The 143106-nt window shown below is 48.4% G+C and overlaps 1 protein-coding gene and 1 long non-coding RNA gene across 3 annotated transcripts; both read right to left on the bottom strand.

Moving 5' to 3' along the window:
• Positions 1-28609: 28609 nt before the first annotated feature.
• LOC130831832 (uncharacterized) lies at positions 28610-33950 on the bottom strand. Its single transcript, XR_009048124.1, has 4 exons — positions 33634-33950; positions 30080-30281; positions 29601-29758; positions 28610-29357 (listed from the first exon to the last, which is right to left on the bottom strand). It is a non-coding gene; the product is annotated as an uncharacterized LOC130831832 (long non-coding RNA).
• Positions 33951-77808: 43858 nt separating this feature from the next.
• LY86 (lymphocyte antigen 86) lies at positions 77809-129589 on the bottom strand. 2 transcript variants are annotated; one of them, XM_057699536.1, is made up of 5 exons: positions 129463-129589; positions 101793-101879; positions 100420-100548; positions 82136-82188; positions 77809-78203 (listed from the first exon to the last, which is right to left on the bottom strand). In XM_057699536.1, exons 1-5 carry the CDS (start codon positions 129587-129589, stop codon positions 78120-78122), a joined length of 480 nt encoding a protein of 159 aa, XP_057555519.1. In that variant the 3' UTR covers positions 77809-78119. The 2 variants fall into 2 exon arrangements, with proteins under 2 accessions (XP_057555519.1, XP_057555520.1); XM_057699537.1 differs by lacking the exons at positions 101793-101879; positions 129463-129589 and adding an exon at positions 100921-101010.
• Between the last annotated feature and the right edge of the window lie 13517 nt (positions 129590-143106).

Raw genomic sequence — 143106 nt, 5'->3', positions numbered from 1 at the left:
GCTAAGATGGTACGTTTTATGCTATGTGTGTTTTACCACAATACATGGAAGAATAGGCAAGAAAGATTTAATAACATATCACATTTAACCCAACAGAATCAGAATATTATCAGTTCAACATATAATCAATATTAAAAAATTATTCATGAGATAGTTTTCATTGTTTTCATACTAAACCTTCAGAGTCTATTGTATGTCTTACTCTTTCAGCCTATCACAATGGCCACGAGTCCAGGCCTCAATAGCCACATGTGGCTAGTGGCTGCACTATTAGATGTGTGCTTTAGACAATATTTGGTGGGACTGTGGCTTCAAGGATGCCTTACAATTGCTCCTGGGCCCCCCTAGGCTGGGACCTTGAAAACTGTCACACACTGGACGTCTTTACTCTCCACAGGGTAAGAGAAACAGAGGTCTTAACCTGGCATTGGTGACAGTCAGATGTCCAGCCTGGTCGGAGCTGGCTCCTGAGCTGTTGCCCTCGGGTGTGGTTTAGGGATTAAGGTAAGGATCAAAACACACCTTGGAAGGTTTACTGATGTCTAAGCCAAAAATGAAGTCCTTAAGAACTGGCAATACAGAAGACAAGAAATTGATTTGGCAATGAGTAGGGCTCGATGGGAAAACTCTCAGGCAATGTGGCATCCTCATCACTGTTAAGAATAAAAGTCCTAATATAATCCTCTTGGATAGCTCAGTTATTAATGAGCCCATTTCCGACTTTCCTTCCCTCCCTCCTTTCCCTCCCTCCCTCCCTTTTTAAAAAATTATTATTTATTTTTTTATTTTATTTTTGGCTGCATCGGGTCTTCGCTGCTGCACACAGGCTTTCTCTAGTTGTGGCAAGTGGGGGCTATTCGTTGTGGTGCACGGGTTTTTTATTGCAGTGGCTTCTCTTGTTGTGGAGCATGGGCTCTAGGCACACAGGTCAGTAGCTGCAGCACTCGGGCTCCGTAGTTGTGGCTCACGGGCTCTAGAGCTCAGGCTCAGTAGTTGTGGCACACAGGCTTCGTTGCTCTGCGGCATGTGGGATCTTTCCGGCCCAGGGATCAAACCTGTGTCCCCTGCATTGGCAGGCGGATTCTTAACTGCTGCACCACCAGGGGAGCCCCTCCCTCCCTTTTTAAGTGTACTTCTCTTGGGCCTCTCTGTAAGGTCGCCGTCTCTCTTGAGGTCTGATAGGAGCTGTCCCTTCCCCTCCCCTCCCCAGTCCCTTCTCTCTGCTCCATGGGCCTGGTGGGCAGGAACCCGGTGTCCAGCCCTCCAGGCCTAGGGAAGCAGAGGCTGCAGCCGTTCTCCCCACATCCTCCTGTCGCTGTGAGAAGCCGGCAGTTTTCTGCAAGAGTGCTTACTGGGAATACTAGGCCTCCTCCCGGAACTTCTGGCTCTCTGCTGGGGGTGGGGAGGGTCCCCGCCGCGGCTGAATCCACTACGCAAATTCCTGGGCTTCCAGAAACGGTTCTCACTTGCCAGGGACTCCATCTTGCCAGCCGCCCGGAGGAGACAAGATGGGATATTTCCCACAGCCCGGTTAGGGGTTAGGGAGGCTCCTGTCACGCATGGTTGTCAACTCAGGATGGCAAGCACTGGATTTGATGAAAAGTACATTTCCTCAAACACTAGCCAGCCAAACTGTGGATGAGCAACACGTATGCAACACACATCCTTAGCAGGGGATGCACGGGCCATGTCCTGCCCCGGAGGGTGTGAGTGCACGCGCTTGTAAATAACAGGGGGAAAGAGGGTCCAGTTTCAGTTCCTACCACTGTTTTACGACCTCAGAGTCAATTTCCTCCTCCGGAAAGTCAAGGGAACAGCTGTCACCAGCAGGCACAGCCCTGTGGCCTCTGAGCGGTGCTGGTAAGGCTGCTCGGTGAGCACAGATGCAGGGCTGGTACGTCTCAGGCCGAGAAGGAGCAGTTGCTAGGAGGGGAGGGGGCGTGGCTGCCTGCCCGGGTCTGCTCCTTCTCTTCCAGCAGCTTCTTTCTGACCTCCTGGGAACTGCAGGAGGCATCCTGCTGATGGGCCATGGGTTCCAGCCCGCCCCCCTCCCCCCCCCACCGCGCTCTCAGCCCTGCAGAAGGAGGGATGCTGACCGGTGTTATTTTTATTTTCAGAAGCATAGGTTTGCTGGGCTGCAAGAGCTCCACTGACAACCCTGGGGTGTTTTGACACCAAAGCTGGGGAGATCAGTGACCTGGTGCATCAGGAAAGTGGCCAGAGAAGCACCGGGCTCTGCTCCCCTGTAGAGCAAGGCCTTCGCTCTGGGGACCTGGCTTCAGGCGATGTCCAGGGGTCCAGCTGAGATTTGGAATCAGTGACACCACTGCCAGGCCTCCCCCTTCTTCAGATCACCACGGATCCCGGGGAGACAAACAGCCTCCGTTCTCCACACCCAGGCTGGGTGTTTAAGGCTGATCATCCAAGGCAGACAAGGACAATGGCATCGACGCTGCTTTGATTCCCCTTTGGCATTAATGTCACGTGAATAAACAGTCCACAAAGCCTATATTCATAGAAACGCTTAGGATGTGGAACTGGAGCCAAAGGGTGCCTGTGGACAGCCAGGGACAGGGGACACCAAGGGGTGGGTGGGGCTCGGGAGGGGAGGGGAAGGGGGGGGAAGCAGGGTGGGGGGGTGGGGGCTGCCTGGCTCACGGAATTGGAAGCTGCCGCCTTTGCAAAGTGGCAAGTCAGCCAGGTCGGCGGTCAGCGGGACGTGAGACGGAGCAGGGAACTCCTGCCACGACAGCGGAGCCTGAAGCAGCACAGCGAGTGGGAAAACCCCACAGCCCCATCCACCGTCCTCCAAGCGGACCGCGGGTCCCAGCCGGCTCGCCCGCTGCGGATGCTGTGTTCACGTCCTCCAGCACTTGTGGCCCTTAAGACCCTCCAGGGAGCTGCCCTGGGGTCAGTTGAATGATTACTTTTTTTTTTTCTTAAAGGAAAAGATCTGAAGCAAATACGGTAGAATGTTAAAGTAATTGGTGGGTGTATTTTTCTGTACTTTTCTACATCCTTTAATTATTTCATAATTAAGAAAAACGTATTTAAACAGAAGGCACTGGATACTTTTTATTTCATCTGATGGAAGCTGTTTTGGGACCTCGTGGACTGTCCCTCTGCACCTTCTTTGTCCAGATGGCAGGCAGGGCCAGGAGTGCCGCGGTCACTGACAGCTGTGCTGGGGGCCGGGGGGGACACCGCCCAGGGGCTGGCAGAGCAGGAAACCCTGGTCCTGGTCCCCCACCCCCCACCGCTGGTCCCGAGGCGCGGGACGGAGGGAGACACCACGCGGGCTCGGTTTCTCGCTGCTGTCTCTTGGCTGGAAACATGCAAGATGAATCATCCGTCCTCCTCGGAAAGTCAGTAGTAAGCGCCCCGTTTCACAGAGAGAGGGGAGCAGCAGCGCCGCAGGGTGTGACCTGCCTGAAGCCGGAGGGAAGATAAATAGCTGGGAGGAAAAACTAGAGCTGAAAATCTCCAGCTGAGATTTAAGGCCTTCAGCTCGGCTGTTGAGCTGCGAACTGTTCCGGGAAGGGCTGGGCTCTCACAGACAGGGGCCTGTGTGACCGCAGGGGCCTCTGTGCCGCCGAACCGGTCAGTGGTTTCTCTGGGCTGTGGTGTCCGCCTCTGACCACTGCACACACCCTGGCCGGTTCCCTGAGGGCCAGCTCGGAGGAGAGCAGCCCGTCGTTCAGACGTTCAGAGAAGGTGGCTGGAGGCTCAGGAACTGGTAGGACTGGTTTCCAAGGCTGGAGCCACGAGGAGATGCCAGGAGGACGGTTAGGTCAGGAGAAGCACCTGAAGTGGGTGGGAGGCAGAGGTGCTGCTGCCACTCTATAGTCTAGAGGAGCTCTGGAAACGCCGACTCTACTTCTGGCTCTCTGTCTCCCCTGGACATTTTACATCCCGGATGTGATCCTGTCATGTGGTGGCCATTTCGCCGACCAGTCTGGGAATTAATTGTGCTGGAAATAAAATCCAAATGCCCGGGATCCCCTCCGAGAACTCCCATGGATATGATTTTACTCTAAACCACTTGCTATAGTCTTGGAAAAAGTTAAGACCCCAAAATATTTTTCAAGCTGGTGAGTGTGGCTTGGATTTAAAAAAAAAAAGTGTTCCTTTTATAGAGTAATTTTATTTTTGTGGTTATTTATTTTTTAAGCCAAGGCTTGACATATGGTTGCAACAGCGTGGTACACAAAGTGTTTCCTTTGTGTGCGGCTGCTTCAGATCCTGGGAAACCAAGGTCATGATTTCGGTGTCAGAAGTTTGAACAGTTAGGTCCTCTGTTCGGTCGGGGCACTGGAGGAGCTGATTCTATTTGCTGCTCCGGAATAACTGCCCTCCCCTGTTTTGAGGAGAGGCAAGGATTCGTTTGCCTGAACTATTTATCAGTGGTTTTTAAAGACAGGGAGATGTTTATTTTATGAGAACATTTGTCCCACCTTAATTTGCAAGGGATAAAAAAACCCATAGCCGCCATGAAATATGATAGAAAAGCATTTGGTTCTTGTGAAACGCATGAATGTTTGTGATGGACTCTCTTCTACATAAAACCCCGTAGAAACAATTCTCCCAGCATCCCATCTCTCCTGTCATCTCACGTCGTGTGTTTTCACTTGGAGGGACGCACACTCCGAGTCCCTGTCCCTCCCAGCAGGACCTCGCAGCCTGGTTCCCTCCTTCCTCACCCGGAGGAAAGTCCCCGTGGCCCGTTTTCTGGGCTGTGCTTTTCCACTCTTTCATAATCTATTATTGGTGACCTTGAGTCAAGAGAGGAGGCTTGGCAGGGCACGCGCCACGTGGAGCCAGCACTGCTGGCATCCGTGCCCTGGTCCCACACGTGTCCCCGAGTGCACACCGTTGCCCGCCATCCTGCATCCTGGCCCCCGCATCGGGGCTGCGGGACCCTGGGGCCCGAAAGGACTGTCCTGTCGGGCTCTATGAGGAGTGGGATATTCCTTGGCGGGGGTGCTGGGTCAGCAAAAAACATTCTTGGGTGAGAAGGGGTGTGTGTGTGTGTGTGTGTGTGCGCGCACACTATAGAAAAGAGAGACACAGACAGAGGTAAGATAGAGATAAAAGAGACTCTGCTGTAAAAGTAGATTCCAACTAATTTTTCTGAGGACTGTACTGATAGATTTGATGCTTATAAAGATCAGTTATAAAAACTGCACACTCTATGCAAGACAGTTTATTCTTAAATAAAGACTGATGCTGTGAGAGGAATACTGGGAAACTGTGGGGGTGGGGGGAGAGGAAGCAGGGCAGTGAGGGTGAGTGGGGGTCCCTGGGTCCCCCTTGGTTCCCACTCCCCGCCCGCACCCCCAGGCTCGCCCTCCTCTCCCTCCCGGCCCGGCTCCCGGTGGCAGAGAGAGGCTGCCGCCCCAGCTCACTCCATCAGATGAAATGAAGGGAAATCTGATTTGCTGCTAATTGGACTCACTGTAGGCAATTAGGGTTAAGCTGACATGAGGGGCCTATCAGACACTGGGAACCTCAGTGTTTTTCATCATATATCTAAGAAGTTCTTCCAGAATCCAAGTGCTTATGTCAGGATCCTGATTTCCAGGATTTAAAATCACTTTAAATCCGTATACTTGTCTTCTGGAAACAGCCAGTGCACACACTGCCCTTGCATATATCTTACCATATAAACACGTCAAGTTTGTATACAGCACGTAACATGTGTATAGTATGTGGTCTTTACACAGCGCAAGGTATATAGAGAGTACACAGGGTGTACAGAGTATACGTTGTATATGGTGTACAGCTGACCCTTGAACAACACGGGTTTGAACTGCGTGGGTCCACTTATATGCAGATTTTTTTCAATAGTAAATACTACAGTATTATACGATCGGAGGCAGAATCCTCAGAGGCAGAACATGGAACTGGAGAGCCTGCATATATAGAGGGCCGAATGTAAGTTATACAAGGATTTTCATCCACGCAGAAGGTCGGTGCCCCTCTCATCCCTGTGTTGTTCAAGTGTCAACTGTGTGTGTGTATATTATAGTATATGATCTATATATAGTGTATGATATGCTATATATATATGTAGCACATGGTATATACGTAGTATACGATATATGGTATATTGTGTATACATGTACATATATGTATATATATGTATCATCAGGTAAACAAGGATATTTAGGAAAAATGAGCAGGCTGTTTTCCTTTTTATCTCCTAAATTACCTACTCTTTAATTCCCATCTGTAATCAGTCATTCACAGCTGAAGAGGGCTGAGACATCATTCTTGAGCATTCTATTTCCTTCCTTGAAAGGAATTTTCCATGTGCATCCCAAGAATTTTACGCTCTTCAACACTTGTAGTGAAGCTTCTGCTGCTCTACTTTTCAAACCTTAGACCTTGGCTCAAAGGCAAATGCATCTATTTCACTGCCCTATCCATCCAGTCATTTAATCGCTCATTAAGTGAATTAAATCATTCTTCAGCAAACATTTGTTGATTGTCCGCTCTCTGGAAAGCTAATATAGCTAATGCCCTGCTCAGCTACATCCAGGGGCTCATAATGAGGTTTTCCCCTGAGGATGGATAGGATTTGAGAGAAAAGACACCCCCGGAACAACAGAGCAACACAGCTGTGCTGATAGGGATGCCTGATGGATTCATTGTCTTGTGTTTAGAGACTGCGAAGCCGGGGCCACCACATCATTCCCTTCTTTTCCCTGTGCCCACCTGTCTCCATGGTTACCAGGATTCCCAATGTTACGAAAGTGCATGCCAAGCAGGGTGCCCTTATCCAGTCTGTCCTGGGAATTCACTGCTGGTGTCCATTTCCCCTTTATCTATTTCCTCCAAGTATCTATATTTCACTGATTCTGTGATACACATTGTTTCTTATTTTCGTGTCTGATGTTGGAATATGTTTAAAATTGGTGGTGGGCCATAATCCGCTATGGTTTATTTCTTTCTTCGTGATACACCAAGTAATGGTACTACCGACTGTATTTTAGATTTGCTGGAATATTAGCTGTGGGGCCTTGACAGTGGTTTTAACAACTCCCTTCGCAGCAACCAAGAGGACGCAGGCATCCTATAAAGAAGCTCCTCTTCTATCACTTCTGGAACCTTCCAGGTGCTGTCTTTTACTATATGCCAAACCCACCTGACTCTGTGTCGGTGGCTGTGGCTTTAGTCCTTTGGTCCCCTAGCATCCCCCCGGTGTCCGTGTCCCACCTGCGTTTCCTTTCCACTCCCTGGGGTTGCGTGGCTGAATCCTGCCTTCGCGTCCAGGCTCCGTGCTCTGCTGTGTCCAGGCTCCGTGCTCTGCAGTCTGGGGACCCTGATGCCCGTGAGCGCCCAGGGTGGCAGGGACCAGGCCTGCCCGCTGGCTGGGGAGAGCAGCTCTGAAGGAGAGCTCAGACTCTGCTCTTGACTTTTGTATCCTCAGCACTTTGCAGTTACTTGCACATAATAAAGGCTCACAAAATGCTTATGCAATAAATCCATGAAGGAACAGATTCATTATTTTCATCTATGTGACATATAGGCGCAGAACATCTATTTTTTGAGTATTTTTTCCACGACAAGGAGGAGTTAGAGCGCAGAGCTGTTCCCCCGCAGGGCTGGTGCATCTGGTCTTGAGATGTCTGCTGACCTTTTCATTTAGATGAGGCAGTTGTGTCTTTTTCTGCCCCTCCGGCTGGGACGGAGGTGGTTAGCTTCACTGGGGCGGGGTGAGGTGGGGCGTCCATGTCTGACCTCTCTTTCTGCACAGCCTCATATCTGGCTTAGCCTTGAAACTTCCAGTTTCCCTGGGGCAGGTCCAAGTTTGCAGCTGAGGCCCGAGCTGGGGCCAGGTAAGTCTCTACAGGCCTTTGTCTTCCAGCTGAGACTAGGTGAGGCTGTTTGTGTCTGCCAAAGGCATGGGATTCAGTCCCGGTGCCTCATCTGGTCAGGTTCACCTCTGCCTCTGATCTAACTCTCTTGTAAAAGCGTGGCTCGTAGCCTGGTTAATTCCCTCGCTAAGAGCCGCTCTCCATCTGTTAGGATAATGGAGCTTCCCTGCGAATGGAGCCCTTTCTTACTACACTGTAGGGCAAAGAACATTAGGAGGCAAGGTCCCTGCCTTCTAGAAACTTCCCTCCCACTCAGCAACCTGCTAGAAGCAGGACTAGCCATGCAAAACACTTTTCATACCATGGTCTGGTTTTTTTATGGCGACCATGGGTGATTTTTTGTGACTATTCACTCTAATCCAGATTTTGATGTACTATTTCAGATTTCTTCTAGAAAACAGTTCTTACCTTTATTTTCTTAGAGGGAGCGCGTCCCTAAGATGGGCACAAGGGGAGGTGTTTGGCAGTGGTATGTTATATGGCTTCCTGGGAGTGATTTTTAAATATGTAGACATTTTGCTAGCTGCTCGTCCACGGAAGGCGTGATTTCACTGGAGAATTCAGCAAACGCAACCTCATTCCCTGGCCTCGTAGAGCCGGTCACCCAGCGCACCGCTGATGCCACCTCTGGACGGGCAGCCTGGGAGGTGTCATGCTGGTGATTTCACTTTCTTATTTAGCTGTGAATTTTATCAAGAACAGGCATTCGTGATGGGGGGGTACAGCGAGGATAGAGCAGGAAAGAGTCTGCAATAAGGTGAAGGCTCCCGTGGTGAGAACCGCGCCGGCCACGCCGGCCTTGGCGATGGGAGATCCCATCCGGGCGCTGTAGGGGATGACCTGGGTGCACCTGGCTGCAGGTCTCCTTCCAGAAAGTGCCCCCGTCCCCTGCTGCTGTGAGCGAGCAGCTAAGAACCCCCGCCCACGACCTTCCCAGACGTTTGCCCTTGACTGAAGGAGGCCCGCCTGCGCACCCTCCTCCCTTTCCCATGAGGCACAAAGCTATACCCTGGCCTCAAGGTGAGGCAGCTGTGGAAGAGCATAGCTGCTAGCGTCTAAGCCACTAGCAACTTTCGGGTTTTCCCTAATTAAAGGCAACCAGGCACATACTTGAGGATAAAATAAATCATTAACATTATAGTAAAACCAGACATTTTGGATTTTTTTCCCTTCCATTTCCTTGGTGGAGAAAACCCGGAAGGCACGCATTCAGACAAACAGCTGAAAGCCAAAGGGAGGGCCCCTCACCCCTCCCACCTCCGCTGCCACTGCCTCGTGGACGCCAGTTTTGGTATGAAGACATGGGAGTTATGTGCGCTTTCTCAGCTGTTATGGTCAGCGTTCCTTTACCCAATTCAAATTCCTGGCTCCAGCCTGATGTACTCAGAGGGAGGGGCTCCCTGGGGAAGACGGTGCCGGGGGTAAGCTTCCGAGGAGGTCATGCGGACAGAGGAGTGCACAGCTGCGAACCCTCAGGGGAGGAGGAGACCTAAGAGGAAGGCCCAGGTGATGGCCAGAGGTGATGGGATGGGGCGGGGCGCTGCGTAAGAGGAGGAGGCCGGAGCCATTGGTCTGGGCCACCAGGCAGCTCTGTGGACCTGCGTCAGCCAGGCTGAGGAAATCAGATTTTTTCCTGAGTATAAAATGCTCAGCCTTCACCTTGGTGAAGCAATCACCAACCTAAATGACCTTCTGAAAGACCTCAGTCACGCTGACTCACAAATATTTTTTCCACAAGAGTGACTAAAGCTGGTATTTCCTAACATACATGAAAAATGGGTCACTCAGACGAACCGTACAAAATACCATTCACCTTACTCCCCCGCAAATGGCTTACGCATCTCAATGCTCTCCGGGTCCGTGCACATCGTAACATCCCAGCAAATCACGGCGGTTCCAGTAAGTGCCTCCTTCAGACCCACCCGACCCTGCCTCTCGACCTGAAACCCACACTCAACCTGACATCTCCGCGTTCCAGGTTCACAGACAGTTTCAAATGGCTGCCAGGTGTCAGGTCCACCTGAAGGGAAACTTTGGGTGCCAGGGCCACAGCTGGGGGGCACGGGCATCCAGGAGCATCACACCGGCCTCTTCTCCCTGCTGCCCAAAGGAAATGCAATGCCGTCAGAGTTGTTTCCAAAGCTTCTAGCCTCCAGAAATCGACCTAGAGGCTCCAGAAAAGATTGGTGTATTCAGATGAGTCTATAGAGAAGGTCTAACGGAATTGTGCTCTTGGATTCAGTTGGTGGCGGCTCTTGAAGTCAGATAGCTAAAGATAATTTTTTTTCTGTTCATTTATTCTCTCCCATAAAAATTACTTATTGAGTGGCTCCCATGGGCTCAGTACCACCCTCACGTATAAAAGACAGTCTTCCCCGGCCAGAATGGGCGATGGACTGGCAGGTGTTAATCAGGGTGTTGATAAAGGTACGGACAACTCTGATGAGTGTTGTCGACGACTTTGGGGAGGATTTCTGGCAGAGGGACGTCAGATATGAAATCACGCTGACCTGCTGAAGCTCTCGAGTGATGAGGCCAAGAGGCCGGATCCTGAAGGAGCTTGGATGCTGTTTTCATCAGCTTCGCTGTTTGTTGGTAGGTTTTGAAAGCCATGAAAGAATTTTAAGTAAGGGAATGACGTAACGTACTTACATCTTGAAAATAGGGCTCTGGCCGTAAGCAGGGGCTAGGGATGAAGAGTTTAGTTATCTTTGCTGTGCTGTAAATCACTTCAAAACACAGCGGCTGAGAACAAGAGTGCATTTTTCTTTGGGTCAGGATTTCTGGAGCTGCTCAGCTGAGGGGTTCTGGCGCGGGGTCTCTCATGAGGTTGCCATGAAGATGCTGGCTGAGGCTATGGTATCGGAAGGCCAAGGTGGCTAACTTTCATGGCCGCCAAGCTGGTGCTTGTTACTGGCAGGTGGTCGTTCCTCTCCCTGTAACCTCATCACAGGCTACATGAGTGTCCTTGTGGCGTGGCTGCAGGGTCAGCCCAGAGTGGATGGTCCAGGAGAGTGAAGCAAAGGTGTCTGTTACGAACTGCATATTTTTGTCCCCTCCCCTGGAATTCATATATTGAAACCCTAACTCCCAATGTATTTGGAGATGAGGGTGCTGGAAGGTAATTAAGGGTAAAAGAGGTCATGAGGTCGGAGCCCTAAACTAATAGGGTTGGTGACTTTCTAAGAAGAGGAAGCCACCAGAGCCCTTGTTCTCTCTGCCCCGTGAGGACACAGCTTCTACAAGCCAGGAAGCAAGCTCTCACTGAACACGGAACCTGCGGGGACCTTGATCTTGGACTTGCCAGCCTCCAGAACCGTGAGAAATAAGTGTTTGGTGTTTGAGCTGCCCAGTCTGTGGTATTTGGTTGTGGCAGCCTGAGCTGATGGGGACAGTGCTAATGCCTTTCGTGACATGACCTTGTACCATCCCTGCAGCCACATTCTGTTTGCTAGAAAGTTGCTAAGTCCAGGCCACATTCAAGGGCAAAGGAATTAGACTCCACCTTTGGAAGGAATGCACCTCAGAGAACTTGTGAACTTGATACCCCTTTGGGATGTTCTTAACATAAGAGGTTATTTTGTGACCCAGGTGAGAAAGCAATGGGATCATAATCTGGCCCTAAAGCAGATAGAATAGGACATAGATTTGAAAGACGTGAAGTTTGTAGAGTCAATGTGACTTGGAAGCTGCAATTAGACTGAGCTGGGACAACCAAAGGGGGTGTGATGGGGAGGGGGAGGAGTAGAGTCAGGACACGCCAGATGTGAGAGGACTTTGGGACTGGGACGTGAAATGGATATTTCAAATTGATGGGGGTACACCTGGGTCTGTGGTGTTAATCTGGGGTTGTGAGCATGAAAACTGGGTATAGATGAGATCACTCAGCAAAGGGCATAAAATAAGGGAGCAAAGGGCCCAGGTAGGGCTCTGAGGAACTCCTTCGTTTGGGGTTTGTGTGGAGGTGGACGATCTAGCAAAGGAGACCAAGAATGGAGCAATCAGACAGGGGACAGAAAATGCAGAAACTGTGGCCTTCAGAGAGCCAAGAGGAGAGCGTGGGTTCCTGTATTACACACAGCGGAAGGGGCTGCGAAGATGGCTGGATCTGGTGGTATGGAGGTTGTCCGTGACATTGGCTAGAGTGTCAGTGGAGTGAGTGGACGTCAGATTGGACTGGGTCGAGGACTGAAGATTTGGGAGGAGAGAAGGTGGGTATAAACTGGGTTGACAGCTCTTTCAAGAAGGTTGGCTATCATAGAAGAGGGCAGTAAATGGAAGTTAAAAAAATTGTTTTAACCCTTGAGGGAGGGCTGCAGTGGAGAGGGAGGGTGGAGAGAGGGAGACAGAGGAGTGGGAGAGTGTGGTTAGGGAGTGAAGTCCTTACCTTTGATGTTTGGTGGGTGCTTCCTCGTTTCTAACAGAAAGGAAGATGTGGGCTTGGGTGCCCGTGATGGGCATGTGTAGGTTGGGGGTTTCCGTTGGGTGCTTTCTGTTTTCTCATGAAGTTCAAGTCTAGGTTAGTGGTGTTCAACTTTGGTCACCTATTAGAATCCCCTGGGGGAGTTTTTCAACTTCCTTATGCCCAGGCTTACCTCTCAGTCTCATTATATTAGAATCTCTGGGTTAGAATCCAGGCATCAGGATTTTTTTAAGGTCCCCCCATGAGACCAGAGTGCAGCCCGGGGGCAGGGGGGGTCCCTGCTAGAGGTGACTGCTCACCAGAGCTGCAGGCAACGTGAGGCCCTACTGAGGTAGGTGATGGTCCCTTTTGCCTGGTGACTGCTTCGCTACGTGGGTACCTTCATCAGAATGACCTGCTCGGTTTCAGGTTTGATGAGAGTAGATTGTAGAGACATTAACCTCTGTGCCTCCATTTCATCATCTGAACGATGGACTTAATGCTACTTACCTTCTAGGATCGATGTAGGATTAAGTGGGATGATGGGTACAAGCGCCTAGCACAGCTCATGTTGCTTCATAAAAGTCACCATTCACCTTAGCAAACAGCCATCTTGGTTAGAATTTAGGATGTGAGCAGAAGCGTAGTGAGATAGAGCTATAAAAGCATATTTGTAAAGGGGAGCTTTTTTTTCCATTTGTCTGAGATATAGTTGATGTACAATATTATGTAAGTAGCAGGTGTAGAACATAGTGATTTCACAATTGTAAAGGTTAAACTCCATTTATAGTTATTATAAAATATTGGCTATATTCCCTGTGCTATATAATATGGCCTTGTAGCTTATTTTACATATAATAGTTTGTTCCTTTTAACCCCCTGCCCTTATCTTGCCCCTCCCCCCTTCTCTCTTCCCCGCTGGTAACCACCAGTTGGTCCTCTACCTCTGTGAGTCTGTTGCCTTTTCGTGATACTAGTTTGTTTCATTGTTTAGATTCTACATGTAAGTGATATCATACAGTATTAGTCTTCCTCTGTCGGACTTATTTCACTTAACATAATATCCTCCAACCATGTGGACAAAATTTCATTCTTTTTTATGACTGAGTAGTATTCCATTATACATCACATCTTCTTTATCAGCTCATCTGTTGCTGGACACTTGGGTTGCTTCCATACCTTGGCCATTGAAATAATGCTGCTGTGAACATTAAGGTGCGTGTATCTTTTCAAATTTTTCTTTCTTTTTTTTTTTTTTTTCTGATACATACCCAGGAGGGGAATGGCTGGGTCATGTGGTGGTTCTATTTTTAGTTTTCTGGGAAACTGCCGTGTTGTTTTCCATGCTGGCTGCACCAATGTACATTCCTACCCACAGTGTATGAGGGTTCCCTTTCCTCCACACCAAAGGAGCTTGTTTAATAGGCTGTGAGGACCTCGGTGGGATTTCAGTCTGGGGTGCCTGCTTTCGGAATCCAGGAGAGAGTGGACTGGAACCGGAGGGCAGATCTGGCCTCTTGGGCCGTCCTCCCAGGGCCCCAGTGCAGTGCTCTGCTTGGACTTTTTAGTTTTCTATCTTTCCTGACACATTTGGGCCAGCGCACAGTTTGGGGAGCAGGTGATGAAGGATTACGACTCCGATCACCGGGTCTGACCGAGCTGTACGTAGTACGTAGGCACAGGGAGAGCTGACAGTCTGGTCTGTTCACTGCAGGGGGCATCCTTCAGGGGCCCCTGTTCTGATTGTTCTGATCACCCCTGCTGGCCCGGTACCTGGACTGGCTACTGATTGCACGGGTAAGGAGGGGCACATTTTTCTAACTGGCTCCAGCAGGGCTGTCTCCATCAGATGAGAAGTAAGCCTCCATCATGCGGTGGGGCTCTGGGCAAGCCACGCTGAGTACGAGATACATCATCAGAGCGGCTTCTTACCTTCGTGTGCTGTCCTTCGTGTGCACGACCTTTAGCCACCACGGGAAGGCTTACTTTGGTAAGTCCTGTCCCAGAGGACAGGGATGGGTGGCTCTCGCCGGTGGCCATATTGCCCTCAGAGACTACAAGTCCCAGCATCCATCACAGGAGTCCCGGCCACACCCCCTGTTAATGGGCGAGGCTGGGCCCCTCCCTAACCTCCTGCAGAAATGCCCCTCTGGATCTCTGGCCTTGACTCAGCCACGTGTTTTGTTTCAATGCAGCGGTAGTGATCTGTTCATTCCTGACGGTTTCTTTGCCCCACGTTGAGGGGAAAGAAAGATCTCTAGCTGAGAACTGCCCCACTGCTCACTCACCCCACCAGCCACCAGAACCCTGGCAAGACCAAGGGTTTTGTCAGATGGGAGCTGTGGTCGTGAATAAAAAAAGTGAAACCAGATGTTCTTCCCTCCCGTTGCTTCATATCCACGCAGGGGCTTGGAGGAGGAGGCTGTAAAAATGTCACAGCCCCCGATTCCCGAGGCCCAGATTTACGCTCTGTGTAACCTTGGACCATAAATCCACTGCCCTCGCTGGAGCATCAGCTTCTGAAGGGGCAGAGCCCAGCTGCAGCGGTGACCAGAGGCTGCGGGCGACGCAGAAGGAACGTGGGTGGGGAGCAGGGGCGGGGGGAGCCTGACTGGGAATCAGCGGTTGCTTTTCAAGAATTTTCCAGTGGGTAAAAGATGTTACAAGGCTGGCTTGGAGTTTGACCTTCATGGGAAATAAGCCAAACTCTCTCTTGCATTTTAGCCTGAAAGGGAACTTAATTTCTCTTTGGAAAGTACCAGCAGATGCAAGAGAACTCGCTCGGTGGGAATGGAAATTACAGAAGCAGAGTTTTCACTGCCGGTTGAAGTGCCCGAAGGAGAAAGGAGATGTGGGCAGAGACCAGACGCCACTGCCCAAGGGGGGGCCATCTTCCAGGAGCTGGAATGGATCCCAAAAGCCGTGGGATGCCGTCGGACTGTGGCTTTAAAATAGTGATTCTATCTGCTGGGTGGAGGCTGAACTATGGGGATGGGGCAAGAAGGAAGCAAGGAGCCAGCCCAGGAGGCTCTTCCAGACGTCCAGTGATGATGCCAGCTTGGACCAGGTGGAAGCTGTGAACTCAGAGAACTGCGAATGGGCTCAGGGTCTGGTGGCCAGACGGTGGGAGGAATCAAGGAGGCCTCTCAGTTTTTGTGTGAGCAGCTGAGTGGACAGTGGAGATGCCATTGAAACAGAAGCCTGGAGGAAGATCAAATCTGTTGAGGGGATTAAGTCTTTGGTTTTGGACCCATTGTGTTAGAAATGCTTGTAGTCCCCCACGTGGGTGTTTTACAGAGACAGTGGAGATGTGTGTCTGGAGATGTGAAGAGAGGTCAGGGCTGAGATCTAAATTCGGGAGTCATATTATGTGTGATAATTAAAAAGACAGAGATGGAGCTGCTGGTCTGGCCACAGTTGCCCTGTACTATTGCCACCCGGTCGTGGTCATCTTCTTAATTTCTCTTTCTGATCGTCCGTTGTTAGTGTATAGGAATGCAAGAGATTTCTGTGTGGTCACCTTCTGATCTCTGCATAGATGCCAACCAGTGCCAGGGGCCCTGGGTCAGGGCTGCCAACACACAGGTCATGTTCCTCCTTCTGTCTGCGGCTGGCATCTCTCCTTCATCTTGCCAGCTGAGCCCACAAGCGGCTGCACGGTTTCCCCGCAGGGCTCCCAGGGAGCTGCCTGTCGCTGATGGCGGTTCCCATGTGGCAGGAAATCTCCTTGCCATCCTGACCCTAGACCAGCAGCGTTCTCCCTGAGTTCTCCATTTCTGTCTTTTTGCATCATCTGGCTCAGATTTTCTGCTCTCTGAACATTTGCCCAGCTTGTTGACATTTTTACAGAGGGTATAACCTTATTATTTCATTATTAGCCACTAAACAGGAATGATTTAATTTTTCATTTGATCCATGTTGCTAAAAGTATTACGTTCGTTTCTAGCATGTTCTCAGTGACCGAATTCTGACAGCCGCCTTGAAACAATGCTTCTGGGTCCGTGTCTAAGCAGCCGACGGTCAGAATGCCACTTTGGATGGAGATGCTCGTTTACAGGGATGCAGGTGGTGCCGAGCCTGCCGTTCACGCTTGTTGTGTCCTGTGCAATTCCTACTCTGTGTGGCAACTACAGCTTTACTTGTTCTAATTAAATAGGAACAACGTTCAATTCAATGGATTCTTCATGTAAAATGACTCTAACAACCTCCCCCCCTTCCCCCGCCCTCAAGTCAGGCTGAAAACAGATGCTGCTTGTACCAGAGTTAAAAACTGCACTTGTGTGACTAAAGCCAGGACATATGTGCAGGAACAGCTGTGGGGCTTTCTTGTGGTCTGGTGTGGAGCCCGTGGGCTGGGTGAGAAAGGCCCAGGGCGATCTGATTCACCATCCAGGGAAGGCTGGAACTAGCACCCCTCTGGTTCTCTCTCCCTCTCTCTCCTGCAGCCCTTCTTACTCTCCTGCGATGCTTGCTTTTTACTGGTACCCGGATTACTCCTGGGACTGGAGCTGTGGATTTCCTCCCCTTTGGAGCCTCATTGCAGATAACGGGGATAAAATGCAGAATGGGGGCTCCTGAGAGCCTGTGGGGTAGATGAAAGCGTGTAGAAGGCCAGATTGCTTACAGGAGGGGTGTACAGGGAGACGCAGAGAGAACCAGCAGGCGATCTGGGAAGGACCAGCCGGCAGGAAGGGAGCCCCTGGAGCAGCTGGGGAGGCCAGGCTGCTGCGGGGCAGGGGTAGGGGCTCATGGAAGTCTGGAAGAAGCGAATTTCGAGAAGGGACACTGATGAGTCAACACACTACGGACAGTTATTAAGACCACTAAAGTGTCCATTAGATTTAGAAATTCAGTGCTAACTGATGCCTTCATCAGAGCTGCTTAGAGGGAAGGGATAGGGCCAGAAACCAGCCTACAGGAGAATGGAAAGTGAGGCAACAAAGACAGCAAGGGAAGATACCTGTAGGGAATTTGGAGAAGAAGAGAGACGGGGCAGAAGCAGAGGAGCATGTGGGGTGGGGGAAGGGTTCTGCTTGCCTGGCTTTTCTCGGAGCTTGGGGGGTGGGATTCACTGCACTTTCATTTCCAGTTGCAAAGAAGAAAAAGACAAGTGCTATTGGTGGACAACCCAACCTGTCTGCTGTTGAGGTGTTTTGTTTGTTTGTTTGTTTTTCTGTCACTCATTGTGTTGGAGACCTGCTGATTTGTCCTGTCAAAGTCATCCTGTCGCTCCGGAGGTGTGTCTGGAGCAAGGCTAGCAGTGCCAGGAAAAGGCCCGGAAAGTAACAGACCCAGAGAGCACCCACTTCCCAAATCCAGCACCCCCCCAACTTTGTGAGATCGCTCCACCCCTGCCTTCACCTCCACACCCACAGACACACCTCTTCCAGCGCCCAGTGAAGACTCACCGTGTCACTGTCCTATTGGTGAAACTGCTTTGTGCGATTCCTGCTGTCGCCGGCAGAATATTTTTGTTCCTTGCTATTGTTTTGGATTTAACCGGAGAGAATCTTGGTGCTGAGACAAAGGGGATGAGGGGAGAGGGAGAGGATGAGAGTCAGGAAGGGGATTCTGGAGGAGGGAAGATGGAATGGGGTCAGCACGAAGGTGAAAGGCCAGGGTGGGGGAGCCGGTGGGGGGAGGAGACAGGGGCAGGGGTGAGCTTGGGCAGGAAGTTCAGGGAACCCACGCCCCACAGTCCCACCTTCCCCTGCTCAATAGGCAGGTGGCAAGATCCCCCCTGGAGGGGAAGACAAGCATGCCATGGAAAAATCTGCAGTTCAGCTGTTGTGGGGACTGAGAGGGCCCGGGCAGGGACCAGGGGGAGGTTTCCTCATCGCCACTCACCTGGCCGAGGTTGACGGTGTTTTAAAGGTGACCCTGGCACCAGTGGTCCAGAGTTTCCTCCATCAGTGCTGTGAGGATGTGGGAAAGAAAGGGGTGTGTGGGGATCGGAGGAGGAGCTCAAGGTGGGAGGGTGGACGAGATAAAAGTCCAGGGACCAAGGGAGCAAAGGGTTCTGGCCTGAGCCCCATGGTTCCTTGTCTCTCCCCTCTTTCCCACCTGCCCCCAGCCTCTTCACTGAAAACCGCATCCATGTCACTCCCTGCGTGCCCACGTTTTATCCAGAGCGAGGCCTTTGGGGTCATCCACACACTGGAACAGTGGCCTTGGGGTGATGACGACGTGTCCGTGTAGCTTCATCAGGGTGTTGATGGTGGGGAGGCGGTGAGTTTTGGGGACAGGGGGCACATGGGAACAAGACCCTACTGTGAGGAGGAGCCAGGAGGGGAGGTGGGCAGGCCGGTTGGGGCTTGGGAGCGGGCAGAGCAGTGCTTGCTGGTAGACCAGACCACAGGAGGGCCAATTTTCTTAGCCGGCTTTATTTTTAGGAGTAGTTTTAGGTGTATGGCATAATTGAGTAGAAAATATAGAGATTTCCCAGCTCCCAGCTCCACCCCCTCACCCCCCCCCACACACACTTCCCTCACCCTTCCATGTGGTACATGTGCTACAGTTGACCAACCTGCATCCACACATAGCAATTACCCAAAGTCCACAGTTTCCATTAAGGTTCACTGCTGGTCTTGTACATTCTATGCTTTTGGACAAAGGTATCCACCGTTACAGTATCTTACAGGATATTTGCACCGTCCTAAAAATCCTGTGTTCTGTCTATTTATCCATCTCTCCCCCAACCGCTGACAACGACTGATTTTTTTCCTGTCGCCGTAGTTTCGCCTTTTCCAGTAGGTTATATAGTTGGAATCACATAATGAGTCTTTTCAGATTGGCTTCTTTCACTTCATAATAGACATTTAATGTTCCTACGTGCCTCTTCGTGGCTGGATTGCTCTTTTCTTTTTAGTGCTGAATAATATGCTATTGTCTGGATGGACCATGGTTTATTTATCCCTATGCCTATGGAGGGACATCTCAGTTGCATCCAAGTGTTGACAATTATGAATAAAGCTGCTGTAAATATCTGTGTGCAGGGTTTTGTGTAGACCGTTTTTAACTCATTTGAGTAAATACTAAGGAGTGCAATTGCTGGATAATAGGGAAGGCGTATATTTAGTTTTGTAAGAAAGTGCCAAGCCGTCTTCCAAAGTGGCTGTAACCATTTCACATTCCTACCAACACTGAATGAGAGTTCCCATTGCTCCACATCCTCACCAGCATTTGGTGTTGTCTGTGTTTTAGATTTTAGCCATTCTAATAGGTGCGTAGTGGTAACTTGTTTTTAATTTGCATTTCCCTGATGACACAGGATGTTGAGTATCTTTTCACGTGCTTACTTGCCATCTGTCTATCTTTTTTTGGTGAGATGCTTGTTCAGATCTTTGACCTGTCTTCAAATTGGGTTGTTTTCCTATTGTTGAATTTTGAAAGCTTTTTGCATATCTTTGAGGACAGTCCTTCATCAGATGTGTCTTTTGCAAATATTTTCTCCCAACCTTGTTTTCTCATTCTCTTGATAGTGTGTTTTGCAGAGCAGAAGTGTTTAATTTTAATGAAGTCCAGCTTACCAGTGATTTCTTTTAATGGATGTGCCTTTGGTGTTGTATCTCAAAAATCATTCCCAAACCTAAGGCCACCTAGATTCTTTTCTATATTATCTTCTAGGACTTTCATAGTTTTATATTTTGCATTTAGATCTATGATCCATTTTGAATTAATTTTTGGGAAGGAGGTGAGAGCTGGGTCTTGATTAATTTCCTTGCATGTGGATGTCCAGTTTTTCCTGCACCATTTCTTTCTCTTGTGTCAAACATTAGTTGACTTTATTTCTGTGAGTGTATTTCTGGGCTCTCTATTCTATTCCATTGATCTAGTTGTTTACTCTTTTGCCAGTGCTACACTGTCTTGATTATAGAGCTATTTTTGATTTATCACTTATAAGTAATGTCTATTGACTTCCTATTAGGAGTAATGAGAAGTTAACTCTCTTCTACTCTCAAATTCATTTCTCCCCATTCTCCTTCTATCTCTGTTTTTAATTAAATCAGTGCTCTGTTTATGATACCAAAACTATGTTGATGTTGTCTATAGCACATCTGAGTCGTATGTAAGAATTTTAATATATTTTTGCAGCCTTTGTTTTCCCTTCAGATACCTATTTGCCTCACTTATTCCTTATATGCTATTTTCATACACATAATTGTGGCAGTTTAAAAAATTTGTCCACAATTTCTTTGATACTCTTCTTTTCAAAATGTAAAGCCCTGTTTTGCCTGCCTTGTAAGTGAATTGGTTCTGACAAGTAGAAAATGGCAGAAGGGGGACGTGTGGTTTCTGAGACCAGGTCATAAAAGGCAACCCAGCCTCCTCCTTGATCTTTGTCATGGGGATCTTGCTCTGGGGAAAAGAGCTGCCATGTTGTGAGGCCACTTAACCAGCCCTATGGCCGGATCTGTGTGGAAAGAAGCTGAGGGCTCCAGTGAGCAGCTCCATGAGTGAACCAAGCTGGGAGCTAAGCCAGCAGACCCAGGGGAGCCTTCAGCCACCGGGCTCAGCCGACATCTTGACCGCAGCCTCGGGAGAGGCTCTGAGCCAGGGCCCGCCAGTCAAGCCGCTCCCAGATTCCTGACCCTTAGACACTGTGCGATAATGCATGTGTGTTGTTTTAAGTCCGTAAGTCTTGGGATAATTGGTTATGCAGCAACAGGTAATGAATGTAATAACTTTAATTTGATTCTGATTATCACTTTGTCACTAGACTTGCCACATGCTCTACTCTGTCAGGTCTAATTATTTCTTTTCCTGGAACTCTCCACCTTCCTGCTGCCACTGGACTGGTCGTTCTCGAGACCCACAGCATAGCTGTCATCTTCCTGCCGATTAGGCTCACCGGTTCCGTGATCTCTTAGCCTTCCTTAGGCTTCCTTTTCTTTTTTCTTAAATTTATTTAAAAATTTTTTAATTTATTTTTTATTGAAGTTAGTTAATTTACAGTGCTGTATTAGTTTCAAGTGTACAACAATATGATTCAGTTATATACGTATACATATTCTTTTTCAGATTCATTTCCCATATAGACTGTTATAAGATATGGAGTACAGTTCCCTGTGCTGTATATATATAGCAGGTTCTTGTTGTTCACTTATTTTATATATAGTAGTGTGTATATGTTAATCCCAAACTCCTAATTTCTCTCTCTACCCCTCACCCCCTGCTATCCCTTTTGGTAACCATAAGTTTGTTGTCTATGTCTGTGAGTCTATTTCTGTTTTGTAAGTAAGTTCATTTGTATCTTTTTTTTTTTTTTTAGATTCCACATGTAAGTGCTATCACACAATATTTATCTTTCTCTGACTTACTTCACTTAACATGATCATCTCTAGGTCCACCCATATTGCTGCAGATGGCATTATTTCATTCTTTTTAATGGCTGAGTAATATTCCATTGTACATACGTACCACATCTTCTTTATCCATTCATTTGTCGATAGACATTTAGGTTGCTTCTATGTCTTGGCTATTGTAAATAGTGCTGCTATGAACATCAGGGTGCAGGTACCTTTTAGAACTAGATATATGCCTAGGAGTGGGATTGCAGGATCATATGGTAACTCTGTTTTTAGTTTTTTGAGGAAACTCCACACGGTTCTCCATAGTGGCTGCACCAATTTACATTCCCACCAACATATAGGAGCATTCCTTTTTCTCCACACCCTCTCCAGCATTTATTACTTGTAGGCTTTTAAATGATGTCCATTCTGACTGCTGTGAGGTGATTAGGCTTCCTTTTTGTTCTTTTCTTTCCCTGCAACCCATCAACCACTAGCTCTTAGGAAAAAGTGTATGGGAGATAATTTTTTTTTTTTTTTTTGCTGTTTATTTCCAGTTGTTTATTGTCATTGGTCAAGCTCAGAACCAAACAGGAAAATCCTATATATGGTATTGATTCAATCTGTCAGAATTTTTGAAGCTTAATTCATGCAGCTCTGTCATTCTGCTTCAACTTTTACAATTTGAATTGTTCTAGAAAAGAACTTTCTTGGTGCTATAAAGACAGAGTCACTTGCCTTCCCACAGAGCACCCTAAACAAAGCGCTAGTTTGTGTTTTTTAATGAAATTGACTATACCGAATATGATAGAACAAAACGATCTCAAGAAATATTTCTGTACCACCTGTCTTCAAGAAAACCCGAAAATTGTTTTCTCCATGTCTTGTCTAAGCCATTGAATGTTTGTGTGTGTGTGTCACAATATTGTGAGTACTTCTGAAGAGCGGAGACGCATCTTTTTCTAATTCACAAAGCTGCATGGAGTACAGATGCTCAGTAAATGTTTGTTGAACTGAATTCATAAAAGCTGGTTTGATGGGGAAACCAATTTTTGTTAAAGTCCTTAATATAGAAAATTTCCCCTCCAAACCACTTCCCCTCATATTTTATGGGAGATAATATTTTTAATCCTTGTATGTCTAAAAATGCTTTTACCTGCTTTCTTTCTTGATCAATAGTTTGGTTGATTAACATCCAATGCTGTACTTTTCATTCTTGTGCCTCCATGTCTTCCCTTGCTTTTCCTTCCTTGGACGTTCAAGACTCCTCATGTTGTCCCTGGTGTGGTGGAGTTTTATGACGACGTGCCTTGTTGTTTCAGTTAGGATGCCGGAAGTGAAGAAAACCCAACTAAAATGGCGCCTACAACAAGTGGATTTATTCTCTTGCATATTAAAAAACTCCCGAGATACGGTGACTCTGAGGTTGATGAACTTAGCGGCTGAATTACGTCATTGGGCACCCAGGTTTTAAAAAGTCTGTTTCTTCTGCCAGAATGCTTAGGGCAGCTCTCTTTGTGGGCAAACTGTGGCGGTGTTCATACTCCAGAGGCAGAACTACCTCTTCCTCTGACTCTTTTTAAAACTGTAGAATATCTCCCAGGATGAATCCCATCCTTGGCAGACGTTCTATCAAGACCACGTGTCCAAAATTAGGTGTTATGGCCCTTCTTAAATGAATCACCACACAAGGGAAATGAAACTAATTTGATTGTCTTCGACGAATTAAGATTTACTCCCTGGAGCTGAAGGTGGGGTTGGTCTTTCCTGACACCATGACGTCTCAGTGGAACGTGAGGACTTGAAGTAGAATCTAGTCTCATTGCAAGGAGGACGAAGGCAAGCGTTATGGGTGGGCAACCAGATGGTCTGCTATGCGGCTGTGGGTTCGTCTGTCATTTATCGTGATGGAGACCTGGTGATCTGTCTTCTAAACACTTGTCGAAGTCTCCTATCTGCTGATGTCCCCTCCTGTGTCCTTTGTCCTTGTGGGTTTATGCCATTTTGTTCCTTTATTACCATTTGAATAGGATCCCTGAAGGAAGAGGTGAAAAATGTATGTTCAGTCTCTCTCCCTGTTTGGAAGCCCCCAGCCAATGTTTCTCAAACTGTGAGCTGTAGCTTGCGTGTGAGCTATGTCTAGTATTTGAACAAATAAAACAGAGTAGAAAATAGCAAATTGTACGTATAGCACAGAGTAACATTAAATATTGTTTCCGTTGAGTTCGCCTGTGTTGTGTGTACTGGCTACAGATGTAAAACGTGTTTCTTGTTAGAAGGTGCACGCAAAATTTGGGGGAAGCATTACTTTAAAGAAATCTCTTCTGAGCATTTTGTGCTCTACAATACTATCTTCTTCGGGTTGGCTTTATAGGTGCACGAGGCTAGGAGAACATAGCAAGCCCACCCAACTCCAGTGGGCATGAGCTGCTATGTGATGTATACACAGGGAAATGGTTCACTTCCACAGCGTAACTCAGAACCCCATGGAAGTGCAGGTAAACGTGTTACTGTTATCACATTATTCATTTCTGTTTTCCCAAGGAAGAAACCGTGCTCCGGAAATATGCTTAATGCCTGAGCAAGGCAGCAGGCAGGTGGGCCTGAGAGGCATGATTCTGGAAACTGAACGTGGAGCTTGGCTGAGATCTGCTGCCCGCCCCCTCCCCCCATGGTCAGGGCTGGGTCACAGCATGTGCTGAGTGTCCAGGGTAACCTCAGCAAACATCTATCTAAAGGCCGCATTCCCCAAATGTTTGGAGAGCCTCCGACCAGAAGAGATGCTAGGCTTCTGCTGACTTACATAACGTGCTAGGATCGAGGTTTGTTTTCAAGGCCTATTTTCACTCAATCTTGCCCTTTCCGGGCAGTTGTATTCAGCAAAGACTGATGGGTATATTTCCTACGCCTAAAGATTTTCAGGAAGTGAAAACACCCTTCTGTCTGGGCAAGGTCACCATCAGCCTGAAAACCTGGTACCTCGTTCCCATTCCGGGGCCGTGGGGCAGGCCTGGAGGCCTCCTCAGTCTGGTGGTCCCCCTCCAGGCTCACCACCCCTCATGGTGGTGGTCCCCCTCTTCTGCTGCCCGGCCTGTGTCCCCTTTCATTCTTGTTACACTGTTTTCTGCTTTCCATTTTTCAAATTCTTTTTTTTAGAAATATCTTTGGGACTTCCCTAGTAGCACAGTGTTTAAGAATCCGCCTGCCAATGCAGGGGACACGGGTTCAGTCCCTGGTCTGGGAAGATCCCACATGCTGTGGAGCAACTAGGCCCATGCGCCACAACTACTGAGCCTGTGCTCTAGAGCCCGCGAGCCACAACTACTGAGCCCACGTGCCACAGCTACTGAAGCCCAAGCGCATAGAGCCTATGTTCCACAACAAGAGAAGCCACCGCAATGAGAAGCCAGCGTGCACTGCAATGAAGACCCAACACAGCCAATAAATAAATAAATTTATAGAAAAAGAAGAAATATCTCTGACATAGGAAAACTATATCTATGTAAGGTGTACAACCTGATGCTTTGATATACGTAGACACTGTGAAAAGATCCCCACAGCCGAGCCAATTAACATGTCCCTCACCTTTCCATAGTTACCACTGTGTGTGTGTGGGGCGGGGGGAAACAGGGGCGTGAGACGGTTTCTTTTCAGCTCTATCCTCTTTGCAACTCCAAGTATCCGGTATAGTATTGTCAGCTGCGGTCACAGCTGCAGTCACCACGCTATATGACAAAGCTCTAGATTTCTCTCTAGGACTTGCTCATCTTGCATGACTGAAACCCTCTGACCAACACCATTCCATTTCTCTCTCCCCTCTTCCCCAGCAGCCACTGTTCTACTCTCTGCTTCTATGCATTTGACTATCGTAGATTCCACCTACAAGCGAACAGTATTTTTCTCTCTCTGTCTGGCTTACTTCACAGAGCACGACGTCCTCCAGGCCTAACCATGTTATCACAAATGGGGGCATCTCCATTCTTAAGGCTATTTGCTACATAACTTTGTTTCTGATGCCTACGTGGTCGGAGAGGAATGAATCCCAGGGCTTCCTCATTCCCCTCATCAAGAGCCAATATTCTTTACTTCTCAATATTTAAAAATTAAAACAGAAAGACTTGGAGTTCTTTTATATATCGTTCAGCTTTTAAATTGCTGTCAGTGGGAAACTTAGTCTGAATACTGTGCCTGGTGCTGTTGGAAGCTGGAAACACTCCCGACAGCGTGAGGTTCCCAATCCGTTCCAAGTGCGTCCTATTCTAGATGGTGCTACTTCTATAATTAGCATGTCCCCAGTTTAGAGGCCCTGCAGTCCATTGCCCTTGGACCATTGGATTGAGGAGGGGAGCAAGCCAGGGGCGAGGTCAGGGGGGAGCGGGGCGGGGGGGAGGGTCGCAGAGGCTGACCTGATGGCCACATGTGCAGAGCTGGGGATGCTCCGGGGTCCTGTCGCCATGGTCTCGCTGTGCTGCCTGCCCAGGACCCGCGCCTGGCTTGCAGTGGGCGGGATTTGAAAACAGAACGTGAATTGTGCTCAGAAAAAAAAGTAATCACTCCCTAAAGAAACGGCAGGCATAGCAACAGGCCGAACCACAGGCCGTCAGCCCGGGGACTAGCTAAGGACTCTGCTGCTGGTTCCGAAGCCAGGCTGGATCTCCAGGAGGAGAGGAAATGAACGTGGGTGGCAGGGTGGTGAAGGGAGTGAGAACCTGGGGCCCGTGAGCATGCTGAGACCTCAGTGCTGGGACTTTGGTCACCTGTCACCTTCAGTTTGACACTCTCAGGCCTGTTAGGGCAGAGCCCGACACTGGAGTCTCCCAGGCCCAAGGCATCGCAGATGCAGCTGTCCCCAGGGGCTTGTGGGAAGACGTGAACAATTCGTTTGCACAGACGTCCTCCCTCCTGCCCCTGGTGACCTGGATGGAGGTGAGGCCCGGCCACGCTCCAGGTTCTGCATTTCAGCATACGGAGCTCTCCCCTCGGGCAGGGTACCCTGGGAATCAGAACGAGGGGTGCTGTGGGGGGAGGGGCAGAGACCGCTCCTCATTGCCGGGAGCCCTTTGAGATGCAGAGCTGCTCTTGCAGGGGATGCCCCAGCGCCAGCTTGTGTCTGCCCCGTGGAAGGATGCCACGTCCTCACCTCTCTGGCAAGGCCCAGGGCTGTGAGCTGGGAGGGTGAAACCCATCTGCTCAGAGCCAGGGGCTGCCCTCAGAACTGGGCCACCTTAGAGACCAGCAAAGATGACAGATTCCGACTGGTGGGGTCGGATTTCGTCCTTCCTTGTCACACCCAGCGGTTCCCCCAGTGTCTGCCAGCCTCAAGGAGCTCCTTTGTCCTCTTGTTCCAGAAGGCTGAAGAGCAAAGGGACACATGGTGCCTCGAGTCTCCCCACCTCCCTCTCTGTTTGAGCTCTGGGCACTGAACTGGCTTCTTGGCCCAGAGGCCAAGGAGCTCATCAGATGCCGCTCATGGGGCAGGACAGGTCGGCTTCTCTCCAAGAGCCTGTGTCTCCCGGGTTTGTATTCCTGGCATATGCTGGGACACGCAGCCTGGCCCTTCGCGGGCACAGCTTTGGCTTGGAGGGATGTTTCTCTGTCTCCCAATCCAGGTCTCCCTCGTGCCTCTCTAACTTGTTTTTCTGCTGACACTGGAACCCTAGTGCTTTTGCTCTTTGAGACGCCCTGTAATTGGAAAAGGAGCCAGCGCTGAGTCATAGGTTAGCACACGCTGCCCTCTAATGGTTACCTCTTCTAGTTTCCCTGCTGCCTTGGCAACAGCTGCCCCAGGCCTTCCCGGAGGGTCCTCAGCAAGATTCCTTCCAAGTTCTTTCCCTTCCCCCCGTGCAAAGAACAAGCCCTTGCTCTTGGGGGGGTTAGGGAGATGTCAAAAGTCAGGCAGCTTTGGTGTGTCTAGCTGTGGGGGACATGGTCCAGCATTTCACTGCCAGATGTGAAATACCTGGATTCTTCCAGCCCAGGAGCTTGGACCAGCCTAGCCCATGGCTGTAATGTCCACCTGCTCGCTCGCAGCATCTTGCCAGGTCTGGAGAGGGAAGCAGGGCCAGTCTGCTGTGCACCCAGGATGCTTCCCTCTCCTGCCCTTCTGGCGAGAGGGGTGCGGGGCGCGGCTGGGGGTAGGTGGGATGCACCCCTCAGCCTTCCCTGTTGGAGCCTCAAAAACCAACTCAATCGCTGAAAGGCGAGGGAGGGAGGACACACAAACCTCTTGAAATAACGTCTCTTGAGTTCATGTTTGAAGAAACTGCAGAAATTGGTTGGACATAGTTCAGTTCTGTTTTAAGGGGAATCTGGGACCTAGTTAAGAAACAAAGTTCATGGGTGTGGGAGGAGAAACTGGGAAACATTTTGTTTTGGTAACTGGAAAGCTTCTCTCCAGAAGTGATGGAAAGAAGCTAAAAGAGGAAAGAACTCGTGTTTTCCTCCAAATAAGCCCAAATCTGGCAAAAGTAAAGCATCATGCTTGAGTTCTGCCGCTCGGCCGGAAACAATGCGAAAGTGAGTTTTCACGAGTTTAGAGTGTTTTATAGAGTGAAGCTCCTTGGGGAAAAAAGACACACGGTGAAACGGAGTTTGGAGCTGGCTGTCTTCAGCTTTTCTTAAATTGGGGTGGTGGTCACAGATGTTAATGTGCTAATTCCTGGGGAATTGAAACCACTGTCTGATGGGAGCAAACATGGCTCTCTTCTGCCCCAGGGAGCGGGGATGGAGAGCTGAAAGCAGGGGAGGTTGCACTGAAATTTGAATTATAAGCCTGGTTTTCACGTGGGGTTTAAGCAACTCATCACTTCTGATATGCTTGCTCTTTGTAGCAATAGAAAAGAGACATTTTTTATTTTTTATTTTATTTTTATTTTTTATTTTATTTGGGTCTCCAGCTGCAGAAACGCATCATTAGGAGTTTAACTTTAAAAAATGGACTTTTTTCTCCTTTCTGAAAATCTCGAACAAATTCTGAAAAAAGTAAAAGAAAAAGAAAGTTCCTCTCTTTTGACAGACCTGACCTGAAATTTGGGCCTTGTTTGTCTTCAGATGCCCTATGGGGCTGACTTGGCCCCACAGATGTTCAGCATCTTTCTAAAGGTACCTGTGGGCATCCCATCTGGGCTGGACAGAGACAGTGGGTCCTGCTGTGGATTCTAAGGGCCTGGCAGGCAGCGGGTTGAGCTGCGAGTGAACCCTCCCCCAGGGAACAGAGCCGGGTCTGACATAACACATGTATTGTCCACTCCAAGATTTGGTTTGTTTTATCGCCACACCTCGCCCCGCCCCTCCTCCTGCCCCTCCAGCGTAAAAGTGGCCTCGTGAGGCTTTGGGAGATGTTCTGTCCTATTCAGCAGGGAGCCCTTCCTCTTCCATAATATTTTGTGCAAGGTCAGTTCCAACTCTGAAGAGAGAAGTGTTTCCCCAAAGCTGGGCTCCTGCTGAGCTGCAAACACTGCTCCTTGGGTTTATTTGGGGAAAATGGAAGGTAAACAGAGGGCCTTGGGCTTATACATGACGTTTAAAACAAAAGAGTGTAATCATTTAAAGATTACCTCTAAGAGTTCTCAAAATTCCCGGCCTTCCATGCTTCCCTGTGGATGTCCTTACAGTGGTTAGGGGAAGCCGGCCTGGGGAAGTGGACCGCGACCGTCAGAGGATAAGTGAGGCTCTAGCACACCTGAGGTCATAGGACCGTCCCATCCAGGTGGGACGTGAATCTTCTTGGCTTTGCTTCTTGGTGGGATCAGAGGCATGTTACTTGTCCCAGCCTCAGGGTCCTCCCTGAAGGGGTAAATATGTCGTGAGCATTATTATAGAAATTCAACACCTAGCATTTACAAGATACCAACATGATTATTTTTTAAAAGTCCGGGTTAAAAAGACCCAAAGGAAATGAGATGTAGGGCTTCTTCAAGCCCTGTGCCTCATCTGGGCTTGTGGTCAGGTAAGGGAAGGAACCAGGGTAAAAGTAGAAATAAAAGCTTTGGGAGGAAGATGAAGAAACAGAGAGGGGAGAACCAAGACCTCTTCTTCTGGAGAAGCTGGTTCTGCTCACAACCTGAACCGCTGCTGGTGTGGGAGCAGACACCGGGGGAGGCGGAGGCCGGAGGAGGGGTCAGCTCTGAGCGAGGATCCAGCCGAGGACAGACTCTGACAGAGCCCCCGGCTGAGGGTCTGGATACCTGCGGAGAGAGGTTTCAGCAGGGAGGAGAAGAGGGGACCTCGGAGGGGGTGGGGCGGGCGCAGACTGGGAACCAAGCCAAAGCTCCCAGTCTGCCAGGCCAAGAGGGGCCTCGGAGCGCCAGCCTGTTAAGCGCCTGATTAATGAGTAAGCTGCGTGCTGTCCAGGTCAGGGTGCACCTGGGGTTCCCCTCATCCCCGCCCGGCCCGCCCCTGGGCTCTCCGCACACCCGGCCTTTTCCACTCTGCCTGCTTAACTAAGCCCGAGCTGTGCTGAGCAGCCCTTGGGCGAAGGGACCCCTGGGACAAAGTTTTTAAAAAACCTGGCATTTGGGGGTGTTTGTTCTTGCCCATCAACAGCAGTGGCGATGAAAACCAAAGGATTATTCCTGAACTCGGGCGCTCGGGACGCCGTGAGGAGCCAAGCCCGGGCAGCAGTGGAAGGTCTGTCATGTGTTGTTACAGACTTTAGATTCTCTTTCATCCTGTGGCCTTTTCTGCTGTTATTTTTAAATTTCTTTTAACCTTTAAGTGTAATATGGGGAGTGGGAAGGAAGAATTGAATGAAGGCAATTTACAATATTTAATTGTAAATTGTAAAGACAAAACACAAACATGCATTCAGAAAAGTGCCAAAGGCCTAAATGTATAATTTGCTAAAGGTCCACACATTGAGAACACGCATACACCCCGTGCTTAGACTAAGGAGCACGACTTGACCAGCACCTAGGAGCCCCCTCTTTTCAGAACCAGCTCTCATCTGCACCATAGTTAAGTGCTGCCTGTTTTTTTCTCTTTAAAAAAATTAGTTTTTAATTGTGGTGAAAGGTACAAAACATAAAATCTATTATCTTAACCATTTCTGAGAGCACAGCTCAGCGGCGTGAAGTGCATCCGTGTTGAGCCACCACCACCACCCTCCATCCACGGACCTTTTCATCCTGCGAGACTGAAGCTCTGTCCCCATTCATCACTGACTCCCCAGCCTCTGTGTCTATGAATTTGCCTACTCTAGGGACCTCATCCAAGTGGAATCAAACAGTGTTTGTCCTTCCGTGACTGACATTTCACTGAGCGTCACGTCCTCAAGGTTCATCCAGGTTGTAGCCTGTGTCAGAATTTCCTCCCTTTCTCAGGCTGACTAGTATTCCACCGTGTTGATAGCACTTTTGTTTATCCCGTCATCCGTTGATGGACACGGGTGGTTTCCACCTCTCGGCCGTTGTGAATAATGCTGCTATGAACACGGGTGTGCAAACATTGCTTACACACCCTGCTTTGGATTCTTTTGGGTAAATACCCAGAAGTGGAATTGTTAGGTCATGTGGTAATTCTATTTGCGAGCTTTTGAGGAACTTCCATACTGTTTTCCAGAGTTAGTTTTGTCCTTTTTTAACTTGCTATACATGGAACTCTTCAGCACACACTGTTTAGTCTGGCTTTTTTCGTTCAACTTTGTGTTGAACTCAGTTTCTGTTGATACATTTTTAACAGGCAATCAGGTTTGTTAGAAGTTATACTGTACTTGATTTTTATTTGTCTGTATTTCATATTTTCCCATATCTTTTTTTATTGAAATATAGTTGATTTACAATGTTGTGTTAATCTCTGCTGTACAGCAAAGTGGTTCAGGTATACGTACACACACACATATATATACATGCATACATCCTGTTTTTGATATTCTTTTCCATTATGGTTTAATCACAGAATATTGAATATAGTTCCCTGTGCTATATCCTGTAATCCTACTAAGCTATGTTTTCTTAGGTAGATCCTTCCAGTTCTACGACGAGCCGTATAGCATTTTATAAGAGTTTTCAGTGGAGTCGCACACCTCCCCTTCACTCTCAACAGAAGCCTCTGCGGCACACAGGTGTGGGAGTTGTGTTAGGATCTGTGCTTCCGGTCCCCTGTGGGGACATCAGCTGCCCCTCTGTTTCCGCTGTTCTGAGACTGCACAGCCCGAAGAGGCAGGCATTCAAATGAAGACCCCTGCCCCGTCCATGAGCTGGGCCTACGCCAATGCAAGTACCCAATTCGAAGGTCGAGTCTATAACTTTACGATGGAGTACCTCGACGGGCTGCTCAATTACCTTGGTGATAACTGACTGCATGTGATAGAGTAGCTCACGCTTCCATGCCTCTTCTCAACCAGATTTCTCCATGAACCCTTCCGTCCACATCCACCCAATTAAAAAAAAATGCTGTTGGAATCACAGATTTGCAGGACCCCTAAAGTACCTATGGATTTCATTGAATATTTTTCCTTTTTTTAAACCATTTCTCTAGAGAGCTGAGTGCGAAAAATATCTTGTAAATCAGATGTGTGAACCTCAGCTTTTGACAAGGTCCTGTTTAAATGTCCCAGTGGGTTCCAGAGATGCTAAGGGACTAGGGAAGTGTGTCCTAACGTGGCCGGTTGGAGGGTGGCAGCCGCACAACAGTGTGCGCTTCCCAAGGGGAAGGCGCTTCCAGGAACAGAGCTGAGGTCCCCTCCCGAGGCCACAGCCCTCCTTCCAGGCAACAGCCCTCCTTCCAGGCTCTCTGGTAATCTGGGGACGGGACGTGGGGGAGGCAGAGCAGCATGTGATCTATTTAGGTGGAGTCAGGGGTCCTGGGTGTGAGCTCCTCCTCTCACACTTACCAGAAACCTGATACTGAGCCGTTATCTGACCCCATAGAGTCTTGCTTTCTCCACTTGTGGAAATAGCATAATTTATAGAGATCTTAAATTGCATGTTGTCTGTTGTCTTTTTTTCCCTTGCCAAAAGGTCAGGATTTTGAGCTTCTTATCTTGCTAGCGTTTTGTGATGCAGGACTGAAAGCAGAGTTTGCCCGAATCCAAACCCACTGTCTTGGATTTTATTTTGAAAGCTTGAAGTCATTTAGAAGAGAATGCTAGTTGGTGCCCGGAGGATGGGGTGTGTATGCGGGGAGGGAGGAGGTAGGGGGTGGTGATTGAGGCTGGTGCTTTTTGTTTTGTTGTTGTTTTGGTTTGTTTTTCTCAGTGAGAGGGAAAGCTGCAGAGCAGAGAGAGAGCTTTCTTGTGGCCAGGAAAGGGTCGGTGGGTTGGGAATTCCAGAAGGAGCCCTAAGAATTTGAGTCCTGTGCTCTCACCGTCCCAGCTGTCGAGAAGGTGGCCACAGCTTGCTTGGTCCCCCCATAAGCAGCACACAGACCCCTTCAAGGTACCAAGCGGGCCAAGGCAATGGCCCATCAGGGATAACCAGGGGGACAGAAAACCAGAGGGGCCACCTTGAGTGTTCCTCTTTGCTCATGACTCCGGGACCTTTACCTTTTGAACAACTGAAGGAGCTGGGGTGAGACGTGATAGTGGGGAAAAAAAGGGCTAAGATCGAATTACTTTGATTTAATGAAAATGAAGAAATTAACATTTCTTATGACCTGAGTTTCTAGAACAAAATGCCTATTGGCCACAGATAAGTAAAATGGAGACATCCTAGTGTCCTGCTAACAAAGCTGTTCTTAAAAAAAACCTTTTTTTTTAAAGTACAGCAAAGTGATTCAGTTATGCATACATATATATTCTTTTTCATATTCTTTTCCATTATGCTTTAGCACAGGATATTGGGTATAGTTCCCTGTGCTCTACAGTAGGACCTTGTTTATCCATCCCATATATACTAGTTTGCATCTGCTAACCCCAAACTCCCAATCCAGCCTTCCCTCCGGGCAACCACAAGTCTGTTCTCTATAACACGACTATTTGGGGAATTCAGGGAGATGACGGATTGGGAAGCACTTAGCAAATTGTGACATGCTCCACCAGCTCCTATGAGCCTCCCGCTCTCCGGGCTAAAGAGGACGCTGCAGGCCCAGGCTGTCTTACAGGTCGGTGGGAGCAGAAGCTTACCTCGGGGAGGCAGGTTTCCTGGGCTCCTGCGTGGGGTGTCCAGGGTCTGTTGCATCCATCAGGCAGGAACAGGATGTTGACAGCTGGGGCTGCTTCCTTTGTGGGATGGAGCCAGGCGACGCCTCTAAATGCTGACGCTGCAGATTTTGCTTAGTTTGTCAGTAAGGAGAGAGCGACTCTAAAATACCTGGGAGGGGCGGGGGTGGGGGTGGGGGTGGCTCGGAGACCTTCTGATGGGTTCTGTGTCCGCTCTGTCATGCCTCAGCTGTCAGGTCCATCACAGTGGCAGATGGTGCTGACAAATGCTTGCTGCGCTTCTGTGGGAGCGAGTCATCCCCAGGCAATCTGGACCTGAGCCGGGAGGACCTCAGGGGGTGGCGTCTGGACCTGCGCTGACCAGCAGAAATCTAATGCCCCACCAGCTGAGCCACATATGTTATTTCAATGTTTTAAGTAGCCACGTTATTAAAAGTTTTTTAAAAAAAAGAGGTGAAATTAATTCTTACCATTTGCTTTATGTATGTAACCTAATGCATTAAAAATACTATCATGGTAATCAATAAAAAATATAACATAGTGATATAAAAATATTCTTGAGACATTTTATGTTTTTTGTTTTGCACTTAAATGTTTGCAGTCCAGGGTCCAGTGTACACTCACAGCACATCCCAGTTTGGACTAGGTGCCTTTCACATGCTCGGTGGCCCCATCTGGCTTCTGGATTAGCTGGTGCTGGTTTGTACCAGTGGTTCTCCTGGGGGAAATCTCCCCTCCCAGCAGGGGGCATTTATCACTGTCTGTGGATATTTTGGGTTGTCACAACTGGAAGGGATGCTACTGGCATCTAGTGGGCAGAGACCAGGCATGCTGCTAAACATCCCACAATGTACAGGACAGCCCCCGCCCCCACGGCCGTCCGCCAACAAAGAATCATCTGTCCCAAGATGTCAGTAACGTGGAGGTTGAGAAACCCGAGTCTAGACCAATTCCCTCTCCCCCTTTTTTCCCCCAGAGCAGTGAGGATGAGGCACCAAGAGCCAGTTGGTGGCAGGGCAGGTGCTAACACAGGTCTCCTGAGTGTGGCCCTGAGTCTGGTCTCCTGATGTAGGCATTTCCCTACGTCCTCCGTGGCCTCCTTTGGGCGCTGATGGTGGTGGGTGTTTCCAAGACTTTTTCCAGCACTGCTCAGTAGATGAATGTAAGAGACAGGACACAAGCCATGGGCAAGAAACCAAACCCTCTACAGAGTTCCACAGCACAAAAGAAACTTTTGTGCTTCGTGAAAATTTAGGGAAAATTCATACACTTGTCAGAACCTGAAAACTAGCCCAAGAGACAAAGGAAAACGCTGAGGTCAGCAAGGAGCCTGCAGCTGGCACCAGGCCAGCTCTGGATGTGGGCTGCAAAGCATGGGGTGTCAGAGGAGCATCTTCCAACTAGACCGGCCTTCTTACTCAACGAATGAGGACGGGAACCGTTCTCTAAACACCCATTTAAATGTTGACTCTCCTCAGTCAGTGAACACTTTTCAGTGGCTGGAAGCCACAGCTTAGAATTCCAATGAGCAAGTGTGCTTCCCCTCCCGTGGTCTCCGTAGGGGTCCTTCCGCACAGAGGTTTGCAGATAGGGAACTGTTAGAAATGTCTGTAGAAGTCGGTAGGAGAACGAGTGAGTGAAGGAGTGAACTGCATGGAACAGCTTCAGGTGGAAACTGGCCTCCTTTCCTGGTTGTTTCCATGTTAAGGAACCTGGTTCTTTTCTACTCTCTCTGGACCCTCGACCCCTTTTGCTGGGGTTGCCGCTCCAGCCTCCCCACTTCCTGCAGCCCCATCTGCGTCCTGTGGTAGTCTGATGGCCTGATTCCACTTCAGGAGTTGAAGCTGTGAAAGCCCCCTGGAAGCCCTCCCCCAGCCATGGGCCAGGCGCTGGGGCTCCTATAAAAAAAGTCCTTTCCCGGGTCCCACGTGCCTGGAGACGGTCAGACGTCGTTTCCTGCATCAGTGACCTCTGGGCACTTCTCGTGCCCGTCCAGCTTCCACCAGGAGTAGGCGCCCTTTCTGTGTGGTCCTGCCAACCAGGAGCCCTGCAGTGAGGTACACGTTCTACCTGCCATGTACTGGCTGGTTGACAAACCCTAGGCAGCCTTTTGTGCACTCAGTTGCTGCTTTAAGACCATGGCTTGTTTTTGCCAACTTTGTGCATTTTGTAGCCCATCAAGCTCAGTGCAGGATGAGTAAGTGGGGCTCAAACCGGGTCCTGCCGTTGTGTCATTAGCTCATGTTAAGGGCAGAGTGAGAGAGACGCTCAGAGCCTGTTTAAAAGTGAGATGGGAGAAGCTGTGCGGCTGCCATGCGTGGCTCCTTCCCCAGCCCTGCCTGTGTGGTGGGGGGCTGGCCGCTGATGCTCTGGCCCCAAAGATGCGGAGGCGTCAGGGCTGAGGGGTGCTTGGGAATTCCCCGCACTCTGACCCTCTGTGGTCCCTATTTTTCTTAGGCATCAGCAGGAGATTGAGAGTGTGCTGGGGGTGGGGTCAGAGGCTCTAGGACAGCAGTCCCAGCCCTGGGACATGGAAAATATGATGCCTTAAGCTGAGAACTGGAGGCTTGTCTCGGAAAAGAGGAAGAGCACATTACTTGGAGACGGATCAACCTCCTTAGTGACTGCTACTGGTGGGGACAAACGCCTGGTCACACGGAGTGGCTGGTTTCAAGGGCACGGCCAGGGCACCAGCTCCTCATTCTGTGCAGCTACCCACTCTGCTCACGTGGTGGGTTCGTCCGTGGAGAAGGAACGTGGGCCCGACAAGGGGGCTGACTACCCCGTCCACTGACCAACTGTAGATGAGGCCCCTTCTAGACACCAAGAGCTGCTCTCCTCAGGGAATTAAAGGATGCCTTTCGAAAATGATTTTCCTTTATTTTTTCTCGTCTCCTCGTTATTTTATTTACTTTAAACAGTATGAACAATGTGTTTCCTAAAGAAAACGAAACCCAGAATCTAGGGATCTGTTTTCAACACAGTGGCTTTCCCCAGGTCGCTCCCGAGTGCTCGGCTTCATCTCGACAAACTTCGGCTCTCCTCAGCTGAACACAAGCCCTGTGTGTAAGGCAGGGTGGCTGCTCTTTGCCTCGGCAACTCTGGGGCAGCCGGACAGGGGCAGGAAGTGGCAGACTGAAGGTGCTTCCCTGCTGCCGTGCAGCTGCTTGCAAACCACCTCCCCAGGCCAGTGGCTCCTGCAGCTGGACCTGGCTGCAGGCAGTTCTGCAGCATTGCCTGTGCTGCAGACAGATGCTGGGACCGGTGCAAACTCTCTAATGCAAACACTAAAATTAATGGGAGAAAGCGTTCCTTTGCACCTGGGTCATGGTTTTGCAGTCGTGTTTGCGCAACCCAATACATCAAGTTATCTTCATCTTAATGAAAACATTTTTGGATGGGGATCAGTCTCACGGGCGCTTTCGTTAAACTGATTTCAGCATATCATTGACCCCTGTTCTCGATGGGGCACAGGGCTTCCTCTGGAGATGCAGAACGGCCATTTATTCCTCTAAGTGACCGCAAGGAAGTTAACGTCAAGGAAGGTCACCTCTCACTCTTCCTGCTCCATCTCCTTGCTCTGCTGGCTTTATTTTTGTTTGAAGAGACAGCCCAGTGTTTTGCTGGAGGGTGAGTGCCTGGGAGAGTCATCTTCGGGCGAGGATGCCGGGATATTGGCACAAGGAAAACCTTATGTCCTGACGGCATTTGTTTTTCTGGGCTTTTTTCTACTGTGGCTCACATAGTTGGAAGTTCAGATCTCCTTAGGAAGGTCGGTAGTTTGCTTTAATGGTACACAAATGGGTCCTAAAACCATCCGCCCCCTGGCTAGTCTGGGTTGGAGGCCAAACAGAGCTATAAAAGCTGTTCTGTGCGGGGCGGTAGCTCTGAGATGCTGCAGCCTGGGCCCCTTGGAAGGGCGTTATGGCTCCTTTCTGCACGCCGCCAAGTGTCTCCCAGTAAGAAAGCACACTCAGACCTCGGGTCTGGCCTTTTTCTCCTTGCAAGTGGCGTCCAGGCCTCTGCTTTGCCGTCCTCTTGCTGCGCCCACCCCCCGCTGAGCAGAGCAGCTGGGGTTGTGCAGTACCCGGACACGCCCTCCCGCCCGTGTGCTCCCCAGGGAGGCCGGGGCAGGAAGAACCGGCCAGCCTTTGCTCTGTCATCCCTGCTGCCCTCACCCCCAGATCTCGCTTCTTGGCACGGAGCTCATTTCCCAACAGATTTCCAAAATAGAACTCAATTCAGATCATTGAAGAACGTCGCTGGGGGCAGGGCACTTGTGAAGCAGCCTGGGGCCGCAGATTGGAGCCTGACCCTGTTGGCCCTCAGGGCGGCCCCTGGCCTGGCTCTGTGCCTCCCCCCGCCCCTGGTTTGGTGCGCTGGGAAAGCAGAGGGCCCCGTCTTTCTCTTTCAACTCTGAGAGCAAGGATCACAGCCCAGAAGAGCCAAGCGGGCCACGCAGCCCCTGCTGCTCAGGATGCGTGGGGATGGGAGACCGCGAGCTGACCACATACTTAGGTGCAAAACAAGGTTAAGACTGATTCGTAAGTGATCGGTTTACAGGATTTTCAAAGGGATCCAGGAATTACTCGTATGTAAGCCTCTGCTGTGGAGCTGGAGACGGAAGGATAAAGCAGACAGGGTCCTTGTGTTCCAAGAGCTTCCAGTCTGGGAGGGAAACGAGATGTGCAACCAGGTAGCTGGTAGGTGAGACCTACCCCCCCCACCCCAATGAGACAAGCCTTCTGGTCCCCCTGCTTCCAGGCCTTTCTCAACCCAGGTGGACACAAAGGACCACAGATTAGACTCCATTCGTCTTGCAGAGTAATGAATACGTTTGCCAAGCAATTCAGGGGGCTGTGAAGGGGTGAGGGCATTACACAGGCCAGCACAGTGGAAATGTCTGGAGTCATGCATCCCCTCATCCTCTGCCTCTCCGGTTCCGGGCCTCCCGAGATGGGTGAAATCTCCCCTCTCTTATTGTCCCGTGTCCTGCTGCTTGGTGGTCTCTTTCCTCTGTCCCCTTGGCGACCTCACACCACTTCCCCCTTCCCCCACCCTGCCCTCCCCCCCACTCCCCTCCCTCACTTACTTTCTCTACTTCTCTGCGTTGCTTCCTTCCGCAGGTTCTTTCCAGTGGCTCTGTTGGCCCCTCTCAGCCTCTTCACAGGTTCTTCCCCCCCACATCCCCCCTTCAGCGAGGGGAGGCTTCTGGGGGGCAGAGCAAGCCAGGGGCTCCTTGGTGACAGGGCTGAGCTTCCCCTGGGCCCCCAGCTCCTGGACAACCACAAAGCTTAATCTTCCCGAGCTCCGTGACTGCGCTCTCCTACCTGTGTGACTCACTGCAGAGACCACCCTTCCCCACGGACTCAGAGGAGACCTACTGTTACAGGCTGAGTATGTCCCCCAAATTCATGTGCTAAGTCCTAATACCCAGCACCTCAGAACGTGACTGTATTTGGAGATGGGCCTTTAAAGAGGTGATTAAATGAGGTCACGGGGGGTGGGCCCTAAGCCAAAGACTGGTGACCCGGTAAGGAGAGGAGGTCGGGACACAGACACACACAGAAGGGAGACCACGTGAGGACATAAAGAGGAGAGGCATCCACAAGGCAAGGAGAGAGGCCCCAGGAGAAACCAGCCCTGCCAGTACTTTGATCTCAGACTTCGCCTGCAGAAATGTGAGAACATAGATTTCTGTGGCTTAAGCTCCCTAGTCTGTGCTCTTTGTTACAGCAGCCCATGCTGACTGATACACTCACTCGGTCTTGTGAGCCCATGAGACCCCACGTTCACCTGTGACAAGGCCAGACACAGGGCCTCCAAGTTCCCATCTTTGTTTCATAAATGATCAGCTGAACTATTTGTCCCTCAAAACTAGCTAGACACAGGGAGAGACACTTCTTTTTCCCCTGACAGACTCCCTTGATTATAAAAAACATCCCAACTGTGAAATCATCCACCTGTGACTTGTCCTCTCCTCCTTCTGAAAGTCTAGACACACCTACAGCTGAGACACCCTGGTCTTCAGAGCTGGGATTCTTTCCCGACTGCAACAGCTTGACTGCAGTTGATGCCCTTACCTGTTTTTCATTCTTTCACACTAGAAACTATTATTAATTGAGCACTTACTGTGGGTCAGGCCCCATTCTAAGGGCTATACCTGTATTATCTCTTTTAATCCTCGCAATAACCCTAGGAGGTGTGCGTGTTTCCCCCCACTTTTCAGAAGAGGAAAAGTAACTTCTCCTGTCCCATAGGAAGACACGGCAGGTTTGGGACTCAAAGGAGGCGTTCTTTCTCTCTAATCTGTGCTGTGGCTATGAATTCTCCCACATTAACCATTAATACATTCGTTCTCGCTGTACTAATAACAGAGACGGAAATTGCTCTGGAAGGCCAGGAATTAAGAGATTGGGGAAGACTTAGAGAAGGTGGCATTTGAGGGGCGTGTTGGAGGCTGGAAAAGACTTTGTTGAGGAGAGATGCAGAAGGACATTACAGGCCGAGAACAGGATCTTATGGACACTTGGTGGCTAAAGCTGTTGTAGGCTAAAGCGTCCAGCAAACAATCAGAATCGGGCTCTGGATTACAGGAGAGCTTTCCGGGACCAAGATGCAGACTTAGGAAGCATCTGCATGGAAGCAATGAGGGCTGTTGAGAGAGCTTTTCAGAGCAGCAGGAGGACTGGTGCTCCATTAGTTGATGAGTTAGTGGGAAAAGGCAAAAAGCGTAGACTACTTCTTCAGGAAGTGTGACGATAAAGGAACGGAGAAAAATATGAAGATAATTGAAGGGCCAGCAGACAGGGTCAAGCAAGTGCCTAAAAATACATGTAATGGTGACCTCCCTAAGCCCTAGAAATATATATTGAGCTTCACTCTTCTCCAGGCCCTGGGCTAAGCAAAACCTTATCTGGTCCTTCCCCAAACCCTGTGAGGCGGGTACATAACCATCTCTGTACTACTCACGAGGAAACGGAAGCTCAGAAAGGAACTTGCAGGATACAGAGGAACTAGAATACTCATTCATACATGGCTGGTGGGAATACGAATTGGTACCACCGCCCTTGAAAACAGCTTGGCATTTTTTACAAAATTAAACATACACTAACCATAAGACCTATCATTTGCTCTCTGAGTAATTCATTCTCTTCAAAAGAAATGAAAGCACGTCCACATAGAGACTTAACCACTAACCTTTACAACAGTACTATTCATAGTAGCCCCAAACGGAACACAGCCCAACCGTCCATCCATAGGCAAATGGATAAACAAGTTGGGGTATCCACATGATGAGTCACTACTTTGCAAAAAAAAAAAAAAACAAACAAACCCAAACTACTGACATGTGCAACCAGTATGGCTGAATTGCAAAGGCATTATTTTGAGAGAAAGAAGCCACTCACAAAAAGAGTACATACGACACGATGACATATGGCGTGATTTTTTCTACGTCAAACGCTTGGAAAGACAAATCTCATCTACAGTGACGGAAAGCAGATCAGTGGTTGCCTGGGGCTGACCATGGAAGGATTGTCTGGGAAGTGGCCTCACAGGAGAGTTCTGAGTGATTGAAACGTTTTCACCTTGACTGTGATGGTGGTTACACAGGTGTACGCTTGTCACGTAAGAGTATTTTATTGCATGCAAATTGTACCTCAATAAAGTTAATATAAATTTAGAAACAAAAAAGAAAGAGTCACATGTACTGACATGGAATACTGTACTTTAAAAATAGGTCACAGAAAAATAAACCTAGAATTACATTAAAAATGATAAAGTTTTAATCACCTCCCCATCTATGCAAATGCCTGGTGAAGGATCCAGGAAATAAAAATGTGATAAAATGATACCTGGATGTTATTCAGGGGGAAAGGAGCAAGATGGAGGGGGACTTTTCACTATGGGAAGTACATGTTCCTTCTGTATTGTTTGGCTTTTATAATCAGTATGTACGCATTGTTTGTATACTGGTTTTTTAAAAATAGTTATTAAAAAGGAAACACCCACAGAGGCACTTATCCCAATTCACATGAGTCTGAGCCCAGTTCTGACTCCAAAGCCGGAAGCTAAGAGCCGCTGGGCGCTGGGGCTCCCCCGTGAAGGACCCCATCAACTCCGGGGAGGAGCTGGACTCCGGAAAAAGGGACAGGAGTGCTCCTTGCATGCTCTCCTGGGCTCCGGCCACTCTGGTGGCTGCACAGGTTACGTGGAAACACAAGCCGTGTGGAGGAATGCCTCAGGCTCTCCCAGTTTCCCATATAATTTGGCTACAAAGCCAAAATAATTGTGAACAATTTTTTGTTGTTTTTGCTAAGTGTTTTCTAGTGACAACCAAATAATCTAGTTTACTCCTGATCAGTGGCTCTTAATTGGGGGCAACTTGGCCCCTCAGGGGACATCTGGCCATGTCAGGAGACACTTTTGGTTGTCACACCCTGAGGGGCAGAGATGCTGGCAGCACCTAGCAGGCAGAGGCCAGGGATGCGCTTACACCCACCAAGCACAGGACAGCCCCACGACCTAGGCTCATCCTGCCCGACGTGTCAGCACTGGCCAGCCTGCGAGACCCTGATTCGGACAGCGCTGCTTCTCTCATGCCCTCCAACCTTATTCAGGAAACAAAGAGAAATCATCCTGTTTGAGCGCTTCAGTGATGAGGTTGATGCTTACAGCAGTGTTCTGTCTTTAAATTTGGGGACCGTAGTGTGGAAATAGAAGCAGAGCGGTCTTCTTATTGCTGGACAAAAGTTGGTCTTGGGCAAATACGTGCCATTGGGAGAGAACCTGGCTGGGAGCACGGTGCCCTGGCATGTGTCTTTGGGAGTGCCGCTCTCCTTGGGGTGGAATTCAGCATCTTCAGCTCTTTCCGGGCTCTAACAGTTTTTATCCTCTAACAAGTCCATGCATGAGTCAATGTGGAGCGTTACTAAAGCACAACAGGAATAAGGAAGAAGCCCACGGTGCTCTGCCCTTCCACACCCAGCTGTGCTCCCCGTGTGCCCGGCTCCCTCCCCCTCACGTGGGCTTGAGAAGCAGCTGCAGAGAAAGGAGTGAGGAGGCGGGGTGAGAGCAGGAAGGCTGGCCAGGGCGAGGTCCTCAGGGGCTGGCCAGGGCGCGGTCCCAACTCGGGAGCAGAGGGACCTCTGTGGGGCTTGCTTCCACACTGGGGTCTGGGGAGCTGTGGTTGCCAGTATTCTCAAGATAGAAATGATGACTGGCCCTGACAGTTTGATGTCACTCTTTGAGAAGATCTATACTTTTTTTCTGGGATGAATTAGCTCACTTTCTGTAGTTCTTATTAGTCTACCTCCAGAAGCTGAATTTTTTTCTTTGGTATTCATGAAGGATGTTTGGGTTGTTTTGTTTTCTGAAACAATTGAGAGTAGGTGATGTTTGAAATATACACAGTAGACACTTTTTATAGGTCATCTATACATGCGGTAAAACATTCGAACATAAGAAAGGGTGTACAGTGAAAAACAAGTCTTCCTCCCGGCCCCAGGGTGGATGTTCCTGGTTTTCCTTTCAAAATGGTCCTGGGGGAAGTGGAGAAGTTGGAGAGTTGCTGCTTTAGGGGAGCGAACACCAAACCGAGGGGGCTCTTTCTTGTGACATTTTAGGAAAGGAGGGGCCAGCGTCCAGGAAGATGACACTCAGTTCCAGACAGACATTCACAATGAGATAGACCACTCCACATGACTTAGATGGTTGCCCTGCTGCTTTGTGGATAGAAGAAAAGGAGAAAAAAAATCAAAGGATAGGAACAAGGCAAGAAATTGAGGCTTTCGAAGTTACCGGCTGGAGTTTTACTGGTTTTCTTCTGGAATAGTCCGCACTGGTGTATTAGCCAGCCACTTCTGTTTTTCCTTCTATGTCATGATTTTCAGGGTAAGTGCTTGGCTAACACAGGGAAGTAACAGAAGTTAGAACAGGATAAAGTTTCTTTGTCTTTTGTGTTTTCTTGGAACCCTGTTGTCACTCTGTGTTTAGCATGGCTTTTGGGGCTGTCGGCGCCCCCAGCTACCTGGTGCCAGTGTATTAGGCTTGGGTCTCACTGGACTCCCGGGCATGTGGGGCCCTTGGGGCTCTGTGCTCTTGGCGTCAGGATCGTAGGCATGTGGCAGCAGGGAAGGGTGGACACCACATCGATTGCACCTCCTCTGCTCACATGCACGTTTCATTGCCGCTTAGGACTCCATTCACAAGTTCAAAGGTAAAATTATTAGGAATTTCAAGACGGCAACAGCAAAGCACTAAACCAAGTGCAGGGGCCTCGTGAGCACAGGGTCCTCTGAAACGGCACAGATTGATGACCCGTGAAGTCTCCCTGCTGGTCTGGATGTGAGACCAGGACTGCTAAGGGCTCTGGAAACTGGGAGACAAGATGCCCGAGGCACCAGAGCCCTGAGGATGGGAGAGCCAAGAGCTGGAAGGAACTTGGGTTCCTGATGACATCATTGAACCATTGGTTTTAATCCCCTGGGAACTTGCTGGACTTCTTATCACCTGAGATAAAAATGTCCCTGTTTTTAAAGCAGGTTGGAGCTGAGTGTTCTATTTCCTGAAGTCGAAAGTGTTCTAATGTATGTAGGGGGACATTCTGTTCTTAATGAGTGAGCACCATTCTACTTCACCTCCCTTTCCCTCTCTGGCTGCGTGTCTCTGCTCCCTGCTGTCAACAAAGGTGGACACACAAAACTGCGGGCCACCTAGTCCGTCCGGATAAGACTTTGGAACTTAGGAGACTGAAGGGATCCAGCTGGCAACCAGGCCCTGCAGTCAGATTTTGGAAGGAAAGCCATCCCACACCATCCCCAGCCAGGACACCTGCCCTTCTTGAGATGCCGCGTTTACACGCGCTGCCCTCTTTGGGCAAATGGATGAGCTTGTAAGAGTCACCTGTGACCTGAAGAATCCTGGTCCAGACACACCCAGGGTTAAATCAACTCACTGAGTCTCTCTGCCTCTCTGTGTTTGTTGTTCAGGCTTCCAACTTCAGCATCATTCGATTTAGGAGTTTTTAAAAAATAATAGTAAAATATTAGTAAATCTGAGGCCCCCAGAATGTGACCTCAGAAAACATAAGCTAAGCAGCAGAGCTATAGAAAATCCTTGCAGATACTTAGACAATTCTACCAGCCTGCAGATGTTTCTTCGTCCTTCCTGGACTTGAGAAGTGCCCACACGTGCTGAAACTGTCTCTGGGAATTGTTATACAGACTGGTCTTACAGACTCAAAGCCATCTCCCTTTTCTCACCTGCAGACCCCGAGCTCTGCCAGTGGCATAAATGTGCTGCTAATGTCAGACTTGCCGAATATTTAGGGGAAATGAACACACGTCACTGGAGACGCTAACACAGACAGGTTGGCAATCTTGTTATCAACGTTCTCAAGTGCCTGCAGTCCTTAGAATCACAGAAGTTTATGGCTGGAAAAGTCCCACAGAGGCTGAAGCCCTACCTGGTCTAGCCCTACCGTGGAGGTTATTGAGACACAGGGGTGACCTCCTCAAGGTCAGCAGTTAACACCGACCTGGGATGTTTTGATCTGAGGTGTTTTGATCTCCTGCCCAGTGCCCCTCCGCCCCCACCCCCACCTCACCGCTCCCTTACTGCTCACGCACATTTATCACAGGTCCTGTTTCTACAGCCTCTGCTGATTGGTTTAAAAGTTCACAGGACACTCTCTTCAGGATACGATTACACTTTTTTCCCTATTACTTCCCTCTTCCCCACCGCCCCCCAAACCACTGAGTCTCCAGCTGAGATTAGTTAAAAGGAACTTCCTGCCAAGTGGCTTCTGCCCAGGTGGCAGAGCTGCAGAGCTGGGTCCGAAGGGGAGTCTTGCCTATATTCTTTCTGATATATGTTACACGTCAGCCTTGAGCTAATTTTGTCGAGCTCAGATATGTGCCCAAGTGGCTATAAACACTTAGAATCGCAAAATGTCAGATTTAGAACCTAGTCTTGCAGTTCTCAAACTATGCTCCAGGGAATCCCTTCTGTTTGACTTCTAAGAGCAGGTGGGCTGGGGAGCTGAGCAGACCTTCTCCCCCTCCCCTGAGTCATTTTATTCAATTGGGGGCTTTGGGGAAGATTTCTCATGAAGAAAGGTTTCAGTGTTACAAAATGATTTATTACGATGAATCTGGTCCATCTAGACTATGATGAGATGGCTGGATCTGGACAGCCATTTTGGGTCAAGAGACAGAAGCCATCTGTGGAGGGTGATGAAGCCACAAAATAAGACAAACTCAAGCCCACTGATCATGGACTGCCTAGGTTCATGGGAGAGAGAGCTCATCTACTAACCAAATATGGGGAAGTGGAGGCTCACCAAGACGGGAGAGGGATGGTGATCTCTCCCTACAAAGGTGCACCTCCTGCTAGTGACAGAGCAAGGCTGAAAACCTGGTTTGCTGACTCTCCCCAGGAGTTACCTCGCAGAGAGGACTCGGCACCTCTAAGGATGAGAGGTGGAGCTGCTGGAACCAGCTCTGTGGTGGCAGCTTATCTCGGGAAAGAGGGGACAAAATCAACACACATCAAGTGACTACAGGGTGACAGACACTGAAAACCTGTGTATGCCCTGTGTCCAAGCAGAAGCCCCCAGGGCCTCTCCTGTGGCAGCCCTTTGGGGCAGACACTGCCCCACCCGCCTTTCCTCTGACCCTCGCGACAGCAGCAGGGGAGGCTACAGCCTGTCTCCGAGGTGAAGGCCAAGAGTGTAGGTGACTCGGGGCAGCACGGCTGGTAAGAGCCAGGGCCACGTCCGAACCCACAGCTCCTGGACCCCAGCTTGCTGTGCTGGGCCGCACCACGTCTAAAGACACGTCTTATTTTGTTTAAAGTTTCAGCAATTGAGCAGCTGCCAGTGGCATGTGAACCTTCCAAACACTTGAAACTCAGTATAATAAAATAACGTGAGTTTTCCCTTATCTATTTGGAAAGCGGCAGGCCTCCCCTCCATGCGCGTTCTCGTGGAGACACGGCTGCATGAAGTGGAGTCCTGAGCTGCCCCCCATCCAGAGGCTTCCGTGAGTCAGCACGGCTGGAAAACATTGCTCATTCTGCCTCAGCTTCGGGCGGGTCTGGGAGCAGCCATCCCTGGGGACACGCGGGGCCTGTGAACAAGTGATGGGGAGATAACAGGCGGGTGCTGAGCAGGGCGACGTGTGCGTGAGGGGCCAGCCTTCTGTGGTGCAAGCAGTTTCCAACTGTCTTTCAGTAGATGGTGTGTCTCAATAGCGTGGCAGCAACTTCGGGAGATATTTCAGCCCAGTTTGTTCGCCCTGTTTGAGGCGTCTTCCTGCTGGACCCTGTCCAGATTCTTGATCATCTAAATATTCTTCGCAGAGACGGGGAATCATTTTGAAAAAACTGGGACTGACGTGGGTGCCGGGAGGGGAGGGGTGGGGTGATGCAAAGAAGAATGGGAAGGAAAGCACAGGGTTTGTGCCAGCTCTCCTGGGACATGTGATGACTACCATCCCCTGAACACTGGCCTTTTCAGCGCTCACACCCACCGTTTTCATTCCCTGCTCGTAGGGAATGTGGTTAAACGTCGGTGGTGGTGATGGGCCTGGCTGTGGGCTCTGAATACTGAGGCTGAACTTGAGGCTTGCTTTGCCAGCTCTAAAGGTAAACATGCTGTCTCTCAATTTAAAAATTAAACTGTAAATCTTTATGAAGACACTTGAACTTTATGGTAAGCTGAATGAGTTATTCCAAGTGAGCACAAAAACTTAGGAAGGAATTCAAACCACAGCCCCTTTGGCATCCTTATCATTAATTTTTACGAGTTATTAACTTGCGATCATATGCTCTCCCACTGGAAAGAGATACTTTTGACATCACTCCTAAAGAAGAAGCCACCTCCCTGAGGCAGCTCAATTTGAATACTCCTTTTTTTTTCCTTTTTTTTTCAACCTTAGCAAAGGTCAGGGCGATTCTCAGCAACGTATTGATACCGCTGGGCAGATCAATGCCAAAAATGAGGTCCGGGAGGGGGGCCTAGTGGCCCTGGCCCCTCGGTGGCCAGAACGGCTGTAGTTGGTCAGCAGAAGTGGCCCCTGCTGCCCCACCGGGACCCCTTCTCACGTGGGCGAACACCTGTCCGCGCATCCCTGCTCCCCCACGCCCAGGCCAGGCTCTGTAACAGCTGGGTACATCCCTGGGGCGGCGGGCTCCTGTCTTCCAGGCTTTGTGAGCTGAGGGAGGGGGTGGGGGGGAGAGGCAATAGTGAAAACAACATTCCCTGCGGCCGCACTGCTTTCTCATCCGCAGGGTGCCCTGCCTTCCTGTTCCTGGTAGGGGATTCAGGGTAGAGTCCTGACGAGGAGAAGGGGGCTGTCCACCCCAAGGGACAGATGCTACTTGGTGGGTGTTCGGGGAGCCCCTGGGAGCCCCGTGCTGCCTGTGGTGGCAATGAACCCGAGCACTGGGGCCGCAAACCACCAGGGATGTGCACGTAGGCCGTGTTATACACGGGAGTTTTGCCTTTGTTTGTTTTTGAAGAGGGGACATCTCCAGTCTCAACTGTGGGCTTCTTTGCCTCCCCCCACCCATTCCTTTTCTCTCTGAACCAGTCCAGGTCACAGGACACTCAGGAGCATCAGGAATGGGCCAGGCTGGACCTCTTGGGGCGACATCCTCACCACTTTCTTAAGAGCTTGGAGCTTTGGTGGCAGTTGGTGAAGTTTTCGGGGTTTAGTAAACAGCCACGGTCCTGAGCTCTGGGAACAGACTCCTTTAGCTCTTTTAGATGGGATTAGAGGGGCCTGGGAGCTGGTGTAGGAGAGAAATGAAGCATCCCCACTCTGTCGCAGACGGCCGCCAGATGGAAAGCTTTGAAAGACTCAGCTGACAACCCAGTGGGTCCCACAGGAGAGCCCTGGAACAACTTTCAGAGGAGAACTATATCTTACCCAACGGCTCGGCATCTGCCTGGGTGTCAGCCAGAACCCATGAGCAGGGCAGCGCTGAGATGTCTGGGGTGAGGCTGGTGGCCATAGCCATGGGACAGGGAGACCTGGTCCCTGGGATCGAGAACAGCGGATAAGATACCGTCAGAGGGGGAGGTGCAGGGTGGAGAGGTGCAGGGTGGAGAGGTGCAGGGTGGAGAGGTGCAGGTGGGCTCTCCTGGAGAGCGGGGCCACCTTCCTGCCATGGGTGGAGCTCCTCGTGGGTCCATCGCAGACTCCAAGGAGCGGCTGCAGCTCAACCAGGATCTTGTTAGACCCCCAGACTAGAATAAACCCACTGGCGCCATCAAATAGTAAACGAGCAGCTGTCGGTCATGTGCTACCCACCTGCTGTGGGCTGATCCTTGTTGAAATATCTATGTGCAAGATGCTCTCCAAGGACACGATGTCCGATAAGAGAGCGCGTGGTATCTCCCCCCACCAATTCTTCAGTAAGTCTCATTCTTACACAGCTGTGAAGGAGAAAGAATGGAACCCACCCTGTGGGGAGAGATGGGTCACAGGTGGGAAGCCTGGCATTGGAGATCTGTGCTCGGTGCAAAGCTGTGAGTTCCAATCCCAGCAACACCGTGACCCCTCATGGGACCGCTCTGTGCCTCGGTTTCCTCACACATAAAATGGGGGCGGTAAGGTGGCCAGGGACTCTCCAGCTCTGAGTGTCCGTGTGTCTATGGACTGTGGAGTAAAAGATTACAAGGCACTTTTATTGGTTATGTCTTCTTCATTTTTCTCCTTCCATTTCCTTGAAGCCATCCGTTGGAGTTGAGAATGCTTTACAAACAGTTTTCTTTTTCTACCTTCCCTCCCTCCCCTCTTCCCTCCCTCCCTCCTTCACGCCCTTCCTTTCTGACCTTCTTCCATTTCTTAAAATTTAATTTTTATCTTATTTTATATTAGAGTATAGTTGGTTTACAATGTTGTGTTAGTCTCAGGTGTACAGCAAAGGGATTCAGTTACACACACATATATATCCATTCCTTCCTGCCTTTCTCCCTAACTCTTGCGAGAGTCATTTTGCTAAGGTAGGCAATTGTAAGAAGTTGTTTCTCTCATATAAGTCTCATCTCCTCACCTGCATGATGACCCCAACCCTCCTTAAGTCCCAGATCTCCTGGCTCACTTTCCCCATCCACCCTCATGCCGGCCCCATGCCTGCTTTTGTCCCAACCCCGGCATTGCAGCATCTGAATTTGTTTATCTGAGGCAGTAATTCTCAATCCCAGGAAATTAAAAAGAAAAAAAAAAATCAGTGCCTGGAGATTTGGATGCAGTTGTCCTTCACTGGCATTTTTATTGTTCCCCAAGTGATGCTAATGTAGAATCGTCCTTTAAGCTACTATTAAAGGGAGTGAGCCTGCTGTTACTTACAGTGAAGCATCCTCACCCGTGACCGGGGAGGCTGTTTTCCTGTATTCTGATATGGCTGCCCTGTGGGGTGCCCCTTAGATGTGAGGTCACCCCCTGCAGTAAGCATCCTCTAAAACCCCCACTTACTGGTACTCGTATCCCGTGTAATCCTCTCCCCTTAAGCCTGGGCTGGACCTAGTGACTTGCTTCTAACCAATAACATAGGGCAAAAGTGATGAATGTCACTTCCAATACTTGGCTACAAAAGTCTGTGACCTCTGTCTTGCTTGCCCCATCTGTCTGTTTGTCTCTGCTCCCTCCCTCTCCCCATGCAGAGCTCTTGCTCTGAGGGAAGCAAGCTGACATGTTGTGATTTGCCCTATGGAAAGAACCAAGTGGCAGGGAATGAATGCTTCTAGGCCAGTTGCTGGTGGGAAACTGCTAAACCCCCAGCACAAGTGAGCTTGAACATGAAATGCCCCCCAGTGAAACCCAGTGGTGACTGCTGGTTCTGTGCAACCTGTGGGAGACCCTGGGTCAGAGTCACCCAGCTAAGCCATGTCCAGATTCCTGGCCCACAGAAACTGTGAGATGATAAATGTTTGCTGTTTTAAACTAAGTTTTGGGGTCATTTGTTACACAGCAATAGATAGCTAATACACTCCTGAGAGATGAGGTGGAGCTGTATTCCTTGTGTGGGGGGGGAGGCCTTCTGTAGATTTTGAGCAGTGGAGGGTCTAAGAGAATACTTTTGAGGATGGGTGCAAACAAGTAGGGCCCAGGTTGCTGAGGTTAGGAAGGCAGACGCCCAGGAAGCAGAATCTGCTGGCTAGACCCGTGCTTCTCAAATATCTGAGTGCATTCAGATCACCTGGGAAGCTTGTTAAAATGCTGATTCTGATTCTGTAGGTCTGGTTGGGGTCAGGGACTCTCCAACTCCCAGATGATGCTGCAGTTCTGGGCACTGTGTATTAGGAACAAGGAGCTGCCCTGTCCAGATTCGTGTGTCTCTATGGTTACTTCCTTTTTAAATAGTCTTCTCCGTTCCAACCCTGACTTAGGGATGCTTTGAGAGGTCCAGGAAGTGGCCTTTGCCCTTTGGAGGAGGAGCAGTGCCCCTGAGGCCACATGGTGGAGGCAGGGGTGAGGGAGAGACCTTGGAAGGGGATCTATGATTTGGTTTGAATCACATGAAGTAGCCATTTATATAAAAATGGTCAATTATTGTCAATTATTGGCCATTTCATAAAGTTCCAGTTATTAAGCATGGCCACCCGTCCCTACCCAGAGGTCCAAGACTCAGAATATCTGTTTTAATTGTATAGATTCCTCAACAGTGCTTCCAAATGCTTCCTCCCATATCCCCAAACCACAGAGAGACATGAACCCTGAGTGTACAGCCTGAAGCAGCCAGGAGAAAGGCTTTTGAAGTCTTCTTTTTTTTTTTTTTTAAATCTTAGTATTTAGTGTGAATCAATGGAAAGTGTTTGTTACAATATAAAAACAATTTCCTCCCCCGTGTAAAGCTGCGGCCTCGGGAAGATGTCCTGGGACTGATAGGTGACCTGGGAACATGTCTCTTCCCCCTCAGAAGCACTGCCCCCACTCCAACTCCCCCGACGTTGGACCCTGAAACCCCACCTCCTACTCAGACACTCCCATTTTCCTCACCCTCACTGACCTCTGATTTTGACCTTTTCCCTCCACTTTTCTTGCTCACCATCTATCATCTGTCTCCTGCCTTCACTCCTGGTCTCTGCCAAGTATGAGTCCAAGGTGAAGTGTGCTCAGTCAGCCCCCAGCCCTGGACCTCCCACCACACCCTCTTTGGTAGACCCCACCCTCCTGGGTAGACCCCACCCTCCAGGATGGACCCCACCCTCCTGAGTAGACCCCCCCCCTTGGATGGACCCGTCCCTCCTGTGTAAACTGTACTCTCCTGGGTGGACCTCACCCTCCTGGGTAGACACCCCTCAAAGGGCTCACCCCACCATTAGTTTTCTCCCCACAGGATTTTGGGCAGCATGTTTTGAGGTGAAAAGGATGCGACAGGATCCCCTCAGTTTCTCGTCACCCAGCCTCTCCCGGGCTCTCCATGCTCAGCACTTTTTACCCTGCTCTTTCTGCAGACTTGCCTGGTGTGAAGCTGCCCCCAGGCTGTCCTAACAGTGCAGCTTCTTGATCCCCTCCCAGTTCCGGGGAGGAGTCTGGGAATCTGCATTTTCACATCCCTCCCAGGGAGTCTCCGCCGGAGGCATCTTGGGAGAGACCTTTACTCACACAGGACGCCCCATCCTGGACCCCTCGGCTGCTGGGGAACTGCCCGCCTCCCATTCAGCCCTGCCCCACTGCCCCGGCCAAATTCTACATGCCCCCCTGTCCCACTTAGAAGGTCAAGGCCATCTGGTCTGCGCCCCCTGAAGTTCCCACCCTCCACCCTCGATCGACCTCCACACGCCCTTGTCTCCCCTGACCCAGGTGCCCTCGCAGCCCACCTGCCCTGGCTCACGGCCCTTTATCACCCTCTGTCCTACATCCTCGGTGTTTCCCTCACCAAAGAACTGTTTTGTTTTGCTTTTTGAATTGGGCTTTTTGTCCTCTGCTCCCTACACCCTTCGGTAACTTGGCTTCTTCCTCCAGCTCCCAGTGAAGACCCCACCTCCCTCTTTCACGGAGGGTCTCACCTTCCCCCGCCCCAGCCCTCTCCTGGTCCCTGTCTGGTCGCATGGGGCGCCTGCAGAGTGCTCAGCAAGGCCTTTGCAAGCCCCTTGTTGAGCTGAGCAGCGGAAGGCGTGGTCAGAGAGTCGAGCCCATCGGCTCCCCACAGACCCAGCAGCACCGGGGGTTTTGTTTCCCTGCCCGGCTGCTCTGATCCAGGCCTCTGACCCTGGTGACTCCCTGCAAACACGCAGGGCCTGTCTCGTATGGATAACTGCAGAGAACCCACAGAAAAGGGGGAAAAAATCAGTGCCGTGTGGCTCTGAGGATGGAAAGCTGCTGAGGCCTGCAGGGGCTTCCGTGCACAGACTGCGGTGTAGGTCCGCAGAGAACACCCTCCGGAGAAGACCCTTGGGAACAAGACAGTGTCCGGGCCAAATGCCGCCTGCAGAGGGGCAGTACCCAGCACTGAGCGTTTTCACTCCTGCTACCCCCACCATCCTGATGGGCGATTGTCGTTGGACTTAAAAAGTAATTTATTGAGATGAAACTCATATAGTATAGACTTAACCATTTTAAAATAACAATTCAGTGGCATTTAGCGCATTCACAGTGTCTTGCAAACACCACCCCGTCTAGCTCCAAAATGTTTTCCTCACCCCAGAAACAGTCTCCCTCATCCCCCTCCACAGCCCCGGCAACCACCAATCTGCTTCCTGTGCCTGTGGATTGATCTGTTCCGGAGGTTTCCTATAAATGGAATCAGACAGTGTGTGACCTTTGTGCTGGCTTTTTTTTCTTTTTTTTTTCCCTTCAGCATCACGTTTTCAAGCTTCACCCATGGCATAGTGTGTATAAGTACATGCTTCATCCCTTTTTTTTTCTTTCGAATGTTTCCACTGTGGTCAAATACACATAACAAAATTTACCATTGGAACTATTTTTAAGGGTACAGTTCCGTGGTATTAAATACATTCACGGCTGTGCCACCATCACCACCATCGTCTCCCGGACTCTTCATCTTCCTCAGCTGAACCTCTGTCCCCATCAAACACTAACTCCCACGCCCCTCCCCCTGCCCCTGGCAACCCCCACCCTGTATGTCTCTATTATTTTTCTATTCTAAGTGTCTCATATGAATGGAATGAGAGGCAATTCTTAAAGTAAAAATAGGCTCTCATCAGTCCTGTTTCCTCACACAGCCCTGCAGCCCAGGACTCCCCACATTTTGCCTCACAATGAGAATCCTATGGGGCTTGTACGACACATGGGCTGGGAATCCCACGTCATTGGAGACTCATCGCCGACTCTAACCAGGAAGCAAAGAAAAACCTGGGAGAACCCAGTGCCTTCCTATCCTCCTCCTGAAAGACCTCCATATCTAGGCAGTATTTTGACTATCATCGTTACCGAGTCCAAGCCCATACTGCTTGCTGCACGACAGGCCAATAAGTCAAGAGATGAGTTGTTGGGGCTGGAATAGTGACTTTATCAGAAGCCAGCAGACCGAGAAGAGGGTGGACTCGTGCCCCAAAGAACCATCTTGCCTGAGTTAGAATTCAAGCTTCTTGTATACTAAAAGGGGACAGACTAAAGTCAAACATTTCCTGGTTCCCATCAGCCTCCGGAGGGGATGTGCTAATTTCTTCCTTCCTGCTGTCGTTCACAAGTGGGCCTGGTCAGGATGTCTCCTGTGAGCTAAACAAAGGTATTTTAGCTTAATGCTCATTACCTGGGAGGCAGGGTTCCCAGAGATGGGACATTATGTGTAATTTAAGTTTACAGTCTACACCCCTTCAGTGATTAACTTGTAATCTTATCCCACCACTGACACCTCCAACCTCATGTGTCCACCAGATCACATGGCTCCAGTGGTGGGTGTGCTTTCACTGCAGGTTGGACTTCCTGCATGTGCCACCCAGTGTAGGGGCTGGAGCAGTCCTTCTAGGTGTAGAATGTTTTGCCTTCAGAATCAAATGAGGCACACCAGGCACGGTGTTTCCTTCTTTGTGGTAGGGGATGAAAGATACAGAAATCTGTATTTTACCTCGGAGGGGACATTCAGGAATTCTCCAGCCACTGGACTCATTGAAATGTAGGCCACTGAATCTTCATAGGGTTTGACTTATTGGCCATCCTCTGCAGTGCATGTATTCTACCAAGGTCTCCAGTGAACTAGCCACCTATTATTTCTTCCTTCCAATCTCCATGATGTCATTACGTTCTGTAGGATGTTCAGGTGGTCCGCATATCTTCAGACCATTTTATGAAGAAGGCAAGAGAGGTTATGTAGCTATGAGGCAAAGCACTAACTGAATATTGCTTTCCATCCCACACAAATGCAAACTGTTTCTAATCCTCTTTCTTGATTGGAATTGAAAAGAAAGCCTCTGCCAGGTCAATGAGTGTTTGCCATGGACCAAATCCAACCCAGCACCTGTGAGCAGGCCTTCTATTTGTTTAATTTATTGTAGATTATAGACATTCCCTCAGATCTATTCCATTTCTGCAGGGACCAGACAGGTAAATTCAATGGAGATGGACTCTGTTTATGGCCTGGCCTCGAGGACCCCCCACTCTAACAAGGGGGCTGTGATGACCCTTTGGGTCTCCAAAGCCTGACACCATAACCCATTAAGGATGGCAAGCCAAGTGCCACTCCCCTTCCTATGCCCAAGGCAGGTGGCACAAATTCACAAAAAAATTCATTTTTTTCCACAGGACAGCCTGATTCAGCCACAGAAATAGCCTCAATACAGTGTAGCAAGGGGTCTCTGAAATGAAATCTAATTCCTAAGCAGGACCTAGACACTGCCCGGCCCTCTCTCCCCAGAAGAGTCTTTGCTGGGACTCTTGAGACATTTGGAGGGCTTATGAGCTGGTAGCTGCAGTTAATGGATCTATTCTGTAACTTCCAGGTATTCTGTTAGGATGGTATTATCCAAACAGTGCGGAGCAAGACTTCAGTTCATTGGGAGGGTACTCATTTCCTTGGGTTCTTTGCCAATTTTTGATTTAGGGAAGTTGAGGGCGGAGGCTCCGATAACCATGGTGTAGAGAGGAGGGAGGACACTTGGGTGGGTGGGAGCAGAAGTGGAGTGAGTGTGGGTGGGGGTTGGGGTGAGCGGGGAAGGGTCTGTTTTCCGCAAGGGAGGGGGAGGGGGAGGGTGTGTGCTTCTCTGAGGGTCCCACAGGGTCGCAGGTTAGGAAATACTGGGTTGTGGTCTTCAACTCCAAAGGCTCCTGCATTTAGCAGTAGAGTGGAGATGAAGGGAGAGGAGATATTTTTTCTTCTCTCTGCTGTTTTCTCTTTCACTCTCCCCACTAGTCAGACCGGCCTGGGGCAGCTCTGGGTGGAATGGGAGTGGATGCTCCTCAAAGCAGCCTGTGCTGGCTTCTACCAAGATGCACACTTACGCGCACACAATGCACTCACACACACACACGCACACACACTCACATGAAGACACAATTACATATGCACATGTGCAAAACCACATGCACACTCAAGCACTCACACACACACACACATGCTCACACACAGACATGCACACAGACACACAATGTTTTCAGCAGTTTTCTACAGGAGGCACTGCGAGGAGGCAGGAAGTGTCTCGGTGGTCAGCCAAGCTCCGGGCTGTGCCCTGTGTGAAGAGCTCACCCGCTGACACACTACACAGGATCTCATCATGACACCATCTTCTCATTGTTTTATTTGAACATTTTTTCTTTTTGCGCAAGGGAGGAAATGGGCCACATTTTCTTCCTTGACTCCTTCCCCTCATAGCTGTCTGCATGTACATTTTCCTATTTAACTCCTTGGTGACAGGAAAAAGGATTCTCCTAATTTTAAGGCATACAGACTTCTGTCTCCAGGCCTTGAAAGAGGCTCCTATTTGTCTTTGGACAGCCTCCAGGAACTCTGGTTCCAGCCTCATCCTTCTGGAAGGACTTGTGTCACGAATGCCTCTTTTGGTGCAGGCTGTTAAGAGGTCATGATGACTATTGGTTAACATTTGGGATTTCTGTATTTTCCTTATGCTTCTTTTCCCCTTGCTCCTTGTGTGACATCTGCACATCTTTGACTTTTGCTCATTAATCTAGAGAAGTGTGCTTCTGTATTTAAAGGGGCAATTGTTTTCTGTGTGTTTTGGGAGGGCAAAGGAAGGAAGCAGAGGAGAGGAAGGCAAATACTGGGGAAGAAATACAGCTGCATCCCTGCTGGGCCAGCCATTTCCATCAGTGTTACTGATGAAGCCACCTGGGAAGGATTTTCTAAAGCGGTGCTTTGATGGAAGAGGCAGGGGTGGCTGTTTGGCCACGTGAATTAGAGAGGACTCTGTGTGGCAGAATGGGAAACCTGCATTTAGTGGACGGTGAGGGCAATGGAAGCTGAATGGCCAGGAGGACTGTGTGCAGGCGGGGCTGGGGCAGGGGAGCCTGGGGGCGGAGGTGCAGGGGCGGCTATTGGAGCCCCTCCCGCAAAGGACGGGAGGCCTGGACTGTGGTGGGGGCAGCAGGAATGCAACGGAGCAGACGAACGGAGGTCACTTCTGCTGCTGATGGGATCAGGAGTCAAGGAAGTGGGAGACGGCTCTTCTGGAGTCAGGGTGGGGGAGGGCTGGAAGGTAGTGGGGCCTTGGAGGGGCAGGGAGGTCAGAAGGAAGAAGGGATTTCGTGTGATGCGGAGAAGATTTGTTGTAGACACGTAGAGCTGAAAGTGCCTGCAGGAGCGTCCAGAATGTCATTGCAAAAGCAGGTGGGACCTTCAGGACAGGGATTTGGACCAAAAATGTGGAGATGAGCATCACATGCTTAGAGGTGACAGTTCAGGCTGTAAGAGGACATGAGACCCCTGAGGACTGTGATGAATTAGAAAATTTAGGTTTCTAAGCTCCATCCTAACAGTTCACTTTGTAGGATGGATAGATAGATAGATAGATAGATGATAGGTGATAGATAGATATAGATAAATATGGATGGGTAGATAGAGATAGAGAGAGAGAGATAGGTAGAGATAGATAGATATAGATAAATATAGATAGATGATAGCTAGATGATATCTGTTATGAACTGTGTATCTGCTAAAATAAGATTTTGTTGGGATTTCCTGGTTGTCTAAATATGTTCATAGAAAATTCACCACAATCATCAGAGGCTTAAACTCTTTTCTCCAAGTACAGGTTCGGGGCCTCCGGTTTAACTGTTGTCAGTTGCACGGTGGTCGCGTCCAGCGGGGCCATCCCTCCTGTCACGGTGTCCCTGCTCTGCAGGGCTGTTTAGGCTCGGTGTCCACACTCCGTCCGTTAGGATACTTCGGATTGCACGTGTCCCATCTCAGCTGGCGGTGCTTCCAGCTGCGGTTCCCCTAAACCCTGCTGAAGGACACCTGCAGGACCCCTCCCAGCACTGTCACGGGATCAGCTTGGAAATAAGGGCCCGTGAGGCTGGGGCAGGGGCCAAGGGAGAAATGCTCTTGCCTCTCATCCCGCAAGTGGGTGGTTCTGAGATGCCCTCTATGGGTTTCTCCAAGAGCCTAGCAAGATCTGTTTCCAGGCAGCTGCCTTGGTGGCCAACCTGGTAACACATCTTCGTGTCAACTTTTCCTCCTTCTCTCACTCTTGCTCCTTGGACCTTCTTCCCAAGTAAACTGCTGCATGAGACACTCTGCTTTCAGGGAAACCAGAGCTAATGCAGATGGGGTCTTCTAACTAGCCACACCCGAGCCCTGGGTCTTTGCCTGGGGATCCCAAATAGGAATGAGATGGGATGGGGTGATGGAGTGATGTGGCAGGGAGGGTGCAGAGGCCCAATGAAAAGGAGTCCTGTTTCTAGAAGCAGAGGGGAAATAAACTGCACACACCAAGAAAAGGAAAGAGAAGATGAGAGAGAGGGTCATTCACACACATATGGGAATATGAGGTACTGTTTACTGAATGGTCAGGCTGGAAGGTCACCCACAATTGTGCCTTCATGGTACTTGGCAGTCCCTCTGTGTTCCACCCATTGGAGGGTACAAAGCAGTCATGTTTCACAAATTCTTAGTCCTCTGAACACAGTTGCAGAGGAGATGATGTTCTCATTCTCATTATACAGAAGGGAAACCAAGACAAAGTGATTCGCTGATCTCCCAGAGCCATAAAAGAAAGTCATTGCTGAGTCTCGGATTACGTTTTGGGCTTCCTGCCCACTGCAGCCGAGCCCCACCTTTGACTGGAACCAACCCCAGGGAAGGAGGTTTGTGGGATTCCTGGAAGGCAGAGGTTTGTGTATGCATGTCCTGTGCTGGGGCCTTTTACCTGATGTGGCCAGGAGGATGCTGCAGGAGGTGTGCCCGGAAAGGGAGGGGAGAGCCATTCTGAGCAACCAGGCTTGGGATCTGCTGCGTCACAGCTGACCGTCTGCCCATGACCGAACTTGCCACTGCCCGGGAAGAGTCTCTCTGACTCCACCCCCGCATGCCAAGGGCAGAGCAGAGCTCATCTCTCTGCAGACTTGAGTCATGCTAACATACTATTCTTAAAAAGACAGTGAATATAACGAAAAAGAAGCAGCCTCACAGACGAAGAGAACAAACTAGTGGTTACCAGTGGGGCTGGGGGGTAAGATGGTGGGGGGATAGGAGGTACAAATTGTTGGGTGTAAGAAAGGCTACAAGGATGCATCGTGCCACATGGAGAATAGAGTCAATATTCTGTAATAACTGTAAATGAAGTGTAACCTTTAAAAACTGTACCAAAAAAATCACTCTTTGTAGTAGAATGCCAAAAAAAAAAAAAAAAAGATGCCCCCAATCTTTCGCTGTTATTTTTCAGATGTTGGTGAAAAAAAAATATATATATTTTAGAGACATTGTCTCCTCTCAGGAGTCTGTGAAAGACAGACAAAAACATGCTTTAATTTTGTTTCTGTTTTTTTCTGATTTTTCTGGTTTTGGTTCTGATTTCTTTTTAGCCTTTGGGGTGAGGCTTGGGGCTATATATTGAGAAAGGAATAATTGGGGGGGGGTAAAATGCATTTGGCAGTTATTAATGGCATTTCTATAGGTGACGTTATTTCTTCTTTATGACTCCCTGTAAGACATACACCATAATTATCCTTTTTTGCAGCTGAGTAGCCAGGAGCTCAGAGAGGGTAGTAACAGGAGTGTCACTGGGCAACTTCAAGGAGAAAACCTCCATCCACGCCCCGTGGGGCCTGCCCCAAAGCCTGTGCTGTTTTGTCTGGTGAGTCGTCCCTCCCGCCACCCCTTGGCCCCCCGCCCAGCTTCCTAAGCCACGGGGTCTAGCTTCCCGCAACAGGGCTGAGTCATGCGCGGACTAGCCTCGGATATTCTGACAGCCGCCATCATCCCAAACCAGGGGATTGTCATGCTTTTTTCAAATGTGGTCTTTCCTACTTTTTATTACGGATACCAGCTTTCCCCCTTCTCCCAAGGAGAAAGGCAGCAAAAGCACATGTTAAATTCAAGTGCTCCTGTGTCTTAGTTCCGGGTGCTGACACACAGTGCCACAGGCTGGTTGGCATGTAAACATCTCACAGTTCTGGAGGCTGAAAGACCAGGGTGCCAGCAGGGTCGGGGGAGGGCCCTCTTCCTGGTCACAGACTTCCCATTTTGTCCTTACAGGGCAGAAAGAGGAGGCGGCAGCTCTCTGGGGTCCCTTTTACAAAGGCACTGATCTCAGCATGGGGCCTCCACCTTCATGACCCAATCACCTCCCAAGGCTCCGCCTCTGAATACCATCACATTGGAGGTTACCATTTCTACATATGAATTCCAGGGGGACATTCAGTCCATGGCACTCATTTCACTGACTGTAAGAGGAACCCTTTCTCATGCTCTATCCATTCTGACGTCTCTTATTCTAGCTCTGAGCTAGGCTGTGTGTCACAGGGTGGCTGCGCTGTGCGGGCATCATTAGAGGACGAGTGTCACAGGCTCAGAGGAAAATCCCTAAGACAGCTGTGGAGCACTTTTAGAAGAAATACGGTCTTACCATCATTCTCCTGAAAGCTCTCGATGGCTCATAGGGCAGGGGAGGATGGACAGCACAGATCCCAGAGGTCCTGCATCAAAGGGTGAGTCCAAAGAGGTAGATGCTGCTGGGAAAAGTTTTCGGCATATCTTAACCAGTTTATGTCGCCTCTATTTCCTTTTTGTGTGTGCAGAAGAGTGATACACGATTTAAAACATTCTGTGTTCGGATAGGTCTAAAGAGTTCTTTTCACGTGTGCAAAATAAAAATTCTAAGTGCTAAGAAAGCTTCGTGACACACGCGGTGAGACGTCAACGTTTTCCTTTCCTTGGTGCTGCAGTAAAGGACAGGGTGTCTTACACTGATGGAGTCTCAGATTCCATGAACTACGGTAGTATTTATGTTTTCTGTTTCAATAGTCATCAATCTGTTTCTAATCTATTCATGGAAAAATATGTGAGCCATCTTGCCATGAAACTATTTTCGAAATCTCATGGAAGCCTACCAAGGTTTCATAATTTAGCTAAGAAATTTTCTTGCTTTTGAGAGGGGAGATTCCGATACTATAAGCCTGTTTCTGGGTGTATTTCTGGTTAAATTTTGTTAATCTGGCTTTTGTCTAAAACAAACAAACAAACAAAGTGAACAATATATAAATAGATGAGATTTATAAAGGAAATAAATACCAAGCAAAATTAAAATGCTTGTATTATGAAACGCCGTTTGGAGAACGAACAGTCATTTGTGCAAAGTTGGTGTGGCTTTGATAAAAAGATTTCATTTCACGAGCCTGGCCTGTCTGCTCTGCACTGACTGACCCGTGGTTAGGGATACGTGTGTCCTTGAGTGCCCTTGGATTTATTTATTAATATATTTAAATAGAAAAAAATTTAACCTTATCGTTGCTGCAGGTGTATTTATTTATACTATCTTTCCTTTTAGAAAAGCACTATGATATCATAAAAATATTTCAACTTTGAATGACTTCTCAGAAGCCTCAAGTTGTCCCCATCTGGGCACGAAGAGAGATCAATGTATTCTGGCTCGAAGGGCAGTGGACTCTGGTTTTGTCCAATGTTTAGGGATAACAAACGCCTCACAGACAATAGAGCCTACTTTCTGTTTTGCATCCTTCTCTCAGTCCTGCACTGCCATGTGGTCGATGCGTCTAGAGTGATGGAAGTTTCCGAGCGGGGGAGGAATGGCATTTTTAAGAAAGCAGAATGCAGACATCCCCCAAGTTTACATACATCTGCCTCTCCTCCCCTCCCCTAAAATGAATCCCCTGATCTTGGATTTGGTGGCCTGTTGGCCTTTTGAGCAAACAACCCTTCCCCCTCCCCCGTCCCCCCACACTGAAGCCGAGATCCTCTGGGTACCCCTCCCTGCCCACCATGGTGGGGGAGCCCAGGTCCTTCCCCCCAAGTGCCCGCTCCTCGCTGCTGAGTTCACACACATCGTCCCATCTCCTGAGGGGAGAAGGGTTTCACTCTTCGCGGTCAGGTGGCTCCTCTGCCTAAAATCTTTAGATGGTACCCCATTCCTATTGCCCGTGAGGTAAATCCAGACTCCTAAGTGGCTTCCAAAGTCCTTCATCATCTTCCTGAGCACCTGTGTCCCTCCCCTCGGGTCCCTCTCCGTCCTCCGGCCTTTCTTGTCTCTTCTCCCTGAACTCTGACCTTAGTCCAGTCCCCCAAAATGTGTCAGGCTTGCCCTGGTTCCCCAGACTCTGCATGAGGTCTGGAGTGGATTCAGCTGCCTTTAGGGAGTCCTACAAATGCACCATCCAAGCCTCCATGTTTTGATGGGAAAACACATCCCAGAACAACTTTCAAAACCATATTTGGGGCATAGGAATCTGTAAGCTGGGCCTCACTGGTTTTGCTACCTGAGTCCAGTTACATTAGAAGAATTAGGGCCTGGCAGCTGCCCTCTGCCTCCTGGGAGACCCCTTTACAGAACTTTGGAAGCTTGGACAGGGCAGGCTGACCCATTTGCCACCCATCCCATTTGGCACGGGAAGGCATTTGGAGTTGATCTGGGTGAAAGCTGAACTGGTAAATAATGCACGTTCACACCGGACGCCCCACAGCAGGGTAAGCAGCGCACCAGCTTCATGCCCCAGGGACAGGCTCCCGCTCAGGGGCTGACAGGGGGAAACGTGGTGTTTCTTTTCCTCCTGTGACTCCTGTGATTTCCCACCATCTTTCTAACCTCGCAGGACACCTGCCCTTCCCTGTGGTTCAAACACGTGCAGAGCCTTCGCTTGGTCTCAAGGTGTCTGATGCCGTGTAAGCCAGCGCTTCTAGCTACTCGTCAAAGTCAGCAGGTGGCTCTTCTCTGGCCACGGAGAGAGCAGAGGCCTGCCCGGGGAAGCCCTGGATGGTGGGCCAGGGTCAGGGCCATCCCAGGGGTGCAGAATCCCGGGGGGCTGAACCCCAGGTGGGCCCTCTGGGCGCATCTCCCTGCAGATGGAAAAGGGAAAACCTCCAGGGCATCTTGGGGGAAGTAAAGAAGTGGCTCGAAGATGACCTCCTGGGTGTGTGCAGGATGGAGGAGGAGCCCGCCATGCCTGCGTGCGTGCATGCGTGCATGTGTGAGTGTGTGTGTGTGTGTGTGTGTGTGTGTGCAGGGTCTTTATAGAATCGTGGGTGTGATGAGCCCCAGGGCTCGCTCAGCATCTGCTGGTGAGTTTGCTCTGCTTCATGGTCGCGTCCCGGGTGGGGTTTCTGTCTGTGGCAACTAGTCTTTTGAGCACTTTCTCTAGCTCAGGCGCTGCCCCACCCTGACAGCAGTCCCTGCACTAAGTACTATCAGCCCTACTTAACACTTGGAGGTTTGAGAGCTTATGCTTCTTCTCCAAATCCTGAAGCTGGCTGCCTCTGCTGCCACAGCCCACGAGCTACCCTGCCATCGTTTGTCTCGCTGGGGACTCGGTGGAAATGAGGACTCTTTCCCCGGCAAACACGCAGCAGAGGCGGGAGGCTAAGGAACATGGCCACTGTTCACCGCGTGTTATGAGAGGTGCGCGGCAAGTGGCTGGATGCTGAGATTCAGGGACAGGAAGAGAACGTCCTCTGTCTCTTTCCTTTGCCACTTCTAGCTTCTGTTCCATCCCCCCTCTCACTCCCCTGCTTAAAATCTTTGACTGGCACCCATTGCCCTTGGGGTCAGGTCTGGACTCCTTAAGTGGCTTCCCCGATCCTCCAGGACCCTTCGCTGTCCAAGCAGCCGCACTCGTTCTGTATCTGAAGAGGTGGCGATAATGCCATTTCAATGAACCACCCTCAGACGCATGTCTGAATGAGGAGGACCCGTGGGCACTGCTGGTGGGAAAGCGCTTGGTCTCAGTGACTCAGGCTTGGGAGCAGCACGGTGACCTCAACAGAACAGCCACCCGGCTTCTTGTTATTTCCTGCAGAATCCTTCAGCTGCTCAGGCTTCCCGGAGCTGGGCTCCGTCCGGCAGCCTGGCTGAGTCCTCCCCCTCAATACACCTTCCGTCCACCCTGAGGGCCCGTCTGATAAGATGTGGGGCCTCGGCACAGGGCGCAGCCCCCCTCTGCTTCCCGCGATGGAAAGCTGCCTCCTGCTGCTGGGAAAATACGTACTGAAGGTCTGGCTGTGGCTAAGAGAGCCTGACAACGTGGAAGGCACAAACATTCTTTATCTGCAGGATGAGGTTCGTTTCTGTTTGGGCCTGGTGTTTTTGTAAGAAGGAAATCGCTTTCATAAGAATCAGATTAGGTCCAGGAAGCATCCCAGGGCAATGCAAAGCACATAGAGCAGAGGCGGGATTTTCTCATTGGACATGATTGCCACCTCCTGGCCAATCTTATAAACTATACCACCTGGACTTCCTAGGGAATCCGTGTTAGGAAGGATTACTTCCCCCATTCTCCCGCTTTTTATAAGCTCTGGGAGGCGCAAAAGGAAAATGAGGGGCAAATCCTCTCGATAGAGTATTTCTCTGCATATTTCACATTTACAACAGTGACCAAGCAGACACAGCAATGATAAATAAAAACATAGTGGACCATTCTCAATTGGATGCAAAAAGAGAAAGAATTGGTCAGAGCGATTTATTACACCTTCTTGACTCAGTGTTAGCATTTCCAAATCAAGTGTTCAGCCCTTATCTGAGTTTCTAAGACATGCCCACTCTCTACAGCTGAGTTCTTAGCAAATTTAGATTAATCTATCAATCATTTTTGGAAAATCAGTACAAAATTAAGGAAGGAAGTGAAAATCGCAACTTAAAAAAAATCACTGGGCCTAAGGCATGTCTTTAAATTATGCAATAAAAAAATAAGATTTGGACTCAGTCCTCATCATTTTTCATATTGATTTTATTTTTAGGCTCTTGCTCTGTAGAAATAAATTCTAACACATACCATACACATATATGGACCAAGGTAGTAATATGTTTCTCTAGTTATTTAAATTTTGGGTGGGTGTGAGTTGTATTTTACCGTTAATATCAAATGCGCTGAGAGCCACAGGTGGGTGATTTCAGAATTATATTAAGCATATTGGCAAGAGTTCTCAGAATCCTTTCTCCTCTTATTCCTCAACAACAGAAACTGCGGAATCTTCGCTGGCCCACGACCACGCTGCTGGTCTTGGTGTTCTGAGAAGCAGGTGCTAAGAAGGCATTGAACATGCAAGAAGTGTGTTAGAGGGAATGTCTGCCAGGAAAGATGGACAGGGAGCTAGAGGAGGGCTGGAGGGGCCACCAGACCACAGTGCAGGTCTGACCCCAAGTGCAAGAGAAAGGGAGGGAGGGAGGAAGGGAGGAAGAAGGGTGGTGGAGGGAGGGAGGGAAGGGGAAGGAGGGAAGGAGCTGGATGGGAACATCGCAGACCGCAGTGCAGTTCTAAAGCAAGTCTGGCAAATTGGGGACCTTTGTGACAGGCAGATTTCAGAGATGAGCCCCAGTGACCCCTGCCTCCAGGTACCCATGCCTTTGTATAATCCCTTCACTTTGAGAATGAACTGGATCTGGTGACTAGCTCCTAATGCACAGAATATGGCTAAGTGATGGGAAGTCAGTTCCCTGATGTTGTTACAAAAGACTGTGACCCCCATCTTCCTGGACTCTCTCTCTCTCACACACACTATCTCTTTCTCATGCTGATTTTGATGAAGCAAGCTGCCAGTTTGGACTGTAAGTGGCCTCCAGCCATGACCTAGGAAAGAGCTGAGGCCCCTAGTCCAACAGCCCACAAGGAGATGCATCTTGACACCAGCCACCAGGGGAACTTGGAAGCAGGTCCATCCCCAGTCAGGCCTCAGATGAGATCACAGCCCTGGCTTTGACTTCAGCTTTGCGAGAGGTCATTGGGCAGAGGATGCAGCCAAACTGCACCAAGTTCCTGACCCACAGAAGCTGTGAGATAATAAACGTGTGTTGTTTCTAGCCACTAAAACATGGTGTCTTTTGTTATATAGTAACAGGTAATCCATACAGTCCTTGAGCCAATGTCGCCCATCAGAGAAGTTGTACGACTCCTAGGAAAGAGCTGCCTTAGTGTTACTGATGCACTCAGGCTGGGAGCAGCCTATGGGAAGCGTGATCTCACTGCAAATGCGGTGATGGGCTTCAGAGTGCAGCTGCCGGGACCCTCGCACAATCGCACTCCCTGCAGTCAGAGGTCTGAGAGGCATGTTCGCATGAACCTTGCAGACACCCGGGGCAAAGATTACATTTCTCATCCTCCCTTGAAGTTTAGATGGCCTTGTGTTGAGTTCTGGTCAATATGATATATACATAAACTGTATATGCTGCTTTCAGGAAGAGTCCTTAAAAGAGAGGTCATTCCTTCTTCTGCCCTTTGCCCTCTCTTGCTGGCTGGAATACGATGAGATGGCTGGATCTGGACAGCCATTTTGGATCATGAGACAGAAGCCATCTGTGGAGGCTGATGAAGCCACAAAATAAGACAAACTCAAGCCCACTGATCATGGGCTGCCTAGGTTATGGGAGAGAGAGCTCAACTTCTAACTTGTGTAAGTCACTGCTTGACATTCTGTCCCTTGAAACAGAACTTAATCCTAATTGAAAAGAACCTACATTTTATATATTTATATACATTTCATATAACAAAACTTAATCCTATTGAAAAGAACCTACTTTACCTACATTTTATATGTAGAGTCTAAAGGCTAAAGGGGTAAATATTTCCCAGAGTATAAATCATGGCACAAAGAAAAGTTTAATTTTATTGCTGGGAGAAGATCTTTACTTCACACGTTGAGGGTGGTGACAGGTCTCCCCGTCCTGTTGCTAAGAGGGCATCCCTGTCAGTTCACAAGGACAAGAGAAGGAAACCACTGATCCCCATCACAGAGGAGGCTTTGAAAACAGCATGTGAGACAGCAGCAAAGCCCCTCACTGTGTGCCAGGCTAAGAACACCAACCCCAGAGGCTGACAGAGTTTGCAGAATGGAGGGACCAAGAAGGAAACCAGCTTGATTTTAATTGTTTGTTAAAACTGTTGAAAATGAGCTTTCTCTAAGCTATTTCTTTTTGAAGCTTTCAAACCCTGAGAACATAATAAACGTTACCCTTTGTTGGGCTTTTCATCTATTTTTTGGCCATGGCACAGGGGGTATTTTCTGGAAGGATATGTGTGTTCTCTCTGATGACTTTCAAAATGTGAGTTTGCTCATAAAACTTTTTGGCTACATTATCCATAGCAGTTTTAGCCTTCACATGCATTTCTGATACGTGACTTCTGAGGGTTAGCAAATCCCACGCTTACTAAGTGCTCCAGAGGTCAGGAGGCAGTGTATACCAGCAGCAAGGAAGTCTCTTAGTCTCTGAGACTGTTTCCTCATTTGCACCATGAGGTTACCAACAGTCCCTAGCTTTCGGGATTGCTGTGAGGAGTAAGTTTGAAAATGCATGAAAAGTCTTCGAGGCTCAGTAGAGTCCTGGGCAGGCGGTGAGGACATGGTATCCACTAGCTATTGCTGTTGGTATTAACACCCCATCTCCTGTCCTGTCCTGTGCTGTGCAGTAATCGCTGGTCACCTGCAGCCATTAGGCACCAAGATGAGAGGTGTCCAAATCGAGGTGTGCTGCAAGTGAAAAATACAGACTAGCTTGTGACGTCTTAATATGAACACAAGAATGTCAAATAATTTTCTGATAATTTTTAAAACTATGGATTACATGTTGAAATGATAACATCTTGGACATAGTGTGTTAAACAAAATATGTTATTAACATTAATTTCAGCTGTTTCTTTTTCCTTTTTTAAAATGTGGCTTCTAGAAAATTTAAAATGACATGGATGACTTGCACCTCAGATTTCTCCTGGGTGGCATGGGTTGTAGGCAGACCGGTGGGGTGGGGTAGAAAAGTAGACTGGGAAATTGTGGTCCACTTGGTCAGTATTGGTGGTCACTAGGGGCTCAGACAAAAGAGACAGAAGTTCGGGGAAGGAAATCTACTTCCCAGGGCACTGTGGATTCTGATAGGTTCAGTTTCACCGTGGGGTCAAAGGGTGGTCCTCACAGGGACCGGCACTCTGTCACATGAGTCTAGAGACAGGCTGAGAATCCGGGGCTCAGACAGGGGAGGTCTGGGGAGGGCACACCAGGATCCAGGGTGGAGTCTCAGACCCAGGGGGGAGCATATTGTTGACAAGAAACCAAATAGCTGGGACTTTTCAGGGACCTTGACAAAGGGGGTGGCAGTGGAGTGGTAGGAAATCCACTTCTGGGGCCCCTGTTGGTTCTGACACAATTCAACTCCACAGGTATTGGTCAGAGTTTACTAAGCGCCAGGCCCTCTGTTAGAAACTGGAGAAAACACAGTGCCTGCCGGCATGGTGCTCCCAGTCGAGTGGGAGACAGAGAGATAGACAGGTGATCGCAGCTCAGGGATTAGCCCTGTGATAGGATGCAGCTGAGCTCGTTGGAGGGAAAGCTCATCCACTCGCGTGGCTAAGGAATGACCAGCTCCCCAGAGAGAGCAACGTCTCAACGGAGACCTTGGGAAAGCAGCCAGGTAAAAAGGGAGAAGCACGTCCTGGGTAAGGGAGCAGACTGCGCAAAGCCGGGAGCTTGGGAGAGCTCTGTGCTCCAGGAGATGCCCATGGCCCGGGGTTGCTCCACAGCGAAGTGAAAGGCGGGGATGCTGGTGAGAGGCGGGGAGGCTGGACTGCAGAGGGCACAGCATCACAGCCAGAGGGCTTTGCGGGCACGAGGCAGGGGCTTTTAAGAACTTTATGCAGAGGAGGGACGTAACCAGATTTGTGCTTTAGAGAGACCTCTCTGATGGCACTGTGGGGCTCCGGTTCTGGGTAAATCGGGTTAAACACAAATTTCTATTGTTCTAAGCCACTCAGTCTGTGCTCTTTGCTGCAGCAGCCCCAGCAATCTAGTGCAGTACGCCAGCAGCATTAGTTTTGTTTCTTAGACCATTCACTCAGCAAATATTTTAAGCCAACTGCTGGAATTTGTGCAGAAGTGAACAAGACCTGGTTTATCTCTCAGTTTGCTTACATCTTAGTAGAGCAGACAAAAAGTAAATAAGGAATTAAGGTAGAATGTGGTTAGTGTCACATCACGGTCAAGGGGAGGGTGCTGGGGAGCCCTAAGAGGGGTCTTTAACCCAGCCCAAGCACCCAAGACAGACAGGCTCTTGGAGGGAGTGATATTCCAAAAGTCTCGGACCACGGAGCAAGGCTGTGTATGACTGTTTGTTGCTGTCATAGAACAAGGTGAGTTCCGAGTGGACGGAACAAGCAAGATTAGAGAGAAGTCAGTGTGTTTGTTCCACTTAGCAGTTTTGCCTCCAGATTAACTCTTAGCTGAGGTGGCGCCTTATTAAGTGTGGGTGGTGGGTAGAGGTGTGTGGGGACTGGGTAGGGTGGGATGAAGGTGAGATCATGCAGCATCAATCAACAGGCAGAGACTGGTGCCTTCCTGAGGCAGAAGATTCCCTTTGTCTAGCTCTCTTTCTTTGACCTGTGCCATGTGGTGGGAGAAGACTCCAAAGCTTGGCCTGGGTCACTGGGTAAGGTTGTGTAGGTTGTGGACTGCACAAGGGGAGATTGGGGACTGAAATCTGGCATGTGCCCACTTACCAAGCCATGTGTCTGGGCATGGGGCCTCTGTCTGCCCAGAGGATGGGTACTCCTTTGCTTTGCACAGAGGTGTCTTCTTGCCAAGTCATATGCAACGGATTCTGTTTCCCCTGGGTGGGGGGGGGCACCCAAAGGTGCCATCTATCCTAGCGGTAGTCACCAGCACGGCATTTGGTCTGGCTGCACAACAAGGCATTTGTTTCTTTGAAATAAAGCCTATTCTACATGTTGGAAAGCTGCCCCAGGGGTGCTGTCATACAGTTAGAGAGTGGATCCAACCGAAACTCTAATTGTATTCTCATCGCATTGGCTACATTACTTCTTCCCAGTTAAGCTGCTAGTCTGCACCTTTGCTGTATGGCTTTTGGCTCGTGACCCGGAGGCTGGGATTAGATCTGTTTTTTGTGAAGCTGAAGAGGAAGGTTCACAATAAGTTCCAAGCAGTTCGCTAATAACCATTGGTTATAAATACTGTCGATGTAGCTAGGACAATGCTCCCTAGTGCTACAGTCTTGTCCTATACATAAAGGTCTGATACTTTGTAAATTACCCCGAGCCTGGAGTTTCTTCTGCTATAAACCCCACCACAAATGTGTTTTGGCATGAAGGTAAATGGATAAGCCATGGGGACTGGGGGCGCTCAGCCCAGAAGGTAAACAGACAGAGATGCCAGTACTTACCGTCAGGAGGCTGGTGAGGAGGGGCTCTGTTCACAGCAAGAGCAGCGCATCCTGCCCGTCGTCAAGCAGGTGGAAAAACATTAAAACGGGGACAGTGCGGAGGTTACGAGGAAGTCCAAACGGACTCCCAGATGTCGGTGGGGAAACAGGAGGAGCTGGGGTGGGAGCACGTGGTAAGGAAATGGGATTCCCATCCTGGGGTGGCTCTGGGGGAGGGACATCCTGGCCACCAGTAGCGCTAGAACGGCCTAGGTGTCCGTCGGTGGGCTCCTGCGAAGGCACTCTGACGACGAGACCTGACCCCCCCCCGCCCCGCCCCACTTGCGAATCAGGGAGTCCCTGCAGACCCTCCTCACATTCCACGCTGGTTCTTTCTGGGGCCTCTGTCGGCAGAAGAGCAATCCTTTCCTCTTGCGTTCTTGGGCGCCTCCCCTGGGCTCTTATTCCCGGGGCTGCGTGGCACCTGTGCCCAGGCCTGGCTCTCCCCTCCCCGCTTTGTGCTGGGTCCCCAGCTGCACGGAACAAGTCGTGCTGTGTGCTACCCTCCTGCCCCTGTGCCCCACTGCCCCGGCCCCCCACAAAGTGCCACGGGTGCCCTGGAGGCCCTGAATCCCCCGCAGTCAGCTACTGGCCCACATTCCAGCGGGCGCTTCTCTCCCCTCGAGGCTTCGCTGTGCGTCGGCGGGGCCGGGTGGGGACACAGGACACCAGGCCCCCGTCCTCGCCGCCTCTGTCCCCAGAAGCTCGCCCGCAAGGCAGGGCCAACATCGCCACTTCCACTTTGAAATATCCAGAAGAGATGACATGGTGTCCTTTGTGGGATTGGTTTCCTTCCACAGTTGTGCTGATTTTTAATAGCTCATTTTCAGGGCGGTTTCTCCAGCGTCTGGAAACAAACTTCCTGAGCACAGCAGGTGCCACCTGGCTCCCAGGGATGACCTCAGTGGCTTGTTCCTGAGTCCAAGTTTCTGGAAGCCTGAATGTGGCTGTGAGATATTGAAGTCAAAACATATAAAATATTGAACAATGAAATCCAATAAAAAAAATTAAACAAAAAACAAATAATTGCAGACAGACAGCCTTCAAGGTGTAAAAGTGCAAGGAAAAAAATTAACTCAGACAAACCAATAGTCTGGTACCTTGGGAGGCAACAAAGGGAAAATCCAATATGATTGTGAAAAATTGTGACCAGGGAGCGAGACAGGAGTGAAAAGCACCTTTCTCTTCTAAATGACTCCAGACATGACATTTGTCACCCAGGTTGGCAGAGGGGGAGTCATTACTGAGAGCTGCAGACGTGGACAGGTGACCATAGGCAGGAGTTTATTCCTTCCTTTCTTTTTTAAAAAAATTGAACATATTGACATATAACATTGTGTATGTTTAAGATGTAGCTGGTATTACATTGATACATTAATGTGTTGTAATCTGATTGCCATCGAAGTAATATTTAGTGCTTCTATCACATTACGTAACTATTCTTTCTTTTCGGTGGTTGGATTAATTCATTTTCAATAGGGTAGTTTCTGCGTTAAGCTGTCTGTCAACTTCTTCCATTTCATTACCAAAAACGAGGTGGGAAAGGAAAAACAGAAGGGAGGCGTGAGGTCTGAAGGTCTGCATCCTGACAACATTCGGATGTGTTGCCAGGTGGTGCTTTGGGAAGTGGTTAGGTCATGAGGGTGGATTCCCCGTGGGTGGGGTTAGGGTACTGCCACTGAGGACACAGTGGGAAGACTGTCTATCTGGCCGGCTGTTTACGAACCAGGAACCAGGAACCAGGAAGGGACCCTCACCAGACACCGAATCTGCCCACACCTGGGACTTGCAGCCTCCAGAACTGTGAGTGGTGAGTTTCTGTCGCTCCTCAGCTCTCTGTTCCAAGGTGTTTTTGTTACAGCAGCAGAACGGACTAAGACAGGAGGAGAGGTTACAGATGCGTGATCTCACTCTGGGGAAAGTCGTGGCTCATGGGTGTTTCTGCGTCCGGCTGGGAGAAGCAAACCAGGGAAGAAGCTGATGGACACCGAGTGCCCGGTGGCTGTCGGCTCCCCCTCGACTCTGCCTCTGGCTGCCAGCCCACGTGGAGGCTGCTGTGGCCCCGTGTGTACCCCGATCTCCTTCCACCCTCAGAATGGCTGCTCCCTGCCCTTCAGTCTCTGCTCCCTCTGTAGCCTTTGTTCAGTTTCAAAGCTGCCTCCTTGTTCAGACGCGCTTCTCAGGCTGCATCCCCTCCCTTTCCCTCCTTCCTTCATCTTTCCATCCCATGGGACCCTGAACAGAACCTTCACCCACCAGGTGAGCCCCACACGTGCTGCCACCAAAGGGGACTCAGGCAGCATGAGTCACACGTGGAAAGGGGTGAGGACGCACTGGGTGAAGAGAACAACCTCTCTCCAGCGAGGGGTGCAGAGGGGCTGCTCAGGAGGGTGACGGGGAGGGGGTGGGGGTGGGGAACTCCGGCAGGGGGCCGGGCTTGGGTGAGCTCTGGGTGCACAGTGGGCCTCAGTAAACACCTGCTGAGTGGTTGAGTTTCAGGGATCACAACTAAGTATTAACAGAAAAGCCTGGGCTTGGGCGAAAGCCTCTTCTATTCTATACTTTATTTTGTCTGAACCTGAGTTCCTTGCCCAGTGGTAGCAGAAATATAATGTGTCCCAGTCCCCGGGAATGAACCAGCAGGGTTGACAGTTGGGCAACCACAGCTGGGACCCCTCCTTTTTTTTCTGTGCTCTCATCAGTGAATGAATCTAACACTTTTTTAGTCTACTTTTTTGTTTTGAGCCTGTTTACTGCTTGATTTGACAAAATCTGCAAGCCTGCAACACACAGCGCTCCTTCTCATACAGCCTCCAGCCAAACAGCCGAGGCCGCGTCAGCTGGTGAGAGCCTGGGAGGGAGTCAGGCAGATTTGAATCCCAGCTCCCTGAGCTCATGAGGCTGAGAAGCAGGGGCCTGTTTCCTCACTTCGCTAACCCTGACTTCCTCTTCTGTAAGGTGGGTTATCCCCTCAGAGCTGTTACTGAATTTTGACATGCAGATAAAATACCTAGCACGATGCAGCACGTAGCAAATGCTCCAACAATTGTGAGCTTTGGAACATCTGCTATTATTATTGTTGTTGTTGTTGTTCTGCCTTCTCAGAACAGAACCTTTTAACCCTTTTAGTCTACCCTATGTGGCAACCTTGCTGATCGTTTCCATAACATTCTCTGGCCCCTTCTGTTTTCTTCCACCATTTCTGAGTAGAAGAAAATGAGGGAAAACCACCACAAAATGATTCAGGCTTGTGTGGCATGGATGTTTTCCTTCTTTCCATCCTTGGTTGGGTTTCAAGGAATCCATAAAAATATCAGCTGGAAGAAGAAATTATTGTTTTCAGCTGAAATAACATCTATGCTTATATTCTTTTCCTCGGGAGTGAGGAGATACTGGAAGAAAGAATTTGGTTTTGTCACGCATTTTAAAGGAAAGCTGGGTTAGAGGAGAAAAAAAAAAACCAGGCCGGTACATTTGAAGGCAGCTGAAGGGTTCAGTCCCAGCGGAACAACTGAATTCATTTACAAATTGGATGTAAAGTAGCTCTTTCCCGATTCTTCTGGAACCCCTACTTGCCAGATAAAATGATGGGGAAACTAGACAGACGAACTCGTCTGAGAAAGTTGACTGAGAAAATTGTAGCTGATTCAAATCTCAAATTGAACTGCAGGGATGGTAAGCTTTCCCTCCCTAACAAGTCCGGGTTAAAATCAGAATGTGGCCTTTTCCGTTCTCTCACTAGCTATTTTGGGTGATTTTTTTCTGAACGCAGACGTAATTGTTATATTTGCAGATGTTACATTTAGTTCTTCACATCCTGAATGTGTATTTTTTTTTTTTTAAGCAGGAAACAAATCTAATTAAAAATTACACACATTTTCTTTCCTAGGCCTTTTTTGGCCTGGTTATAAACTTTCTGTTTCCGGGGAAACTTGTATCTGAATATTTCCCTTAAATTCTTTTCAGGGTTCATGTCGCTCAGCAAACACGCCCCATCCCAGATCTACTTAAACCAGCTACACTTCGAAGAAATCAAGGTGCCAGGGAGCCATTTCAGGCCTTAAAATGGTCGAGGCTCAAAGACAGTTTGCCCTGATGACGTTGGAGGGATAGGAGAGGGACCTTAGGAAACAGGGCTTCAGCGCCAAGGTGAACACCCACCTGCTATGGACTGAATGTGTCCCCTCCAGATTCGTATGCTGACATTCTAACCCCAATGTGATGGTGTTGCGGGTGGGTTTTGGGAGGTGATTAGGTGATTAGTGTCCTTATAAAAGGGACCACAGAGAGCTTTTCCTCACCCCTCCCGCCATGTGAGGACACAGCAGGAAGACAGCTGTCTGTGACCCAGGAAGTGGGCCCTCACCACACACTGAATTTGCTGGCAACTTGGTCTTGATCTTTCCAGCATCCAGAAATAAATGAGAAAAATGTGAGAAATAAATGTCTGTTGTTACAAGTCACCGAGCTCATGGTATTTTTATTACAGCACTCCGAACAGACTAAGGCACCTGTGAACAGAGTAATGACTCACATTCAATGAGGTATATGCCCGGCACTGTTCTCTCATTTAATTCGCACGGTATTTCTGTAAGGCAGGTGTTATTATCGTTGACACGTACGGATGAGGAAACAGAGGCTTAGAGAACCTGAAGCACTCGCTCGGTTAAGCGCTGAAAAGCCAGCCTGTCTAATTCTAGACATGCCCTCCGCTCCTAGCATCTCCCCCTTTCCTCCCTTTACCCTCTCCAACCTCCCCGGTGTCTACTTAGGGGATGGTGTGGTTCCCGTGGGACCAATGTCAATCTGGCTCTGCGGGTGGGTCATGTGACCTAGGCAAGCCAATCAGCATGGGGCCAAGGTCATTGGCCAGGAGTGGTCATGTGACCCAAGCCATTGCACTCAGCGTGAATGCAGGGCTTTGGGAGAAAGTTCTCTCTCCTTTGTATTTTGGACAAGTGTGAAACTGTTTGCCTCAGGCAGGGAGGACTGTCTGAGGGTGAAGCCAATATTCAGGGAGGCCAGAGGTGAAAGAACTGCAGAGAAATAGAGGTGAAGTGCTGATGACAGTGTGGACCTTTGCAGCAAACCGTGGCTGAAGCCTGAACCCCTTGGTCTCAGCAGTCAGAGCTGAGCTGTGTGTGTAACCAGAAGGTGCTGGTCTCCATTCCCTACAGCCAAGCGTTCTGAGTGTGGCGATCACACAGGCCAAACGGACCTTCAGCTTTCTGCCTGGACCTTGCCTGGGAAAGCTTTCCTTGGGCACCAGCATTCCCTTAACAAAACACAAGCGCGTGCTCTCACACACACACACGCACAGATTCCCTTAAAATGTAAGGAAGGGCCTGTGGACACCCACATGACTTGAGCTGGCTGATTTCCATGAGAGTTCTTTGGTTTGGAGGCATACCATGATTTTTTTTTTTTTTTTTTCGGGTAAATTCATTCAGGAGAAAATTGTAGCATACTTGATGGTGATTTTGAAACAGTGGCAAATCATTTATGAGAAGATGGGACTTACTTAAGCTCTTTGGCAGGGCACCCTCACCCCACCGCACCTCGACCCTGCCCCAGCACACAGGGGTCACCAGCCCAAGGGGGCTTGCCTGGGGGCGCCCACCAGCCCCGTCACATGTCCCGGTTCCTGGGATGGCGGTTCCAGGCTTCATCTTCGTCGCTATGTTCTGCCTGAGTTATGATAATGCCTCTGGCATGTCTCCTACCAGGACTGTCTGTATTTCTTAATAGGAGAGTCATAAACAGTGAAAAACTTTCTCAACTTGCAGGAGTGGAACTTGGTGAAAGGGAAGGCCCACGCTTTACATTTTAGGGGCAGAGAAAACACTATTTTTCTCCCCTCAAATTATGCCCTTAGTGCAGCTGCTGTGTGTTCCTGGGTACTCTGTCAAGGCCAGGGTCAGCCTGTGTATGTGTGGAAATCTCTGTTTAATAAATCTACAGCATCTAAAACTCTCTTTCTCCACCCTGGCCCTGTCTGTCTGTCTGTCTGTCTCTCTCACGCACACACACACACACACACACACACACATACAGTCAAGTCAAGGAATTTTAAGAAGAGAGTGAAGAACAGGAAAGGGAACAGCTGAATAGTAGAAAAATGAAAAGTGAGCTTGTTCCCTGTTCCCTGTTCCCTGTCCCCGTCTTTGGAAGGTAGTGACAGCTGTCCTGAGCCCTCAGGACATGTAAGTACCCGGGATCAACCCAGGGCCCTTACTGGACATAGGAATGTTTCTGGAAAGGGAGCAGGAAATGTCTCCCTGGAGGGAACGGAGAAGGACTAGCATTCGTTTACTGTCTGGGACACAACAAAGTCCCCCGTGTGAGCCGCGAGCTTTGCCCCTGAGCCCGGCACGGCCACAACATGTCTTTTCTCTGGAGCACTTTGGGCGTAGGCGAGGACACTGCTATAATTGTGTCTCTCCACAACCCAGAAAACCTCAGAGGCTGATTTTAAGGTTTTGATTCACCAGGCATTTACAGCCTGCTATTCTGGGTAGTTCAACTATGTACAGAGAGTAATTAATAGCAACGAACATTTGTTAAACTACGCATTTCTTTCCTCTTGTAATCTCTAACACAGTGGCACTTTTATCAGACGAGAAGGTCAACCCAGTCTCCCAACTTCAGCCCTACTTCAGGAGCAAGAGGGCCAGACCTGGGGCCCAGAGATGCTGGAAGGGAGCGGTGGGGGGAGCGCAGGATGTGGAAGTGGCGGCAGAGCCCAGCAGGGATTCTGCACATCCGTGGACAGGATACAGTGGGGCTCCCCAGATGGCTCTGGCCACAGACAGGCAACCTCACCATTCACAGAGGGCATCAAAGGAGGTGTCTCTGTACACACGCGATGTGGCCCCTGGTGGACATGAGGCTTTTTAATATTTCAGGGCACTGCAGGCTCCATGAGGGCAGGGACAGGGTCTGTTTTGCTCCCTGGAGTAGCCTCAATGTTGAGCACAGGACCTGGTATGTGCGTGATGAGCTGTGACTCTTGAAGTAAATTAATGAACACATTCATGAGAGCTGTGGTGTGCTGGGGCCAGGATAGCCGTGCTTGGGGATGCATTATAATGAAGTTTGTTCCAGGGAGGTTGTGATGGACAGCTTGTGAGGTTCCATCAACTTCTGGGCCCTCACGTCCAGGGCCTGACACTTCCCAGGAGAAGGACCGGCTCCCTCCCCAGCGCTGTCATGGCAGCCAGGCCATCACCATCCTGAATCTCTCAGCATCACTTACGCTGCGGCAGCCCCTGGCTCTGTGTGTGATGGAACTTACGTTATAGCTACAGAATTGTACCAAGATTCTTGAACAAACCATGAGGCACAATTGTGGGCTGGTTTCTTTATTTTGGGTGACTGAGGAAGGGCCCCGAGGAGCTAAAAAGAGGTGAGTGGTGTCAGGTGAACACTTAGGGAAGAGGGACCCACCCTCAACACTGCTGGGTGACGCCCAGGGGCCCCTGAGAAGCAGATCCTTTGGGGGGTTCATTGCATCCGTGGAGTCTGGGGACCTCTGGTCCTGGGGCTGACATCAGCGCCTGCACCTTCAGGGAGGCTTGCTCTGTTGTCCGCTGGTCCTTCCTCACGGCAGGTTCAATGTGAGGAGCTGTGGTTTCCAAGGGACAGCTCTCTGCGCTTCAGGTGCTCAGGGGCAAAGGACGGTGGCATTGGCACAGGCCACGGTGGAGTGGTCTTGGTTGTACAGTTCCAGCAGAACCTGGTACTCTCCCTGAAGGGACACGGGGAAAGCAGGAGGTGTGAGCCACAGAAACATCAGCTTTAGCAGGTGGTTAGGGCTCCCTTCTACGTGTAGGCTCTGCTCTAGACCCTAGGGGTAAAGTTGAACCTGATAAGCCACACCGCCCGGTGGCGCTCCCAGGCTGGCTGGGAGAACAGACAGTGCCCGTGGCAAACGACTAAGCCTGAGATGTCTTGTGCTCCAGATGGAGCTCCTGCAGGGAAGGGGGCGGGGGGGGTGCTGGGCCGGCCAGCAGATCCTGGGGTGGCTGGTGCTGGTTTGGAGTTTTAAGTAGGGGGTCAAGGCAGGTCCACCGAGAAGGTGACGTTGGGGGGTGCCCTGCTGTCCGGGGTCAGTGAGGAGCTGATGGGGCTATGGGGTGGGGGGGAGACCCACAGGAGGAGAGGAGAGGAGGGGAGACGGCCTTGCAGGCTGTGAAGGGGACGCTGGCTTCCACTCTCAGGACTGGGCTGTCCTCATGTGTCTGTCAGTAGGGTCCTTCCAGCCGCTGTGTTGAAAAAAGATGATGGGGGAGGGGAGAAAGCAGTAAGACCGGGTGGGAGGTGGCTACCACAAGCCAGGTGAGAGGCAGCGAAGGTTTGGAGCAGGTGGTGGAGGTGGGGAGAGGAGTGAGATTCTGGATAGATTCGGAAAGAAGAGCCAATATGATTTGCTGCGGAAACCCACGTGGGTGGGAACGAGAGGGGTCGAGAGAGACCCCGAGGGTTCCGGCCTGAGCAACAGGAAGGATGAAGTGCCATCTGCTGAGACGGAGGAGATGGCTGGAGAGCAAAATTAGACTGCCTGTAACGCAAGCACTCCGATAGGAAAAGTATTCCTGCCTTTGAAGGCTCCCTTCTGGTGACAGCGCACCAGAGGACTCCCTGTGTCTGTGGTCAGGGGATGCCAGCCGGGCCATGTGTGCAGCTGCAGAAAGAACCCAGGCCTGAGCCACAGCCGCTGTGCGCGTGGCTGCAGCCCCGCCTGGCTCCATGGGCCACGCTGCGGTGCCACGTCTGTGGACCCCTTGTTCCGAGAAGGAAGGCTCTAGGTGATGGAGGGCAGAGGATGGTCCGGAAACTCCTGGCCCATCTTTGAGGAGCCCGTCACCCGAGGAAGGGAAGGTGTTTGATCTGTATAAGCTGGAGGGAAGGAACAGATCAGACCACTGGATAGACACTGCATGAGGGGTCTCAGGCTAGAAGAGAGGAACTTTCCAGCAATTCGCAGAGGCCCAGGAGCCACCAGGTTCCCCAGCACTGATGGTGTCTCGGGTGTCAGGGCTACTGAGGGTGACCTACGGCACCCTTCACCCTGAAGAGTCTGTGACGGTCTAGGCTCCCTGAGTCTGCGCCAATGTTAGCAGCTGTGATTTCAGAGGCGGTGTTAGGAGTTTAAATCACAACGGAACATTTAGAGGAACAGTTCTGAGTAAAGACCAGCTCACGTTTGCATCTGGTGGTATCTCATCGCCAGCATCTGCTTTTGCCTGTCCCCGTGCATTTGAGGTCACACCACACAAAGCTACTGAAAACCAACGGAATTTTTCATCATTGTTTTCTAAGCCCAATGAAAGACGTCGTATTTGAAGGAAGGGGTTCCGGGTTACGAATTACAAGATACACACACTCTGCTTCAAGGGGTGAAGGAACTTAGGCCACAGTGCCCATCTGCGAGCAGCAGGAAAGGATGAGGCGCAGAGAGCAGGGGCCTTTCTGCTGTTTGAAGAGCACTGGGCTTGCCAGGCAGGAGACCGTAGTTGCACCCTTGGCACTTACACAGTTCAGGCCGTACTTGCAAGTTGGCATCCTGTGCTTTGGAAGCCCAAAAGTGCCTCTAAATTCTAAGTCAGAAAGCAGCATCTGTAGACAGATGCACGCTGCAGGAGGGACTTCAATCTGGGCCAAGGGGCTGGTTGTGTTAAAAAGAAAATAATACCAAGACACTGAAGACTGACTGCTGAGTGGAAAAGTTTTCGGCCAAGTGGGGATGGAATTAGCACAGAGCCCATCTCTGAGGGATTTGGTGGGAGGAGGGGGGATCCTGGGTAGGTCTTTTAAAACACAAAGTCTTTGCACCACTCGTGTCCCATATTAGGAAGCAAAGTCTCTGAGCCTTGCAGGCTGGCTGTCCGCCAGGGGCGCCGGGGCTGGCCAGGCTGGTCTTGGGCCAGCGTGGGAGCTCAAGTTGGGATTAAGGCCTCCAGCTGCCTCTGCTGCATACGTGACAGGTCACATGTGTCCCCTGTCAGGCCTGGCTGTGGTGGGGTCAGGGCTGGCCAGGCTTCTGCTCCCCAGGCCCAGGCCTCAGAAGCAGAAGAGGTAGGAGAGGCAGGCAGAGGGCATCTGGGGATGCTTGGACAAGCAGGCCCAGGGCCAGGCGACCTGACCGTGTCTTAGCCTCACATCAGGCACTCCCCGAGGAGCCCTGTCCATGGTTAAAGGACGCAAGTAATGCACTCACCCACGCATCCTAGGTGTTTGCAATACAGCTCTTTACATCTCTGCTACATTTTCTTTCAAAGTGATTCTGTGACTTTAAGTTCTCTCCCTTCTATTACACAGCAATTGCTGAGTAACTGTTTTTTTTTAAAAAAGTTAATAATGCAAGACAAAAATTAATTGTTTGCAAATTTTAAGTCAATCTCCAGGGGAGGGGGGAAGGTCCAAAGGAAAATGAAGAAAGAAAGAAAAAAACTCAAATAGCAAAGATTTAAAGTGAAAACTATGTGGAAGAAATTCGGTCTCATGTCCTGGAAGTGAAGAGAGTTTGCACATCTCTCATAATGACACTGAAAGTCCTGAGGAGAAAACTCTGGAAGGCTGGACGCTTCCCAGCTGCCACAGCAACACGAGTGAAAGCCCCAGATGGTCTGGAGACTTGATGGCTTGAAACTGAGGAAACACACAGGGAAATGAAACGAGTTCAAGAGACTCTTCAAGGAGAAGGAGATTCTTTTCTAGAGTCACACTCAGGTTTTGGAAGATGCAAAGGATGAAGTTGAAAAACAAAAAATGAAAATGATTACATTTTTGTGATTCTTTTGATGTTGTTCAAAGGATGCTCTCAGGAGTAGCTACTAAGAATGGATCACTTATGTCAGAACTGGTGGAATTCAGCTGTTTCATAAAGTCACGGTATTTTGAATGAAAAGGAATTAGTGGAAAAATCTACTCTTAACTGTGAGCCTCACTAGTGAATGTGCAAGATGTGGGCTTTTTTTTTTTTTTTTTTTTTTTTGCCATTAAGCATTTTTATTTCTTGGAATCCTAAACAGATTATTTTAACACCAAGCATAAGTATGTAGGGGAAAATTACGAAAGGTTTTAAAATGGATCAAAAAATGACTGAGTGTATTCAAAGGAAAATTGTTAGAGCACATCCTTCAAGGTTATCTGACCCTAAGAAGATGTGGGCATTTTATTTACTGGGTGGTAACTTGTGAATGACTGGTACCTGGGGGAGCTTTAAGCTTTCCAGGTGTGTTTCTTGCTTTCCCTGAAAGGCCAGCCCGCCTGCAGCTGCCTCCCTCACCTCCAATAGCTCTAACCATGTGGAGCCCCCCCCACCATGGCCAACGTACCGGACAGGACCCCAGAATCCCTCTCCAGGAGAGCTGTGGACACGAGGGATGCCCTAGGGCTCCACAGGACAAATGTGTTAAATACCAAGACGCCAAAACTCCTGCATCAAGCATTAGCAAGGGCCCACGATGAGGGAACAGCTTCGCTGAGAAAGGGTTTTCTTCATGATGGGCTGCACAAAAGCTTCAGGTTTTCAGCTTAATTCCCTTCTCCCCCTCCTTCTCTTTCTCCGCCTCTGCTCTCCTCTCCCTGCCCCCCCATTCTCTGCATCTCCTTCTTTAAGAAACTGCTAGACACAACAATTAAGGGACAAAATAAAACAGAAAACCAAAACCTTACCTTGGGAATTTCAAACCCAGGATTATTGACAGAGCCGGCATAGTAAATCTGCTCTGGAAAAACAGACAAAACACACATAATGTCGTTTAATCACTGAGAACAGAACCAATCTGCTGCATTATCTGTGCTTACTGCGCCCTGGGGAGCCAGTGATGAAGAATAAGCTCTCTGTCCAAACGTTGCTTATATTCTAATGAGGAAACTGACAGTACACAAATCAGGAAACGCGATAGTATCCAGACTGTAGAAAGTGCTAAAAGAAGAGGCACGTGGAATGATGGTTAGGAGGCCAGGCTGGCCCCGCGATGCTCAAGGTTAAGTCCTAAGACAACTTCTGGTAACTCACTGACCTCGGATAGTTCTGGTCTCTTTGGGCTCAGTTTCCTCGTTTTGAAGACGGTAAGTAATGACAATAACAGAGCTGTGAGGAATGAAGGGAGCTAATCCGCAGAAGCACCGATAACGATGTCTGAAAAGCACTCAATGAAATTTGCTAAAGTTACGAACCGAGAAATGCTATGTTTGAGAAGACGGCTGGTCCGGGAAGGCATCCTTAAGGAGATAGTGGTTGAATGATACAATCTCCCTGAGGGAGGAGAATGAGGCTATTATTATTATTATTATTATTATTTAAAATTTTTATTTTATATTGGATTATAGTTGATTAACAATGTTGTGTTAGTTTCAGGTGTATGGCAAAGTGATTCAGTTATACATATACATGCATCTATTATTTTTCAAATTTTTTTCCCATTTAGATTATTACAGAGTATTAAGCAGGGTTCCCTGTGCTATGCAGTAGGTCCTTGTTGATTATCCGTTTTAAATACGGCAGTCATTTAAAAAGCTGGTGGAAGAGCACTGCAGGACCGATACCATCCCGATTACTGTCTGATTACTTCTGTTTCTTAGTGAAGGTTGTGGGTGAAGAGGTAGGGGAAAGTGGATGGTGAGAGCTGTGGTGCATTGAGGAGCAAGAAGATGGTTTATACTAGTCATCATGGACAGTGGGGAAGAGAGTTCCTTGAAAAATGGTAGGATTGCTAGGCAGTGTTGATTTTTTTTGTTTGTTTGCTTTTGAGGTTTGTGGCGTAAATTTCAAGATGCTGCAGTCAACCCAGATGTGTATGTTCTCAGCAACATTCAGGAGCTCTGATCAAGAGTAGAGGGGATAGATGGTTGGGCTGGGGTCTTGCTGGACAAGAATAAGGAGAGGAAGGCAAGGCTGTTGGGAAGAGATGCAGGGAAGCGGGTGATGATAGACCGTGGATGCTGAGGAGGGTAAGGGAGACAGTGCCGGCGGGAGGGGTTGACTGATAGTAAAGTCTGTGGTGGAGTCGGTTGAATGGAGTTTCCATCACTGCAATCCAGTACCTAGAGGAGGTGAGCGGGAGGATGTGGGGAAGCCAGAGGGAGGGCGGCTTGACGTCGAGATTTCAGAAAGAGCGCGTTTACCGGAGCTGACAACATGCAGGGCTCACGGAGGGGAATGTTGAGGTGGAAAGATGCACGTGGGTGTCGGAGGTGAGGGGGTCCAGGGGCTGAGACACTGTGGTGCTGGGTGGACTCATGTCAGCACTGAACAGTGAGACCTCAGATGGTGGCCGTCTCCTCTGTGATCCCCCAACACCGGGCACTTAGCATGTGACAGGCAGAGTGGCACAGACGCTGGGTCAGACTGTCCAGGCTGGGCTTGACTCTTGACTATTTTTCTTACTAAATAAACAAATAGCCTAACCTCTCTGTGCCTCAGTTGCCTTATCAGGAAGTGGGGTGATGGTAATATCCACCCCACACATTGTGAGCATTTAGCACATGTAAAACTCTTGCAAAAACACCCGGCACATGGTAAACACTCAATAAGTATCTGCCATTAATATATTCATTCACCAACCCACACTCCTGGGTGCCCATCTAATACAGGACATAGGTGCCGATACCATAGCAGACAAGAGTACTATGGGAACCATCTGAATTACGGAGCACCCAGACTTGCAGTCATTAGTTTACAGAGCTATTTCCTCCACTATTCGGGCCTCTGTGCCTCCTTGTACGTTGCACAGAGTCTAACAGCAGGCGTGCGCTGTGTGGTTATTGAATGAGGTTATCAAACGAGCAGAACCAGAGCCAGGATGAGGTTTGCCAACCAACTTCATTCTTGCTTCTGCTACTGTAATCCTCCTCCTGCTGGAAGGGTCCCGGCCTGGGATGTGCTGACGCAGGAGACGGGATCAGGGAAGGAGCCACTTAGAGCGGCCAGTCTGGTGATGAGGGCGGAGGGATGGTTGGGGAGGATGCAGGAGAACAAACGCTTATTGGTTCATTGATGGCATTGGGTACTGGGCTCCTTGAATGGCACAGGGATTTCCTGCCTCACTCAGCACCTGGCCCTTAACAGCTGCTCAGTTAGGATTTGGAGACAAACCGAACTCTTCCCAGTTCAGGAGCAGGGTCAGGGACAGCATGGCACCATATCAGGGGCATGAGGGCAACCTGAGACCTGAACTTCTACCAGGAGACCTGTGCTTAGCCTCTGGCTTCTGTTCAAAGCCCATGTCCTACCCTTCCTTCCCACGGTCACTTCCTGGTACCTTGCAGGGAGGATGGGCAAACCTGATGGGTAGGAAGATATTCCTATTTCATTGCTCCAAATGTACTGACCCATTCATTGTGAAAAGGAAACATATTTGGTTGTGGATATAAGCAAGAGGTTTGTTGGAAACTGCTGCTCTGTATGCTGTGGTGTTAGAAATCAAGATGTTCCTGTATCCTCAGGAATCTTCCAGTGCGACTGGGGAGAGACAATAACTAGGTGTAGAGTTAATTGTGCAAGGAGTGAGCAGAGGGTGTGGGCGGTGAACCTGAGAGAGCAGAGAGCCCGGAGGGGCGGCCGGGTTTCATCTGCAGGGCTGGGTCTACGACCCCAGGGCATCCTATTTGCGATAGAGTCCATGCTGTCTCCGGGGGTGTGCGGCACAGGGACCCAGAAACCAGCACATGGTTTCTTCTTAGGACATTGTCTATTTTGCGTTCCCTAGTGGGTGCTCTGACCCAGCAGAGGGACAGAGAGACCCGGGACCCATCTATCCTGGCAGGAGACGCGTTGCTTCATTTCAGCGCTGCCGTCTGGAGCTGTGGCCACTTTCCACCTGGCATTGCGGCCTCCTAGCTGATGCTCTGACTCCCAGGTAGCCTTTCAGGAGAATCCCTTTGCTTCTGTTGGCTGGAGCAGGTTTCTGCTGCCTGAAGCTCCAGGACGGTGGTTGCTAAGGGCATGAGCCAATTAAAATCTCTCACGCCGGCCCTCCAGGGTTGGGACACAGCTGACTCAGGAGCAGAGCCCAAGCATGGGGAGTTCTGGTCTGGTTGGATTCCTTCCGACAAGTCTTACACCCACTTCACGCTTCTCTTTGGTGTTCTAAGGGGACAGTGCAAACGGCTTGACCCTGGAGGCAGACAGAAGGGTTCAGGACCCAGCTCCCCTACTCACTAAGTGTTAGTGGACAATTTGCTTAACCATCCTGTGACTCAGCTTCTGCACTTGCAAAATAGAAATAGGGACACCTCACCTGCAGGGCACTGAGAGGACTAGGAACTTGTGTGTCAGCTTACGGAGAAGAATGGGGTCCCCAGGAAAGGCAGAGACAGCAGTTGTTTGTTGAACAATTATTCACCGGATGTGAAGGAGAGTAAGGTGGTGACGGCTTGTGTAGGGGATGCAGAGAAACACACCAAGGCTGGGCTTGGGAATCTTCTTCCTGAGCCAATGTGCACAACTGCTGATTTCTACTGGTGTCTTTTTTTTTTTTTTTTTTTTTTAAACTTCTGTTTTAAAAAAATGAGTGAATGCTGCTCTTTGAAGAATACCAGTCAACTGAGATCTAGCATTTTGTTAAGCTCACTTCATGCTCCGAGGTTTGTTGATTTGTGCTTCATTATTAAGGTCCTTTACTGGGGTGAGAGATTGTCATCAACTCCATCTTCCTCACTTTATAGTTTCAGCTGGAGCTTTTCTGGGCACCCACGAAGTTCCTGAGAGTCACTGCAAGTAACTCATGAAACAATCTTTTTTTTTTTAACCTGATGAAACGACACCTAAAATTAAATTCTCGCTCCTTCCTTTTTCAGATCATCTCTGATTCTGAAATTCCTTTAATTAACATCCTCACACTCCAGGACTATAAAAAGGAGCCCCAGTATATCTGTACCCACTTCTTCCTTTCCTTCTTTTGGAATCTTGATCAGTTTTTAATGTGCAGTGGATTAAAGAATTTCACCCTCCTGCTTCTGAATGCTTGAAGTCATTTCTGCCAATCGGCTTTTTTGGGGACCCAGATCTTTGTGTGGTTGGCACACAGTGTCTTTTTAGAGCGGATATGGATTTTCAAATGTGGAAATAAAAGGTCCCAAAGAGTCGTGGTTCAGACTGACGTGAGGCCGGGAGCTGCTCTGTAACCAGGGCAGATGCTGGCCCGGAAGGAAGTGCTTGTTGATTGTGTGGCTTCTGTTAGATGGAATCTCACCACTTCCCAGCCATTGCTAGTGTCTTATGGGAATTCCCTCCAGTCTTTCAAATTTAGTACAAAAATGTCATCAGTATTTAAGCATCATTAAGGTCCTTGACAGTGTAAAAATACTTAGAGTTACAATTTATCATAAATAGGCCGATTAGTATATTCCGAACAAAGACTTTTTACAGTTATCATTTATTCATTTATTCCCATTTGAGCCATGGGGACTGGCAGGTCGTGATGAACTAGGAGGACACAGCCTGCATCCTGCCCTCCAGTGAGTGGGACAGGTCGCAGGGTTCGGGGAGCCTGAACGAGGGCTGCTGTGGGCTGTGGTCCCAGGATGAAGAGGGAGGTGGGAGGAGGTTCCAGGTGGACCAAGTGCCTGTCTCTGGAGTGAGAGGGAGTGAGCGCTTGACTCTAAGTAAACTCTGAACTTCCTCTTCATTCCTCTCTGCCTTTGGGCATTTCCTTAAAGGCACCGAATGTGGCCACTGACGAACCACATCCTTAGCTCCGGAGCTCAGACCAGCTCTGCTTCCTTCAGTCTCTGACCCTGGAGGGTGTGTCAGCACCTCTGGTCCCTCTGGGCAGTGCTGGGCTAGTTGCTGGGTAGGTTCCTCATTTAAATTAATCAAGATCCTGCCTGGGGTGAGGACGCAGAGGACTGTCCATTGCCTCTGCCTCCAGGGCGGATGTGGCTGTAGATAGAACCCCCGTGGGACCCCAGAGTCTTGAAGTTCCATCAAGCTTTCAGTGGATTCCGGCACAGGCGAGGGCAGGTGTGGGCAGGTAGCCCCAGGCTAAGTCCAGGCCCAGCTTTAATTTTTTTTAAATATATTGTTGGTGTGTCCTGATTTGTCAGTTTCTCCGTTTCTGGGGTCATGTAGCCTGTAACCCTCTAGAGCCTCGTCAGTCCTTCAGGTACCAACCCCCCAACCCCGAGGGGAGGCCAGCAGAGGACTTCGTGCAGTAAGCGGCCCCGCACCATCTCAGAAGTGATCCCGCAGCTTCACCTGTACAGCGGTGCAGACGGGGCCCACAGGGGGTGTGAGTGGGAGCGGAGACTCCCTGTGTCCCAGGCCACATTCCCTATCCCACTGTGGAATCACAGCAGCCGTGGTGGCATCCACCACGCTCCCCGATATCCTCCCAGGTCAAGTGCTTCCCACGTCTCCACACTTTCCTGCGGCTCAGCAGCCCATGAAGGGCGACTGGGCAGTGCCGGACCGTATCCCTGGAGGACGCCCTCACCAGGGAGGACTGGAATCCAGGGATAAATGCTTCAGCCTCCTGACCTTCAGAGGATCGATTCTCAGACACGTATTGCAGTTCCCCAAGGGTCCAGCGGGCCAACCCTCCCCCACACTGGCAATAGCTCCCCGACACATCACTCCCTGGCTCTTCCTCCTGCCCTGAGTCCCTCTCACTCCTCTCTCACTCCTGCTTCCTAGCATTGCTCCCCAATAAACCACCCTGCCCCCCAGTCCTTGTCTCCGGCTTTGCCTGGGGGGGGTCCCTAAATAGGGATGCTTCCTGGCAGAAGGCGCACTTTTCCCAGTTTGTATGAAGGCCAGGGAGGAGCTGGAGGGGGTCCTGGAAACCTGGCTGCTGAGATATTTGGACTGGTGGCTGGTGTGATGGAGTCTGCAACCTAGAAGGTAAATCTGCAGCCCTGGCACCTGTTCTCCTATTTTAACCCCGAAGAGCAGGAAGGAGGATGGATGCCCTGGGCTGTCTCCTGATGGCTCCAGCCTCACGCTTCAGGAGAGGACAGCGGGGAGAGAGAGGGGGCAAGGGGTGATAACCACAGCTGTGCCCAGACGGGGCTAAGGAGGGCAGGGGTGGCGGGGTGCAGAGGGGGAGGCTGGGAGGGAGACAGCAAGTCTGCGGGAAGAGGGAACAGAGGAAGGAGGCCAGAGGTGCACGGCCAACCTCTCAGGCTTTTTCCCTTCATTCAGCAGGATGGGGTTGTATTGTCACTGAATAGTGCACCCAGTGGCGTAGCCTGTAATAAATAAAGTGAATTCTAAAAACCTAGATTTGAAAGTTTTGGGATTCCTGCGCGTGTCAGATGACCCTTTTGTTGGGAGGATTATTTCTGCTGCTACTGGGGGCTCAGTGGTTACAACATGATCGATTTCATTTCCAATATATCATGAGATGTCCAGCAGGTTGTTGGCCCCTGTGGCTGTACGGAGGGTCAGCGTGTTCCGGGAATCTTAGGTGCAGTCCTTGTCAGGATCACAGTGGTGGTGCTTTGGTGTTCATGACTATCTCATCAGAGTTTGGGCCCCTACATGAGTTATCTTAGTTTTGCCTGTGCTGACTACTTTGATTTTTTTTCCCTGTCCATTCAGACAGACGTGTGAGATCTTCTTTATGGCCTTTCATTACTAGAGAAACCCACTGTTATGTATGCGCGGACACATTCACTGTGTACTTGCAACGGATCATTTATAAAACTGTGAAATGAGCATCCTTCCAGGGCTCACTCACCCGTGGTCCTGCTACTCCGCCTCTCCAGCACCCAGAGATGTGCTTGTCATCCCTGCTCTTTTTTCCCTAATATCACGCTGGCCTCTTCTCAATGACAAACTCCTGTAAGCACTCGTTGGCCATCTTACCCACTTTCTCTGCCAGGAATGGTCCCCACACCTGGGTCATGTCACCGGCTTCCAGCCAGATAGTTTCTCCTCTGGGCGGGGGACACGGGAGGTGGGAGCTTTGTGGGGTCTGGGAAAGGGCGACAAGAGCGGTCCAACCAGACAAACCTTTTCCGAGCAGCGATAGAGCCTCCCACAACAGAGAAACTCCTCTCTCGCCCCAGCTACCCAAGCGGCTGTATCACCTGTGACGTTCTCAGAACTGTGACTTCTAGGAGGGCATTTTCACTGAAAACGTATGGAGTTTGAAGTTTCCTTGGATGGTGCACAGTTATCTGGCCTCTTCACATGGTCATGGCATGCAGAGAGAGGTCAGACAAGCTGTACTAGTTTTCCATTTGGAAGCTGTACAGGCTACTAATGCCCCCTCCACCCCAAGATGTCCCCATGCTAATTCCCAGCACCTGTAAATTCTACCTAACAAGGTGAAAGGGCACTTGCAGACGCAGTCACGTTAAGGATTTTGAGATGGGAGATTACCCTGGATGATCTGGGCGAGGCCAGGGTAACCACCAGGGTCCTTAAGTGGAGGGGGGGGGGGGGATCAGAAGGAGGATGTGCTGTGAGGACGAAGCGGTGAGGAGTGAGTGGCTACAAGACCAGCAATGCCCGCAGCCCCTAGAAGCTAAAACCTCCAGGAAATGGACGCTCCCCTGAAGCGGCTGGAAGGAACACAGCCCTGCCGACTCTGATTTCGGACTTCCGGTGTCCAGAACTGTCACAGAATAAATCCACCTGTGTTGTAAGTTGCTGAGGCTGCAGTGATTCGTCATGGTGGCGGCGGGAACCTGAGACACTGATCCTGCACTCAGAGTGGAGGCTCCAGGTCGTCCACCAGAGCAGGCGCCAAGGGTGGAGGCGTGCTTGGATCTGGGTTCCCAGCAGAGGGCCCTTTGGAACCATGACACCAGCATAATCTAGAATTTCAGCAAAAGAGAAGGTACCTGGGCCTGTGGCTGGACTAGAGAGTGAAATTTCCAAGAGAAATGCAAAGAACTGAATTCAGGACAGGTGGTTAAGGCAATGTGGAGCCATATGGAAACCTCCAGTTCAGTGATGTGCGATGTAACAGTCTGCAAAGAGGAGACTGTCCTATTCCAGCATCATTAAATACGGTAGCCGCTGTCCACACACGGCCATTAAGAACTTGAAAGGTGGGACTTCCCGGGAGGTCCAGTGGCTAAGACTCGGCCCCCCCCAATGCAGGGGGCCTGGGTTTGATCCCTGATCGTGGAACTAGGTCCCACGTGCTGCAACGAAGATCCTGTGGGCTGTAACTAAGATCCGATACAGCCAAATAAATAAATAAATATTAAAAAAAAAAAGAAAGAACTGAGAACAACTTTAAAAAGAACTTGAAATGTGGCTAGTGTGGCTACAGTTTTAATTTAATTTAAATGTAAGTGATTTAAATGGCCACCTGTAACGAGCGGCTGCCATATTGGACAGTGCAGTTTTAGGCCACTACTGTCAAATAGAAATATAATGTAGCCACATTTGTAATTTGAATTTGAAAAAAGGAAAAAGAAACAAGTGACATTAATTTAATAATGCGTGCATATTAACCCAGATATTAAAAATATTATAATTTCAATATATAACCAACATAAAAAGTATTAATGAGGTATTTTAAATTCTTTTTTCATACTGTTTTTTGGTACAAAGTCTTCAAAATTTGGTGCAAACTCTACACTTAGAGCACATCTCACTTTGGACGGGGCACGTTTCTGAGGCTCAGTAGCTGCATGTGACTAGTGGTGACTGTACTGGACAGGGCCAGTGATTAAGTCATGGGTGGCCCAGGGGGTGAAGTGATTTTCTCCAACTTCGTTCCTCCTACAAGAGCTTTTTGTCTTCGCTGCCCAGGTGTCCTCTGTGAGATCTGTAACTTCTGGCAGTAAGAAGGGAAGCAGGATTTAAATTTTTTTCCCCTACCAACCTATTTTTGGATTTCTGTGGATAAATACTTAATATAACTCTCAAAAATCAACTTGTGAATCGGTGGGCTGATAGGATCCCCAGAAATGGAAATGAAGACGATGGTGATGAGAGGAAAGAGAAGGGAAGAAATTGAGCTGATCTTCAGACACCTGGGGCAGCCACGGGAAAGCAACGTGCCTGGAAATAATAAAACAGACATCACAGAGGGTGGCCTTCCTCAGACTGGGGGTCTCAGGGGTCCATGCACATCAGAGCTCTCAGGATGTTTGATGAAATGCAAATACCAGCAACCCACGGGATCAGAGTTTTGGAGTGGTACAGGGGAGCTGGGAGCCGGTCTTCTCAAATAGCTTCCTGAATGATTATTACCCAGACGTGTGAGCCATTGAACCAGATGTATGAAATGCCCAACAGGCTGAGAATTTGTGAAGGATCCTGTATTGTCTTAGAAAATTACAGTGCTTTGGTGCTAAGTCATCATCAGCCTCAATATTCTGGGCTAAACAAAAACAGAGAATTGATGGATTTCAAAGAACAAGTTCAACACGTTCTTGGCTCATTTATGAAAAGGCTCGAATTTGAGGATGGCGGGAAAGCTCCCAGGGCTACGGATTCCTTAACAGGCAGTCTGTTTTCTTTCTTTCTTCTTCCCTTCCTTCCTTCCTTCCTCCCTCCCTTCCTTTCTGTTAGTAAAAAAGTCCTATTTTTCTGTTTTGTCATTGCTGGTACCCTCTCTAGGGTGACCATTGTTTCTATTTTTTTTTTTTTCCGCAGCTCACGGGTGGGCATTTTCTGCCAATGCAACAATATACCACTGTTTTTGTTGATTCTCCATGAATTTGCAGCAGTGGCAGCTGCCCGGGAATCAGAAGCAGGAGATCCACAGCTGCTTGAAGTAGGCAGACAAAGAGTGAGACGTAAAGAGAAGAAAGGCTGAAGGCCGAGCTGCTGGTGTTTTAAATTTCCAATTCCATGTGAACGGCAGACGGGACCCTCTCCCCAGAGGCGGAAGCAGGCATCGTGGGTTCTGCTTTGTCAGCCACCAGAGAATATACAGCTTGGACCAGTTAGCCTCCCGCTACCTCTGAGGAAAAAGGTCCTAAACGTCTAAGGCTCCGAGGCTCTGCCGCCTCTCCAGACCTTGCTGAAATGCAGGCTTCCGCTCTGAGATTGATGACTTCAGGGGCTTAGAGCCCTTGCTGGAGAAATCCCTCATCAGCTGCAGGAAGTCGCTGCCGTTCATCACTTATTGATGCGTCCTGTGTGCCGGACTCTGTTCTAAAGGCTTTGTATATATTGTCCGATATTATCCATGAGGTCGTCTGTATCTCCTCGTGTATAGATGCGGAAACCAAGGCTCAGAGATACTGAGTAATTTTTCCTGAAGTCACGTAACCATAAGGGTCAGTAAAGGTCCAGCACTAGGTAAGTCTGGCTTCCAACCCTGTGCTTATTCAGAGCTAAGCTGGTGGTTTCCAAGGTGTGTTCCCTAGAACAGTGTCATCCGCCTCACCTGGGGACCTGGCAAACTCGCAGGCTCCTCCCCAGAGGTGCTGAAGGGAAACTGGGGGCGGGGCCCGCAAGCTGTGGTTGAACAAGTCCTCCAGGTGATGCTGACGCAGGGTCCGGCTGGAGAACCACCAGACCGGGCTAAGCTGCCCGCCCGCCCATGCTGAGGCAGGCAGGCGGCAGAAAATTCTTAGAAAACAATATCGGTTTTGGCAGCATGCTGCCTGCAGCTGTGACATGACTGTGGGGATGATCATGGTGGCAGAGAAACTGTGAGAGTCCCAGGTGGCGGAGGACCATCGCTCCCTCCGTGGGTTATCGGCTCATCCAGGGGAAATGGAACCAAGACACACGAGTTCCCACCTAGGCCAAATTGCCATCTGGGCTACGAACAGTGCTGGGTGAAGAACAGGCCCAGAAGCGGGGATCGGGGGAGACGGAGAACAAAACCCGGGGACCAGCAGAGCAGAAAGCCTGAAGCAAAGAAACTTGGAGAAAGCAGGTCTACAACAGCCCAGAAATCAAAGATGAGCAAACAGGTAGGCAATGCTACCCCGGAGAAGATGCATTTTAAAATTGGGAAAAAGAATGAAATAACGCCACTTCCAGCAACATGGATGGACCTAGATTGTCATACTGAGTGAAGTCAGTCAGACAGAGACAAGTATCGTATGTAGTATAGGCAGAACCTAAAAAGAAATAATACAAATGAACTTATTTACAAAACAGAAAGACTCACAGACTTAGAGAATGAACTTATGGTTGTGGGGGGAAGGGGGAGGAGAGATAGTTAGGGAGTTTGGGATTGACAAGTACACACTGGTATATGTTAAAAGGATAACCAGTAAGGACCTACTGTCCAGCACAGGGACCTCTGCTCAATGTTACGTGGCAGCCTGGACGGGAGGGGAGTTTGGGAGAAAGCAGATGCATGTATATGCAGGGCTGAGTCACTTTGCTGTGTATCTGAAACTGTCATAACAAGGTTAATGGGCTATACTCCAATATAAAATAAAAAGTTTAAAAAAATAAACTAAAATTGAGGCCTCAGGTAAAGCCACGAATTCTTCTTTTTTTAGAGCAGAAATCAATGACCGAGTTCCTGCGGCCTGCATTTCTTAATAGCATGTGCCGTGAACGCGAAACAGATGAGAAGGTAGGACCGCGGGTGTCCTTGACAGAGGCTGTCGGGTCGTTGGTAGATAAATGGTAGAACTTCTTCAAGGGAGCACTTGCCTGGAAGGTGTTTTATCCTGTTATCTACTACAGTGGTGCAAGGGATAAGACATTGTGCAGAAAGCATGTATGGGAATTTTTCCAAGTCTCGGCCATTTCCAGATTTCTTCCATTTCTTAGACCCGTGAAAAGCAGCCCTAGAAACAGACAGCAAGGGCAACGGAACTCTAGCTGCTGAAACGTGAATTGCTGACCTAGATAGAGCTGTTAGGACTGCACTTTGCATCGTTATAGACCGTGAGATTGAGAAGCCTCTGTAATTAAAGGTCTTGGGGGATGGCCAGGCTCATGTGTTCAGCGTGAACCATGACAGACAGGAAACGCCCAAGCTTACGAAAGGGAGTCAGGAAGGACAGGTGGCCGGCACGAGAGCCCACTAAGATTTCTCCTTGTCTATTCACAGGCGTGAAGTCAGTGAGATTCACAGCAGAATCCCTTAGGTGCTGTAGGGATGGTATCTGCCTTGTGAGCAATGTCATGTCAGACCCGACAAACAGTTCTCAGGAGATCGTCTCTGCCTTGTATTGAAATTCATCTAATTATGATGTATTCCCCACTTTGGACAAACACTTAACATAGGTACGTTTGGATTTACACAAAAGATAAACCAAGGAGCAATTATTTCTTGACAAAAAGGACTCATCAGCTTGCAAAAGACGTCATTGTCATATTTATTTTAATTCCAAGCTTTCCCAGTCTGTTCAACATTAAGTCCACAACTAATGTTTTCCCGTAGTTTCCGTATTGCACGAAGCGAGGTATGTCAATGTCTGTTGTGTGTATTTTATAATAGATTTTTCTCCTCCTGGAAAGTGGTTGTTGCACACATCCAGGGACGGGTGCACCGTGCATCGGCAGTTCTCGTGGGTCTGCTGTTTTCTCTGGGATTCTGACACATGTACGGCATCAAGTCTGCTCGTGTTTCACCCACATCAGTCACAGCTGTCAAGGGTCAAAGAAGAGCCCTTGCCCTGCAGGTCCCCTAGTTTATGATCTTATACATCCAGTGCGTGATACACGCACACACGTATGCACACACACACGCTCACACACTATCTAACCACAGGGAGATGCTACCGACATTACTGTTATAACTCGAGTATCAAGAAGTTTACTGCAGCTCCCCTCCTCAGGATTAGTAATTAGGTGTGGTCTCTAAGGACATTTAATTTAATCCCAATTCAGCCTTAACATTGGGAGCCAGTTTGAAAGCATCAAGATGAAGTAAAGCAAAATGGATCTACGTGACCCAATGCCAAGAAGAGAGAAAGGAAGGCAGGGGTGGGTGGGGGGGTGGGCGTGGACCGAGTGGGAGGTAAAATAGGGGCCGGTTTTGGTTCCAGCTCGATGAACCCACAACTGGTAAAGGGGGCTGTGGGAACCCAGGGAAAGAGTACAGAATGGATGTTAGATGATCCAATGCTTTGATTCAAATTCTGTTTAACTCCAAACATCACTGAGTATTAGGTAGATTATGATTCTTTTTTGAAAACTCTTATTTACTCTCCAGAGGGGAGAGAATTCATCCTCTCTAGCCTTCCCTACAAAGACTAACTAATATTTAAAAAAGAAACCTTGTAAATTTGTTATAAAAGCAAAAGAGACTTCCAAAAAGATGAAAATAAAGATCGTCAGTGTCACCATTGAGAGGTAATCCCCAGTAAGCACCGAAGTGTACACTATTTCAGAGTTTTTTGGTGTGTACGCTTACACACATTTTAATAAAAACAGAATCCAATAGTGAGTACTCTTCTATAGCAGCTTCTCTGTCACTTAACAATATTCTTATGAGTATCTTTTTATGAGACTTAATCATTTCCTACAACATCATTTAAAAGCACAGCAGATTGTACCTTTGTTTGGTTGAACAATTGGCTGAATTCAGCCAGTTCTTTACAACCGGACATATGGGCTGTTCCCCCCAAATTATCCATAACACTCTCCATGGGAAGGCCGAAAAAGCATCACTGTCTTTTCGAATCCCATGTGCTCTTGCCTCAGAGCTAGCGGAGGAAGATGCAGAAGAAAAGGAAGCAACATTGCATTCTCACAGTCTCACTAAGCCTGACCCGTTTTGCGGTTTTATCTGGCTTGGGGAACAGCCAGCTGGATAATCTTAATGGCAACACCAGACAACTCAATGCAGCTGATCCCATAGTGTGTGGCCTGCGGTGGACACCGAGTCTTCTCACTTCTCTGCCAGGAAAGACCTGCAACCCCGGAGGCACATAGCTTTCTCCTTCATATGTCACTAGCTGCTGGTGTCTGAGCTTGAATTGACTTCACTTCTCACCAGTGCCATATTTTCCCCTTCCGGTCTTAGAGCTAATCACTTCTTTCTGATAGAATCATTCCTGCAGTTGGGTTTGTGGGTGGCTTAAAAAAATGTAATAGCCCCCAAAGCCTCGAATTTAAGATTTTAGTTTTTCCTGGCATAATTTACATAATCATTTGTTTATGTGGCATTTGGGTATTGCTTTTCTGATCATTTTCTACTATTTGAAATTTCCTGGCAATTCCCCGAGTTCAGCTTCTCAGCCCACCTGTGCCATTATCAACCCTACAGTAAGAAAGCCAATAAGTTCTGCCCAGAATTCGAGTAAGTTAAACCCCAACCTTTCAAGCTGCTGAACCGAATTGGACAGCTGGGGGGAATAATATCTCTTCTGTTTTATTAATCTTATTAAAACCATTCACAGAGAGAAAAATAGTTCAGTTTTCTTAAACTTGGAGGACCAAGGTATTTACTAGGGTTTCACAGACTGTGTCTGCAGCTTGCAGAGGCATCATCAAATGGTCACTTTTGAGGTGGGCTGGTAAACTCGCATTTAATCTGCCTTATGCAAATTCAATAAAATATTTATTGTATCTTTAGTCTGTGCCAGGCTCTCTTTGTCAGGTCTGCAGAGACAGAAGGGAGTGAGAAAAATTCCCCTGTCTTCAAGGAGTTCACAGTTTGAAGTGTCTGCCTTCAAGGAAGACGCATGCATACACGTTAACTACATAGTACAATTCCAGCTGAGGTAAATAGGAATGTGATGCCTTAGGACCCAGAGGGAGAATTTCACCAGGCTGGGGGTCGGAGGAAGGTTTCTCAGAGGAGGTGATGCTTAGGTCCAGGGGGAAGACAAAGGGGTAACAGACATTCGAGGCTAAGGGGGACCAGCAGAACAACGTCATGAGAGTGAAAACACAGGGCATGGTCAGATAGTGGCAAATGACTTGATAAAGCTGGTGCTGAGGGTGCCTGTGGGGCAGGATGCGTCTAGAAACACAGTGTGTGATGAGTCAAATGTGTGATGACCTTGGGTCACTAAAGAGCTTAGACTTTGTTTTGTGGAGATGGGGACTCTCGGAGTTTTTTGGGAAGGGGGAGACATGATCAGGTGAGTATTTGAGAAGACCACCCTGGTGGCAGTGGGGAGGGAGGGAAACCAGTTAGAAGTCATTTCCATCATCCAGGAGGGAGATGGGGAGACTTGATCCCGGGAGTAGAAGGAAGGAGGAGTGAAGGACAGCCCAGGATGTGTTCTTTCTTACTAAGCTGGCGGTACTTCCAAGCATACCAGCATACAAGTATGCTTGGAAGTATGCCTACCATACATTTGGGTTCAAGAACACTTATTTGGGGGGAAAATTGGAAAGATAAGCCAAAGACAGGAGATAGGACAGTAGATGCTGGCTAGAGGTAGCAGCTTATGACGATGTCAATCTTTCTAAGTGGGGGAGGTTATTATTTAGTTATCAGCTCGAGATGCTCTGAGGTCCTCCAAAACATTCTATAAGATCAGGAACGCTTGCAGGCCCTCAGCACTGTTATGCTATATTACATGTAGCCTCGAACCGGCTTTCAAAGAACCTCAAGGCAATTGGGAAAGTCATCCTGTACTACATTTCCCTGGCTGCCTTGTTCCAACAGGCTGAATTCATTGGCAATGAACTCTACCCATCAGTTTCCTTGGCATTTTATATCTCCTTAATGCACCTTGGAAGACTTGTTTTGTGCATCTCTAACCCCTTCTAGTCCATCATGAATGTCCTTGAAGGCAGAAACCATTCTTCGTTCTTCTTCAGGCTCCCCGAAGTGCTTGGCACAGAGTAGGGACTTAGTTGGTGTGGAAGGAAGGAAGGAAGGAAGGAAGGAAGGAAGGAAGGAAGGAAGGGAGGGAGGAAGGAAGGAGGCGGGCATGAGACTGACTGTAGAGTGAGGGGTCTGGGACAGGAGTGGCCAAGGGCAGGTAGAAATGGTTAAATAGAGGCCAGCTCATGAACAGTTCATCGTGCAGGGTAAATACGTCAATGCACCCGATTAATCAGAAATATTTCCAGTAAGTTGAGAGAGGAAAATTGACTAATCATTCTACGATAGGTTAGCTAGGGCCTTAAAAATGTCCTGATTGGAAACAAAGTCCACTGGCCAGAAAGAGTTCTTAAATGATTATTTTAACAAACTCCTGGTCAAAAGGCACATTCATACATTTCGTTGTTTGTTCTTTAGCTCATTCATTCCTTAGACGCTAAGATCACGGGCTCTGGAGTCAGCCTGCCCAGGTTGAGGCCATGGGTCCCTTACCGGCTCTGTGATGGCACAAGGTCCTAAACTCTCTGTGCCTTGTTTTCTGCATCTATAGAGTGTTAATAGTACCAACTCTTGAGATTGGGGTAGGAAGTAAATGACTCACTGGATGGAAAGCTCTTAGAGCAGTGCCTGGTAGCAGTACTTAATAGCATTAGCTATGTCACTCTGTACGTGTGCTGTTCTCAGCACCCCTACGTACCAGCACATTCAAAATCCTGGGGCTAAAAAGATGAGATGATATCACCCCATCCACAGGAAGCACATAGCTTATTGGGGATGACAAGGGGGAATGAACGATTAGAGGCCAACATGGCAGGTGCTATAACAGTTCGGGGAGCAGAGGGGAGGGTGGCGAGGGAGGGCTGAGCTGAGGCTTGTCATCTGCACGTCACTGCCAAGACCACCTGGCTTCATCCAGCCTGTACTCCCTTAAATTCCCCGTTTTCTTGCACAAACCCCCCTTGTCTGCATCCCTTAGGATGGGAAGGTGACCTGAATTTCTTCTTGATCATTTGTTCAAAAAGCATAATGGGGTGATTTCTCTCTAGTTTTTTTTGAATGTGGAAACAGAGAAGTAGATGTTTGTGGACTGCGGGGTTAAGGGTCTGCTCCCCTTGGGCCAATGGGGATAGGAAGGAGGCCCTGGGAAGGGGGGATGAGAACAGCTTCTGGAGAAAGACAGTCACAGATCAGACCCAAGTTTTGGTTGCATAAACGGAGGCATATCAAGGCCTCAGTGAGGATGGTGGGTGAGGACAAGGAGGACGTGGGGGACAGGCCAGACGGGGGGCCCTGTGCTTTTCAGAGGTACGTACAGCAGAGGGTTGGGGGTTAGTCACTTGGAGAAAGAGGAGAAGATACGATGGGTTTCATGCTTCTGTACTTTGAGTCTAGATGCCTAATGTCCCCACTGGCCACTGACCCAAAGGCAACGACCGCAGTTCAACGGTGACATTTGGAAAGCTTCATTTTCCCCAGAGTCCATCTAGGAGACCCCGCCACTGAAGAGAAGCCTGGAAACATTTTGAATCTCAGTGGATTTGGGGAAGCTACCCGTTCCTTCTGTCACTAGTCATTTTTCACAAGGTGCCACCACCAACGGTAACAAGTTTCTCTTTGTCAACACCCGATGGGCACGTTTCATTTGATGTTCACGCTCGCCCTGGAAGGCAGGCCCTGCAGGATTGATGCCGACCGGGGCCCTGTGGGGCTCCTGGTCAAGGAGGGTTTTGTTTGTTTGTCCCCCATTTCTTTTACTCCAGCCTCCATGACCTTCCCTGAGTTTGCTAAGCAAGGGAGGAACAGGCACGACACCACCTGAGGCGAGATTAAGGGGACCAGAGGAGCTCATCAAGATTAGGAGACCTGATCACCTGAGACCCTGCACACACCCTCATCCTGGCAGCAACCCCACCCTTTTGAAACTTTGCAGAAGGAAGACGAATGCAAGACTGTTGCTGCCTTGATCCCTATCACACACCTCTGACCACCGGCCGACTATATACCCTCTCCCTATGCCCCAGGGAAGGGCGGCACAGTTCTTGAGGCGCTAGTCTACTGTGTTCCCCCTTTGCCTTGCAAAGAAATAAAGCCACTCTTCCTTTACCCTCCGTAACTCTGTCTCCACAGTTTGATTTGGCATTGGTGCACAGGCAGCCGAGATTTCGGCAACAGGATGGGCCGTGTGCTCATTTTCATACAACACGTGATGATCCATGAGGTTAAGCTCATTCACAGGGGAGGGGCAACCCAGACCCCGGCCTGGGTGTGCTGCCCTGAGCTGCAAGCTCCTGCCCTCCTTTCTCTGGGCCTCAACCAGCCATCAGCCAGCCAGACACCTACCTCCTTTCCTTCTTCCGCAGAAAGAAAACTTGGGTAGATCCACTTCGCAGACGGGGTAGGAGAAGTTAAGAACGGACAGTCCTTTACTGAAGAGAGCGATGTCCAGAAACAGCTCCTCGATGTCCTCTCCTGAAGGCAAAGGGAAGACCAGCGTTCCCGTTAGTGTGGGTTTTGCTGTGCTTCACAGCATTCACAATTCATAAAAGCATGAGCGGAAGGACGTTTTGTTTCCAGAAGGTGTGCAGGGAGCAGTTTTCTTTTTTGGTAAAACAGCACTTGGGCAACGCTACTGGGACAGCCCTAGGGTTGAAATGTGGCCTTTTCACACACTTCATCTGCTTGACTTGCTCCCCTGCCCTGATGCCGTGGCCCCCTGAATGCGATGGCTGGGGGCCTGGCTTCTACAGCTTCTCAGCTATGTAGTCCCAGGTGCCTCCCCTGAGAGCAGCGGGCTGTGGTCCAGCCTGCCTACCCCCACCACTGATGCGGGTCAGAGGTTACCCCGTTGTCGCACAGGAAGATGCCGGCTGCTCTGTAGGGCTGGCTTCTGACTCTCTGCCTTTTTCTCCATTCCTCCCTTTTACGCTCCACTCCCTCCTCCTTCTCGTCCTCTTTCTTCTCTCTCTGTGTCCCTAAAGCATTCACGGAGCTGCTGGTACAGAGCCCAGATACGGTGCAGGCTCTGGAAATATGAAGATGCGTGAGAGTTCCTGGCCTCCAGGAATGTTCCCCCCAGTTCTCTGGAAAGATTCCACATGCTCAGTTTATTAAATCCTTCTGCTCTGGTTTTGATGAAACTGTGTTAGAAAGGAGATACTCTAGCAGCTACAGCAATGTAATGACCAACTGTAATGACACGACGATGTAAAAACAAACAATCAGAAAGCATTCTGGCTCATTGATTGGGGGGGAAGGAAGAGATATTCCATGTCTTCACCTGTGTCAAGGTTTAAGAACTTCTATGAGCTATTTGGGGCATGAAATAATGCAAAGATAAACCCATGCTGCTGGTACCAGACTTGTTTGGGGCTGAGATAACTAAGCCGAAAAGGTCTCTCCTGAGCAGACATCAATAATTATGCTCAAAATATTTTCTTCTTTTTTGCTAGATATACTGATTCCAGGTGCTTATAGCATCCAAATGAGTGCCTAGGGTCTTTTCAGTACAAAAGCACAGCGTTAAATGAGAGTTCTGCTCTATCTGGATATTACCCAGAGAGAGAAATGAAAACGAAAATGGAACTAGAGTTGATTGCAGACAGTGATGGGGAGCAGGGGTTTAGCCAGCCACTACAGTAACTACGAGACACTGGGTGTGTGGGTCTGGAAGAGCTTGTGTAATGTTTCGTATTGTGTCAATAATTTTTACTTACTCAGTACAATTCCAAATCTGATGTTGACATTTGGTTTTAATTGTCTGGAACACTGGTCAACAGAAAAGCCAAAATCTTGTAATGGGTCTGCCGAGAAGAAAACAACAGATTAGGTGTGAGGACAGTGTATACGCTGCAAACTCATATTCAAAATGCACACCAATTCTATTATTTCTTTCCATGTGAACCACTACAACGAACTCAGCAACACATTGCCCAATATGCTTCTTGCCTAAGTCCATGATGCTTTCAACAGCCCCTCCCAGTCTCTGCAAAGTCAATGGCATATTTGCTCTGAAGGCAGGTCCCAGTCTGTGAAATGAGCATAGGGTCCTCATGGGTGGGTTCCATCGTTTTTTTTATTTCTTTGTTTTGTTTTTTTAATTTTTTGGCCACACTGCACGGCATGTGGGAGCTTAGTTCCCCTACCAGGGATCGAACCCATGCCCCCTGCAGTGAAAGCACGGAGTCTTAACCACTGGACCGCCAGGGAAATCGCAGGTAGGTTCCACCTTTGCTTGTTAAAACTTTTATTACTGTTTGAATTCTTTTATTTCCTGAACTTCTGGCCTTAAAATTGATTGCATCAAACATTTCTCAAAGCATTTCATATTATAATTCAAACAGGAAAATATGTGCAGATTTTCAAAGTTAATACCTTCCTTTATCTTCCCATCCCACCCCATTCAATGTAGTAATAGTTTCCGAATATCCCACTATGTGCAAGTTATCATGCTAGAAATAAAGACTACAAAAATACTTCTTACACATAATTTCTGCTCATTCAGAAAGCTCCAATGGCTCCCCTACGCCTTAGGAGAGAGTCAAGGAATGTTCTACTGGCCCCACCTTCTGTAAAACACATCACAAGTCCACCTTCCATTCCCAGAGATCCGGGTGGCAACGACAGCACCACCTGGCAAATTCTCCAGCAAGTTCCAGGCACTTTCTCTTGTTTCTAATGGTCTGATCCCTTCGGGCCATTTCTAAATACTAAAGTCACTCATTCCCATCTTCTTTATGAAGGCTTCCCTGACAGTCCTTCAAATATTCTTTTGCTTCTCTGAATTCTTCAGTTATGTCTGAAATACTTTTTAAAGCGTACAAGCGTGTATGACTTTGTACCTTACTTTCTGACTTGTCCCACTATGATTAATCTAAACACAGAACTCCTGAAAGACAAGATCCAGTGTTTGTTTTGTTGTGTTGTTTTGTTTTCCATTTCCGCTTCCTTTATATTTCCCACTGGGCCCCAGAGAGCACAGCTGATGTTAACTCAGGGTCTATGTTGTATGAGTCCCCGAACCGGGCACTTCATGAGTCTCCCACTTACGTCTTCAGCCTCCCCAGTGCCTAGCACACACACACACAGTAGGCACTCCATAAATGCACATGGTGAGGGGACGAATGGGCCATGTATTAAACGACCGTCTCTCAGCTCCAATCCAGCCTTTAGGGCTCTGCTCTGGGAAGCTGGGGGCTCTCTGCAATTACGTTTCTTTTTCTCCACCTGCCAGAGATGTGCCAGAGGGAGACTGGGGCCACGTGGGAGAAGGACTTGCTCCTTCTCACATGCTGCGGATGCTTGAGTGTATCACCTGGTGATGGCCTATCACCCTGGCAGTGGCAATTGGTTCCAGTGTCCAGCTCTCTCTTGCACCTTCCTGGAATCAGCCGAGGCTCAGCTCTATGGCCTCTAGGCTTTGGTGACGATGGTACCTTGGAGGCCATCACCCCTTCTCCAGCCGCCTGCATCTCAGCTCCTCTGGCTCTTCTTTTAAGCGTCCGGCTTCTAACAACCCCACACTCTGTCCTCTGCTCACAGCCCTCGGGTGGTAGCTGATACCTCACTGTTTCTTTTTGCTTTTCTGGTTCTCTAACAACTACTTAACCAATACCCTGTATTAAATTTTCTCTGTTGAAATGACTGGCATTGTCTCTGAATTCCTGACCAGACCTAGACTGGTAGAATGAATGACAATCTTGAGAGACAGGCACTATTCTCCTTGCTTCACAGTTGGGAAAATAAAGTCTCAGAAAGGTGGTGTTGACTTACCTAGGTTCAAGAACTAGAAAGTGGCAGAGTAAAGATTCAAACCCAGACTTAAAGACAATTAAATAAAAAGTTGCCACCCCATATTGCACAGAGACATTCACAAAGTAGAACCTTGAAGACATACATTCATCATCTGACTAGTAAGATTTCCTGGAATATTTTACATGCAGGCACAGGACATCCAGCAGTTCTGTTTCATAACTGGTTTCAATTTCAGCTTAGCTATGAGCTCACATTTGTCAATGGGAGTGTTCCAGACAGTTTAATCGTCCACTTTGCTGACCTGGAAGATACATAATTGTCTGTGGTGTCTGCCATGGAAATGATCACTAGGCTATTCAGCTTTGCACCAACCTAGGTGCATTTTTGTTTGATCAAACCCCCTATAATCTGGTCACTAATTTTACTGGAGGGAAAAGACATTTTCTGTTATGTTCATTTCACTTCTTCATCAGCATCTTTGTGCCATTCCCGGGTTTCTTTCAGCTTGGAACATGGGAGCATCGGGTAAGGGGACAATTGTTCCTGCTACATATTTGGCCCTCAGTCTTGAAAAAGAGGCCAACTAATAGATGTTTAGGAAAGTGCATCCTCAAATTGTGAACAAATGTAAGTTGTGATCTGAGGAAAGAGAAAAGAGGCTAAGCATGTGTCTCTTAGCTAATTAGCAGGTACAAAATTATACTGTGCTTATCAATATTTTAAAGATATAGAAGGAGAGAATAAACTAAGGGCAGGAGAAGGCAATAAAACATCTCCCTGGTACTGGAAAAATATTATTGTCAGGAAAATAATCTTAATAAGGAACAAAGTCACAAAGAAAGCAGCGGGTTGCTTCTCTCTGAGGATGTGAATGTAAAAACAGAAAGACTGCTGAAAAAGTGCTTAGGGCTTTGGTGATCTTTCTTAGCAGTTATTTCAATTTTATATTTGAGAGAAAATTTTATATTTGAGAGTGAATTTTATATTTGAGAGTGAATATGCACTTTGCAGTTATCTTGGGGAAAATGACATCTGTTCCTCCCATCCCCAGGCCCACTCCTCACGCACTTACAGCCTTTCCTCTACTGACTGGTGTTTTCACTTGGGCACCTAGCATGCTCTACACTATACTATATTTTCTGGTAAACCTCTACCAGATGCTTCAAGGCAGGCTCCCTAGCCTCAGGGCCCAGCATAATATCTTAAGATTATACTAAGTAGTGGTTTGTTGAATGAATAATAGGTTATATGTAATCAACTTGTGCAGAACTTTAAAGCTGGATTTCTCAGCCTTGCCACTACTGACATTTTGGGTCAGAAGTCCCTTTTTGGGGGTGCTGCCCTGTGCAGCAACGCCTCTATCCACTAGATACCAGTAGCATCCTAGTGCCAATTCCAACCAAAAAACGAGACGTTGCCAAATAACCCCTGGGGGCCAAACTCGCCTGGTGGAGAACCATTGCTTTAAAGAATTGCTTTCTCAATTGCCAGACAAATGCCTCAGAATCACCTACCTGTGCTATGCAGCAGCTTCCCACTAGCCATCTATTTTACATTTGGTCGCGTATATATGTCAATGCTACTCTCTCACTTAGTCCCAGCTTCTTCCCCCCACCCCCTCCCCATGTCCTCAAGTCTGTTCTCTACAACTGTGTCTTTATTCTTCCCCTGCCACTGGGTCCATCAGTACCATTTTTTTAGATTCCATATCAAATTGGTGCTTGGTGATAACCTAGAGGGATGGGATAGGGAAGGTGGGAGGGAGGCTTAAGAGGGAGGGGATATGGGGATATATGTGTAAATACAGCTGATTCATTTTGCTGTACAGCAGAAACTGGCACAACAGTGTGAAGAAATTATACTCCAATAAAGATCTGAGAAAAAAGTGATAATCAGAAAAAAGAAAAAAAAAGAATCACCTACCAAAATCGGACAGTGAGTTGCATTTTTAAAGGTGTTCTCCTTACACAGTATGAGAATTGACTAGGGGAAAGGGGGCAGGGATTTTTCCTTGGACACTTGCCTCAGGTAATTTTGACCACATCTAAACTGGATTATCTGAATTTGGACCTTCTGAAGGAACAAGATTGGAAAGTTATTGAGAGTTGGTGTTCCTGGGCTTCCAGGGCAGAGATAAATGTTTCTTCCAGACACTTCATTGTATAGCAGCCAATGAGCTGAGGAAAGAGGCAACGCTTCATGGTGAAATATATGATCTGTTCATTGAAAATATTTTTTCCTTAGCCTGTAAGCTATACCCCCTTTTTGTCCGTTCTGTCTTCACCTATGGCTTCTGCCCAAGAGAGGCTGGTAGTTATAGCTGGTGAGCCTGACGTGCCCCAAGCTGCCCTGCTGTCCGCACGCCCGGGAGACAGGTGCACCTGGAAGGCAGGCTCCTCCAAACAGCTGACAGTAAATCCCTCAAGGTGGCGGTTGGGGAGGAGGCTGGGGAAGCCGCCAGCCCCATCTGCCTTCCTGCTAAGGGCAATGACAGTCACATGGGTCCTGGAACTGTTCTGTGCTCCTTCCTGGAGTAGAATAGACTTAGATAAACGGATGGGGCTTAGTGTGTGCTGTGTCTTCACACATCTCAGCTGCAGAGCCATCCTTGGACCTTAAGTTCTGTTGGTGGCTTGTGCTCTGTTGAGTGGGGCTGAACCCGGGTGGTCTTCCTGGAGATGATGACGGGCTTGCCTGGGGTATTTCTGGCCAGAGTTGGGCTCTCAACTAGAGTCAGGAGGAAGAAAAAAACCCCAGCATCTGAAAGTGCAGTTCCTCCCCGAGGATGGTGGGATCGAGAGCCAGATGGGGCCAGAAGCCGACGTGTCTCAGGCAAGCCACGTGTCCCCGAGTCCTCAGGACCATGGCTGTTGCTCTGCGCCCTGCGTCCATCCTCTGTGTGGCTGGTTGGGTGGCTTGAGGGACAGAGGAGGGGCCAGCTCTCGTGCTGCTAGTCCTGTTTTCCATCTTTCAGAGCTCTGCGTGAAATATGGAACTTTGTGTTTTTGAAATTATTATATTCTCACAGGAAGTTGCAAAAAGCTACAGGGACGTTTCAGGTACCTTTCACCCAGGTTCCCCCCATGGCGACATCTTACATATAGTACAACATCAAAGCGAGGAGATCGATGTGGGTGCAACCCATGGAGCTTGTTCAGATTTTACTAGTTTTACTTCCACTTGTGCATGTGTGCGTGTGTGCGCGTGTGTGCATATGTGCGAGTGCGTGTGCGTGTGTGTGCACATGTGTTTGCAGTTCTATCGCTTAGGTTTTAAAACCATTGTAAAGTGGGTGAAGCGTTGGCTTTCCCGCTCCCATGGGAGGGTAGAATTCTGACAGCAGTGTCACCCTGAAAAAGAGCCAACATCCCTCCAGCCTCACCTCTACCAGCCTTCCCCACGCTCACGTCCAAGTTCATGCAAGGTTGTCCTTGCCCTTCCTGCTACATGAAGGTAGTCTCTCTCCTTCTCCCTCCCTCCCCTTCCCTCTTTCCCGGAGCCCCCTTCCAGCACTTAGGTGGGCTACACCCTGTGGCCCAGAGTGCTGACTTTCTTCTAACATCCCTTAGCCCACAGGGCTTTAGCAGCTGGTGTTGCTTCTGTTGGCAGAAAACAGGCTGCTCCAGGTGTGTTAGATATCACAAGGCACGTTTCATAGCACGGCTTGCAATAGAGGCACGACCTGGGGAGGGTAGAGGACAACAGAGATGGGGGAGGGGTTTACTGGCAGCACCTCGCTCAGGTGCACTGGTGAAACTGACTCTAATAGTTTATGGAGAGAAGAAAAACTTGGGCACACAGAACGGGAGCAAAGCTGGTCAGCTTCTGATTGCTTAGTAAAATCGCACTGGATAGCTTCTTGTCATTTAATAAAACCTGACAGATTATAGTTCCCCAGAGAAACAGAAGCAATGGAATAGATATAGATAGATGATAGCTAGCTAGCTAGCTGTAGACATAGATACAACACACAGAGGGTATATATCATCTATATATATAGAATATATCTATCATCTATGAGACACTTAATCTAAGGAATTGACTCGTATGATAAGGGTTGGGGAAGCAGCTGACAAGTCTGAACTCTGCAGGGCAGGCCAGCAGGCCGGAGACTCAGGGTGGGTTTCTATGTTGCAGTCTTGAGACTGAATTGCTTCTTCTTCAGGAACTCTCAGTCTGAAGACCTTCAGCTGATTGGATGAGGCCCACACACGTGACGGAGGTTTATATGCTCTACTCAAAGTCTACTGACTGTAAATGTTAACCACCTCCAAAGATGCCGTCATAGCACGTCTTGACCAAACAGTTGGGCACTGGAGCCTAGCTGAGTTGACGCACACAATTCACCATCCCGGGGGCCTTTTGTGCCATACGCCCGAATCCTCAACAGTCCTTCCAATTGTGTTCACAGTCCTTAATGTTCTTATATGGTCAACAGTTAGCTTGAGCTCCAAATGCCTCTAAATGACCCCGTATGTTTAGGGGATGGATTTATTGAGCCCCTACCAGTGGCAGGGACTATGCTGAGGGCTTGGGATACAGAGATGAGAGAAAGCCAGCTTAGTTTCCAGGAGTATCATAGATAGGGCCGGCCTGCTCCGGGGAAGCAGAGTGAGCCAGAAACTGCCTGGGGGGCCTTGACGATTCTAGAGGTAGAGGGTGATCTGATCTGTGCTTTGGGGGCTTGCAATGATTTCTCTCCTTTCTCTCCAAACCCTGACCTCTCTGGGAAATGTTACCTTGTCCCACCAGCTTCTTTCTCTCTGTCCCTGTGAACTTATACTCTATGCCACTTATTTAGCATAGGCTACCTAGTACTTATACTACATGCTCAGTATCTTATATGATAATGCATTGCCTCCTCAACCAAGGTCAGGCCCTCGGGAGCAGGACTTTTATATATTGTTCTATTATATCCTCTTATATCTTTAGTTCCTCTCCCCTTCATTGCGTCTGACCTCACGTACTTCCAGGGCAGGTGCTCACTCAGAGCTGCAGGGTAAATGGCTCTCGCTGGATTCTCTACCTTTTGAAAATGTTTACCTCTATCTGCAGCATGAAAATCAATTTGGACAATTTCCAGTAAATGAGGGAGGTCTGGATCTCATGGAGGAAAACATTGTTTGTCTCTCTCCTGCCTTTTGTATCTTCACAATCCAGCCCAACCACTCGTTTCTCTAGGATGCCCTGGAGTTTCCTGGTCTGTCCTTCCTACAGTCTCTCACGCATGGCTCACTCTGTACATCTTCATCACACCTTTATCATCATGAAGTACGGGAATTATTGCTGGTTTGCATCTCTCGGGGTAGACGATACTAGGGTATAAACTGTGGAGGTTAGGAACTCTGTTTTTTTATCCATCTTCAGATAACCAGCATCTAGTACCGGACATGCCCATGAATCTCAGCTGGTTGGACAAACGGATGAAAATAAGAGAAGGTTGGGCAGTTTGACGACACCAGGAGGAAAGCTGGGCTTTCATGTCCAGCTGTGAGGGCTGCCAGCGTTTTGAAGCCAGTGACTGCTTTCCCCAGCCCCACCGCTGGAAGGCTCTTTGGAAAGGTGTTAGTGCATGTGAACTGCATCATCATAACAACAGGGGTATTTGCTTTGGCACTTAGGATGGAGTTTCTGAGTGTGGTTAAAAATCTAGGCCCAGGCCAAATACTAGCAGATGTCCCTCTGCTGTCTTTCAGAATTCTTTTCCAGATAAAACAAAATAAACAGATCTTGCTTTTGACTTCTTCCTTTAGGTTGGGTGATTACCAGTTCTTCAAGCTTGTGCTCTGTTTACAATACTGGCCTAGTTGTGCATGGGTCTGAAAGTTTGCCGTCTTACATTTGCAGGATTTTGATGGGGGTGTTTTAATTTTCTTGTATGATTCCAAGGATAACATTCAAGGGTCCTTATGGATCCCTTAAAAAAAAGGATGTTGGGGAAGGCGTCGGTGAGAAGCCATTGCTGGAAATCCGTTACCATGGCAACACAAATTAATTTCCTCTCTTCTGTCCTTGATGCGCTGTGGTGTGTTCCTTTCCCCCTTCCCTCATCCTCCTCCCCTGCCATTGAAGAGGAAGAAATGACTTACAAGGTGGTAAATGTATTCTAGCTAGTTGTTCTATTATTTCCTGATCTCTCTTTTTTTTTCCACCTGTCAAATCTTATTACTACAGAATACCGCGGCAAAGCTCCCCGATGGGCCATTATGTTTCAAATAATAGTAGTTCTGCCACCAATTCCAGTCTCCTTGGTCAGCATTTCATTGGGAATTGACTCACACAGAAAAGTCGGGTATATGATCTGGCTTTTTGTTTCTTCAGCTTGGATATGTAGAGTGGCTGTTCACAATGTTTAACCTGGTTCCTGATATCAAACACAACCAAAATGCGATGAGAACCATCAAACACAGAGGGCAAGAGCTTCTGCACCCTGCAGGCTGCCTGGTAATCTTAGTGAATGCATTTTTGAGTGTGCAGGTAGGTTTGGGCTGCTAAATTCAAAATTCTGGAAACCTCACCTTGTCTGCTTCTAACTACGAAAGTAATGTGATTCACTAGATTTCGGTGTTGATGCAGAAGGGATGTGAACCTGCATCCTCCTTTGGCCTCTGATTTCTACCCCCTAGGAATAACCTGAGTTTGGCTTCCGTGAGCTTAGGAGGAGATGATTTTTTGTATCATAATATACAAATTAGAGACCAAAAAGAGAAATGGCAATGAAGATGAGCGTTCATCTAAGACACCTCGCCTAATGTCTCAAGGAAAGTAACGTCCCATTTGAGGCTATTAAGATTGATATTTTGCATCTCAAGAGTAGATTGACAATAAACACGGGATGCACAGTATTATTGTGTTACCAAGGGGGTATCATGGTGCCACATAGAATCTTAACATGAGGGTGCAAGCAAACTTGAACTCGTCTTATAGGTGACCGTGCATCTTAGTGGCTAGAGAATGGGAATTGCAACTTAGCTTCTCATTCATGTTGCTGAGTGCCTGACACATGGCAGGCAGAGCACTAGGCCTTCGGGATACAAAGACCAGAACAGGCTTCTGCTGTCATCTGGAGTACAATGCTCCCGTCACCTAATGACCATACTGCACGACCAAAACATGAACTCAACAAAAGATACATGCCTACTCTAAGTCTCTCATTTTATAGTCAACATAGAGTCGTACGGTCTTCTGTGTGCAGGACGTGTCTCCCATGCACTCACTCCACCCTACCTGGCCTGACCCCTTTGCCGCTTAAACTCTATCTTAGTGACGGTGCTGCTGTCCACTCCTTCACCCTTCAAGACACAGACACAAAGAACCTTTCCGGTGCTATGCTTTGATGATCACTCACCTCCCCTGCCTTACCCCAGCAACCACGAATCTCTTCGCTGGCAATACGATTTTGTCGCCTTGAGAGTGTTATACAAATGGAACCATACAGTATGTATGCTTTCTTATTAACTTGTCATGTATATATATTACATTGACGTATAACAGACTTACAATATTATATTAGTTTCCAGTGTATAGCATAGTGAGTCAATATTTTTATACATTACAAAGTGATCACCACACATGCAACCTTTTGAGACTGGATTTTTTTTCATTCTCCAAAGTGCCCTGGAGACCCATCCAGATGGTTGTGTGTCTTAGTAGCTCGTTCGTTTTTGTGGCTGAGTTGTTTTCCACAAGGTGGCTGTTTCACAGCTTGTGTAACCACTCACTTGTTGAAGGACATCTGACCAGTTTGGGCCTATTACAAACAAAGCGGTTGTGATCTTTCATGTGCAGGTATTTGTATGAACACAGTCTTCATTTCTCTGGGAGAAATACCACGGATGAGGTTGCTGGGTTATATGGTACGTGTATGTTTGGTTTTTATAAGAACAGCCCTTTTTGCAGAGTGGCTGTGAATCTTACATTCCCTCCAGCATTCCCTCTTGAGAGAAACGCTTGCCCAAGAAGCTTGTTCCCTGGGAGGAATCAAGAGAGGGACTTGCAGTCAATGTGAGGTTGACAACTTCTATGCCCACTCAGCTTTCAAGGTTCAGGCAAAACTCCCTCCACAACCTGAGGTGGATGTTCCCAGGTACAATCAAATCCTATGAGCCGTGAGATGCGCACACAGCGGCGGCTAATTGTTGTCAATATCTCTCTGGGGAGGGCGGCTTGGATGACCAGCTATGATGGGAGTTTCCTTCCTTAACACCCCCTTCCCTCCCAGTGCAGTGTTCGGGACCACCGAGGCAGATTTGGCCACACTCTGTCACATGTAGGCCCGCAGAACAAGTGCTAATTTTTAAGACTTGCTTCCCTAGTGCTTAGGGAATGAGATCAACTTACCATGCATTTCTTCCCCCTTGAGTACTGCTCTCCCTACACTTGGTAACAAATTGTCCACTGCTGCCTCCAACTCCTCCCCACACCCCCAGAGTCACACAAGGAAACATCAATTTACACTTTTCCTAGGAAGCAAGCCTATTGATGGAGCTGATGGTTTGTCTTCATCTGTCCTTCGTCTGTTGGGCTGTCATAACAAAATACCACAGATTGGGTGGCTTACATGACAAAGAAACATTTATTTCTCACAGTTCTGGGGGCTGGGGGGTCCAAGATGAGGATGCTGGCTGATTGGGTTCCTGGTGGGAGCCCTTCTCCTGGTCTGCAGACTTCTCCATGTGTCCTCATATGGCAGAGACATGGAGAGCATGTGCTCTGGTCTCCTCCTCCTAGAAGGACACTAATTCCATCATGGGGCCCCACCCTCATGGCCTCATCTAAGCCTAACTACCTCCCAAAGGCCTCACCTCCAAATACTATCACGTTGGGGTTTAGAGCTTCAGCATATGAAATCTGGGGAGACACATTCAGTTCATAACATGTGTAAAGACCCTCCTCTTCCTGTCAGCAGTCAGCAACAGAGAGTGGCACTGCTTCTGAGCACAACCACCCTGATATAGAATGAGCACGAGTGCCCCACAGAAGGCACTGGAAGGGAGAAGAAGCCTTCAAGGCGGATCACAGACGCATTCTTCATCAGAGAATAAGAAGCACATATCTCCAGAGTATGAAATCGACTCTTCCTAAAGATACCATGGAGATTTCCTGAGAAGGTGGGGTGGGTACCCAGTGGGAGTTTCTACCAGGATGTGTCTTGTACTGCAATCAGGGAAGCAGAATTCCTCATTCCCAGAACCAGCTCACCACTGCTTCCTGCATCTCTCACGTTAGGAGATGGAGCCAGAATGAGTCTGCTGGATGTCCCAACTGTAAAGTAGAGCTCCCCCTGATGGGGAGGAGGGGATGTTTCTCATTTGTGCATCATGGCCCACCCAGGAACAGGATCCCGTGGCATGCATGACATAGGTCTACAAGCACCCGCTGGCCGATGCTGGAGGAGAAAAGAACCAGCTGCCTTTGGTTTGGACCCTCTGTCAGCAACACAAATTCTTAATTAAGAAAGGACTCATTTCTCTGCTGCCTGAGTCAACACAATCCTATTATATTTCCCTCCTGTTTAGAGGATTAAAAATACTTTTGCTAAAATTATAAGAAAGAATTCTGTTGGAAGAGAGCAAACTGACATGAAAAATAAGATGGGAAACCTGACTTCAGATTAATAAATGAGAGTCATGCACTTACTGAATAACCACAGACTTCCTGCCCCCACTGACCTACACACAAGTTCAATGTAGCTCGTGAGTTGATCACAGCAAAGTTTCAAGCAGACCTGACTCAACACCTCACCCGTCTCCTTCACGCCATCACTGGAACCATTTGGATATCGTTCAGCCTCTTTTTTTGCCATCTGTTCATGTGTTTTCAGAACATAGCATTTAAAAACTGTTATTGTATGGAAACATTACTAGACAAAACTGGTGAAACTAGAGAAATTCTTCTACATACCTTTGCCCAGGCTTAAGCTTCAGAGAAATGGAAAGAAAAGTCCTGGGTTAGGAAGCTTTTTCTGACATCAGGAGACATAAATCATAGATGCTCAAAAGAGTTTGTAATTGTGAAAAATTGGAAGCAACCGAAATGTTTATTACAAGGAGAATGTATATAATTGTAGTCTATGCAAATAATGATATTCTCTACAGCCGTGAAAATGAATTAACCAAAGCTACACATGCCAGCTATCTCTTGGAATAATGTAATGCACTGATTTCAAAATAAATTGTTAATTCAACTCTAATTCCAATAAATTTTAGGTTAGGTTTTTCATGTTGACAGTCATATTGTATGCATATAATAATATTTCTTATCCTCTTTCCAAATCCTTAACATTTTATTTCCTATGGTGGCGAGGGCCTTCAGTGCCATGTTGAATAGAAGAGGTGATGGTGGGCACTTTTGTCTGGTTTTTGGTCTTAAAGGGAATGCTTCCAATGTTTTACCATTAAATGTGATGCTCACTGTAGATCTGTATTTTATGTATATTTCTTTAAAGAGCAGACGACTGATTTTTAAAATTCAATCTGGCAGATCCTCAAAAAATTAAAAATAGAACTACCATATGATTTAGCAATTCCACTTCTGGGAATACATCCAAAGGAAACACAACACTAACTTGGAAAGATATCTGTACCACCATGTTTATAGCAGCGTTATTTACAATAGTCAAGACATAGAAACAACCTAAATGTCCTCGATGGGTAAATGCATAAACAAGCTGTGATATATATATAATGAAATGTTATTCAGCCGTTAAAAACTGTGAGATAATAATGCTTGTTGTTTTGAACTGCTAAATTTTAGGGTAATTCATTATGCAACAATAAGAAACAAATATATTCTCTTTTCAAATTAGATTTTATTATCATCCTTACATTCATTCCTTATTTAAATTTATGAGTTCTCTTCTCCCATTCTATCTTGCGTTTCAGAACTTATTTCTGGGATCATTTTATTTCTCTTTGAAGTATCCCTTAGAAAGTTCCATTACTGAGTGTCTCTTGGTGGCAAATTCTAGATTTTGTTTGTCCAAAAAAGTCATTAATTCCCTTTTATTTTTGAGTGTTAGTTAGCTAAATAAAGAAGTCAAGGTTGATTGCTACTTTCACTTCTTTCTGAGTATATTGCTGTTGGTATATTAAAATCTGCTACCAGTCTAAATATAATTTCTTGCTACGTGATTTCTCTTGCTACGTATACCAGCTATTTTTTCCTTTAATAATTTGTGGTTTTACTCCAGTGGGTCTAGTTGTGGAATTCTTTTTATGAATCCCATATGGAATTGTGTTTACTGAATTTGAAAATTCATGTCTTTCATTAATTCCAGGAAATCCCAGTACTTTTCTTCAGAAATTACCTTTTTCTTATTTTCTCTGTTTTGTTTTATAGCAGTAGCTCACATCTCTTTATTTCTCTGTGATACGTTTTGAGTAATATCTCCAGGCATTTCATCCAGTTCATTAGTTCTCTCTACACTATTTTTAAATCAGTGTTTTAACTTAGCCATGACTTTTTCATTTCAACAATTAAATATTTTATTTTATGGGCTTCTGTTTGATTCTTTTTCAAATCTTTCAGATCTTTTTTTGACATTATATTTTTCCTTCTTCATGTTTTAGATTCCCTTTTTTATTTCTTTAAACACATGACATGTTCTCTCTTTTATATTCTGTATCTTACATTTTCCGAATCTAATATATTTAAGGGTATAATTCTGCTTTTTGTTTTTCTGCTGACTTTCCCTCATGGTGGCTTGTTTCCTTGTGTCTTTAAATTTTGGATGGTGATCTCAATCCTCAGAAATCATGTGAAACCTGAATTGAGAGTATGTGTGCCTCCAGAGACAATCTGCATTTTCTTCTGCCCACACATCCCAGCGATTCCCAATCAAGACACACTTTAATCTGGAATGCCGCTGCTGAGAAATTATCCTGTGTATCTGCTCACGCAAGTATGCAATGGTGGTTTGTGTTCACTGCAGTATATCCATCAATAAAGGCCTGATTGGATAAATTGTGTACATCTATCAAAAAAGAAAAAAAGACCCACTTTAATTTAATTTCTAGATTGGGACTTCCTGGATCATTGAAGGGAATATACATTCGAGCTCCAAACCTGTGGTGATATCAGGTCTGGAATTACTGGTTCTCAGGGAAGAGTTACTGTCTCCAGAGGCCAAGCAGAGACAGATAAGTTTCTTTGTCTTCCATTTTGCTGAAGAATTGTTTTTTCTTGTCCACTTTTTCTTGTGGCTATAACTCTTTGGAGGTCCTCGCTTCGTGATGGGGTTGATTTCCGTTCTGCACAGCACAGGGCATGGTTGCCAGACTCCCACACAGCCGTTGAAGCCACATTCTGGCTCATGGAGACAGACACATGTTCTGAGGGCGGACACAGCTTCAGTGCTGGCTTTTTACTCTGCTTTTGTGCTTTCTTTTAGTTTTGGCTCTTGGAGACCTCCCGTTCTTTCATGCAAGCTCAGCTATGCATTTAAAAAGATTCGTGTCACATTTTACCCAGATATTTTATAGCAAGACTGTTTTTCATGATGTGGAGACCAGAAGCTTGCCTACCCACGCATATGCATTGGTCACGTTTTGTGGGCTGTCTCGGTCTCTCTTTCGTCAGTGTCCTCTTTGTGGATGTTTTTGTGTATACGAGAGATTCCAAGGCACAAGGGTACTGTAGCAGGGCATTTATTCTCTCCAAAGCCTTCCTGCAAACACGTATAACAGCCTGAGGGCTTTCTCTGGGTGTGGGAGTGAGCTTGTGCTATACACAGTCAGGCCAGACGTGCTGGGGAGTCAATGTACCCAGGAACAAGCATGACACAAAGAAGCTGCTAGATCAATACCCCAGTTTCTTCTCCCTTTAGACCTGACCAGGTGAAGGCATGTTTCACGGGTCTTGCAGGGGCCCCCAGAAGGACCGGGCTTCTGGTGCCCGCAGTGGTTACCTGGATAAGTTTCCTTTTCTTCCCTGACTCACTTCTTCACTCTTTTCTGGTTCTTCCCAGGATCATTTCGTAAGTAAATTTGCACACAATTTCTTGTGTCACTGATCACTTCTCAGGAAACTCTAAACATAAACCTATTCCTCTAATTTATAATGCGTATCAATAATGCATATGTCACTAAATGTTGTGAATTCAAAAATAAATGCCAAGAAATAGTTTCATCTTTAGAGTAGTTTGTATTCTAGGCCTCCTGCTTTCTGGCATTTTCTAGAAATACACATTTTAGTGATGTCTGTAGGCAGCAAGAAGCATTTCAACAGATTTGGTTCAAAATCTAGCAGTTCCAGGTGTTTGGATGCGGATGGGAATACCACAGACTGGACATACTTGGATACTTGATTCTTGGCTCAGCAAGAACATTCCAGATTGAGAAGTAGACACCTAACTTTTACGTTTGTAATTCTTGGGGGTTCGTGTGGTGACATTACTTTGATACAGTGGCAAGTGATGGTAAAACTGAACTGTAAGATGGTTTTTTAGAGATTCTCTGAGTCCAGGAAGGCAAGGCCTTCAGGTCTACTTAGCTAAAAAAAAAAAAAAAAAAGTCAGGACCAGACTAAAGTCTCCCCTCTCTGCAGCAGAGGCTGTAAATGGCTAGAGCCTGATTTGCTCCTAGCTTCCTGATGTATTTTGTTGTCCTGCACAATGTTTAAAAACACTTAGACTAGTTGGTATACTCACAAATTAGGAGGTTGTGCTTCTAGATTAGGAACTTTTCTTTCTAAAAAGTAGAAGGTTGGACACCCCAGGTCCCACAATCCCACATGGTGCTCAGAAGGAGCTGGACAGTAGTTTCCTCCTTGAGATGAGACAAGTGCTATAGGCCCTGTAACTTTCTATTGTAAATTACAACTGACCCACTTCCCTCATAATTTGCCTTTTCCATGAGGGTATTTGAGCATTTGACCCAGGCTCTATAGCTCCTGGGATGGGTGAGATGTAAGGAAATGATGAGTTTTGCAGGAAGGGAATTGCGGCCTTCTCTCTCTTATGTGTTCTCCTGTCACTGCTTTCCAGAATTCTGAAAGTCCGCTCCCCCAGGAAGGCAGCACGGCTGAGACCCGAGCGCAGGCAACATTTACACAGGCGCCTCCTACTCCTTATTTTGGCTACCGGCTGGAAAATCTCAGACACAACCAGACACTTGATACTTGCTGTCCAACCGCTGCTTCAAGTAAACTAAGAGCCACTGGCAATTTTCTCCTCTGGGATTTTTTTGTTGTTGAAATGTGCACACTCACTGACACAAGAATTGCTCTTTCATTTAGTTAAAACCAAAGCCAAGGGTGAGGCGGAAAATCTGTTCACCCTAGAAAACGATCTTCCTACCCACTCTCTGTCCTGCTTGGATTCCAAACAGCTCCGTGCAGGTCAGGCTAGAATTTAGACTCCAGAGAACTGCGGCTCCTGTCCTGCCCTCCTGGAACAGCCACATCCAGGATCCAGACCCAAGCCTGCTGACTCCAGTGGAGGCTGGGGGGAGGATTTGGGCATCTGCCTTGATGGCTGAAGCTGGCTGTACTTAGAAAGCTTTTCTACAAACAGAGAAAAAACCAGAAGGAGCAAGCTGCTGGGGTCAAGCTTTGGGGCTTTAGGGGCCCGAGTCACCTGTCGTATTTTCATCGGGTGTCCTCTGTCATGGTCATTTGTTTTCTAAGTGCTGTTAGAACCCTTAACGAGGCTCGTACCACAGAATAAGCCAACTTTCCTTCTAAACAAGCTATTGGCCTTCACTGCTCTAGGAAACAATGTCATTTCTATGTAAAGTTTGCAGGGATAGGACATAGATGAAACTAAATAGTCCTCTCAATATTCTAAATGAGCCCCCTTAGGTCTTGTGTGTACACAGAGGCTCTTGTTTTGGAGGGGCCTGGCAGGAAGGGATGAGGGCAAATTGCCTTAAGAGCAGGGCTGCCTAGGAAGAGGGTCATTTGCACTTTGGGGGTGTGAACGTGAAGGAGAGGATCTGGTCGCGCTGTATGCGGTATCTTTGACCTGCCACTGGGTGAGTTCACATCACGGCTTTTATGCAGGATGCAGGAAGCAGAGCTTCCCGGGAGGGTCCTGGGGCAATGCTGCCACCGTGCTGCTCTCTGGTCATGGTTGGGACACACTGCTTCTCTGGCTCAGAGTTTCCTCTTTGACCACAGAGGTGCTTGGACTGAAGCCCTGAGGTTCTGTCTGGCCAGAACATTTCCCAGTTCTGCAAGAGGTCCCCAGTCTGCCCTGAGCTTGTGGGTGGGGACTGCAAGAATGCTGACCCCTCCCCACCCGCCTGCAGAGCACCAGGCTTGTGGAGAAACAGGTGGTCATGTGACAGCCCACGGCCACCCAGCTCCTTTCAGGGCCAATTAGCATCTGTGACCACAATAGATGGCCACAAGGCCACTGTCAGACGTGGATCCTTCAGCCTCACAGAGCGTAAGCCTCCACCAACAGCTGCTCTAGGAACCCCAGCCTGTGTGCAGTGTCCTCCCCTCCCCTTCGTTAGCAGCTGTACAGCCACTGCAAACTGCAACTGGAGACACCAAAGTCTTCTGCACTGGCCATGGAGCTGGAAACAGATGGCAAGCCAATGCTGGGGGAGTGGAGGGGTGTTGTGCCATCTCTGACCAGGAGGGGGCAGGTGGGAGGAGACCACCAGGGACTTGCTCTCTTCTGCTGATGGGGGTGACACCAGGCAGTTACTGGGAATAGGAAGAAAGGCAGTGCCTGCTGCTTGGGGCTCTTGGAGACCTCATCTCTCGTGGTTCTGTCTTTCAGAATCATTTCACAGGCCTGTCTGGGTGAGGCAGCCTGAGCAAAGATGAGAAGGAAGTCGTGTCACATCCCAAACACTAGACAAGCACGAAGCCTTGTTCTTAGTTATTTAGAGATTCAGAGAGTTTCCACCCGTTTGGATAGACTAGAGAGAACCACGGGGTTTTTTCTATCTTTGTAAGTAGGTAGGAGTAAGGACAAAGCATTGTGAATAAGCCAGAAAAAAATATATATGTATATATATTTATAACAGAAGGGCTTGGAAAAAAATTAGAACAGAAGGATTGATCAGCTCAAGTGGCCTCATTTGAAAATTGGATGGAGAGCTGACGAGAGTGAAATCAGCACCAGCGATCGTCACACAGAACACACAAGCTAGAAAGAAAACCAGTGCTGTGTTCTAAGAGGATGCGTTAGCTAAGTGTTGTAAAGGTGAGCCTCAACTGTGCCGACCAGTCCGTCATCTCCTCTCACTGTGTTTCTGACATCTGGGTGCTAGGTGTGCGTTTCAGGTGATGCTGACAGGCTGGATGCATGATGCTAGCACGGCGCCACGATGACCCGGCGAAACACCCATCAATTGATGAAAGAGCAGCAGGAGACAGGGAACCCTGTGAAGGGGCTTAAGAGGGCTTCCGGATGTAATAGGTCAAGTGTTTAAGTTCAGAGACCTCAATGTGCTGACCAGCCACCAGGCCCAGGATCAACTGACTGGTAACTCAAAACCTGCGTTCTGGCTTGTCTCAATGCCAGCCTTTATCTTTGGTCTGGAACATACTAGACATCTAGGAAAATACCTACGTACTGCTATAACTCCAAGAAAAGATAAGAATACAGGGGAAAATGGATGTCAATGACAAAGAAATAAAGTTAAGCCCATAGTACCAATATTTTGACACTAGTTTAAGAAAAGGGTCATAATGACTGGAACAAGCACTGTGATAATGTGTGTTTGCTTTGCCTGCCATCAAACACTTTAAAGCATTTAAGGAGATCTGCTGTATTTGTTTACGTGCTTAAGAGAAGTCTATTAATAAATTTGTGACCCGTGGATACACGCTTGCAATAAAAGTAATTTGTTAAATTTACAAAGTTTTGATTTATTAATTATGCAAGGAGAGTTTAACTGTTTACAGGGCTATTTTTAGTGCAGTACGGGAAGCACGAAATTGAGCACTGAAACAGAGAGAGAAGCCCTCGGAATAGGAAAGATCCCAGCTGCGGGAAAGGACTCTGACAGGCAGAGGGAACCCCGGTCATTCTCCTCGGCTTCCTCCCCGGGGCTGGCGCGGCTCCCACCTGGCCAGAGGGGAGATGCCTGGCTTCAAATAAGGGAGCACACTGACCTCGCCCCCGCCCCCCAGACAGCCTGTGTGACCCTCCCACTGTAAGCTGTGCTTGGAAGCAGCGCTTTCTGGGCCGAGGACCGTTTTCATTTTGCTCCCGGCCACTGGCTTGGTTTACCACTCCCTTCTGTTCCGGAGGCGGAGAAGCACCGCAGGGGAAACTGGCGCAGAATTTCAAGAAGGCACGGAGGCACAGCTCGGCCTTCTTGGATCCCTCACAAGGAGGCCAGCAGACCCAAGCTGGCCCATTGCCCACTGCGCAGGAATCGCCCACTGCGCAGGAATCGCCCCCTGGCCGCACCCCGACGCATGCGCGAAGTCTGTAGCGCTTGTTTCCCGGGAGACCCCAGAGTACTTCCGTGATGCTCACTTGGCTACTCTAGGATCCCAGAATGAAATACTGGATCAGGAGCCTGGACTATCACTTCACAAGGCATCCCAGAGAAGGAACGAACACCAAGCCAGATGGCACACAGTTCCTGGGTGGGTGGCCCTTTTCTTTCAATCAGCCTCCTCTCCTGTACTGCTGTCTAGGGTTGAGGTTTGGAGGGGTCCCCCCGTCCCTCACCTGTATGCTTGACCGGCAAGGTGCCTTGTGCCTTCGGACTGCTCTCACCGGTGATGCTGGGGGCGCTGCCAGCCTAGGGCTCCTGGGTGACGGGAGCCTGGTACCTGCCGGGCTCTGTCAGGTGCTCCAGAGAGAAGAGCTGGAGCTGAGAAGGGGGCGCGCTCCTTCGCTTTCCTCAGCCTCTAAGAAAAAACCTGCTTTGGTCGCGCGCTGCCCCTTCCTCCGGCGTGAGTCTGCAGCCTGGCCCAGGACCTCACACTGGCGGCTGCTTTTACGGTGTGTCCTCCACGCTGCGGTCTCTACAAAAATAGCTGCAGAACTGGAGGACGGCCCTCCCCCATCTCTAACTCTCCAAAGAGGTTCCTCCCCAAACTCGAGCTAAACTGCCCCTCTGATTTTGCCTAAGGATGGAAAGAGCCTCTTACACTCACAGACTCCTGGCTTTTTTTTTTTTTTTCCCCAGTCTGGTCTCCGTAGATCCCTATTTAGGAAGTTACTCATCATCTCTTAAAAAGCGTTTAGGAGAAGTAACACCACCTTGGAGACTTGGCCATAAATGGTTACAACCAGAGGGAAACAAGGAGGAACCCAGGGGCTCTAGCAGAAGCCCACCTGTGGGCTAGGCTGGGTTCCCCTCCAGCTCCTAACCACTTTTGACTTTTTCCTGTTCCCATTTTTAAAAATCTGCATATCAGTGTTGGCATTCTTCTTCTTCTTCTTTTTTTAAATCAAGTTCCTGTCTTTAAGTTTGGACCAAAATGCCTCACTCTGCTCAAGGCCACTAGTTTTTGAATCCTCTAGGCCCAAAGTTATTCCTTTGAAATGGCATCTTTGTTTCTCTGTCTATTTGTTTACTTTTCTTTAATCACCCAGTGTTTATATCCTTATTAATCTAGAAAAATAAATACAGAAGTTGCTTTCTGCGTGTAACTTTTTAGTGTTGTTAAATGACTATGTGGCCTGTGATGTTTTCCATTAGTATTATTATTTTTTGATGTCGTTGCTTCTTTTGTTTGTCTTATGCTCTGTTTACTTCAGAATTCCTAGGTTTTGAGGAAAGCGAGTTTTCCTCCTCCCTTTCCTTCCAGGCTGTTTAAAACAATTTTTTTCTAGGACATTTTATCAACCTGCTCTGCCTTTTGCTCTGCAGCTGGGCCATTGCGCTTCACCCTCTGTTTGGAAGGAGCCATGGCCAGCGCCACTTCTCATTCTTACAATCTGATGAATTGTCCTGTGTGACTCTCCTGATGGCTAATCCAGGTGCACGTGACCTGATTTTGACTTTGTCGTGAAGGACTTCTTGGAGGTCAGGTAAAGTGAAACTGATCTGGGCGGAAGTGGACAAGGCTGATCCCTTCCAGGAGTGAGGGCTGGTGTTGGTAGCAAGTTTGAAGCTCGGGGACCAGATGCCATGGTCCCCTGACCCTAGGACCTCCTGGGTGGCTGGTTTGTCCCACAGGGACCACCCACAGCCCTCAACTTACTGCTGGAGATGGGGCTCCCCCCAGCTTCTCCACAGACGAAGCTGCTCTCAAGTGTGGCGGAAACAGGGTTTCCCTATGAGGTGAGTGTGACACCTGCACAGGAGGGCTCCACTATAAAATATGTTGTCCTTACTCATAGGAGAATGGCCTTTCATTTGCTTCTTTTAATTCGGGAGATGTCATTTCCAGACACCTTGCCACAAAAGAGCACTTGGTACCCAAGGCTGACAAACGTAGATGTGGGTGTTCCCTGTCGTCTGTGGCTGCTGCGGTCCCTGGTAGACACTTGGGAAGGGCCAGACTGGCCCAGCTCTGAATGTGTGCAGAGAGGGGAGGCTGGGGGAGGGGAGGGGGGGTATGGGGAAACAATCCTTGAATCAGAAGACAAATCCCTCTCCTCCACAGCCTCCCTTCTCCCTACATCTTCCTTCCCTCTCCCCTCTCCTCTTTCTCCTCCTCCCTTTGCCAGTACTTAGGGTATCCACCTCTTCACCCAAAGCCTTAGTTTTTTGAGCTGTGCCTTCTCCATTCCCACCCACCCTGTGTTTCTGGGGTCAGCTGGCAGGGCTTACTCTGAATTAGAATTCCCCGATACAGCTTTAAGTCCCTGGGCGTGGAGTCACTTAGGTTTGTATCATGGCTCAGGTATGTTGCTTTGTTAAGATATTTAATATGTATGTGCTTCCATTTTTATAAGTGGAAATTGGAAATACACATCCTACATACCTCCTAGGGCTATTTGTAAGGAGTGAACGAGATCTTACAAGTGGAAGAACTTTATAAATTGTGAAACGTTATACAGGAGCTGATTATTATGGTGATGATGATTCTCTCAAAGGGATCCTACAAATCCTTCGCAGTCGTGGTGGTGTGGTGTCAAGTCCACTTGGCCATGGAAGCTCTCTGTGGCTAGAATCATCCAGAAGGTCCAGGACTTGAAGCTCTGATCTGATGAAGAGCTTGAGAGATTCTTCCTGACCTTGACTAGGAAACGGCAAAGTTTTTGGATGACGGACCAAATAGTTAATATTTTCGACTCTGTGGGTCTTCAGTCACTGTCACACTCCTCCCGCCATCATAGCACCGTTCCAGAAAACTTTATTTATGGACACAGAAATTTGAATTTCATATAATTTTCACATGTCACAGATATTATTCTTCTTTTGTTTTTTTTAGCCATTTAAAAATGTAAAAGCCATTCTAAGCTCATGGGCTGTGCAAAAACAGGCAGCAGGTGAGATTAGGCCTTCACTAACCTTCGCCCTAGAGGACCCCCAGGAGCCATGTGAATGGCCAGGTTGACCGTGAGAATCAGAGAAGCAAAAAGGGGGACATGAAGTCATTTGGGCATGTGTCACAGGTGCCTTATTTTTTATGACCCTCCTCTCTGCCTGGTTGATGTCAAAGCATGTTAAATGACAACACTGAGGTCTACGCTCAAGGCTCTTGCCAGAATATGCAACTTAGATCTCTCCTCTCTAACCCTTATCAAAACCCCCATAACAGCAGCAACAGCCACAATGGCCACAATCATGATATTTCCAGACAGGTCCTGGAGCACGTGCAGCTCATGCATCCCTATGGGCGTCTAACTTCTCCTTGAGCAACCCAGACCTGCAAGTGCTGCATTCAAGGATGGTTCTACTGTGGCCCTTTGCAAAATCTACCCTGAGTTGCATTTTGGTGATAAGCCCTTGGTCCACACCGAGGGGTACCGTGAGGAGCAGTGGACGTGAGTCACTGTGGCATCTCTTGTAGAGACGCTGTCCAGGATACCATCTGCAGTAGGGACAAATTCCTCTCACAGCTTAATCCAGGGTCAGGAAAAGCTGGACATCTCCTTGACAAGGGGTTTTATTTTGTAAACAGTGCAATTTCCTTGTTTGATTTGGCTTCAAGGAAGCTCATAGTCAAATATACCTCCAGTGACTATAAAATATCTTACAAGTTGGCAACAGCACAGATTTATTGAGCAGGTAGTATGTGCTCAGCACCGTTCACACAGTCCTTTTCACTTAATCCGCACACAGCCCTGAGATACTGATTAAATTATTATCCCTACCATAGTGAGCTGGCTAATGGCTCCCAAAGATACCCATGTCCTGCTCCCCAGAACCTGCAAACGTTACCTTATGTGACAAAAAGGACTTTGCAGAAGTGATTAAGCTAAGGATCGTGAGATTATCCTAATCACGTGTCCTCACCGGAGGGAGGCTGAGGGAGACTTGACACAGAAGAAGGAAGGGATGTGACACCTGGGGCAAGGTGCTGTGCTGCTGGCTTTGCGGATGCAGGAGGGGGCCGTGAGCCAAGGATGCAGGGAAGCAGCTGCAGAAGCTGGAAAAGACAAGGAAAGGAGCCTCCCCTAGAAATTCTCAGCAAGGAGGCCCTTTGACCAAGTGAAACTAACTTTGGACTTCTGGCCTCCAAAACCCGGAAAGAATCAATGCATGTCCTTTAAATCTACCCAATGCCAAGTGGGAACTTGTTACAGCGGCCACAGGAAACTCACACCCCCACTTTACGATCAGAGACAGGAAACAGAGAGTATCGCCCAGGGGCTGGGATGAGGTTTGGTGACTCCAGACCCCAACGCTTATCCCTCAGGCTGCTGCCTTCCCTGTTGTGAGTGTCCTGACCTCCCCCTGCCACCCTGCTCCCTCCACTACCTAGTTCATCTTCCAGTCATGTGCACTTTCCTAACACACCTCACGTGTCCGTGGGACAGAAGCAGAACACAAATAAACGCACCGGTGGACATTTGGGGTGTGTATGTGGGGAGGGGGTCCCTGGGCTTTTCCTAGCCCCGGAAATTATCTTATGATTTAAAAAAAGAAAGGCCCCTGACTGCTTCAGTTTCCTCTTTTGCCTCTGTAAAGACTGTCACTCTCTTCTTTGCTGTGGCACAAACAGGTGGCCAGAGCAGGACTTCTCCTTTTGCAGACATTTTTGCTGACTTCCTGGTTTCTGGTCAGAGCCCAGGAACTGCTCGTGAAGTTCTTTCTTTCATCCCGAGGATTTTTATGTTATTCAGAACAGTCTCTAGGCTAAGATCTCCCCCTCCCACTAAAAGTATAAAATAAAAAGAGAAAGGAAACATGAAGCCCTTAACCCAGAAGACAGAAGGCCCTTTATCTTTGTCAGCGGATCCTCCCACGTCTGTGTATGTATTGGGGTTCTAGAAGCCCCTGATGCGCCCAAGGATGTCTAAACCCCAGGGCTGAGTGAAGCGCCACAGCACACAGTCTTTATACTGTGTCATCCACGTGAGGGCCTCGAGGGGCTGCCTGCTGCGAATGCAGCAGCCGAGGGAGGCATCTCCCTCTGCAGGGGGCGGGGGGATGCAGCCATTCAGACCCGACAACTCAGTGGCTCTCAAGGGGCAGGGGTCCAACCCTGGAGGAGCTCTCAGGACACGGCTTTCCTCTCTGCTGACCTCAGCGCTCACCGAAGTTTCCCTCTGACACTAAGGCTGTTGAAATGATGCTAGTTTAGCTTCCGGGATTATTGATTCTCCAGGCTACAAACCCTGCCTGTAGCCTTAAAAAGCTTTCAATGTCATATCCATGCTCCTACCCATGACCTGCAGCATCTTTCCAACACGCAACCTCCTCATTGCCAAAGGGATACGTGCCAACCTTGTCTGGGTCCTTTGGTGTGTTAGTCAGGGTTCTCCAGAAAAAACAGAACCAATGGAATTACATATACGTATCTATTCTACAAAGAGAGTTGTTACAAGGTGTAGGCTGACATGAGGGTGGAGCCCGAGAAGTCTCACGACCTGCCATCTGCAGGCCGAGCCCCAGGAAGGCGGGTGGTGTAGTGTGAAGGCCTGAGAACCAGGAGGGCTGCAAGTGGGAGATGCATGTCCCGGCCCTGCCGTCGGGCGGAGGGAATCCAACCTTCCTCTGCCTCTGTGTTCTACTCAGGCCCTCACACGGTGGCGGATGCCCCCCTCACACGGGGAGGACCACCTGCTTTACTAAGTCCACTGATTCCAATGCTACTCTTGCCTGGAAACGCCCTCCCAGATACACCCAGACATGATGTTTAACCAGCTTTCTGGGCAGCCAGTGGCCCAGTCACTTTGACAAGTGAAATTCACCATCACACCTGGGCTCTGCTCACATGTCCCACCTCATCTCTCACCCTTCCTGCGTCCCAGCCCTTCTGCTGCTCTACGAACTCTAAGCCCGGTCCCGTCTGCCGGCCTCCCCACATGCTGTTCTCTGTGAGAGGCTCCTCCCCACTCCCCACCTCCGCTCCCTGTGCCTTCTGACAAAATTCTAGACGGCGGTGATTCCCAGCAGCCTGTGGAGTTGGACAGGTCTGGCATCAACTTATTTTAATTCCACAAATACTTATCATTTTCTGTGCCACTGGGGATATAATTCTGCCGTGATTACCTGTGTGATGTTGGAAAAGCTACCTACATCTCTAACCCACAGTTTACACATCTGTAGATAAAAAATAATGCTTAGAAAGCACGTAGCGCAGTGCCTGGCACACATAAACCATCCATGAGCATGAGATGCTATAATCACAATTCTTATCATCCTTTAAGGTTGACCTCAAGCTTGATGACCTTTCCCTGATGGGTTTAGACCCCAACCTCACCCCCTCCAACCATCACGTCCCCTGCTGCCAGACACACACCTCTGTTCCAGCCCTTCACACAGAGCGTTTACCCTGCGGCTTGTCTCGTCCTCCCACCACTCGCAGACGAAAACTGTGTCTCTTCCGTTCCTTCTGCTGAGCGCCCAGAGCAGGGCTGTGACCAGCACTCATCGACTCCAGGCAGCAGCCACCTCTTCGGAGGGAGGAGCTTTCCCCGGGGCGGGTGGGTGATACCCTCTTGTTCTTTCCCTGGTCCATCTGCTCCTCTTACCGCTCCCGGCAGTGACTTGAGAGGCGGCGGCCAGGCTCGGAGGCAGGCTGCAGGCTGGTCTGAGGGATGGACCAGCCATGGCAACCCTTTATGGGAGGACGAATTGGAAGAACAAACCCTGAGCAGTGCATTCATGTCAAGTCTTTCTTCTCATCCTGCATCCGATATGAATAGACACCTGCAGACAGCATCCTGTCCCAGCGGGCAGAGTAAGAGTAAGGCGATCAGTGCTTCCGGCATCCCGCCATTCCTTCTCTTTTACATTAAAAACATGTGTGCATGTGCATTTCAATGTTCAGTGCTCCTTATTTTTAAGAGTAAAGTCTGAGGCAGCTCCTTGGATGGCAGCCATAGAGATCAGCTTCTGCCCAGTGTAACATCTACACAACTCCTCAGCTTATCTTGGGGCCGACTTGGATGCTTAAAGGGCATCTCCTTCACACCTCCTACAGTCCAAACAGCATCTTCCCCCATTTACCTCCAAAATGTCATATTTCACAAGGTCATGATTTCACGAGCCGGTCCCTCTAATCTTCATTCAAGATGTGATCCTGAGACTGGGCTCGTTTCTCCTCACTCAAGCCCCCTTTGTGGACTGAATTGCACCCCTCCCCCATCCATACCCTGAAGTCCTACCCTCAGTACCATAGGATACGACCGTACAACGAGTAAGGCTTTAAGTGGGTGATTAAGATTAAACGAGGTCCTATGTGTGGGCCCTGATCCAGTATGACTCATGTCCTTATAAGAAGAGACCCAGACAGGCTAGGAACATCTGGGCACACAGCAAAGACCAAGTGAAGACAGGAGAAGAAGACAGCCATCTGCAAGCCAAGGAGAGAGGCCTCAGGAGAAACCAACCCTTCTGGCACCTTGACCTTGGACTTGCAGCCTCCAGAACCATGCGACAATACATTTCTGCTGTTTAAGCCCCTTGGTCTGTGGTGTTCTAACAGCCCCAGTAGACGAATATACGCTCCAAAGCCTTGGTTCAAACACTGATTACAGCAGTTCCCTGCATTCTGTTCATTACGTTGCGGTTTTGGTTGGTATCTATGTTTGCCCCACAGGGTAACGGCCATGGCTCACTCCGTTCTGTTAGTGTCCAGCCCTGGAGAACACCCCGGCCTTGGCAGCTGCCGGGTAAGTGTTTGCTGAACGGCTGTTGCTGTTGCTGTGACAGAAGCTCTGAGAGCATCAAGGACAGGAGTCCCCTCCTTTGGCAACAAAGACCTTTTCACTCACCTCGCCAGTGAAATAACCTGGCAAGGTGTCCCAGGCCCGCCATCAGGGGAGGCTGCGGGAGCATCTCTTCCTGACCTTGAACTGGCAGGGCTCCATGATTTGGTAGACTCGCTGTCAGCCCGTCGTTCGGGCTCTGTGATGTTAATGAACTGCTGCGTCTAGACCCTCACTGTCTTTTTCTGGCCCTCTCGTTGCTCCCTCTAGCTCTCTCCCGCCCCGACCGCGCCTCCTGCCCGGGGCTCCCAGGGGTCCTCGCAGACCTGCTCGGCGCCGTCCCCGCGCCCTTCCCCCACCCCAACAAAGCACTCAGGCAGCTCCCGTCTGTGGGCCTCAGTTTCCGCATGAACAGAAATGGACGTTGAGAACGCGCTTACCGCAGCTCTGGTAGAGCACTTGTAAGTTCCCATCCCGGCAGGCCGTGTGTGTGGGCCAGGCTTCCCCGCCGCCGCCCTGGGGAGACATCAGAGCCCAGACAAGGAAGGCGGCCGTGAGCCCCTGCATGGCGAGGTCCTGTGTGTGACCCACGGGCCCCATACAAAGGGCCCTCAGGGTGCTTCCTCTCCTCTCGTAAAGGGGGTGACATGGTCAGTTTCACTTCTCATATTTTATGCTCCCGGGGAACCACTGTGAGAAGCAGAAGGCAGTTAGCAGAGGCCTTGGAGTGCTGTTGTCCCCCAGAAGCTCTGGTGCTTGAATCAACGGGGTGAGGCTAGTCTGGGTCTGGGGTGGTGGATGTTTGACTTTCTGCTTTCAAAGAGAAGGGCTAGCACATGGTGCCTGACCTTACCCCTGGGCCCCAAACAGCCCTCCTTGCAGCCCTGCCCTCCGTACAACCCCACCCCCAGGTGGGGCAGTGATCTCAGGAAAGCAAAACCACAGGCCTCCGCATGTCTTCCATCACCGGGTCCTCTGTGCCCACGGGCCTCTGATGTGGGCTGTGGACCAGGGGCCTGGCTGGGACTGGCAGGCAGTGTTTGGCATCTCGGGGGGCTGCAGAAGAACATTTGGGACCTGGAATGAGGCTTTTGCCCTGTTGGCACTTTTCTCTGGCTTCTGCTCCAAGATTAGGATTTCAGCAGTGACTGTGCAGCTGGGGGGACACGCCAGTGCTCTGGGGGCTGCAGCCGTGGTCTCTGGAGACGAGGTGGAGGAAAGAGCCCTGAGGAATGAGCCGGGTTCTGTTTCTGGGCTCAGCCTGGTGGGAAGGTTGGGGAAGTGCAGTCCTCCCTTTGAAGACTGGGGGATTTTATTGTTTGGGTCAGTGGCAGTGTTATCAATGTCATGTTCCACTTTCTTCTTAAAGTCAGGATTCTGTCCCCTATCCTCCTTCCTCTGTGGTCCCGCATCGTGACGGCAACGTTTCTCGACCCTGATTCTTCACCCCAAACCCAGCCCCACCATAGCTTAGGAGAACCAGAGTAGGGGCCAAGGCCAGCAGACTTTAGAAGCAACAGAGAACACTATTTCCCTTGGGAGGAAAAGCGTTTCTCTGAGTGCATTTGGTAAGTTCACTATTTCTGCCCATGACTTAAATAAGAATTAAAGTCACTTCAAAACTTTTTTTTTTTTTGCAGTAAGTGGAATTTAATTATCAGTGAAGACAAATAAATAAGTTGATTTACTTGATAGATACTTTGGATTTCTAGGGAGACAGCAGGGTGTAGTCACTTGGGGATTGATCTTTTTTAGTTCAATGATGTTGGCTTTCAATAGCGATTCTCAAAGTGCGGTTCCCGGACCACAGCATCAACTCCCACCAAGAGCTTGCTGGAAATGCAGAGTCGAGCTCCACGCAAGACCCACTGGAGCGCAAACTCTGGGGTGGAGCCAGCAGTGTGCTTTGCTAAGCCCATCAGGTGGGTCTGACACACGCTCCAGCTGAATGACCACTGGCTTTTGTGAAACCCAAGGGGAAATCTGAGCCTCAGAGGCGAGGTGGGTAAGTAGCCACCCTGGTCTGGGTGGGCGGGAGGGCGGCTCTGCTGTGAAAGAGAACTCAGGGGGTGAGAGCTTACGGGAGAACTGTGGCCCCTGGAGGAAGACTGAGACCACAGGTGATTCCAGGACAAGAAGGTGCAGCTTTGCTTTCCCCAGGGACCTCTGAGAGCTCCTTGTTAGTTTGTTTCTTTTTTAGAACTTTTATTGGGATATAATTGACATACAGAAAGCCACTTATATTTAAAGTGTACAATTTGATTTTTTTTCTTATCAGTAATGTATACATGGCAGTCCCAATCTCCCAGTTCATCCCCCCCACCCCTCGCTTTCCCCACCTGGTGTCCATATGTTTCTTCTCTACATCTGTGTCTCTATTTCTGCCTTGCAAATGGGTTGATCTGTACCATTTTTCTAGATTCTACATGTATGCATTAGTATGTAATATTTATTTTTCTCTTTCTGGCTTACTTCACTCTGTATGACAGTCTCTAGGTCCATCCACATGAAAGCTCCTTGTGAGAGAGGACTGAACAGTCAGTGAGGAGGGCGGTTGAGGCCATGCCCCTCCACCCCCAGGGCAGCACCGCCGACCAGTCAAAGGACCCAGGAGTGCAGGGCAGGGAACAGATACCCAGCAGAGACCGTGAGCGGCCCCAAGATGGAAACCAGCTCATCTGGTTGAAACCAGGCTACAGATTTTTGTAAATCAAAAGACCTAGCCATTGAAAGCACCATAATTCAGGCATAATTCATGTTGGGTGGGCATCAAGAAATATTCAATATGGACTGTTGAGAGGCTCTGGGGGTGGGGTGACTCTGGAGTAGTGGTTCTCGGACTTGAAAGGACATCCATATCACCTGGAGGGCTCATACACAAGGACCGCCCAGTCCAAGAAGTCTGGGGTGGGGCCTGAGAACCTGCATTTCTAACAAGTTCCCAGGTGAGGCCATTGCCTTGGTCTGGGGGCCACAGTTTGAGAACCTCTGCTCTAGATTAGGATTTGGTCTGTCGCAAAGCGGACAGTTTTTTTTAAAAAATCAATCTAAGTTCTTAATAAAATGTTCTGATAAATGACAGGCAGCATTTTGTATAACATGTAGCACAACTATAAAGGAATAAGGATTAAGGCACTTTCTCTAAGGAGTCCTGATCTTCAGCTACAGCTCCCCTAGTTCAATCAACCCATTGTGTCTTGAAGAGTTCTTTAACTAGAAGCTTCATGAAGACAGCAAGAGTTCATTGAGAAGGTCCTGTTCCTTAACTATAGAATGAAATTAGGATCAGTTTGCGGTTGTTGTTTAAATTATGGTTCCATGTATGTAGATGGTAACTGAATATACCATCAGACTCACATGTTAACTTCGAGCCCCTAAGCACGTCGTGCTGAAGAAGCCCTGCTGTTCCTTCTCATTCGGATTTCTCTTCTACTCTTTTAAATAATCCTCTTCCTCCATGTCTCAAGCTGCTTTCTTTCCACAGAGGTTTGCTTGGGGAAGGCACCTTTCTTTTCTTGCCAGGTAAAAATGTTCCCGTCAGACTGGCTGTCACTGCCAGGTTCTTAAGGAAACGCTGATGTTTAAGGAGAGACTTGAAGAATAAAAGGGAGACCTAGGGCAAGAGTCCAACAACATAAGTAAGTGAGGGTGAGCCTGCTCCACAAGAGAAGGTAAGGTTATACCAGATTACTGGGTGTCGCTGCAGAGGGCAAGGGAAAGAAGAGAGAAAGGAGTGGAGGGAGGAAGGGATACGTGAGCCTCTGAAAGGCTGCTGCTGGGTGCGCGGAAGCAGCTGGTCTGCAGGTGGGATGAGCCCCAGGTTATCTGAGGATGGACTGAATTCTAAACTGCTGGTGTGGGTGTGCTTGTGAGGGCCTCTCCACTCTGTGACCCACATGGGTGCAGCGGAGACTTATACACTCCAGGAATGTGTGTGTGCACGTGTGTGCTCGCGCGTGTGTGTGCGTGTGAGTGTGTGCGTGTGTGTGTGAGTGTGTACTGAGAAAAGGACAGGGTTTCACGTTGCCATCAGCTTGTGTTTTCCAAGGGAATACAGCTCCCTTTAGAAAGTGGTTCAGTTTTGGGGTGGGCACGGCCCTTCTGCAGCGCTTGGAAGGGGTTTCGGGCCAATTTTATCTGTATTTCATGTGCCAGCAGCTGGCCGGCAGCCCCGACCATACAGCCCTGCTGAGAGAGGACTCTGTCTGCAGCGGCACATGTGTCTTCATGGTCCTTTGCAGTCAACGAGTGGCTGCTCTCCTTTAATGCCCCTCTGATATGTATGACATTAGGTGATATTTTCCCATCATACAGCACTGCCACTTTGCTCCCTTTCTCTGTGGCCTGTCTCTGGGTTCCTGCCAGGTTGCAGAAGGAAGAGACAGGCGTGATCTCGTCCCACTTTTGTCTCCCAGATTAAATGCAACCGAAAGACAGCTCCCCTGGTGTGTAAAAATCAGGAAGCCGTGCTACCTCCTGTGTAACACCATTTAGCGCATCCCCCCTCGCCCCCCCGCCCAGCACACACACAGGGCTGACTGCTGAGGTTTTGCTCTTTAATTATTTTCACATCTACTGTGTGTTGCGTGGGTTCCATGAGCATCTCGCAGGGCTGGTGCCAGCTAGCTAGGCTTTTCAGTGGAGTCTCCCCACGGTCTCCCCGGCTTCCAGGAGGTTCCTCCCGAGGAAAGTCTGAGATCCCACAAAAACCCCTTGGAGTCTGATATCATGTAGTGTGTGTCTGATAGTAAGACATGGAAACAGCCTGCTTTCTACAGAAAACAGGGGAAATGCATCTATTCATCTACTTGCGTCAGATTCACTCTCTCATTTGTTCACAACTATTTAGGAAGAACTGCCACATGCCAGCTACAGCAGCCAGTACCAGGAGAACAGCAAACAAAGTCCTTCTTATCACAGAGGGTACTTTCCAGTGGGAAGAGGCAACAGTCAACACATTTATTTAGTAAAAGAGACTTCGCTTCCTGAAAAATTGCTTGGGTTTCCCACAGAAATCTGGGCTGAGCTTTCAGAAGTATTTTCGACTTATTGCATTTATACACTAAATTTAAAAAAAGCACCCTAGATTGGAATCTCACCAGGGCTTTCTGAGAACTGCTCCAACAGGCACACTGCAGCAGGTCTATCTGAAATACTGCTCCCCCGTTTCCTTATTATTGCCCCATTTATTATCATTACCCATGTTTAAGTGACGTTTATGAATGTTTCCTTATTCTGGGGACATTCTATGCGAAGTGCTTGGTTTCTAAATGCATCTATAAGTTCTATGACAAACAACAAGCCAAGATGAATTTTGCTTGTTTGAGGAACTCGTAGGCTGGGGCAAGGAGGAGGTGGGCTCTAGATCATCTGATCAGTTTCCCAATGATGAAAAGAGCAAATTGCAGTCTCTGATCAGGGAAGAAGAAGCCGCTCTGAGATTCGGAGAGGGCAGGTCTAGTCTGAAAGGACTGATGCACATGGCCTAAAAATTCTCCACAGCGTGGGACAAACTAGCAACTTGTAGCTAAATCTCTGCTCAAGTTGAGAATGCTCTCAAGATTTCATTCGGATAAGACTGAAGTGGTTTTCATAAGCCAAAGGTAAAGCATTAGGGCGGAAACCGGAAGTGTGGTGAGAAATGGACAGATCTCTCTTCTGTGGTATAAAGAGGGCTTGCTGTTGCAGCTGGAGTCCTAGGCCTAGACTTCAATATTGCTTTCAATTCCAGTTGGTTCCAAAACTTCCACTTAGGATGGCATTTATGCTTGTCACATATAAGCCAGATTATTTGAGAGCACATTTGGCTGGATGGGCAGGTGGTAGCTGGAATTGAATAACTCACGCATTCTCTGCATCAGAACCCTGGAGATTTTCTTGATTCCTCTCTCCTGGTAGGGGCCTGCCTTCGCCTAGGACTCTTCTGAAGAGGTACCATGGGGAGCTTTCTGTTCCCTTTCTATTCCCTATTCCTCAGCAGTCATTTTGACATACAGAAATAATCTTTGACATAGCCTGTGTTTTTTCTCCTCTGGAATAATTAAGAACAGCCAGGTATACTGGACCCGTTACATGCCGTTGGGTACTCTTCTAAGCACTGGGATATGTATATTTCCTCATTTCCTTAATCCTCACGACAGATTTACAAGGGAGGTGTGGTTCTGTGATTCTCCCATTCACAACTCTGAAATCCTCGAGTCTTGAAAAAGGAAAGAATATATATATATAGAAGTCTTTTGGTAGAAAATCTGATCTAAATTGATGAGATTATAAAATTTTATCAGTTTAATAGCTTTAATTTACAGACTTAATTTATCCCACCTATGTGAATATTAATTTGTTTCACTGCAGAAATATTAAAGTGACTGATTAGTGGGTAATATGTCCTGATTCAACCCCATTGGGGGTATTATGAAGTATACATCTTATTGCCTTGCTAAAACCAAGAAACTCTGAACTTTAAAATACATCTGTACCCAAAGATATCAGTGAAGGGATTCTGGACTTCTTTTATGATAATCCTTGTTCTCTGGATGAGAACACGGAGGCACAGTTAGGAACTAGTTCAAGATTACACATGTGGTATGGTCAAGTTGAAAGTCAGACAATTGGATCCCAGAACCTGAGAAAATTATCTTTTTTCCTGTGCCTTTGTGCTTGCTAATCTTCCCCACTAAGCGATATCGAAGCAAATTATCCCCCCTGCTTGGAAGCTGACGGGACTTGACCTGTGTACCTTCCGGGAGTGGGCTTGACCTTGGCCTCCCTCAGAGAATGGGGGAGGAGGGCCTGCCGCAATGAGGGAGGAGGGCCAGTTGGAGACGTGCAGAGGGAACAGATTTTGTAGTCAGATAGACCTGGGCTGAAATCTTGCCTATACTGTGTGATATTGGCAAGTCACATAACCTCTCTGAATGTATGTTTCTTTACCTTTGAAAAAGTCAATAATAATTAATAAATGGTAACTTTTTTAAATTAATACTTTCATTTTTAGAGGAAACCCAATATGGGGAGATGCTCTGAGTGTCAGGCTCAAGAGTTTCCCAGTAAACTAGTTTGCAGACTTTTCACTTCAGCCAAAGCCAGGCCCTACACCCACGGCAAGTGACTAAAGGGACGGACCTTATGGGACATAAATACCTTCTCATTAGAAGAAATATCTTCCCATTAGAAATGTAAAGTCACAATGGAAAACAGGACCTTGAAAGCTCGGAAGAGAGAGGCCGCAGAAGGTGGCCAGTGAGATGACCAGCCCCTGAAGGGGTCTAATGAATGTCCCCTTTCCTCTCTCCGCTGGACGCCGCTGAAACAAAGGGTCAGACCATTCCGCAGCAAGCAGCTTAATAGTCACCAACTGAGCTCTTTGCTTTGGCTTTGAAGCTTGACTGTGTCAGCTCCAATTGTAAGGTTATTGATGAATAGAGCAGGAAAAAGCACTTTGTACTTTTCAGGCAAAACAGTGCTTTCCATGGCTGCGGCCTCTGCTCACCTAGAACTTAATTGTGTTAAAAAGCCACAGCCCTGTGTTGTCACTTCTTGCTCAAAAAGCTGGTCTTTCCTTTGTTCAAGCTTTTGAACCTTAAGATTGGAGACTCCCCAGCAGGGAGTCAAAGATGAAGTCACTTAAAAATAGTTTGTCCGTCACCAAGCGCTTTCCATGCGACTGCGTGAGGCTCTCTCATCCCACACGTGTCCATCTGCTGCCACCTGGGACAGGGCTCCTCAGGGCTTCCCACACTCCACCCCCCCACCCCCCGCCCACCTCCGATCCAAAGCCCTTCAGTGGGTCCCTGTATGCATCCACAAGGCCTTGCCCCTGATTTAGTCTCTCCCGATTCAAGCTCCTACAGCCCCTAGCCCTCTCTCTGTTTCTATAGCAACCTGGCTGCCTCCTGACCCAGCATCTCCAGCACGTGCTGTTACCTTGCCCTGGAATGCTCACACCTCTTCCTTGCCTTAATGCCCAAGCTTCCTTCAGAGCTTAGCTCTGCCACCACTGGCAACTCCCCCTCAAAAAGGCTCGTGCACCTGCGGGGACGTCACCTCTTCACAGCACTGCTCATGGCCACCAACTGGTTAAGGTCAGAGTCCCTCATGATAGATAAGAAATCTTTCTTCTTCCCTCCCTCCTTTTCATCCTTCCTTCTTTCTCTCTTTTCCTCCTGACTATTGTATGCCCAGTGCTTAGCACAGAGCAGGTACTTGGTAAAATACTTTAGACTGAATGGATGAAATACAGAGGATGGGAATGGCCCAACAAACTTGTCTTTTTGGCCTTGGCGACTGGACTCCTGGACCTAGTGAGTCATCTCACAGGCAAAGCAAAGCAAGAGCTGTCCCTTGTCTGAGAATCTGGGATCCCCAAGAAGTTCACAAAGCGTGATGTCATCTTTTCCCAAAAGTACATCACAGTTTCTTTTTCTCTCTTTTTGCTTCTCATTCTTTTTTTTTAAAGTTTTTTTTTTTTAAGATTTATTTTATTATTTATTTATTTATTTTGGCTGTGTTTGGTCTTCATTGCTGCATGTGGGCTTTCTCTAGTTGCAACGAGAGGGGGCTACTCTTTGTTGTGGTGCGTGGGCTTCTCATTGTGGTGGCGTCTCTTGTTGCAGAGCATGGGGTCTAGACTTGTGGGCTTCGTAGTTGCAGCATGTGGGCTCAATAGTTGTGGCTCATGGGCTCTAGAGCACAGGCTCAGTAGTTGTGGCAGACAGGCTTAGTTGCTCCATGGCATGTGGGATCTTCCTGGGCCAGGGCTAGAACCCGTGTCCCCTGCATTGGCAAGTGGATTCTAAACCACTGCGCCACCAAGGAAGCCTTTGCTTCTCATTCTTTAAGTAATGTATCTTAATTGAAGGGCTTTGGAGATATACAGGGTAGCCCTCCCCTGCAGGGAAGCTGGAGAGAGAGGAAAAATAATCACCCTTAATCGCAATATCCAGAGATAAGCACTGCTGACATCTTGTGAAATATTCTTTTGGTACACACACACACACACACACACACACACACACACACACACACAATCACACTGTACAAGCTGCGCATACTGTAACATACTACAGTATTTACACTGGTCATTTACAATCCTTCCATGACATGACTTTTAGTAACTGTATAGTATTCTACTGTATGGGTTGATCATGATTTATTTAATCAGTTTATACTTTAGACATTTAGACTGCTGTTAATAGCAAAATAATAGGAGATAATGCTATAGCAAATGTCCTTTTTGTTATATTTTCATGCAGCCATGATTATTTCCTCAGGGTAAATTCCTAAAAGTGAAATGCTTAGTGAAAAGAATTATCAAATTTTTAAGGCTTTTGATACATGCTACCATACTGGTTTCCAGAAACCTTGAACGATATAACAATCCCCTCAGCAACTAGGTATTATTATTTTAAAATTGTTTTTTGTTGATTTAGTAGATAGATACTGGTTTCTCCTTGGAATTATTTATATTTCTTTCAGCACTAATACAGTTCAACATTTTTCACATTATTGTTATTGGTCATTTGTATTTATTCCTTTGTAAATGCACATGTGTGGCTAGTACCCATTTTTCTATGGTGATGTCAAATTTGAACAAGAGAAACAGAAAGTAAGAGACTACTGAATTTAGGCCTTTGTGAAAATCAAGTCAGCATTCACTGTTACCTGGTGCCCTTTATCTTTGGAATAAACTGTGGTGTGAGCTGGTGCAGGTAAAGAAGACCTGCTGTGGGATTTGTTTGAGACTTAAGTTTACCTGGAAGATGCTGCAGACTATTCAGAAAATGTACAGTGCTTGTAAGATAGAAACACATAAAGAATTCTTGATATAAGGTACTGTATTAGCATGGATAATTTCTTTATATTTGTAGATGGTTAGCTTAGAAGTCATGGGGGAAAGGAGAATTCTTCAGCTATATTGATCTGGCTGCCGCACTTGACAGTGAACGCGTGAGCCTGGACCGTTGCTGCCCATGTTGCTTCTGCAACTTTGTTTGCGTTCCCTGAGCCTCCTGCTCACCTTTCCTGCTCCCGGAGATGACAGAGCCGTCCACCGTGCCCAGGTGTGTTCTTTGTTCCCTCGATTCTTAGTCTGTTTTTCTTTCCTGACTTCTTCTGGATTAAAGTGGTATTTCTTGAGTATTCAATTTAATCTCCTCTGTCCACTTTTTAGCAGTCCCTCCTTGTTTTATGTTGTTATTGGTGGCTTTAGAGCTGTGTGGTCCAATAGGTTAGCTTTTAGCTACATTAGCACTTGAGATGGGGCTAAAATGAACTGAGATATGCTGATGGTTTAAATATACATTCACAACTGAAGAATTAGTGTAAGAATGTAAAACATCTCACAAATAATTTTTTACTCTGATTACATGTTAAGATGATAGTATTTTGAAGATACTGAGTTAAAGAAAACACTAAAATTAACTTCCTCTTTTTTATGTTTCTAATATGGCTGCTAGAGAATTTAAAATTACATACTCAGCTTGCATTTCCAGTTTAGGGTATGTTTCCATCCGACAACACTGCTCTAAAGATTATAGTATCCATCCATAAGAAACTTGCAAGAGTACATTTCCATTTAACCTCTTCCATTCTTTATTCTATCACACACATTTAACTTCTACGTATGTTATACCTTTCATAATACATTGATGTTATTTTTTCTTAAACAATTGTTAAGAACTGTGAAGATTCAGAGGCTTTACCTTATTTGCAAGCTGAGAAGCTAACCTGTTATTGTTTCTTGGATGCTGGCACAAGATACAAGACAAAGGACTTTATTACTCATAGTATAATAAGCAGTATAAACATCAGCATATGCGCATGGATTCCTCTTGCCCCCAAGTCCCACATTGGCAATGTGATGGCCCAGATGGGTGCTCCGCATGCAGGGGGTTTGAGATGCAGCTAAGGAACCTGTGTCAAGAGCCTTGCACTTTTTGAGCAAGCAGTGAACATTGTATCCCTAAACTGGATACTATAAAATTTGTGCTGAAAAGTTTATATGTAATTATCACAACAGTCCAATAATCTGTGATGGGCAGTGAAGGAAGGAATATTCTAGAAGTGTATTTCTACAACATTTGTGTCTTTAACAATGACTGCCTAGCACTTGAACAATTTAAAAGGAAAATTTAAATATTCAACTAGTTGATACAAGTAGAAATCGTTACTTTCATTTTTAATACCATTTCCTCAAACCATAAAGAACGTCCACAGGGTCTTCCTGTTACAGTATCACCATTTTTGTGTTTCTTTAATTTTCACACTTTCTACAGCAAGAGGAACTTTTAAACTGATCAGCTTTTTTTGATTTTTGTAAGAGGGGGATTTTTTTTTTGCAGCTGTAATGAGTTGTCTTTGGCAGATTAATATAAAACGTTAAAACTGGCCTGTCAGGAAATACTTAAATAAATCAACATGTCAGGAAATATTTAAATAAATCAACATGCTTTGTTACACGTCTATTTATGTAAATTGTGGAAATATATAAATAGTTCCTCCTTTATTGAATAGGAGAAGTACATCTCTCCTGAGAATACCCTAGTGTTTGAATTTTCCCTAAAGATGGAGCTTCAGAAGTTGGAGACAATGGAAAGCACACACATGGAAGAAGTACTGGCATTTTATTAGTTGGCCAGGCTGTGGGGAGAAAGGTAGAGCAAACCCCTCTCTGGGAGGCAAATCTGGGATCACCCCGTGTGTGATGCCATGGGGTCTGGTCCCCTAGACTTTCCCTCACTGGAGGCAGGGAAGCCTGTCTGCATCTCATATTTTTATTTAGAAGGTCAGTTGCAACAAGGAAGAAAAGCTGAAATAAACTGCTTCCTACAACCTCTTCTTTGCAATAATTCTCACATCCAAGACTGAAGATTTCACTTACTTCAAACTAGGAACAGATTTTAAAATGTCAGGGACAGCTGCGGAGTGATTCTTTCAAAGTCCCAGGGCTCAAAATACTTGTCAGGCGGGGAGAGCAAGGACAAATAAGCTGTCCTCCAGCTGTTCAAATAGAAATATGCCTCCAGAAGATTCTCCTTAAACCAGGATCTTCTCCTTCCCACCCACCAGCTCTCTGGAGGATGGCCTTCAGTCTCCAAGGGGCCAAGTCAGAAGCTGTCCTTGACTTGACCTCTCCCTTTGCCCCTGTGGCAACGTGGGGTCTGCAAGGAGCATGAGCCTGGAAAGGAAATGTCCTGGGACTGCCCGGCCTCACTCCTGCCTGCCTGGTGGGGACGGTCATCACTTCTGGAGCCCTGCCTTCCTTATCTGTGTCAGGGGGACGATGGCCTGCATTATCTCAGGGGAGTTTGAGGATTAAATGAAGTGGTCCATGAAAGAGCATCTGCTGTACGCTAGGGGTTGGGTAAATGTTAAAAATGAACAAATTGGCCCCCAGTCCCCAGCTGCCCTTCTTTTTTCCATTGTGTCTCTGCCCCATACCACCTTCATGTTTGCACTCCGCCTTCCCAGCCTGGGCCTGTGTGCACCTGCTCCTGAACTGGTGGAATCGCCTCTGGTCTGGTCTCCTTAGCGGGGGTCTCTCTTTCCAAGCCCTCCACTGTGCCCTGGGGACAGGGCATTCTGAACCCCCCCCCCCCCACATCTCCCCATGCATAGACAACTTGTGTGGTCTCCTCTCTCCTTAGGATGGGGCCACACTCTTTGGCCGGATATTCTTGACTTTCACGGTTGACTATCCCAGAGCAACTCCAACCTCTTCCTTCAGACTTTCCTGTCTGACCATCCTACTCGCCCCGAGTGGTTTGCTTTCTGTTCCCTCTCAAGGAGGCCATGCGGGTTCTCACCTCCATCCCTGGTCCAATTTCCTTTCCCAACTTCCTCTCCTTTCCTCTGCTTTAGTGTTACTTTTCCGTGAACTTGTCCCAACTACTTCGGTCTGAGTGGTCTCTCTCCTCTGAGGTCCATCATACAACCTCTCCACCCTAGTGGCACTCGTCGAAGGATGTGCTCTATCTTGTGCGGGTTCTGCCCCCCTCCTGATGCTGTAGCTCCGTCTTGCATAGTTGCTCACCATTATTTGCTCGTGATGCCACTCTTCATTCGTTCTTCAATGAGTTTTTATTAAGCACCTACTCTGTGCTAGGCGCTGGGGGGGTGCGAGAGTGAAGAAAGCATTTCCTAGGTCCATGTGCTTATAGAAGCTTTTCCCAACTTACTTCATGAATACTTGGAGAAGGATGGGGCAAATTCAGGTTTTGTGGAGCCTAAAACTCACAACTTACAGGTCTTCTTGAAGAAACAAAATACAAACTTGCACATACAAATGAATATTTAAATTGAGTATTTCAAATGATAGAAGAAATAATATATCATTAACTTTAACATCATTAAATTCAAAATGCTAAGTAGCACAAACATTACGAAATTTCTAAGCATCACATTTTAATTATCTGATTCTCCTCTCTACGTGCTTGTTTCTCCTAGATTTTTGTGGCTTTCAATCTCTTCAGATGGCAATTTTGTCATCTTTTTCTATAAAGAGACTCGAAAGATGATTCAGGTTTCCCTCCAGCGCTGTTGGTTGATGTTGATAAATTTTTTTTAAGTATTTCTAGTTTACAAATGTGATTATGTAATTGCTCAATTTGTTATTGGTTAAGTTCTAGGATTATTGTCAAATTTGGGAAAACATCTATTGAGTTTTGTTCATGCAATAAAGGACTTTCAAAGACTTTTTTTTTGAGGAAAGCCTTCAGAGGTGAGACTTTTTTTTTAAATCAAAGTGTAGTTGATTTACAATGTTTAAGGTGTCCAGCAAAGTGATTCAGTCATACATAGATATATATATATATCTATTCTTTTTCAGATTCTTTTCCATTATAGGTTATTACAAGGTATTGAATATAGTTCCCTGTGCTATACAGTAGGCTTTCAAGGACTTTTAAAAGGACTTTTCAACATTTTTGTACATTGATTAATCTCTAAAAGATCTCTGCGTTGGAAACACTCATAAGTTTTTTTGTCACCACGGCCCTGGTTTAGTGGCTTCTTGTGAGTTTTAGGTTATTGCTGTTGATTCCACTCTCTGCAGTTTGTGCCAAATTGGCGGGAATTAAATATTTTCC

The sequence above is a fragment of the Hippopotamus amphibius genome, chromosome 11 (assembly GCF_030028045.1).
Source record: "Hippopotamus amphibius kiboko isolate mHipAmp2 chromosome 11, mHipAmp2.hap2, whole genome shotgun sequence".
In the NCBI taxonomy this organism is placed as follows: domain Eukaryota; kingdom Metazoa; phylum Chordata; class Mammalia; order Artiodactyla; family Hippopotamidae; genus Hippopotamus; species Hippopotamus amphibius.
The sequence above is the reverse complement of the archived record's forward strand: the minus strand, read 5'-3'. Positions and strand labels throughout refer to the sequence as shown.

Coding starts and splice junctions, on each gene's coding strand:
- LY86 (XM_057699536.1), bottom strand. CDS start 129,589: ATGCAGGGGCTCACGGCCGCCTTCCTTGTCTGGGCTCTGATGTCTCCC. Junction 100,549..101,792: donor CAGATTTGGAATTGTACTGA/GTAAGTAAAAAT, acceptor CTTTGCCTTCAG/GAGAGGACATCGAGGAGCTG. Junction 78,204..82,135: donor CTGGGTTTGAAATTCCCAAG/GTAAGGTTTTGG, acceptor GTGTCCCTTCAG/GGAGAGTACCAGGTTCTGCT.